The sequence below is a fragment of the Balaenoptera ricei genome, chromosome 3, assembly GCF_028023285.1.
Source record: "Balaenoptera ricei isolate mBalRic1 chromosome 3, mBalRic1.hap2, whole genome shotgun sequence".
NCBI classification, from domain to species: Eukaryota; Metazoa; Chordata; class Mammalia; order Artiodactyla; family Balaenopteridae; genus Balaenoptera; species Balaenoptera ricei.
The window spans coordinates 138,686,786-138,830,964 of NC_082641.1; the positions used below are offsets into that span (position 1 = coordinate 138,686,786).

Below are 144,179 nucleotides of genomic sequence, written 5' to 3' on the forward strand. Positions count from 1 at the left end.
GCTTCCGACCGTTGTCCACCACATCCCAATCCCACTCTGTGAGTAAATTACCCAATAATAAACTGATCCGTTAATTACCTGGAGCTGCCTGCCTCGGTTTTCAGTCTCACGATGCCCTGTCAGTTTGGTGGGCACTTCTCATTCCCTCCATCCTCTAACACCTCACCTACTACTGTGGGTTCAATAGTGTCCCCCCCCAAATTTATATCCATTCTGACCCCAGAATCAGGCCTTATTTCTGAAACAGGGTGTCTGCAGATGTGGTTAAGATGAGGTCATGCTGGATTAGGGAGAGCCCTAATTCCAACAGCTGGTGTCCTTATAAGAAGAGAGAAATCTGGACACAGACACAGAGGAGAAGCCACGTGACGATAGAGGCAGAGGTGGGGGTGATGCAGCCCCAAGTCCAGGGGTGCCAAGGATTTCTGGAAACCAGAGAAGCCGGGAGAGGCCAGGGCAGATTCCCTGAAGTTCCAGCAGGAACCAACCACACCTTCAGTTTGTATTTCCAGCGTCCAGAGCTGTGAGAGAAAAATCTCTGCTGTTGTGACTCCCCCGGCTTGTGGCATGTTGTCACGGTCGCCCCAGGATCCCCACACCTGCCAGATGATGAGACACGAGGCATCTGAGGAAAGAGCCCCTCAGGATCTGGATGAGCATCTCTACAAACACATCTGGGTCCTGAAGATGGAGGACAGGTAGCCGCTTCCCCACCTGAGCTGTGCCTCGGGCTGGCCTTGCTGTCCAGCTCACTCTTGTCGTATGTCCAGTGGATGACCAGCCTCTGTTGATGCGACCTCCCCACGCACATCCCACCCACAGGCCGTGCTCCGGCCGTGGCCGCTCAGCAGCCTCAGCTTGGCTGCAATGACAGGTCAGGGGACCTGCTGGTCCCTCCCAGCCCAGGGGCGGTGCCCGAAGCAGGAGGCCCTGGGCAGCCGCCCTCCGTCCCGGACCAGGTGAGGCCTGGAGCAGGCACCTCGAGCTCCTCAGGGCCCTGGATGCAGCCCCACGTGCCACCAACCCCACACACTCACCGGCAGGCTGGAGGCTCTGTGTCCCCAGGCACAAGACCCTTCTCGAAGGCGGCCCTGGGAGGTGTCTTCAAACCGCTCCACGTTTGGCCCAACCTGGCAGGGAGCCCACGGCCGGCTGCCTTTGCAGGAGCAGACAGAGGGCATCCCTGAGGCCACCGTGCCTCTGCCCCTAAGTGACCCCGCACGTCGTAGACCAGGCCGCCCGCCTCTGACTTCCGCGTCGCACCCGCCAGCTCCGGCCCGGCCCTCTAGAGACTCCTCACTCCCCGGAGGGCAGGGCTGACCGCCCCTCCGCCTTCCTCTCGCCTCTGCCTGTCCGTCCACCCTCCCTGAGTCAGGACACCACTTCCTCCGTGAGGCTCCTGGATTCCGGCCTGGGGGCCCGCCCCCCCCCACGCCCCCATGAGCTGTGTCGACCACCAGGATTGGTCACCTCAAGAGGCCCCGGAAGACGGACTCCCCGGGACGTCAGAATGGGACTTTGTGTGCAGATGGGTCACCGCAGAAGTGGCCGGGTTGAAACAAGGTCACTGACCTGTGTGTGGGGGGGTCCTCATGGGGGGAATTTGGACACAGACACATGGGGGAGAAGGCGATGTGACGGCAGAGACAGAGCTGGGGCTGGGAGTGGCACGGGACCGACTGACCCCAGAACCCGCGAGAGGAGCGCGCCCCCGATACCTTGACCTCGGGCTCCAGGCCTGAGAGTAAGCCTCCCCTGTTCCAACCTGCCCCCTCCCCCCGGCGGTGTTCTGTGACGGGGCCGCAGGAATCCCACACCCGGCCTGCGGGGGGCGGCGCTGTGTTTGTTGACACCCAGGAGAGTCACTGGCCGCCGGCCCTCTGGGCATGACCCCCACTCCTCCTCGGGGAGGGACCCAGGGCCCAGGACCCTCGTCCCACACGTCCTTGTCACGGCGACCTCCTCCCCTCACCCAGCCACCCCTGGGGCATCTCAGACCCCAGAAAGGAGCTACAGCGGTGTGGTGACCACGGTGAGTGGCCGCACCCACCCTGAGACCTGAGTGTGGCCATCTGAGAAGGGACCCACCAGCCCCCCGACCCAGGCGCCCCGTTTCACAGGGCAGGTCCTCGTGCCGAGTTCCTGGATGGGGTGTCGAGCAGGGGTGACTGAGCCTGTGAACATGTGGGCCGGAGAGATCCTCCCCAGTAGCCCAGGCACAGTGAGCCCAGGACGTGTCCATCCCTCCCCTGCTGTACCCCACGGAGTGAGGATAAAGCCCCAGTGACCCCCAAGAAGAGACATGACACCCAGAGGACTAGACCATCCACAGACCGGGGACTGAGTGTCCACCTCATTCCCTCAGACTGAACAATGTCTTCACCGGGGCTTCCAGACTGACCCACGTCCCCACAAACACCCAGCTTCAGTGAACCAGCCAGACAGAAAACCCCCTTCCAGGGTCCCCTGTGTTAATAGACCCAGCCGTCTGGGGAGGTGGGGCCGGCCTGAGGGAGGATGGACGTGCTCCAGCGCCGGACACTCTGGCCATCCCCCTGCCCATCCCCCTGTCCCTCTCCTGCTCCCTGTGGTCTCACGCCCTCAGGAAACCCTCCTCTCCAGGCTCCAAGCACCCACATTTCCCACCTCAACCCCATCACTCTCCACTTCAATTTGCCTGTTTCCCCGCCAGGTGAAGAACAGGCTGAATGTCCGGCACTGGTGTTTTCAGCAGTGTAGATGTGGCTTCCCTTCTCTTCTCGGCTGGGGTCTGGTGGGACACCGGGTGGGTTCCAGCGGTGCGGGGCTTGGGTGCCGCCCAGCAGGGAGCAGCCCTGATACCCGCGCATGTAGCGCCGTCTGCTGGTCTCTCCGTCCTCCCGTCAGGCACAGTCTTCACCTTCCCTGCTGCCTCGGATGGTCTGTCTCCTCACTGTTCGACGATCAGCCCCTCTTCCCCACCGCTATCACCCCCAGCTCCACACCCCTTGTCCAGCCTCAGGGATGACCCAGGATTCTTCCTGGGCTCCCCCGCCTGCCCACCCTTAGTCGGTGTCCTCAGTCCACCTGTGCAGACAGGTGAGGATCCCCTCCAGATGCTCCCAAATGCTTCACCCCAACATCCTCCCCGGGGTCGGCCCCGTGTCCCGTCGGGATGTTCCACCGTCACCAAGACCCCAACTCCATGGCGAGGGCAGGCATCAGGACTGCTACGTGCACTGCTGTGTGTCCTGCTGTATACACAGGCATGACCCTGCCCCAGCACTCAGGAAAAGCAGCCCTACAGTGGGATGTGGGGAGACGACTGACCGCAGGGTGGACGTCAGCTCTCGGCTCACCAGGCAAGGGCAGCTGGATTCTTGCTCCTTGGACCCTTTCTCACCCAGCCTGACTGTGACCGGCTTTTTTTCCAACCCTTTTGTCCTTCCATTGGCCTTGCTCTTGTGAGCAGAGCAGGACAGTGTGGTCAGCGGTCACAGGCTGAGGCACACAGGCACTGGCTGACCCGCATGCACCCATGCTGACCACACGGAATGAGCACTGCACCAGGGCCTGTGCAGTGCAGGTTCACCCACCCACAGGGAGGCCGGGCCTCTGCTCCTGACTCCGGGAGGTCACCGTGAGTCTGATGGGAGTGTCTGTGCTCCATGGGCCTCGCTCCAGGCTGGTCTGTGCTGACGGCGTGATGCATAGTGGCGCTTCCTGAGTCCCCCCCGGGGGCTGGAGGCCAAGGTTAGGCACATGGTGGTCCCCACGCTGACATGAAAGACCCCAATAAACCCTGCACCTCAGGACTTAGGTGGGCTTCCCTGGGCTGCCACAGCCAAGGACGCTGGACCCTGCTCCTCACCTCTGTCCTCGCTGATTTTAATCTGCATCCTTCACCATAATAAACCCAGATTGTAACAGCTTTAGGGAGTTCTGGGAGCCTCCAAGAAAAAAGAAGCCAGGGAGGGGGTCTCTGGGTCCCCGACTCTGCAGTCAGGGTCAGAAGTCAGGGGCGGTCTTGGGCTCTGGGATCTGAAGGGCCCCCCTACCAGGGGAGGGGTAGGAGACCCCGGGTGAGTTAAGCTGAGTCCAAGGCCCTCCTGGGTAGGAGGCATCCTGGCCCCCGTGGATCACAAAGAGGCCGGCTCCCTCCTCCCCTCGGCCCCCAGGCCTGGCCCCTGCTCTTGAGAAATTCCCTAGGGTGGGGTCCTGGTGCTGGAGGTGCCCCAAAGCTGTGGCCTCCTGAGCCTCCAGTGAGGATAACGGGAGTGGGGGAAAACTTGTGCACAGAAAGGGAGCTTCTACCAGAACAAAGCCTGGGTCTGCTGCCACCCCACCCTGCCCCCGCCCCCAGGCACACTGGGGGCAGAAACGTGAGAGCGAGGCTCCTTCACCTCCCAAGACACACAAGACACGTGGGCGCTGGCCACTGGACTCCCACACAATATTAAAATCTCCCACGCAGGCCTGTTGGGTGAGAGACACAATTTAAAGACTATTATTGGGGCCAGGGGGGCCCAGGGGTTGAAGCTGGGGGTGGGGAGAGTTGGAAAGTCACCCAAGGATGCTCTCCCTGTAGCGACCCCCAGGTGAGCCCAGGTGGAGGTGGACCCCTCAAGTCAGAGCCCTCATGGCTCAGACACCCATATTCTGGGCATTTGGGAGACAAGTACCCAAGCACCCCCAGTACTTGCCTACACCTACTGCAGTTAGGGCCTGCCCTGTCTTCTTCATGGCCAAGTTCTCACCCCTCCCAGAAGGCCTCTTGAAGGCTAATGGGATGGGGGTTCCATGGGAGGAGCAGGGGTCCATGACTGGATGGGGGTGTCCACAGCAGGACTGGAGGGTCTGTGGTGGGCTGGAGGCCACGTGGTAGGCAGGAGGGCACCCACCCATCTTGCCAGTCCACATGTCATGGTCATAGGCCTGCACACAGTGCACCAGGCTGTGGATGTGGTAGAAGGTGCCGGGGACCAGTCCAGCCCATGCAGGTGTCTGACCACCGAGCGGTCACTGTAGGGTATTCACAGGGAGCCCTGGCCGTGCTCGCACACTCCCGGGAAGGACCAGCATGGTCCCTGGAATGACCAGGAGGTCGGCCAGCAATGCCCCCGACCCAACCTCGCTGTTACCACAAGAAAAAAAGACAACTCCGTGCAGATAGACAGAACATCACCAGCCTGATGCTGTCCTGAGGAAGGTCGGCTGGCATCTGGGAACTGGGTGCTATAGTGGGTTGAATGGGTGGGTCCCCCAAAAAGTTATGTCCAGGTCATGCCCCCCAGAATCTGAGAATGGAACCTTTTTTGGAAGTAGGGTCTTTGCAGGTATAATTAGTTATGGATCTGGAGATGAGGTCATCCTGGATCAAGGTGGCCCTAAATCAATGACAGTGTCCTTCTAAGAGACCAGAGGAGAGACACAGACACAGAGGAGACAGCAGGTGAAGACGGAGGCAGAGATGGGAGAGATGTGGTCACAAGCCCAGGGACGCCTGGAGCCCCCAGAAGCTAGAAGAGGCAGGAAGGATCCTCCCCTGGAGCCTCTGGAGGGAAGGTGGCACTGGGACACCTTGATCTCAGACGTCTGATCTCCAGGGCTGAGAGAGGACAGGTTTCCTTTGTTCTGAGCCTCAGTTTGTGGTCGTTTGTCACAGCTGCCCCAGGAAGCTAACAAAGCTGGTGAGCAGCTCCCTGCCTTGATCTAAACCCTCCCGCCTCCCATTAGGGGCAGCCCCCTGCGCCTGTGCTCTTTGCACAAGCCATGTGGTTCATGCTGAACCCCAGCTCCCCTTCTGGGCACTGGCATTTTGGAGGGTGAGGGCAGACAACACCATGTGACCAGCCCCCCAGCTGGGTGCCAGAGCTCTAATGAGCTTCCCTGGGGGTGTGGGTAAATGTCATGGTTCTGCTCTTCATCACTGGAGAAAGAGACACCCTAGAGACCCTTGAGGGAAGGAGGGGGCATGAAGGGTCATGAGGTGACTGGAGCAGGAGGGGTCCTCCCACCTGTGCATCCCTACTGTACGCCGTGACCCATCCGTGAGCACACAAATGTGTGCTGAGTTCGTGTGAGTCGCCCAGCAAGTCCCCGAAGGTGAGGGCAGCCCGGCAGACCCCACCCCTTTCCTCCAAGCCTAGTAGATGGAATACCCACTTCTCCTTGCCTTTCCAGAAGTGGTTCTGGAGCTGATCTGGGAGTGGTCCTGGGGTTTTGTAGGCTGAGCCCCTGTTGCTATGACCCCACTTCCCTACAAGAGCATCCAGAGCAAGCGGTTTGCTCTGTTGCCTGAATGCCCCCTTCCACCAATATTCTCAGGAAAGAATCAGAGGACACTTATTCACACGCCCCTCACAGCACAGAGGGCTCTCGTGGGCAGGCCCCTCCCAGGATATGGAGGACACTGGGGCAGGCACCCAGCAGCCCACGGGGCTCACGTGGACAGGCCCCTTCAAGGGCACAGGGCCCATCTGGGCAGGCACCCCTACAGGGCTTGGCACACAGGAACCGTGCACCTAGCCCTCGTTGCAGAGCACCCCCAGCTCACCTGTCGGTCAGAGCTGACACAGAGCACCTCAGAGCAGGACTTGAACTAACAAACAGCAGCTCAGACAGGTCTGTAACCCTGGGCTTCACTCTGTGCGGCCTCCCTCCGCCTGGTCTTCCAGAGACTTCCACTGCAGCTGGGGCACCAGGCCTCTGTCTCCACCCACCACCCCTCCTCTCCCTGACTCCTGGGTTCTTCTCAGTAGGAGAGGGTCTTCTTGAAATTGTCTCCCACTCTTGGACCAGATAAAATGATTAGAAAACAAGCCAGAGCTGCTGCCCCTTGTCTATCCTGATCCCCTGGATGCCACACCTGTTCCTTGGACCTGGCCGGTGCAGCAAGGCCCATTTTCTGCAGCTATGAGCCCCTGAGGGGGTGAGGATTGGCTGACATGGGCAGCCTGACGCAACCAGAACCAGCCAGCCCTCCTCTGGTGTGCCTGGTCTGAGGTCAATATAAACACCCCTCCAGGCAGCAAGAGCCCCTGCAGCTGTGCCTGATGCCACATTCTCTGCCCGATCAGCAGTCTCGGGGCTGGGCTGGTGGGAGGGAGTAGGGCCCACGGCTCTGTGGGTGGCCCAATGTGAGTGGGGCTCTGCTGGACTTTCTGCAGGAGTTACCAGGCTGCCACCTGCTAAGGAAGAGGATGTGTCACCCATACTGCCGTTGGAAGTTCTCCCCACATAGAGGAGAAGAAGCAAGAAAAAAGGCAGTGGAAGATCTACCCACCACCAGAGCGTCCCATCAAGCCTCTTAGATAGCCTCAACCACCAGAGGGCAGAGAGCAGAAGCAAGAAAAACTATAATCCTGCAGCCTGTGGAACAAAAACCACATTCACAGAAAGTTAGACAAGATGAAAAGGCAGAGGGCTATATACCAGATGAAGGAACAAGATAAAACCCCAGAAAAACAACTAAATGAAGTGGAGATAGGCAACCTTCCAGAAAAAGAATTCAGAATAATGATAGTGAAGATGATCCAGGACCTCAGAATAAGAATGGAGGCAAAGATCGAGAAGATGCAAGAAATGTTTAAGAAAGACCTAGAAGAATTAAAGAACAAACAAACAGAGTTGAATAATACAATAACTGAAGTGAAAACTACACTAGAAGGAATCAAGAGCAGAATAACTGAGGCAGAAGAATGGATACATGACCTAGAAGACAGAATGGTGGAATTCACTGCTGTGGAACAGACTAAAGAAAAAAGAATGAAAAGAAATGAAGACAGCCTAAGAGACCTCTGGGACAACATTAAACGCAACAACATTCGCATTATAGGGGTCCCAGAAGGAGAAGAGAGAGAGAAAGGACCAGAGAAAATATCTGAAGAGATTATAGTCTAAAACTTCCCTAACATGAGAAAGGAAATAGCCACCCAAGTCCAGGAAGTGCAGAGAGTCCCATACAGGATAAACCCAAGGAGAAACACTCCAAGACACATAGTAATCAAATTGGCAAAAATTAAAGGCAAAGAAACATTATTGAAAGCAGCAAGGGAAAAATGACAAATAACATACAAGGGAACTCCCATAAGGTTAACAGCTGATTTCTCAGCAGAAACTCTACAAGCCAGAAGGGAGGGGCATGATATACTTAAAGTGATGAAAGGGAAGAACCTACAACCAAGACTACTCTACCCGGCAAGGATCTCATTTAGATTCGATGGAGAAATCAAAAGCTTTTACAGACAAGCAAGAGCTAAGAGAATTCAGCACCACCAAACCAGCTCTACAACAAATGCTAAAGGAACTTCTCTAAGTGGGAAACACAAGAGAAGAAAAGGACCTACAAAAACAAATGCAAAACAATTAAGAAAATGGTCATAGGAACATACATATCGATAATTACCTTAAACGTGAATGGATTAAATGCTCCAACCAAAAGACACAGGCTTGCTGAATGGATACAAAAACAAGACCCATATATATGCTGTCTACAAGAGACCCACTTCAGACCTAGGGACACATACAGACTGAAAGTGAGGGGATGGAAAAAGATATTCCATGCAAATGGAAATCAAAAGAAAGCTGGAGTAGCTATACTCATATCAGATAAAATAGACTTTAAAATAAAGAATGTTACAAGGGACAAGGAAGGACACTACATAATGATCAAGGGATCAATCCAAGAAGAAGATATAACAATTATAAATATATATGCACCCAACATAGGAGCACCTCAATACATAAGGCAACTGCTAAGAGCTATAAAAGAGGAAATCGACAGTAACACAGTAATAGTGGGGGACTTTAACACCTCACTTACACCAATGGACAGATCATCCAAAATGAAAATAAATAAGGAAACAGAAGCTTTAAATGACACAATAGACCAGATAGATTTAATTGATATTTCTAGGACATTCCATCCAAAAACAGCAGATTACACTTTCTTCTCAAGTGCGCATGGAACATTCTCCAGAATAGATCACATCTTGGGTCACAAATCAAGCCTCAGTAAATTTAAGAAAATTGAAATCATATCAAGCATCTTTTCTGACCACAACGCTATGAGATTAGGAATGAATTACAGGGGAAAAAACACAAACACATGGAGGCTAAACAATATATTACTAAATAACCAAGAGATCACTGAAGAAATCAAAGAGGAAATCAAAAAATACCTAGAGACAAATGACAATGAAAGCACGATGATCCAAAACGTATGGGATGCAGCAAAAGCAGTTCTAAGAGGGAAGTTTATAGCTATACAAGCCTACCTCAAGAAACAAGAAAAATCTCAAGTAAACAATCTAACCTTACACCTAAAGGAACTAGAGAAAGAAGAACAAACAAAACCCAAAGTTAGCAGAAGAAATCATAAAGATCAGAGCGGAAATAAATGAAATAGAAACAAAGAAAACAATAGCAAAGATCAATAAAGCTAAAAGCTGGTTCTTTGAGAAGATAAAATTGATAAGCCATTAGCCAGACTCATCAAGAAAAAGAGGGAGAGCACTCAAATCAATAAAATTAGAAATGAAAAAGGAGAAGTTACAACAGACACCGCAGAGATACAAAGCATCCTAAGAGACTACTACAAGCAACTCTATGCCAATAAAATGGACAACCTGGAAGAAATGGACAAATTCTTAGAAAGGTAGAACCTTCCAAGACTGAACCAGGAAGAAACAGAAAATATGAACCGACCAATCACAAGTAATGAAATTGAAACGGTGATTAAAAATGTTCCAACAAACAAAAGTCCAGGACCAGATGGCTTCACAGGTGAATTCTATCAAACATTTAGAGAAGAGCTAACACCTATCCTTCTCAAACTCTTCCAAAATATTGCAGAGGAAGGAACACTCCCCAACTCATTCTATGAGGCCACCATCACCCTGATACCAAAACCAGACAAAGATACTACAAAAAAAGAAAATTACAGACCAATATCACTGACGAATATAGATGCAAAAATCCTCAACAAAATACTAGCAAACAGAATCGAACAACACATTAAAAGGATCATACACCACGATCAAGTGGGATTTATCCCAGGGATGCAAGGATTCTTCAATATACACAAATCAGTCAATGTGATACACCATATTAACAAATTGAAGAATAAAAACCATATGATCATCTCAATAGATCCAGAAAAAGCTTTTGACAAAATTCAACACCCATTTATGATAAAAACTCTCCAGAAAGTGGGAACAGAGGGAACCTACCTCAACATAATAAAGACCATATACGACAAACCCACAGCAAACATCATTCTCAATGGTGAAAAACTGAAAGCATTTCCTCTAAGATCAGGAACAAGACAAGGATGTCCACTCTCACCGCTATTATTCAACATAGTTTTGGAAGTCCTAGCCATGGCAATCAGAGAAGAAAAAGAAATAAAAGGAATACAAATTGGAAAAGAAGAAGTAAAGCTGTCACTGTTTGCAGATGACATGATACCATACATAGAGAATCCTAAAGATGCCACCAGAAACTACTAGAGCTAATCGAAAAATTTGGTAAAGTTGCAGGATACAAAATTAATGCACAGAAATCTCTTGCATTCCTATACACTAATGATGAAAAATTATTTCTACTGGGCATATACCCAGAGAAAACCATAATTCAAAAAGACACATGCACCCCAATGTTCATTGCAGCACTATTTACAATAGCCAGGTCATGGAAGCAACCTAAATGCCCATCAACGGATGAATGGATAAAGAAGTTGTGGTACATATATACAATGGAATGTTACTCAGCCATAAAAAAGAACGAAATTGAGTCATTTGTTGAGACGTGGATGGATCTAGAGACTGTCATACAGAGTGAAGTAAGTCAGAAAGAGAAAAACAAATATTGTATATTAACGCATGTATGTGGAACCTAGAAAAATGGTACAGATGAACCAGTTTGCAGGGCAGAAGTTGAGACACAGATGTAGAGAACAAACGTATGGACACCAAGGGGGGAAAACCGCGGTGGGGTGGGGATGGTGGTGTGCTGAATTGGGCGATTGGGATTGACATGTATACACTGATGTGTATAAAATTGATGACTGATTAAGAAAAAAAAAAGAAAAGAGGCAGTGGGGGTCAGGAGAAGAGGGGTAGCTCAGGTAGGTAAATGGAAAGCTTCCAGAAGAGCACCCGGGGCCAGGACCATCCTGCATGGCTTGCGGGAGCCAACTCTCAAGCGTGCTGTCACTGGCGTGGCTCCAAGCCCTTTCCTCCAGCCTGTAAGGTCCTTACACATATTTAGGTTTGCTTCCCTGGGAAGGGTGGATAAAGTTCAGGAGCAGCTGGCCTGGGGGTCAGCTAAGGTTCACTCAGAGACGCCTCCGCACCAGCTTTGCAATGAGGACGCTCCTTGCGGGGCTGAAGGGGGTGCTGGCAGTTAGGCTGCTGGCTGCATGTGAGAAAATACCCCACCTCTGACCAACTTCAGAATTGTTCATCAGTGTAGCAAGTGTCCTGATAGGGTTTTTCTTCTTTTTTTCCATCTTTATTGGAGTATAATTGCTTTACAATGGTGTGTTAGTTTCTGCTTTATAACAAAGTGAATCAGCTATACATATACATATATCTCCATATCCCCTCCCTCTTGCGTCTCCCTCCCACCCTCCCTATCCCAGCCCTCCAGGTGGTCACAAAGCACCAAGCTGATCTCCCTGTGTTATGCGGCTGCTTCCCACTAGCTATCTATTTTACGTTTGGTACTGTATATATGTCCATGCCACTCTCTCACTTTGTCCCAGCTTACCCATCCCCCTCCCCATGTCCTCAAGTCCGTTCTCTAGTAGGTCTGCGTCTTTATTACCGTCTTGCCCTTAGGTTCTTCCTGACTGATAAGGTTTTCATCTGTGTAAATGGGTTCTTAATTAGCAGCCTGAATGGTGATATCAAAGGTCCTGAATCAGGATTGAAATACCCCCCACATGTACAGGTGTAGAACCTGGGGAGGCTGTGTGCACACAGCACCCTTAGGGCTTCCGACTTGACCCCTCAACATTCTGGTGTCCAGCCACTGCTTTAGGATTTCTGGGGGCCCAATGCTGACTCTAAGGGTTCCATAATCCAGTCTCTGTCTGCCTTAAGTGAGACCCACATTTCCAGGATCCTACAGAGCAGAGTCTGTGTGACTGTTCTGTAGCTTCTCTAACAAATGACCACAAGCTGGGTGGTTTAAAACGACAGGAATTCATCCTCCCCCAGTCCTGGAGACCAGACATCTGAGATCAAGGTGTCACAGAACTAAAGTCCCTCCAGAGGCTCCAGGATAGGGTTCTTCCTGCCTTTTCCAGCTTCTGGGGTGCTCCAGGCATCCCCAGGCTTGTGGCTGCATCCCTCCTGTCTCTGCCTCCATCTTCACGTGGCTTCTCCTCTGTGTCTGTGTCTCTCCTCTTTTGTCTCTTACCAGAACCATGTCATTGGATTTAGGGCCACTCTAACCCAAGATGACCTTATCTCGAGATCCTTAACTACATCTGCAAAGACCCTTTTCCCAAATATGGTCCTGTTCTTGTGTTCTGGGGGGACACATCTTTTGGGGCCAACATTCAACCCATTATCTGTGCATGAAATAACCCTCTCATTTTAGGAGATTGCCAAGGTCCTGTATAGACTGGCACAGACATCAGCCATGTGAGTGGGGGTCTGGGGAGAATGAGGACCCAGGAAGCACCTGGAAAGGATCAAGTCGTGGTGAGCTCTTCCACCATGGGGCCGTGAAAACAGCCAGTCCACTCTGTCCGTGGAAAGGGTCCCAGTGCCAAGTCCAAAATTAGTTACCTTGCAAAGCTGGCTCTTCTGGGATTTCATCATCAATAGCATCATGTAACCAATAACTATGGTCTTGGAGGAATCGCTTTCTGGTGTATAATGATGGCACTGTCACTTTAGGGTCATAAGCCTAGAATAGGAATGTTTGAAGGAGAAGAGTTTGGGAGATTGGGAAGGAATCTTCTTAGGGAGATTTTGAACCAATCTTCCCTGGTTGTCAAGGAAACCAAGCAGGTTTGTCCAGGTTGTCAAGGAAACTGCTTTGAAGCACCATTACCTGAGTAGTGGTCTCAGCATGAGCTGTGGTTTGAGAAAAGTGTGATGAGACTAAGCCTTACTTTCTGTGACAGCTGGGGAGGGGTTTGTAAAGCACCTTGGTTTTTAGGGCAAAGGTTCATTGCTGGAATGAAGTGTCTCCCAAAATGGGCCGAGCCTCAAGGTGTTTCTTTCCCCTTCATGCAAGAGTCCAGGGCAGGTGGGTGTCAGGGCCCAGACTCTGTCCCCCTTGTTTCTCCTCCCTGCTTCTGGGTGGAGAGCTCCAACCAGCAAGGTGGGGTGACCACGTGGGCACAAAGCCCTCTGTCCTAGCATGCAGACTGGCCAAGACCCTCACCTCCTCCAACGCTTCCCCTTGGTAACAGGAGACACTGTGCCCCAGCTGCAAGGGGTGGGAAGGCTGGGAGGTGCAGGGGAGCCATGAACAGGGAAAAGGGAAGCGGGTTCTGGTGGGCAGTTGGGCAGCCCTGCCGCGAGGGTAACCCAGACACCAACACACAGTCTCTGGGTCCTGTGAAATGTGATTACACATCAGCATGAGCTCTTCGATGCTCTGTGGTTCTGCAAATCCTATAGGGGATGGTTCACAGCATGTGAAGCTAATGTTCTCAGTGGAGGTGGTCAAGCCAAAGGTCTGCAGTTCAGACTGAAGGTGTCGATGTACATACAGAACAAAACCACCTAGTGTGAATGCAGTTCAGACACGTTTAACATGAATGCAGTCGTGTTATGCCTAAAATCTTCTATCTTGTGCCTCTCCTCAGGGATCCCCTCTTCAGTTCCTGAGGTTCCTGTGACTCACGTACAAGGGAATGGAGAGTGGGCTCTGTCCAGTCTGAGTCCTGAGTTACCCTGTGTGTGAGTCTGCTCGGGGCTGCCATAACAAATACCACAGACAGGGCAGCTTAAACAACAGACCAATCTCTAGCCCTGGTTGCTGTCCACAGGCTGGTTTCTCCTGAGACCTCTCTCCTTGGCATATAGACAGCCATCTTCTCCCCATGTTCTCACATGGTTTCCCCCTGTGCCTAAATGTGTCCTAATCTCTTCTTGTAGGACATCAGTCCTATTGGATTAGGATCCACCCTACTGACTGCATTTTACCTTGATCATCTCTTTAAAAACTCCATTTCCCAATATAGCCACATCCTGGGGTTCTGGGGGTTAGTGATTCAGCATATGAATTTTGAGGGTACACGACTGAGCCCACGCCATCCTGCTTAGGAAAAAACACATGCCTTGGTCCCTCTTTCCCTCAAGTCACACGGGAATCATGCGATGGCCCAGGGAGAGGCCACTCCTGCAGTGTTTGTGTCCCAGCTGGGGAACCCTTCTCTGCTCTATTTGATCACACAGCAGCAGTGCCAGCCCCTTCCTGAGGTGAGCAGTTCTGGGGTTTTGTGCCGTATTGCCTGGTTTGCTGAGGTGCTCAGTGCCAGGGAACCAAGGAGACAGCAGTCTAGTAGGGATGCCGGGGACTCTCAGGGCAATGGCAGATGTCTCTCTCACCAGACACCACAGCAAATGAGGGAAAACCTTTGGGGGGAATCACAGGAGGGAGAGAGTCACAGTCTCATTTATGCTTCAGAAAGACCACACTGGGATGGGATATGAGATGCACCGTGAGGGTGTTACCAAGTCCGAGCTCACTCTGCTCGCTGCACGACAGGCCAATGAATCAGAGACGAGGTGTTGAGGCAAGGAATATGACTTCATTCGGAAAGCCAGCAGACCGAGAAGATGGCAGACTAGTGTCTCTGAAAAACCATCTTATCGGGGTTTGGATGCCAGCTTCTTTTATGGAAAAGAGAGGGAGGAGATGAGGAAGTAAAGTAAAAATGTCATAAGATTTGCAAATGTCCCCTGGAATGGCCAGCCTCGGGGAGGTGATGTGTCAATTTCTTCTTTCTTGACGCCATACACAGATAGACAGGGTCAGAATGTACAAAGGCACTTTGGTTTAACATTCAGGCAGAGGGGCAGGGTTCCCTGAGGCAGGCCATTATGTATGACTATAATAACAAAAGCAGCAAAGAGCAAAGGTTAAAGTCAAAGAAACAGATCGAACTTGGAGTCCTATTTAGCTCTTCCCTGTTAAAATTCCCCACTGTCAATGTCCATTCCACAGTCTTGTGGGAAAAGGGGTGACAACGTTCTAACTGCCCAGTCAGATGGATCTTTCTGGGAGTGTCCGCCATCGGTGTCAGTGTTCCAAATGGTGAGATTTGTCTTTTGTTCTGCTTTGGAAGTGTTTACTTTACACCTGTAGATTTAAAAATATTCACAACCTAAAAATTGAGAGTTATCAGGAACTTTGAGGGCTTCAAGCCCAGGAGGCCGCATGTCAAGTTAAGGAATTTAGCATTTTTTTAATGTGTGGGAAGATGCAAGAGTCTGGGCTCACCAAAATCATTTTTTAAATATGTACCACAGCTATCTGGGACCTGCATCCAATATTTGCATATCCTGAGTTTCCTCAGGGCTCACCGGCTCATGTTGGAGGGCTGCAATCACTGATGACTGATCCTCTCCTCTTGGTCAGGAATTTGACCAATATTAGGGAGACATTTCGCGATCAAATTTTGTCCCATGGTGCTGGGAAGCTCATCCCAGGGCAGGCAAAAATTCTCAATATGCCACTCCAGGTGCTAATTTTCGGATTAGGCCCTATTGATAATTAAAGATTCTCTGGCTCCTCTGTCTAATTATGATCCAGTCGACATTTTCCCTTGTTGCTCCTTCCCAAACTTAGAATCACATTATTATAATTATTTTATGTTATAAACATGATCTATTTCCTTAAGATTTTCAGCCACAGAAGTTTTGCTGGAGGCCTGGTTACACACTGGGTACTGCAAGAGACAACAATATTATAAAATAGACAGGATATATAAGTAATGCAGCTAGTAACACTGACAAAGACATAGTGCAGCAGGGAGACACAAAGCACAAAAAATTTGGAAGTAAAAATAAAATAAAACTATGATTAGCATAATATCAAGTCCACAGGAGAGCCAGGTGGAGACGACAAATTCTGACAGGATCCAGTAGAGAGAAAAAGATAAATGTTTTGTCTTTGTTTACAAAGTCATACTTTATCAACTTGTTGTAGGTCATAGCATAAGAGAAAATGTTTTTCCAAAAAACGAAGATTAAAGCCAGTATATTTCCCAAGTCATAAAGTTATAAATCATATTTACCAGTTTATTCAGTCCCATGTCATTAATTCCTGTTGATCTGGATGAAATAATCAGGTTTCCCATTAGTTTTGTCATTTGTTGCCCAGTCCGGTGATATTATCTAAAGGCTATCAGAAACTTATATTTGTTGCAAAGTTCCTTTTTATCAGTCTTCTTAAAAATCTTCATTTTGTAAAAGCATCAGGACAAAACTTAAAATAGCATGGTTAGGCTGGCGAGGGCCTGCACTCTGCTGAGTACTCACTGTCACCCACCAAGTGGTCGGATTCCAACATTGACCAGGGACTGGGTCTTGGTGCTCTGGCCTGGTGTCAGGCCTGAGCCTCTGAGGTCAGAGAGCTGAGTTCAGGACATTGGACCACCAGAGACCTCCCGGCCCCACATAATAACAATCAGCGAGAGCTCTCCGAAAGATGTCTGTCTCAACACTAAGACCCAGCTCCACCCAACGGCCAGCTAGCTCCAGTGCTGCACACCCCATGCCAAACAACTAGCAAGACAGGAACACAGACCCACCCATTAGCAGAGAGGCTGCCTAAAATCATACTAAGTTCACAGACACCCCAAAACACACCACCGGATATGGCCCTGCCCACCAGAAACACAAGATCCCGCCCCACCCACCAGACACAGGCACTAGTCTGCTCCACCAGGAAGCCTACATAAGCCACTCACCCACTGGGGGCAGACACCAAAAACAAAAACAACAGGAACTACGAACCTGCAGGCTTCAAAAAGGAGACCTCAAACACAGTAAGTTAAACAAAATGAGAAGACAGAGAAATATGCAGCAGATGAAGGAGCAAGGCAAAAACCCACCAGACCAAACAAATGAACAGGAAATAGGCAGTCTACTTGAAAAAAGAATTCAGAGTAATGATAGTAAACATGATCCAAAATCTTGGAAATAGAATGGAGAAAATACAAGAAACGTTTAACAAGGACCTAGAAGAACTAAAGAGCAAACAAACAATGATGAACAACACAATAAATGGAATTAAAAATTCTCTAGAAGGAAATAATAGCAGAAAAACTGAGGCAGAACAGATAAATGACCTGGAAGATAAAATAGTGTAAATAACAACCGCAGAGCATATTAAAGAACAAAGAATGAAAAGAATTGAGGACAGTCTCAGAGACTTCTGGGACATTAAATGCACCAACATTCAAACTATAGAGGTCTCAGAAGAAGAGAAAAATAAAGGGTCTGAGAAAATATTTGAAGAGATTATAGTTGAAAACGTCCCTAACATGGGGAAGGAAATAGTCAATCAAGTCCAGGAAGCACAGAGAGTCCCATAGATGACAAGGAGAAACACGCCAAGCCATATATTAATCAAACTTTCAAAAATTAAATACAAAGAAAAAATATTAAAAGCAGCAAGGGAAAAGCAACAAATAACATACAAGGGAATCCCCATAAGGTTAACAGCTGATCTTTCAGCAGAAACTCTGCAAGCCAGAAGGGAGTGGCAGGACATATTTAAAGTGATGAAAGGGAAAAACCTACAACCAAGATTGCTCTACCCAGCAGGGATCTCATTCAGATTCAACACAGAAATTAAAACCTTTAGAGACAAGCAAAAGTTAACAGAATTCAGCACCACCAAACCAGCTTTACAACAAATGCTAAAGGAACTTCTCTAGGCAGGAAACGCAGGAGAAGGAAAAGACCTACAAAAACAAACCCAAAACAATTAAGAAAACGGTAATAGGAACATACATATTGATAACTACCTTAAATGTAAATGGATTAAATGCTTCAACCAAAAGACATAGACTGGCTGAATGGATCGAAAAACAAGACCCGTATATATGCTGTCTACAAGAGACCCACTTCAGACCTAAGGACACATACAGACTGAAAGTTAGGGGATGTAAGAAAGATATTTCATGCAAATGGAAATCAAAAGAAAGCTGGAGTAGCAATTCTCATATCAGACAAAATAGACTTTAAAATAAAGACTATTACAAGGGACAAAGAAGGACACTACATAATGATCAAGGGATCAATCCAAGAAGAAGATATAACAATTGTAAATATGTATGCACCCAACATAGGAGCACCTGAATACATAAGGCAAATACTAACAGCCGTAAAAGGGGAAATTGACAGTAACACAATCATAGTAGGGGCCTTTAACACTCCACTTTCACCAATGGACAGATCATCCAAATCAAAATAAATAAGGAAACACAGCGTTAAATGACACATTAAACAAGATGGATTTAATTGATATTTATAGGACATTCCATCCAAAAATAACAGAATAAACTTTCTTCTCAAGTGCTCATGGAACATTCTCCAGGATAGATCATATCTTAGGTCACAAATCAAGCCTTGGTAAATTTAAGAAACTTGAAATCGTATCAAGTATCTTTTCCAACCACAATGCTATGAGACTAGATATCAATTACAGGGGAAAAAATGTAAAAAATACAAACATATGGAGGCTAAACAACACACTACTAAATAACCAAGAGATCACTGAAGAAATCTAAGAGGAAATCAAAAAATACCTAGAAAAAAATAAAAACATTATTCTTTATAATAAAAACATGACAACCCAAAACCTATGGGATGCAGCAAAAACAGTTCTAAGAAGGAAGTTTAAAGCAATATAATCTTACTTCAAGAAACAAGAAAAATCTCAAATAAACAACCTAACCTAACACTTAAAGCAACTAGAGAAAGAAGAACAAAAAAACCCCGAAGTTAGGAGAAGGAAAGAAATCATAAAGATCAGATCAGAAATAAATGAAAACAAATGAAAGAAACAATAGCAAAGCTCAATAAAACTACAAGCTGGTTCTTTGAGAAGATAAACAAAATTGATAAACCATTAGCCAGACTCATCAAGAAAAAAAGGGAGAAGACTCAAATCAACAGAATTAGAAATGAAAAGGGAGAAGTAACAACTGACACTGCAGAAATACAAAGGATCATGAGAGATTACTACAGCAACTATATGCCAATAAAATGGACAACCTGGAAGAAATGGACAAATTCTTAGAAAAGCACAACCTTCCAAGACTGAACCAGGGAAAAATAGAAAATATAAAGAGACCAATCACAAGTAACGAAACTGAAACTGTGATTAAAAATCTTCCAACACACAAAAGCCCAGGACCAGATGGATTCACAGGCAAATTCTATCAAACATTTACAGAAGAGTTAACAACTATCCTTCTCAAACTGTTCCAAAATATAGCAGAGGGAGGAACACTCCCAAACTCATTCTATGAGGCCACCATCACCCTGATACCAAAATAAGACAAAGATGTCACAAAAAAAGAAACCTACAGGCCCATATCACTGATGAACATAGATGCAAAAATCCTCAACAAAATACTAGCAAACCGAATCCAACAACACATTAAAAGGATCATACACCATGATCAAGTGGGGTTTATCTCAGGAATGCAAGGATTCTTCAATATATGCAAATTCATCAATGTGATACACCATATTAACAAATTGAAGGATAAAAACCATATGATCATCTCAATAGATGCAGAAAAAGCTTTCGAAAAAATTCAAAGCCCATTTATGATAGGAAAACTCTCCAGAAAGTAGGCATACCTCAACATAATAAAGGCCATATGTGACAAACCCAGAGCCAACATCATTCTCAATGGTGAAAAACTGAAACCATTTCCTCTAAGATCAGGAACAAGACAAGGTTGCCAACTCTCACCACTATTATTCAACATAGTTTTGGAAGTTTTAGCCACACCATTCAGAGAAGAAAGAGAAATAAAAGGAATCCAAATCGGAAAAGAAGAAGTAAAGCTGTCACTGTTTGCAGATGACATGATACTATACATAGAGAATCCTAAAGATGCTACCAGAAAACTACTAGAGAGATGGTTACTAAATTTCTTGAGTCCCAGTGACCCAAACTGGCCTCACATCCCTGGAGCCAGAGCTGGCTTAGGTCCCCAGGCAGCACTGTCATGGGGCTGAGAGAGCTGGGGAAGTAGTGTCAGCAAGTTCAGCCTCCTTAGACTTGTACTGCCTGGTGCCAGCTACACGGGACCAAATTCTCCAGGTCCAGGCAAGCCCGGCTACAGCTAAATCATGCCTAGGACACCCAAAGGATGGTGGACCCTCTGAGCTGGAAGAAATTTGAAAAGTCACCTGCTCTCCACATCTCCCGGTGTTGGGGTTCCCACAGCTAGCCTTTTGTTTTCTACAGTCGCCCCACCTGCAGGAGACAGCATCCTCAACAGGCGGTTGGGCGGGGCTTGGAATTAGTCCAGGGCATGATGGGTAGTGGGGGAGAAGGAATGAAATACAAGCCCTTGAATGTTTGGGCTGGCACATTCCCCTCTAATTTCCAATCAGGAAAAGGATTCTCCCTAAGGCTCAGGTTGCCCCAATAAACAAAGTGAGGCATGAAGAAATCCTGCTGCCTTGCGGCCATTTCCCAAAACAACAACTTGAAAACTGGTGCTTAAGAACACTGCATATTCACAAGGCCCTCGAGACTGTACATGACACCTGTGTCTTGGGGCTAGTCATCTAAAACGACTTCAGAACAAGGCAGAATTTCAGGAACCGGATTTCAAGTGGAAAATTTTACTCCCACTGTTTGGAAAAACATAAAGCACATGAAAAGCTGCTCAACATGGCAAACTAGGAGGGTAATGCAAATCAACACTACAAGGAGGTATCACCTTTCAGGAGTCAGAATGGCTGTCATCAGAAAATCTAAAAGGAAGAAATGCTGTAGAGGGCATGGACAAAATGGATCCCTGCTACTCAGCTGCTGGGAATGTAAATTGCTAACAGCCACTCTGGAGAACAGTATGGCAGTTCCTTGAAGATCTAAAAACAGAGCTACCAGAGGATACTGCAATTCCTCTCCTGGGTGTCAATACAGGGAAAACCATAAATCGACAAGACACATGCACCCCAACGTTCACTGTAGCACTGTTTACAAGAGCCTCGAATTGGAAGCAACAAAAGTATCCACTGAAGGATGAATGGATAAAGAAGATGTGGTACATATATACAATGGAATATTACTCAACTCAACCATGAAATGAATGAAATAAGGCCATTGCAGCAACTCAGATGGAACTAGATACAATCATACTAAGTGACATAAGTCAGACAAAGAGAAATATCATATGATACCACTTATAGGTGGAATCTAAAACTTGATACAAATGAATGAACTACAAAACAGAAACAGAGTCACAGATTTAGAAAACAAACTTATGGCTACCAACGGGGAAGGTGGGGGAGGAGGGGAGGCATAAATTAGGAGGTTTAAATTAGCATACATACCCTTATAGAGAGAAAATAGATAATCAATAAGGACCTACTGTGTAGCACAGGGAACTCGACACAACACACTGCAATGACCTCAAAGGAAAAAGAATCTGAAAAAGAATATATAGACGTCTCTGTATAAGTAATTCAAGTTGCTGTACACCAAAAAGAAACACAACATTGTAAAACAGCTATAGTCCTCTATACAATTAAAATTAAGTTCCAAAAATTAAGAGAGAAACGGTTACTAAATTTCTTGACGTGCTGTGACCCAGCCTGGCCTCACATCCCTGGAGCCAGAGCTGGCTTGGGTCCCCAGGCGGTACTGTCATGGGGCTGAGGGAGCTGGGGAAGTAGTGCCAGCAAATGAGGCACCCCTGGAATTGCACTGCCTGATCCCACTACAAGGATCCAAATTCTCCAGGTCCAGGTGAGACCCCCTACAGCTAAATCATGCCTCAGTGCCCAAAGGATGGTGGACCCTCTGGGCTGGAAGAGATTGGAAAAGTCACCTGGTCTCCACATCTGTCAGTGTTGGGGTTCCCACCTCTAAAAACATAACCTTGAGTGAAATAAGGTGCAGAAGAGTACATACAGTATAATTCCATAATTCCTAAACTACATGGCTTAGGGATGTGTGTCTAAGTGGTAAAATACTATGAAGAAAGACAAGTAAATAATTATCATATAAGTGAGGACAGTAGCTACCTTTTGGAGGAGGAACACTTTGTAGTTACAAATGGATACATGAAGCACAGGGATAGTTTCCTGAGTTGCCAATACCATTCTATTCCTTGACTTGGATGGTGGTTAACAAATGTTCACTCTATAGCTGTTTCTTAAACAATGTATATAATTGTATGCATGTTTCTGTATGTATATTACATTAGGGGTGACAACCCCATGCAGTCAAAAATAGGGGTACTTTAATCTGCGCCTCAAAAACAAAGGAATTGATAAATGACTCATCCAAAGGCATGAAGCTGAAACAGTTTGGATAGAATCAGGACTCAAACCCTAGTTCTTTTGATTCCACATATTGTGATTTCTAATTGAATACAAACTTTTCCCCACACTTAAAGATCTATACAATGAAAATACAAGTACTATATTTATTGAAAAAAAATCTGCATATTAAGTGGACCCATTCAGTTCAAACCCATGTTGTTCAAGGTTTAGCTAACTATCTCATAATAAAAAATTGTAGAAGTCATACTATTAATTTGTTAATTTATTCAATAAATACTTATGGAGCAACATTAGGATGAAAGGCACAGTTCCAACGAGCATACAGTAATAGAAAGAGAAGGTCTCTATTCTCATGGAGCTTACAGCTTTGTGGGGAGATAGACAGTAAAAAGTAAGCCAATAAAAAGTAATTTCAGATTACAATAAAGAGTACAAAAAACAGGGCTACACACAATGGAAGGTGTTGGGGATGAGAGCCTTGAGCCAGATTTGTCAGAGCAGGACTCTCTGAGGAGATGACATTTGAGAACTGGAGAGTGAGGCATCTCATATAATAATTTGGAGTTAGTGAAAGGCACATACTTACGGGAAGTATACTTCAGGGAGAGAAAATAACAAGTTCAGAGCTCAGAAAAGTCTGGAGAAGGAGAAAGTGACACAGGAAGGACTTGCAAGCTAACATCAAACATCTGAAGGATTTGCTTTGGATGGACTCAAGGAAGTGGAGTGAGGATCAGCAGGTGAGCCGCAACTAAGGAGCCCGCAGGCTGCATCTAAGAGCCAGCACAACCAAATAAATAAATATTTTTAAAAAAGAAAATATCAACTTAAAATCATAGACTGTCAGAGCTAGAGGAGACTAGGAGCAGACAATTTGAATTCCCTCGTTTTACATGAGGCCCAGAGACAGGGCAGGGACTGCCAACGAATTGACAGTACAGCTTGTAATGGCAGAGACAAGCTTTAATCTAAGCTTGCTACCTCCTCCTCCAGCGCTGTACCGTTATTTAACTTGTAGCCCTGTCAAAAACCCTATGTGGGGCTTCCCTGGTGGGGCAGTGGTTGAGAATCTGCCTGCCAATGCAGGGGACACGGCTTTGAGCCCTGGTCTGGGAAGATCCCACATGCCGCAGAGCAACTAGGCCCGTGAGCCACAGCTACTGAGCCTGCGCGTCTGGAGCCTGTGCTCCGCAACAAGAGAGGCCGCAAGAGTGAGAGGCCCGCGCACCGCGATGAAGAGTGGCCCCCGCCTGCCGCAACTAGAGAAAGCCCTCGCACAGAAACGAAGACCCAACACAGCCATAAATAAATAAATAAATAAGTGGATACATGTATTTTTAAAAAAATCCATATGTGTTAGAATTGGCTAAATGTGTCCAGTCCACAAAGGTGTCAGGAGGCAGGCCACAGAGGAATTTATGTTCTTTATTGACACTGTTAAAACTTGTGCAACTTGCAAAACCACAGTGACATCTAGTGGTGCTATTTGATAATGCAACTTTTGATGCAACTCTCGGTTTAAGCAAGCTTGTCGTAAAAAAGCGAATATTCTGTCATCTGGGGTTGGTCTGCTTTCTCATAAATAGGATTAATTTTTAACAGAAATATAACATACATGAAGTTGTGCCTTCCTTAATGCATCATACCGAAAGACACATGGTGATACATGCCCTCATTGTGCAGGGGTCCCCTGTAATATACATACAGAAACATGCATACAATTATATACATTGTTTAAGAAACAGCTATAGAGTGAACATTTGTTAACTACCATCCAAGTCAAGGAATAGAATGGTATTGGCAACTCAGAAACTAGCCCTGTGCTCCATGTATCCATTTGTAACCACAAAGTGTTCCTTTGGGGACACATGGTCCCATCATTGGTGATACTAACTTTGATGACTTGCTTTACCCGCCTTAAACTTACTGTCTTTTCCTTTCTAGTTAATAAATGATTTATGGAGCAATATTTTGAGGCTATATAAATATCTTTTTCCTTTTCAAACTTTCATCCGCTAGTTTTAATATTCATTGATGATTCTTGCCTGAATCTGTTATTACTTATAATGGTTACAAAATGGTAGTTCCATAATTATGTCATTCCTTCCTACATTTGTATTAGTTATTATTTTACTGAAAGAAGACATTTCCCTATTCTCTTATTTGTTTATATTTATTTCTTAGTCTGGATTCATGAATTCTTACATCATCTATCATCTATACAATAGATTATATGTATAGATATTCAATATGGCTACCATACTGGACAGAGCAGAAACAAAAAATTTCTTTAGGTTTTTAACCAACTATGTCTTCTCTTGCCTCTGGAACTTTGCCCTTGCTGTTGTTCCCTCTCACTCGAAGACCTAATCCCAATAGATTATAGATTATGAAAGAATTAATGAGTATGTTCGTGTATGCATTATATGGTACATATTATATATGTTAGATATGTTGTAGATTATATATTCATGTATATATTATAAATTATAATGTTTACTATACATAATCTATACTCTATCACTATTTTTATTTCTCTTCAAAAATAAAAATGTCATGAAAGTCAAAAAAGTATGAGAAACTGTTCCAGATTAAGGAGATTGAAGAGCTATGACAGCTCAATGCAATGTTTAATCCTGGATTCAGTTTAGTTATCAAGGACATTTTGGGATAATTAATGAAATTTGAGTAATCCTGTGAATCACCTAGCATGGATTAAATAATGATACTGTACTGATGTTAAATTCTCTGTCTTGATCATTTTACTGTGATTATGTGAGAAAACGTCCTTGTCTTAGGATATATACTGTAAAATATTGAGGGGTAAAGCAGCATTATATCTTCATCTTATTTTCAAGTGGTTCAAAAAATAATAATATTACGTGTGTGTTGAGAAAGAAAATGATACGCAAATGTGGCAAAATGTGAACAATTGGTGAATCTGGGTGAAGGGTACACAGATTTTTTTGTACTATTCTAGCAACTTTTCTGTAAGTTTAAAATTTACATCAAAATAGTAATGACAAAAAAAGGTAAAATAAGGTTTTATGGAATTTTTTGTCTTATTTATTAAAAAACAAATTTTAAAAAGATCAAAGTAAATACATAAACTTGCACCTAGAGGCTTGAGAATTTCAAAGTTTTAGCTACTAAGCTTCTTTCCACTGCTGCTCTTTTCATTAGGGAATTATCTTGCTAGTCAAGGAAATCTATTATAAATTACTAGTTCAAATTCCTCAGATGCCTGAAGAATCCCTCAAAGGTACACATATTTTATAAAAGCTCACACATTTAATATCATCATGTACAAAAGACTTTTATCAAGGCTGGGTTCTGGCATTGAACCCAACCAACAAACCAACTGTGATTACCCTTAATTTAGAATGAAGTTGGCTATGAAGAAGAATTGCTGTGAAATATAATTCTCCCCATCTAAGGAGGAACAGAAAATGAATACTGGTGAGGATAAAGTCGTAGAGAGTGGCTCACTTGGTTTGGGGGGAAGTTGGTGTGAACACTGTATATAGAGAAAAATAAAAATAAAAAATAATCTCAGGCTTTGCAACTAAATGGACATGGGTTAGAATCACAGTTCTGGAACTTACTCACTATGTGGTCTGTGAGGTCGATTTATTTAACCATTATGAACCTCAGTTTCCTCATCTGCAGAATTGGGACTATTTTGAGTGGGTGTTCTTTACCTGGCACTATAAGCAATCCCTGTCCTCTAGGTCCTGAGCCAAGCACTATGGATAGTGGATAATGAATGGATAATGTCTGACTGCTGGGGCATCCTGATCTCTTACCTAAACTACCACAGCTTCTTATCAGGTCTCTAGCAACCATTCCTTTCCTCCTTCCAATCCATTTTCCACACAACAGCAGCATGAACTTCCTAAATGGTGAATCTTCTGCTCAAAGTCCAAACTGCCTAATGCGGAGCACCAGCCCCTTCATGACCTCCTGACCTCGTCCCTGAGTGTCTCTCCAGCCTTTCTCATGATGCCCCTTCCCAACCCTCTTCCTTTCATCTCCTCCACTCTCTAAGCTCTAGTGCTGTCCAGTAGACTTATGTAATGATGGACATGTTCTATATCTGCAAGATCCAATATGGTAGCCACTACCCACACATGGCTACTGAGCACTTGAAATGTGGCTACTGTGACCAAGGAACTGAATTTTTTTCAATTTTTATTTAAATACCCACATGTGGCTAGTGGCTACCGTAGTAGACAGAGCAGACACGCAAAACTTCTTTAGGTTTCCAACCAGCTATGTCCTCTCTTGCCTCTGGGTCCTTGCCCTGCTGTTCCCTCTTATTAGAAGACCTTCTCTTCAACCTTTGTCTCAGCCTCCATGTCACTTATTGTATGTTTCATAGGATAGGATGTATATAAATTATGCCACTAACAAATTTCAACCAACAAACTTTCACTGGTGCAAAAAAGTTTATATTTCAGAGCAAGAACACATTAACTATGCCCTTTACTTGCCATGGATGATTTGCAAGGTTTTTTTCTCTTTGCCCTTGGCTTTTCACTGATCCAGTGGGAGGAGGACATAGATGGTTGATCACAGGCCATGATTCATCCCATCAGTATATTTTATTTGATCTTCACAACATTTTTTAAATGGAGCCAACATTTTAAGTGGAAGAGACTTCACTAAAAATCTGGATTCCTGGATGGATGCTCTGGAAAGACTGGAACATCTGGGCCCACATTCACTTCTGCTCAGCAACAATCAGCTGGACTCTCTCCAATGTGGTAGTTACTAGGCACATGTGGCTATTTATATTTAAATTAATAAAAATTAAATAAGATTGAAAATTCGATTCCTCAGTCTCACTAGCCACGTTTCAAGTGCTCAAGCCACATCTGGCTAAAGGCTGCCCTATTGGCCATTTCCTTCATCGTAAAATGTGCTCTTGAGCTGCATTACCTAGAGGGTAGTGGGAGTGCTGCCTCTCACAGTTGGAGAAACAGCTCTTCAGGTCTCTGTGGTCCCCAGCCAGCTCACTTCATCCCTTTACGTTACCTCCCTGACCCCTGTAGGCATTTGAACTTGAGAACCTGGGCTACCATGTGCGTTGGGGTTTCTGCTTAGTTTTGCAATGTTTTGGAAAATACCACCAACCTTATCTGGTCATGAAAGTATAAAAGGAGTAAGAGCTAGAAGTGATCTGAAAAAGTGGTTACGAAAGTAGAGATAATAAACCTGGATAGTGTGTGTGTGTGTCTGATCAGTGCTTCCTTGGTAGAAACTATTCAAGCAGGAAGCAAACTGTGGTTAGAAAGTGCTGTGCATATGTAATCAATGCTCAACAAAAGGTGAGCAACAGCACCTGTCAAATGCAGTAATTCCTGAGTATGTGACCTGCAGGGGGCAAAGGTAACATAAATCATGGAGTCTTGGCAGGACCTGATGAAGTAGGGGGTCAGGGGAGTCAATGCCAGCTTAAAGGGCAGGAGCCCCTAAGCTCCTGTTGAATATTACAAGTGGGAGTGGGCTTCTACTTTCTGATTTTTCCAGAGAACTCAGGAACCCAGATTCTTTATGTGAAATCTCCTAATTTTTAAATATTAACTCAAATTTTTTAGAAACACTGTCCAAGCAAAATAAAACAAGTTTACCAGTCAGATTTGGTCCCCAGGTACCAGTTTGCCAAGTCTGAGTCCATAGTTTGGTGGTGGCAGCAGAGATCCACTTGCCAGGCTGAGTCAAGAGAAGACTGGACATTGAGAATACAAAGGTTCAGGGTGGGGGGAATTGTGCAAAACCCAGGGACCCTGGTTGCAAAGGCCCCCAGCTCATCAAGATCCAACTGCAGGGCGTTCAAGTGACAGGGCAGCAGAGAACGCTGATCTCTTGAACACTGATTCCCAGACTTTGATGCACATAGGGATCCCTGAGGAAGCTTTTCAAAATCCTGATGTCCAGGTCTCACCTCAGCCTAACAGAATGTCTGTGGGAAAGGGGGGACCCCAGAGGATTCCGATGTGCAGCAAAGTTTGAGAACCACTATGCTAAGGGATGCTCTATGATTCCAAGAACCTGTCTCCACAACATTGATAAAGCTGGTCTTTGGAAGTAAAACATGCTTCAATATGCCTTACAGAAGGCAAGAAGACTATTTCAATTTTAAATATTGAAGGTTTCTCACATTTGGTGGAAAATGAATCCAGGAGTAACAAGCTTAAACCCCCTCCTTAGTCACTTTGGACTATGAACAATGGACTTCACAAAGAGCCACAGGTAACCTGAGAAATTGGGCCCCCCGTAAAGGAACTCATCACACTTTATTGTTCTTATTTAACTGCGTATCTTCCGAATGGACTATGAAAGCTCTAAGAGGGCAGTGACTACACCTGGCATTGAGCTCATGGCTGGTGCCCAGGAGTTACTTACAAACATGTGTTGATTAGATGCCCTGGGGACATAGGGAATGTAAACTAGTTGGGGAACGGGGAGGATGTGAGATGGGATACTGGTTGGAGCTATGTTTCTACAACACCTTACACAGAACTGAGAAAATATCAGTTGTCCATATCAAAGAACACAGGTGGAGTTTGGAGATCATCTGTCAGCTACTGAACAAATGAAACCTACAAAGTACCCAGCACAGAGAAGTGTCCAGGAGGTAGTCCCTGAGATGTCTTCCTTATCACCTCCACCGATTTTAAGGATAAGAATGAAAAATTCTAAAAGCCTGCGTCTGTGAACAGGCATGCACCATAATGTAATTATTAAGTAGACTCTGAAGCCAGACTGCCTGGGTTCAAATACTTAGCACTTTGGACTTTGAGCAGGTCATTGAACTCCTCTGTGCCTCAGTTTCCTCATCTGGAAAATGAGGATGATAATACCTACCTCAACAGAATGGTATAAGGGACAAAGGAGGTTTTTTTGTGTGTGTAAAGAGATTAAAAGAGAACCTGGCACAGGGCAAGGGTTAGCCATTATTTTGTGGGAGAATACAAGAAAAAAAGAGGATGTAATGCTACTTTGGGATAAACATGTCAGATATTTGGAAAACATGGACCACAAGCTCAGTTAACTAGAAAGCAGGTATTCATAATGCCTTGGGGTCAACCCTAAGGGGAAAGGGAGGGGATTCAGTTCCCTAGTTCTCAGGCCCTATAGAACTCTCTTTAAATACAAGGCAATAGTCACTAGAAAGATTGGGTGGCTCAGTGAAATGACTGTGCTTACACTGATCCCCTCACTCCCATGCTGGGGGTGGTCAGCGGGGGACCTTCAAAGTCCATGTCCTACAATGTCCATGGTGTGTTATTAATTGTGCCTCCACATTGGATTCTAAAGGCATAACACTGGACCTGAGTCCACTGAACTCCCTCCACCTCTGTCTTCAGAGGTAATGTAAAATGTATGCACATCCATCTGACAAAGCAAAATGTTAGCTTGTGTTTGCATTTGTGACCTAGGAAATGTCTGCTCCATATTTCAGTAAAAGGACTCTTCTTCTAAGTAGTTAATACTACTTTTTTTTTTTTTTTTTTATAAAAGTTGGGTTTTTTTCTTCCTCCCAAATGACCAAGTGTACTTCGGTTGCTCCTTTCACTTTCCACTCTAGACGCAAATGCATTTCTTAGGTATCATTTCTTCAAGCTATTATTTGCTTTTTTTTCTTAAATGTGGAAGAAATGACAAAAACCTAAACCCCTAACATAAGATAAATGGCGGTGGCATGAAGGCAGGCTGTGGGCTTGTGAGATACAGATTGAAAGTTTTAAATGTTCTCATGATACAAAGTAGCTCAGTTAATTGGTTTCCTTCCCTTGGCAACATACTTCCTCACACACATGGCCTTTTAGGAATCAATCCTCTACTGTCAGCAACACGAAAACACAGAGGCTCGCATCTTTCAAGCTGACTTCTATTTGAGTAGCACAAAACATTTGGTTTTTACAAATGTAAAAAACTGCGCTTCTTTTTTTTAAGGGAGAGGGAGGAGTTTCAAGGTAATTTAGGGAAGGCTTTGGAAAAGATTAAACAGCTAGAGAGAAGACAGGGATTTATATATATATTTACATCTATCTATCCGTCACGTGTTGTCCCTCAGAGCGATGTTAATATTTATCTAGGGAAGGAAGCAGTTTTATTTTAAAATTCTCCAAACCAAGACTTGACTCCCAGTCTCAAATACTTCCCATCTGTCCTCACAGTGTGATCACAGGGTCTGCATGATTTGTGGTTCTAACAACATGGACAGCATTTTCCAAATAAATGGTACAAGGACACCTTATAGCCAGCAGCTTACAACTTCCATGTCTTGATGGGCTGTGGCTTGCAATATATTGATTTATTCTGCACCCCAATTTTTATTTACTTGCCCTTTTCCCTTTTTAAGCAATTCACCAAAATTTCGATGTCAAATTGATAGTTTTACATTTTATAATATCCCAGAAATTCTGCTTCATCTTTTCACCAAAGCTTACATATAATACCTTTAAATGTAATGAAACGGCTCTCGTGAATGCAACGTAATAGACACAGGTATTTGGATATTGTTTTGAGGTGAGCAGATTATAACAGAAAGAGCACCAGACTGGAATTCAGGAGATCCAAGCACTGTTCCCAGCTCTGCCATCAACTGTGTGGCCTTGGACGAGTTGGTAGTTTGCTTTCTTATAAAATAGGATAAATGATCGAAATCTCTGAAGGCTGGTTTACCTCCAAAAATTCTATAGTTCTTTAATTCTGTATGCTTGTGGGAAAGAAACTGACAATGTTTTACCTTCAAATATAAATAGTTTCAGGCATTTCTGGGTGGTTAATCAACCAAAGTGGTCAGTAACCTAGGTCAGATCTCATGCGTGCACCTGCGCTGATGTGCCAGCCAGGCTTTGCTGCTTCACTGCAGAAGCCCTGTAGGCTGTTACATCGGCTGCGATCCTTAACCACAAGTGTTCCTCAGAGGCAAACATCTTCATGTCTATTTCTTCTCTAAGAATCTTCTTCTGTAAAAGCAGTAGTTCCAAAAACAAGGACCCCCGCCCCCACCCTCACCAAAAGAGCAGGAGTATTTGTTCCAGATCAAACACTCTCACCTTCCAATGGAATCAGAATCATCTGCAAAATCTGTAAAAAGGTAAATACTCAGGTTCCATCCCAAACCTACCCAATGAGAAGGTACAGGGTGGGCCCAGGCACTTGTATTTTTCACAAGCTCCCCACCTGCTTCTAATGCCTAACAAAGATGGAGAAACACTGTAACAATTTGGTGATATCAACAATGCAAAATTCAGATGTAGATCCAAACTGAAAATACATTCAAGTGAAACACTTGGTCATTGATTTTTTTTTTAATGACTAATGTAATTAAAGGAAAATGAGGTTTATCCACATTGCTTCTGGTTCTCATATTTTTCACTTTGATCAATACAGAATATTTGCACTATACGATTTTATTAAATGAGAAACCAAACTTGCCCAGTAATCACAGAATCTCTCATGTGAACAGAGGGGTTTGATGATTACAATCTAATTTTCTAGAGCAGGTAGTGGTGGGGAGGGTATCTGGGGTGGATTAGAAAGCCCCCTAGACCCACCTCAACTCCTGGCAACTGCCACCAGGCAGGAATGAGTAACCTCAAGTGGCCAGCTCTTCCAATTTTCCAAAAGAAGCTAGAAATTTTGTATGTATAGTCTTGCAATTTTTAAATGGTTGGCAACTAAATCAAATGGTTTCTTCAAACATCATCTAAAAATGCACCATTGAGGCCCAACAATAAAACAAAGCAAAGTTCATCAACCCAGATTTCACCTGAATATCTGAAGTTTTTAAGTTCTGTTCTACGAGTTCTGAGTTCTGTATCTGAATTCGGTTAGATAATCAAAAATTATCTCACAGAAATTACTTCCAGCTGACACGTAACGTTATGCTCTCTGCCTCTAGAACTAATAGAAGTCTCTGCCATTTTTGAACTAAGGGGTTTACACAAGGAGCTACGTACTAAGTCCCTCTGTTCACTCAGTAGGTACGCAGAGGGCTCCCGCCCTATGCCAGGCACTGAGAACACAGCAGTAAACCAAAACTTAGTTAAGTTTAATATTTGGCATAGCACATAAAAAGTACATAAAGCTCATCACTCCATCAGTGGTAAAGATTAAAAATACAGATGGGCAAAGCCTTAAGAGCAAAATGGTACCTCAAAGATTATTTTTTCAGATGAGGTTGAAGCCCAGAAAAACAAAGGCTGGCCAAGGATCATACAGCTTGAAAGGGAGTAAAAATGATAACTCAGAGCTTCTGCCTTTACTCAAAGCTCCTCTCACCCCTTCTGCTGCCTACTTCCCTAAATACAAGGGGACTGATAAAGGATCGTCAAAGGAAATTAGCAGGCTTGATGCCCATCAGAGAGATGAGAACAGTTTGGCAAGCTGTCATTTGGAAAATAATAGAATATTCCATCTAGAACTGACTCAGAATTTCATCTACATTCATGGAGATTATTATTTCCAGCTAGTCAGAGGCCATTCTCTCTTACCTTAGAACATATAAAACAATAGAAAAGCAAGGAATTGCTTATATCTATTAAGAATAGAAATAAAAATTAAGGGTCAAACAGCCAACATTCATAAAAAAATAGGTTAGGAAAAGAACACCAAGATCAGTGTCAGCGAGATTAAGTAAGATGAACAGGACACCAGGAGTGTGGTTAATAGCAGGGTTTACTGTCTTCACTGGCAATGTCCTACCTTTCACTCTCAACCATACTGCAACCGAATGTCCAGTCCACTGGAGGAAGGAAAGAAAGTAGTTTTCTGAGTGGCCACAATCACTCATTCTATAAACTGCTCCCAGTATTCTTGATTATTTTCTAAGTAAGCACTACCTACAAATACAACCCTGTTTTTTTTTTTCTAATTTTTATTTATTTATTTATTTTTATGGCTGTGTTGGGTCTTCGTTTCCGTGCGAGGGCTTTCTCTAGTTGTGGCAAGCGGGGGCCACTCTTCATTGCGGTGCGCGGGCCTCTCACTATTGCGGCCTCTCTTGTTGCGGAACACAGGCTCCAGACGCGCAGGCTCAGTACTTGTGGCTCACAGGCCTAGCTGCTCCGCGGGCATGTGGGATCTTCCCAGACCAGGGCTTGAACCCGTGTCCCCTGCATTAGCAGGCAGATTCTCAACCACTGCGCCACCAGGGAAGCCCTACAACCCTGTTTTTAAGAGTATTCTCTATCTTCAAAGGTGGGAGAAACAGGTGTGCCTTAACTGATAAACCACAAAATTGTTTGGAATGTATTTGAATTTCAGAAGCTAATGACAGGCAGCGGACTTCAAAAAGAGATGTGAAAGAGATCCTTGGGTGGGCAGAGTGCTTGTCAATGGGGGTAGTTCTGCTATCACTGAATATAAAAGCAACTTGAAGAGACTAATTCCAAAAGTGAGATTATGGGTGATTTTTGTTTTTTTAAATTCTTTACTTTCCAAATAATGTGTTGAAAAAATGAGGGAAAAGTATTTTTTTAAATCATATAGCATTTTAAAAAAATAATCAAAATCTAATAATTAATTCCTGTTTTCAACTTGCCATAATTCTAAAACTGGAGAAATTCTATTTTTAATATGAAAGCCAGAGTAGAAGCAACTGGAATGTAAAACTTGTTCTTTACAGCTTTTTCTTTTCCCCCCAAGATCGGCACATGATTTAGTAATACTTAAATCTCTGTAAGGTTCTTGTCCCATTACCACAGACATAGAAAAAAGCCTTCCCACTTAAACGCGGAGACTACAAAATTTTTCCTTCTCCATTAACCAATTAAATTTACAATTTGACATACGTTAAAACCTTCTGGGAAAACAGTGTTTCCGATGTAAAAAGGCTTATGAAAACAGGGCATGTTCTTAAGAGAAAACATGGAAGCCCTAATGAGGGATTTCAGGGAGCCACATGTTCAGTGTTGGAAAATCAGACCTCTAGAGACATGCTGTGCAAATAGCATGATTTAGATCATTAGGACAACAGTTTCACATGAAAAAAATGAAAAGCAACACAAAGTGGAAATATAAGTTGAACAAGTATGACAGTTTCAACTGTTTAGTACTAACTTTGATGTCAAAGTTCATAAGGTGATAAAGTTTTTAAGAGGAAACTGATCATGACGGAAAATACGTATGCACTGTCTGAAAAACAGTGGAAATCATTAAGCAGACAGGGCTTACAGGGATGTGGTATTTTCTCATTTAATTTGATCAAGTATCATAGAAGGGAAATTGAATCTAATTTTCTGGTTTTCTCTTCAGTAGTACAAATTAGGTGGTTAAACTTTATGTCTTCTTCTTAAATCAGAGGTCTGACAGTGAGTTGAATACTATTAAAAAAAAATGACCAGAAAATAGAAATTTGAAATACAGATGGCATTATACAGTGCTACTGTCCCAGCATATTAGAACAAGGACCAAATTAAGTCAGAGGTGCTCAACTGGTATATTTTCAATCATTCACAGGTGTGCTCCCAGATTTTGAATAATGTGTAAATAAAAAATTAAGTGGTGCTTCCACTGAGATGTGGCAGTCATCAGCACATCTGATGCATTCTCTTTCCAGGCCCAGGAGGAAGACTGAACTTCCGCAGCCTCTTGTGCGGGTGGGACCACAATTCTGGCCAGGGGGTGGTGCATCCACTGCTGGGAGGAGCAAGTAACTGCTAGAGGACAGCCTTCCAGAGCCTTTTCCCTTGCCATGACCATCAGGAAGGTTCAAGACAGTGACTGTTCCACTAGCCTAGATCCCTGAGTACCTGCACCAAATACAGCACCCCACCCACTCTCCGACAGACACATATGCAGTGTGTGGGACATAAAACTTTGTTTTGAAGCCACTGAGATCTTGAGGGGTTTTGTTACTACAACATAAGCTTGCTCTCCTGACTGAAACAAAAGGATACACGCTGATAAAAAGAGTGTTATTTGCCCACCAGGCTGCTGGGCTGAGAGGCTCATGTGACTTGGTTAAGTACAGCTGGGGTCTCTGTGCTATTAGGAGGTTAAAAAGTGTTTTGTAGGGGCTTCCCTGGTGGCGCAGTGGTTAAGAATCCGCCTGCCAATGCAGGAGACACAGGTTCGAGCCCTGGTCCGGGGAGATCCCACATGCCGCGGAGCAACTAAGCCTGTGCGCCACAACTACTGAGCCTTCACTCTAGAGCCCACGAGCCACAACTACTGAGCCCGTGTGCCACAACTACTGAAACCCACGTGCCTAGAGCCTGTGCTCCGCAACAAGAGAAGCCACCACAATGAGAAGCCTGTGCACTGCAACCAAGAGGAGGCCCCGCTCGTTGCAACTAGAGAAAGCCCGTGCGCAGCAAAGAAGACCCAAGGCAGCCAAAAATAAAAATAAATAAAAGAAAATAAATTTATAAAAAATAAAAAGTGTTTTGTAATATGAAACTATGACAAATAAATAGTTTTATGAAAACATCTGAGAACTTTTCCTGAAGTCTATGAGAGAGTCAGTCCTTTGGTGCTTAAGGATGGCCGAGTTCACTGTGCCATAAATAATTTCAACTTCATAGGCAATTTTATTCCTTTAAACAAGGCACCAAATATTTAATATTTGAATATGTACCTTTTACACAAGGGCTGAAATTCAGTTTGAAATCCAAGATTACTGCTAGGTTTTTACACAACAGCCTGACTACCACCAGAGGGTGCCATCTGCTGTTTTCTACCTGACCAGGATCACCAAAAGGACAGTGAGAAACTTTCGGCTATACCTGGGGAGAAATTCATTCTGGTCTAGCCACTTCCTTTCTAAATGTAAAATCATGCTGGTGTCAGGCTAGTTGGATAGAATCACCCAGGAAGCTATGAAATGCACATTCTCAGGCACCCCAAAGGTTAACTCAGTAGGTCTGAAGTGGGGTTCAGAAATGTGTAATTTTTTTAAAAAGTTCCCTAGATACTTCTGATGCAGAGCTAGGTTTGCTACCACTGGTGTAGAAGATTTCAAAGAACTGATCCTTTTCAATCAAAATGTTTTGCCATCTGCAGGGCATTTTTTGACAGGGATCAAGATATCAGAAGCCCAGCTGGATAAGCAAAACCTCCTGAGAACAGAATTTCGACAAGACACCTTACAATAATAATCATCACAGAAATAAAACACTGTTATCTTCAAATTTAAATTTATTAAGACATTCAGCTATGTCTGTCAGTCTACATCCAAATTTGCTACTAAAAATAAAATAAAGTCACATCCCACATTAGGAATACCGAGTCTGAAAAACACTTTTTGAGCCAAGCCTATTGTATAAATAAATGACTAGTTTCTTTTCATATCAAAATTCCCATAAAAAATTACATTCCCCCCCTCCCCAGTTCCACCTGTAGCCATGATGAATGTAAAAATTTAAATATGACAAATCCTTGTCAAAGAAAAGGTGCAAAGTCTATTAACAGCTTTAAAAGTGGCATTTGCAGAGTGTGATCATACAGTTATGTACTCATTCCCAAAGTGCAAATATTGCCATAATTTAACACTGTTTTGATTCAGTTGCAAGAATTAAACATTACACAGGATTGAAAAGTACACTTAGGGCCTTTATCAGTGCCCTAAAGCCCTTCCCACTTTGGTCTCCTATACTAATGTGGACTCCAAAGTGTTCATTAGAGTTTTAGTTTACTTCACACAGCCAACACAGTATACGATGTATTAACAAAAGTTTCATATACATCAAAATATTGAAGACTCCATCATAAAGTTCAAGAGTCTCAGATTACATGAATGCACCCACAAGGCCCAAGTGCCCACCCACCCCCTCCCCCAAAGCACATACGAAGTATGAGCGTGCTTCAATCTTTGAATACAATCAATGCTTTTACGTCTTTGATTTCGTTTCAGTGCTGTACAAATAATCACCTGACTTGAGTTCCAATTAACTGAGGGAAAAGGGGGTAGAGAAAAGGGCTGGTCACCACTCATACTTTGTAACAAGAATGGTCCTGTCCCATAGAAAGTGAAATATCAGTTCCACTTCTGCCTGCTTCCTCCCATGGTGTCCTCATGCTCTTTATCCTCCTTTCTTTAGCCCCTTTCAGACACTCAAATCTGATTTTATTTATCCCTTACAGATCAGGGGCCGTTTCTGAAGTTGCTGAGGTTGAATTTTCTTGGCAAACCTCTACCAAACATCAGCATAGGATATATAAATACATTTTGATTAGCATACTTTGCAAAATTTCTCCCACAAAGTCAAGGGGATGAAAGCAGGTGGTCTCCACTGAGAGTACTTCCTGGATTAGATCCTTGGAATGTCAAATTTCCTGCCTAATCACCTCATATATTCACTCCTCAAATCTGGGCACGAATTCCATCATGAGTTAACTTCTCCTCCAGAGTAGCAAAGCATTACTCCTGCTGCTTTTCTTCTAGGCTGACCTCAACAGGATGTGCTGCATCTTTTGCACTAAGAGGATTTTCCTTGGGATCACAAGCCCCTTCCTGGCTATCTGATCTTCTGGCAATGCACTCGTCATTGTCCCTAGAACCTTCTTGCACCCCGGTCCCCCGAGGACGCTCCTGGCCTGGGGGTTCCGTACCTTCCTGAAGCACATTTTGCTCAGCTCCAGCAGGAGGCTGTGGAACCGGGTCAGCTCCTAACCCTGGCAGCTGCGAGGAGTTTTTGAGGTGGCAGTGGCACAGAGGGCACGTCTCCTGGACATACAGCCACTTCTTGAGACAGCCTGCGTGGAAGAAATGACTGCAAGGTGTGATCACAGCAGATTTCATGTCCTAAAAAGGGGGAAAAAGATAACTCGTAAATGTCTATTATCTAAAATCTTTGCTGCTATGCTCGAGTTCTTGTTCCAACATTTCTTTATCACAAATTCTCCATCGAAAATTTGCAACACAGATCTTAGAATAAAACTCATTTTATATTTTTGTAATAATCCTCTTGCCATCAGAGACCCCTTTATACAAATAATACAGGAACCACTGGCTAAGCAATTTTTAAAAAGAAGTAAAAACCAAAAATGAGGAAGAAACGACCTTCATAATGGGGTTTGGACTTAGTATGAAACAAAGGTTATAAAACTGTAGCAGTATGATCGCTGGGTCTCCACGAGTATAATTAGAACCTCAGGAAATCTGATGAAGATTGGACTTTTTCCACTTTTTTGCTTCAACACAGCTCAACACATTATTCCATGATGAGATTATTGGCAAGGAGACAAAATCAGCCACATAACACCAGGGTATTGGCAAGGAAGTGGCAACTTCATTAGGGACAATGTACATCCCAGTTTTCACGACATAAGCCAGTGTTTTTTCAACGTGCATCAGAATCACCTGGAGTGCTGGCTAACCATGCATATTCTGGGGCCACCCCAGACCTACTGGATATCTGAAGATGGCATTCACAAATCCATAGGTAAAGCAAGCCACCCATGTGACTTTAATGCACACTTAAGTTTAATAACCACTGGAATAAGAAATGGTATACTTTGCACTAGTAGTCCCTGCATAAGATATATTTGGGGAGGGAAGGCTAGGGATATGAAGTTTAAATTGTAACAACATACATTTGGTTGATCAACCATTAATTTTGTTTAAAGTCCCAAAACAAGGAGTTGTGGCTATAATAGAAATTCCTTGCCAAGAACTGGTAACACCTGGGAGTCAACTTTTAAGCAGAAAGCCATCCAAGGAAGAGCAGCCAGCTAGGAAGGTAAGCAATTTGAGTTTTATTTTCAGTGTGGTATCAGCAGGTAGTTCAAGCACCTCAAAAAAAGTGATGTGACAACAGGAAATACAAAAAGATGACTCTCAAATCCCAGAGATGGTATATTTAGACATAGGCTGCTGAAGTTGATGTGCCCCAAATCTGTCTTGGCTATGCTTTGTCCTGCATACAACAAGGCTACCGAGCACAAAGGACCCGAAAGAAGACAATGGCCACTTAAGTTTGGGGGAATCTACATGGCTCCTCAATCCCCCCAAATGCAAAAACAACCTGGAAAATATTATTTTGCTAGTACCCAAAAGTATGCTCTAATAACAATCAAAAAGTGGCAGCTTAATTCTACTCTTAGGAAAAATTCTTACTCTAGATGGCCTTCACGCACAAACACACATCCCTTCTACACTGTAAAGCAGCCTTGGAGCAAGTACCTCCCCTGTATACTCATTGACACTATCTATAGTTTTATTCCACCAGCCCACACTTTTTAAGAGTGATTTTAAAGGAACAGTTTGTGTTGTGGCCCAGAATTTCTGCCCATACTTCCAACAGTACAGTTTAGCTGTAAAAGCTGCTACTCAATCACCCTCCTGCACAGGTGACTGGTGACTAAACTCTAGGCCTGTTGTTTGTTACTGTTATATTTCCAAGCTGATTTAAAAACTATCTTTCAATTCTTGCTAGAAGGCAGTCATCAGCTATTGAGGGCTCATGTGCCAAAGATGCCAGGGAGGCCAACCATAATGTACACCAACTGGGTGCCTCTGCCGTATCTCCTGCCCCCTACTTCCACACAGAGGCTGCATCCACCTCAGATATACCTCAGCCCACAGGGAAGCACATACTCTCCACCCACGTCAAGTGAATGAAAGTTTACTCCCTACCCTGGAAATACCAGAGGGAAAGAGTCAGAATCTTGGCACACCACTTTTCAGAAGTTGCTGACTCCTGATTGATAGTATGTATTTGATAGTACACATATGTGTGTGTGTGTGTGTGTGTGTGTGTGTGCACGTGTATATTCAGGAGTAAATATAAAATACACCTGACCTGTTTTTCCTTTATTTATGGGTGAGCAATAATGTTGAAAATAACAATAAATTAGAACTTGAGGAACTAAATTTAAAGCTTACTTTAGAAATAAAATGGAAATATTTTATCAGGTCTTTAATAATATCTGAGGCCCACTTTTTTTTTACCCAGGAGATAATTTCTGCCTGGAAATTTAACTTGAATTTGGATAATGTGGTTAAAGTCCCAAGGGATACATGGTATGAACCACCCAAATGGTTTCTTACTGTATGAGTTACCTGATAACAGATGGCACAAATATCATTGTGTTTCTCAAGCTGCTCTTTCGTAGCTACGGGTAATGATTTAATCTTATTCACAGCATCCCTTCGGAGAAGGAAGCTCTTCCACCCCAGTTGGGCCCGAAGCCACACATTATAGTAGGAATGGATGAAGATGATCATTGAGCCCATTACTGTCCATTCTCCAAAGATGGTCTCAGAGACGCCGTAGGCCACCACACAGAGGGCCACGAGAAACTCCAGCAGGCGGTAAGTGCCGTTCACATAGTAGATGACATCATCCATGTTTTCTACTGGCTCTTTTCTGAATTCCTCAACCATAAATAAGACATAAATAAAAAGTGTTCCTAGAACCTGAAAAAAAAAAAAAAGTATGTATATAATCACTAATAAAGGTTTTTCCTAGACTTTAAGTGATAACACATTACTAATATCTTTAGTATACCAGATTTCATATCCAGAGGAGACAGTGGTACAATTAAAATGTGGGTGATCTCAGTAATACAGGTCTTTGATACTGAAAAGTACCCTGAGATACAACTTTACTAAAATGATTCTGATTAGTAATCAGTCTTCTCTGACATTCTTTCTCTCTTTCCCCTGGTCACCAAAACCCTCACAATTCTATCTAAAATTTCCTAATTCTGTACACATATCTGTTCCTCAACTTTCAAAGAACGTTTACTTCTACAAGGAACAATGAATAAATCTTTATCGCCAGTGCTACATTTTTCTTTTACTTGTTACTGATTAGGCAGCCAAGATACACTTTTAAGTTACAGTAAGTTTATCCATTCCATGGTAACATTGTGTGTGTGTGTGTGTGTGTGAGTGTGTGAGTGTGTGTGTGTAAAGTATATATCATGTCCGTGTAATACATACACAGGTATCATTTATTTATATACATTATGAAACTATGGATATTTTTGAGTGGGCAAAATGTGCTCCAAACAAGCACTAAAATCTTTTAATATTTTATAGTTACTTATCTATTTAAGATTTACATGACAGTTCTGTATCATACCATTTTGAAAAAGAGATATTGCGAAGTTTAATTACCTTGATTAAAAAAAACTACAGTGACAGATAGGCTTAGTATTTTAATAACCTACCTTCTAACTCCTATGCTCAAATAAATGTAATGCATTCTAGTAAAGAGGATGGGAAGTAATCACCTAAATAGACCACTTATCATCATTAATCTTGAAAAAGTTTAATTCCTTTTCTGGAAGGAAAAATAAGAAAATCAGTTATTATATAAAGTTAATTAATCCTGGGCTTACCTGAAGAGAGGTGAGAATGCTGCTAGAAATAATGATAAGAAGCCAAAAATCCATGTGGAAAAACTGGCAAATCATATAAGCCATATAAGCAGGGAACACCAGTAAAAATAAACAAAGGCTCACGGCACGGAAGTGTTTCCATAAACTCCTAGAGAAAGAAAAGTATTCTTTTAACGTGCCTGTCACCTAGCAGCACAACTAACCGATCTTGTGCCATGCTTCAATTTCACAGCATTTTACTGCACACCCTTCTCCATGCCAGTCACAGTGCTAGATTTCAGGGCAAGTCATGTCAAAGGCTTCAAAGCACCTTTTCTCTTAACACCCCACACTCAGCCAATTGACAAGTACCACCAATTCTTTTTTTTTTTTCTGAATAGTTTGCTTTCAATCTCATTCCCATTCCAAGCAATCTCAAAGCAATGTCAGGCTTTTATAACATTAAACTTCAACAATTTTAACAGTAATGTGCTGTCTTAAGTCATGACGTCCTCTCCTCACCTGCACCACCCTGGATGAAAATCTCTGCAGCCGTTGAGTTCAGTGTTACTAAGAGGAATGGCTCTCCGATGAGCAGGGGTATTACCCCTCACATCTGTTGAGGTTGGGGAAAAACTAAGAACCACTGCACTTTAAGACCTACTAGCTGATCTTCCTCCCTTTTAGCCCCTGTTCCTAGAGAGATTAATCGTTCCAAAGCTCTGCTAGCATAATACTGTCAATACCTTCTCTAAACTTCCTAGCCTGGCATTTTAGGTCCTCCACTCCCAACTTTTTTGTTTTTTTAGCCTTTTTTTATTTATTTTTTTTGGGCTGTGTTGGGTCTTCGTTGTTGCATGTGGGCTTTCTCTAGTTGTGGCGAGCGGGGGCTACTCTTGTTGCCGTGTGCAAGCTTCTTATTGCGATGGCTTCTCTTGTTGCAGAGCATGGGCTCCAGCAGTTGCAGCATGCAAGCTCAGTAGCTGTGGCCCACGGGCTTAGTTGCTCCGCAGCATGTGGGATCTTCCCGGACGAGGGCTTGAACCCATGTCCCCGCATTGGCAGGCGGATTCTCAACCACTGTGCCACCAGGGAAGTCCCCATCACTCCCAATTTTTTGGTCCAAACTTGCCAACATCTGTCCCTCACTACAAGCAAAGATGGTTAACTCTCTTCCCAAGAAAACACAAGCACTCTTAAAAATCCCACCAGAAATGCCTGCATCCCACTCTCTCCTTTTCTAAACCCTTTAGACTAGCTCAAGCTAAACAAATATATTTACACAGGTAATGATATCCTTTCCCCAGGAATCACCTACCCTCTCAGAATTCTTAACATCTGTACCAAACAATCATACAATAAATTGCAGCACTGCTTCAATATACAGATATTTATATATAATATTTTATATATTATGTATCATATACACCTAAACGTTCTTACTTATATTTTTATTTTATATTTATTATTTAAATAAAAATATTTTATATATGTACACACATTTTAAAAAAGTCTTATCACCCATATTTAATCTCCTCAAAAATAGGATAACTCCAGCTCCTAAGCACAGAGGCTTGTTTGAAATAAGTGCCAAATAAAACTTGAAAACTTATTTCTGCTTGATATTTTTCAAATTATTTTCCATCAGTTACTACCTTTTCTTACCTACCCACCTATCCACCCAAGTGCAAAGCCCTATGATATAAGCAGGACAAAAGTTAATTGTGGTCATTACACAGCAGAATAGTTCCATGTTTAACTTTATGCTTTTAAGACACCCAACAAGTCAAGAAATTTCTTAGACTTAGATTTCAGCTTCTGATTCCACTTGAACCCTCCTTGTCAATAGTGGAATACACAGCAGGAGTCCCCTAGTTATGGCAAAAGGAGAAGGAACATAATCTTTTCTTTTATTTAGTTCTTCGTACATTGTACTATTCTAATAGATCATTCCTTAAATATACCCCCAATTTAATACAGATTGTAAACCAACTTCTAAAAGAAAAATGACACAAAACCCTCCCCCAACAAGTGCCTTAAGCAGAACCTTGAAAAAATCTTTTTGTGCAATAAAAAAAAAGGTATGATTTCCACCCCCTACAAGTTTATTGTTTACTTTATATATCCAATTTATAAGACAAATGATGATGTAATGACTTATTACCCCAACAAGGGATTTAAAAAAAAAAAAAAAGATGCTAGATACTTCCATTTCCTTGGTAAATAAAAGCCAAAGTTGGAGTAATTTTTTAACATAAGGATCACAAATCTAGAAAGAAATCAGCGTGAGCCCCAAACAGCCATTCCCTCTCTTAAAAACAAAACTCAATTACAATCTATGTAAACTGAATATCAAGACTTAAATCATTTAATGATTTCCTAATAAAAACAAACACAGATTATTTAAAAACATTATGAGGAAACGTGAATTTCAACCAAAGTAGTTTAAAGCTCATAGCCACAATAATTATGCTGTTTTAATTAAATATCAGCATCTGTGATATGTTCTCAAGTCCATGTGAAGTATCTCAAGGAGACAGAAAAATCATCCTGCCTACCTTTAACTCTATTACAACACAGGTGGGAGGAAAAATAACCACACTAAGTTAAATGCTATACTGTGTGGGACTGTCCACAATTAGCAAGTCTGATAAGAAAGTAAATTATTATTCTGGTTAAAATTAAAGCTAGGTACTTTGGAAAGTGTTTTACATCTTTTCTTGTCAAACATTTTTCTTACGAGAAGTTAAGGGACAAATATAAACCTGCCACAGTAGCTCTGCTTTGAGATTCCAAACTTTTACTTTTTTTAAAGAAAAGCAGGCAGAAAGGAATTACTGTAACAGTAGTTATAATAGGGCAATTTGCCTTAAAACTTTAAATATTTTTTTCAAAATCAAGCTAGCTGTGATCCACTTATATAATTTACATATATATACAAACATATATTTATACATGTACACAGAAAAGTAAATATAACATTATGCCAACAGTTTTAAACTTACGTCTAATTTCTGTGTTTTATATACACACAGACATTACATACATATTTATCCTTATTTAAGCAGTTAAAATTCAATAAAAATCTAATTTAAAATTAAACATAAAACGAATAGCGGAAAATGATGCTAGAATCACATCCCATTAACAGGTTAAGCACTATAAAGTGAAAAAAAAATGTTTTTAATTCACCTCAACCCATTTCATGAAAAGTTAGTCATTTGAAAATCTGCTATATCATTTGAATACAGTAGACTCTAGTTGTAAAATTCCTTGCTAACAACTGTAATAAAATTCCTGGATAAAAGTAACAATTACATCTACGGCTAAAACTATCTGAGACACATTTTTAAGTTTAAACACTGGAAGTTACCTCCAGTCCAAGCAACACCAAGACGTGTGAGGATTTTCCCCTAATAATTACGAAGTCTTAACGACAGAGAGAAGCAGAGTTTCAATATTACCTTTTAATTGTTCTCCTAATGTGAGAATTAGGATATTTTTCATTTCCTTTTTTAATGGTGCACTTAATTGAATTAATTACAATCCTGGTACACTTAATTGAATTAATCACAATCCTCTGTTTAGACTGCACTATCGTTATGGTCTGTGCATGTCCCTCTTTTTATTAGTTCGTAATCCAATTAGCTATTTTAAATACCTGAAATGTAGCAAGCATTCATGAACCCATCTCCCCGTACAAAAGAGGCCCTGGACCACATGGCAGGCCAGGCTCGTCCATGTCCTGCCTCCCTCCACCCAATGAAACCATTTCATGAGTCCTGTGCTCTTCACGCTCTTGCTTGCTTCCCTTTCTACAGTTTTGTTTATCCATATGTACTCCTAAAGAGTGTATTTTAAAATTCTGTTTTTGACATAAAAATAACATTCTATATTGTCATCTTTTTGGATTTACTTCATCTATTGCTATGAATCATTCATAATGTTTAATGCATCACTATGTTTTTAACATTCCACTGTGACTATTATCACATTTATTCACCCCCTTTCCTGTTTGATTGGCATATGATTTGTTCCCAGGCTTTTGCTATTGTGAATTGTGCTATGAACATTCTTCTACATGTCCCTCCTGAACATGCACAAGAATGTCTTGAGTATCTACGTAGGAGGAGACAATGCTAAACTGTTTTCCAAAGTGATTACACTAATTTACACTCTTACCAGAAACCTGGGATATCTGGGGACCTATGTTTTCTTCTACCCTAGGTATCAGCTTTCTTTCCTCTCTCTCCCTTCCTTCCTTCTTTTCTATTATTTTTTCATTGCCACTTCCATAGGTTTAAAACAGTATCTCACAGCAGTCTTGATTCACATTTCTCTGACCACTAAAGACACTGAACCTCTCTTCATATTCATTGTTTCCGCTTTCACTAAAAGCCTGATGATGTATTTTATCCACTTCTCTCACCAATCTGAGCTATTTACATATTCTTGATACTAATTCTTGAGCAAGTGTGAATACTATAAATATCTTCTCCCAGGTTTGTAACTATCATTTCTAATACAAGTTTCCTTTAGGTTTAGAAAATGTTATTAATTTTGATAGTTAGATTTATCATTCTTTTCTTTCATAATCATAGTCATTCTTAGTCTCAGTCTTTCACGGCCAGTTCCATCAGTTTAAGAATTTTTTTTCCTACTTGAAGGTCCAAAATATACTACTCTATGCAGATTTAATTTTTTATTTTGACATTTAAGGCTCTACCATTCTGGAGTTGATTCTTTTGTTTACGGCCGTGAGATAGGAATCCAATTCCACCTTTTTCCAATTAGAAACCATTTTTTTCCAGCTACATTACAGAAGAGAACCACCTGCCCCACTCATCTGACATGCCACTTCAGTCATACACCAAAGTCCCATATATATATGGACCTGTCTGGGGGCTCTGTTCCATTGGTCAAGTTGTCTATACTTGAGCCAATTATTATAAAAACTTCACAATATCTCCTATTGTAAGTGAAATAAACTTTAATTTATCTTTCTCAAATTGTCTGTCTGATTTCAATATGGATTTATACTGGTTTCAAAGAATGAGCAGGCGTAGGGGCATAGTCTTTCTGTTGTCTGAAAGTATTTGTTTAAAACAGGGATATCTGCTCCTTCAAAGTTTGGCAGAACTTTCCTATAACACCATCTGAGTCAGGATGTTTACCATTTGCTTCCATTTCTTTAACAGAACTATCCAAGCTTTTTACTTCTTAAGTCAGCTCTAATAAGTTTTATTTTTCTCACAACTTTCCCATTTCATTTGTTTAAAGAAGTACTGCCATTTAACTGTTGATTGTATTTTCTAATTACCATAGGCAGTGGTGGGAGAGAAGTAAGAACAGAACCCTAACTGTTCATTCCTATCTCATCCTGTCACAGCCAAGAGCCTCTCTTGCCTCAGGCCAATTAATGCTGCTACAGACACGAGTAACAACAGTGACACCAATCCAAAATAACCACTCCACACCAACACACAGGGCTTCTCAGTCTTGCTTCTTTCCCTCTAAATTTCCTCTGTATTTGATCTTGGAGGAAGAAGCCAGTAAAATGATGCTAGTTCAGCACCCTGGAAGGACCCAGAACTGAATTTACTGGTGCCTATGGCAGTGAAATTATGGTCTTATTTCTCTCTCTTTTCCAAACTTTCTATTGTATTATATCAGTCTTTTAATTGGTATAATTAATAATACTAAAGGATACTGCCAGATAGGACAAAATAGTAATTGTACTTAGGTCAAAACCCCAATTTAAGTGACTATTTAACTAAGTTCACCATTGAATTCAACATCTTAAATGCTTCTGCTGAGAAACCTTAAACCTAAAAACCAAATCTCAAATAAGTATAATGATTAAAATTATCTGAAACATATCCAAGAGCTTTGAGCTTATTTAAATTAAATTGACTCTTTCAGCCATTCTACGGTTTGACAAGTTTTCAGAATGTTTGGCAATATGGGATATGGGGATAGAAAGATAAATCTGATTAACTATAATTAAAATGTTAATTTCCTTACTTATAAAGCACCACCAAGGAAGCAATTAAATCGGGTATTTCAATAATCAATAATCAGAGTGTGTAGAAGGATGCTGGAAAAAAATAGTGGCACTGAGTTTTAAGCAATTCCTTATAGAAAATCCTTGTATAAATTACCATAAGCCTACCATTAGGTAGGTTACACTCCTACCATTCTTAGATATCCACTGAATTATACATATTCATATCATAGTATCTTAAAGAGCCAAATAATAATTTGACTTTTATTCCTTATGAAAATTTCTATAATATGAGATGAATATGAATCCAGCTGGTCCCATAAGGTATCAAGAATCCCCATTATAACCTCAGTTAGTTGCAAAACGCCATCAGATGAGACTTGTTATTCCATAAATGCCTATCTTTATGACTGTCTGACCACCTTTATTTTTCTCTCCTTCATTTGCCCTTTCTCTCAATGTTTCCTCTCCTTTAGCATTGCACAGAATAAAACTGTATATTATTTGTTATATTTACTGTACTGGATTTTATGCTCTACATTCTTAATTTAAAAACTGGATAAGTATAAAAAAGTACTACATTTCTCTGAAGAAGAAAAAGCTGATTTGTAATTACTTGGCCTTTAATGTGACTTTTATATACAGGAATGTTGAGAGAAAAAAAAAACAGAAAAGTCAAATACAAAAAATAAAAATGTAAACTTGTTAATAAGCTAATACCAATTATTCATCCACCTTGTCTCTAAACAATACCTAGATCTTCAGACAACAAATTATGTAAACAATATGACAAAAATTTCTTTTAGGAAGTTTCTTACTTGTCTCTAGATGCTCCCAGCGCCAAAACAATAGGATCTGCAATCTCTAACATAGACTGCAGGATAGAAGCTACAACAATGAAAAGGATAATACTGAGCAGGAATGCCCGGTGAACAACCTGCAGCTCTATCAGACCAGTCTGCACCGCCAGGATTAACAGCGTAACTCCTTCTGTCATGCCCCTAGAAAAGCACACGTTTTTGGAAAAACAAACAATAATCAGAATCACATTTAATTCTGAGGGAAAATAATTCAAAGGCTTAGACTGTTATTACATATTTGTGATCTATTCTGACTTCGACAAAAAAAACTTGATCAGAATATTAACATCAATGTAATAATATACAAGCATAATGTATCACTACATGTGCAAAACATAATAGCTATAATTTTAGCATACAGTGAGGAGAAAAAAGCAACTTCTCAGATAAATAAAAGTGCTCTAACCAGGCTTTGCTAACGAGTCAGACACTCCTACCATTCTTAGATATCCACTGAATTATACATATTTACATCATGAGCTATATCCCGATTATAAAATAGAGAACCACAGGTGAATGTCTCTATAATCTTGGAGTAGGGAAGGTCTATTTAAGAAGACCATAAGAACCAGAGATGTAAACAAAAATACTTTTTTTGAAATTCAATTTCCATATGGAAAATATATACAAAGTCCTAAAACCTTTTTATCCTATTGACTTGAATTATAAAGAATCTCACAAATAAATGAGAAATGAGCAAAGGACAGGTACAGTTTTCAGATACACAAATGAGCAAATATTTCAAAGTTTGATGACCCAAGTACTGACAAGGAATGTAAAAAAATATGGGCAGACTAATATTGAGATATAAACCAGTAAAATGTTTCTGGAGAAGAATTGCTAATAAATTTAAAATGTACATACCCTTCAGTTCAATAATATTATTAGTAATTTACCCTATGGATGTACTACAAAAGTTAAGATATATAGATATAGATTTTTAAGATATATATATATATACATATATACACACACACACACATAGATTTGAGAGATAAAGTAAACAATGGAACATGTTATGTGACATCATGGGGATACAATCAGTAAAATCCAGACTGAAAAACTAAGTAGGACAAACAATCTGATGTCTTCAACAAATAACATTAAAGGGAAAAAATACAGAGATAGCAGGGACCTAAATATTGAAAGAGACTTAAGAGGCATACCAGTCAACTACAATATGGGCATTATTTGGATCCTGAGTTGAGCAAACAAAATGTTTTTAAAAATTTAGACAGATAATTAGGGAAATATGAACACCAACTGGGTATCTGATGTCAAGGAATTCTTCTATCAGAAATGAATGCTCTATTGTAGTTACGGTTTTTTCCTAAAAGATTTAGAGGTAAAATAATATTATATCTGGGATTTGCTCCAAACAAATGCAGCTAGGGAGTGTTATGGGACAAGGTAGGTGGAATTGACAGGGGCACACAACACACAACACTGGCCATATTACTGGAGATGGGTGCCAGGTACATACATAGGGGTTCATTTTACTATTTTCTCAGCTTTCCTGGTTTAAAATTTTCCTAATTAAGGGTTTAAAAAGAGAGACATGAACAAAGACACTCATAGCAGCATTATTTTTAAATAGCAAAAAAAAAAAACGATACATTATTTTTGCAATACTATGCATTCATTGAAAAGAACGAGGTATATGTGTTGACATAAAAACAAAACAAAAAAACCTATCTAAACCATATTAAGTGACAAGATAAGGTACAGAACAATGTGTATAGTATGTGGAAAAGACTATATATACTTTTCCCTATAAGAAATGTTTTAAATTACCATCTATAGCTGTTACCTTTGGGGAGAGGAAATGGGAAGTAGGGGAAGAAAGTTATCATTTTCCATTTTGTGCTTTCTGAATGGTATGAATTCTGTGAACTTAAACATGAATTATTTTTCTGTCTTGTCCCCACTCCCTTTTTCCATTATAAAGGTGTTAGCTGGGACTGGCAGGAAAATTACAGAGCATAGGTTTCTTTTCTGTCATTAAAAAACTAATATACAACAAATTAAAATTTCCCCTCAATTTACAAGGTACTCAGCATCTACTAATTATGAAATATCCCATAAAAATTTAGATACTTTAAGAAGAGGTTACATAAATTTATATAAATGAAACCATTAAACCTCTATGTTAATTCAGATAACAGAAATCATGACAAGTTTTAGAAATAGTTTCCTAATACCTGATCTTAGTGATTTAATAACAACTGGAATAACTATTCTGCATCCTCATTAATGCATCCTTTGAAACTTCAATCAGTATCAAAATTATGTTCAAACATAAAAAAAAAATCTTTAAGAAAGTATCAAATTTAGAAATCTGATTTTAACAGAGCGACACAAATGTCAAATGGGAAAAAGCAAGCTATCCAAAAATTTCTTAAATAAATCTAGGAAAGGAAAGTGTCTAATATACATTGTTACGTACATACAATAAAAATACATCTTTTATACACAGAAATTTAGTTATTTTTTCATAGTATTTTAATCTAAATATTGCAACCATTCCAAAAAAAAAGTCCTCAAAATTCCATTTCCTCTAAGATTCATCAACAAAGAAATTCATCATTCCTTCTTCAAGTTACATAAGATTTAAATGCCTAGAGCTATTCAGGGTGAAGAACTTACCGATTCATGGCAGGATCATTCATGAAAGCTCGATAACCCTGCAAGTAAAACTTGCAGAGTGTCAGAACACCCAAGGCAACAAAAGAAACCGTGAAGACCAAACCCAAAAGTGAGTAAGGAGTGCTGCAGCATTCAGCAATACTAGAAAAAAAGGGGGGGAAATATTGACCGATAAAAATTGTTTATTTGGAATTGAAACATCTTAGGCCTTTAAATAACCACCAAGCTTGATCTGATCCTCAATGAAAACACCCAAAATTTGAGATGAGATCACCTAACCACTCTGTTAATAATTTAAATCCATTCTTATTATTATTCTAACCTCATTTTTCTAACTCTTTGGCAAATATTCAGCATATAGCACCAAATCTGAAACACAGTCTTTTTTATTTTTATTAACTATCAACTCCTTCAAAGGTAGTAAAACTCTGAAGGCTTAAATCTTGTTCAAACCTTAAGAAATATCTAATTAACATGCTGATAATATTCAAAAGAAACGTGTATAGTTGCCCATTGTTCTTCTGAAAGGTTCTGGCTGTTCAAATCGATCAGACTGTACTGCTAATGTGGTTCCTTGTCAAAACTCCTTCTCTGACCAAACTGCTATGGGGTAGGGCCTGTGCAGACTCTGCAGCCCCTGACTCCTCTCACTCCAACAGTGCCTTCCATGCTACTGGTGCTTTACATTTTAATTAATTTAGGCGTAGGTAAATGCAGGTTTTTTTCTGGGTTATTTCAAAAGCATGTCCAAGAATACAGCCCAAGACCATTTAAAAATAATTTTAATACCAATTTTTAATAAGGAGAACTGGACTTGCACTAAACCTTGGAAATACTTTCATATTTTATAGATACATTCAATACTTTTATTGAACATGTTTGAGCATAATTTAACAAGTATTTTGCAAATATATGTAATGTTATGTACCAATAATTTGGATTTAGCATTTACAAAGCAACTAATAAAAAACCGTTCAAAGCACAGTATCTTAAGTTTTGAAATTTCAGTGAAGAGTGTCTTGCATGGATGAGGAATTCATTCAGGCAAATCAGTATCTGCCCTTTACTATGTAGGTCCATGCCTCTGCTACACGGTTATCCTTCTTACACAACTGTTTTTAAGTTACTTTTTACGTGAAAACATCTAATTTTACGTAGACCACTGTGCATTATGATGTGGAAAAAAATGTTTGGTTTTCCATTAGGAGCCAAAATATCTACCAATCATGGTAGTTGACAGCTAATGAATAAATAATTTTATGGCATTCTTACAAGTCTAATTTCTGAAATGTTTGATATTTTTCTCAGAAAAATCATTATATAACATGTTTCAACAAATTGTCCGGTAATTTAAAAATATGAGAATCACGGCTAAAAATAACACTAAAAATTTTACTTCATTCCCATTGGAAAAGTCTGAAAGTTTTACTGAATGTCCATACAATTTCTCTATTCTTGTATCTATATTTAAAGAAATCTTTTTTACCCAAACAGTATGATTTAATTACATTTTCAAGAGGAGCACATTCTTTTTCTCTTACTTTAAAAAAGAGTGTGGTGCTATTTTTCAAGAACATACTAAAGAAAACGAAAGGTTTCAACCTAGCTTTGGGGAAGTGAAAGAGGCTGGGAAATTTATAAAACTTTTCTTCCCATCTCTCCTCAATGAGACATTTTATTGATTTTAGTTTCTATTTCCTGGCTACAAAAAAACCCTTCTTTTTGTTTTTCAGTTTGTTTGCCGTGCTTTGTTGGTTTGTTTTAGTCAGGGTATCCTGGTAAACTTGTGATCCTCCTTTTTGAAAGTAAGTTGTTCTTTGGCAAGGCAACATACACACATAACCTGACTCACGAGAGCATCAAGAAGGACAAAGAACAATGCTTACAGAGATACAAATTAATGAAAGAACCACACAGGAACTTCTCTATAAAACACCAAATTAAAATATTCTTATATAGAGAAGGGGCAACCTATCCTATGTATGGAAAAGGAATAAAGAAGAAAATTATTTTGGCAAGATATTTAAGCCTCACCTAAAATCTCAGCATTATTTTCTTACTTTGTTAAGTCCAAATTCATTCATAGCTTACTGATTTGTTAAGCCTCTTACATTATACTATGCTTCATTTGATTGTGCTTCACAATGGATAATAATTTGGTTTAAAACATGACCAATCCCAGTCCCACACTTAGGTTATCCTAACCACAGAACTGTATATCTCTCTTTCTCTTTAAATTCAGTTACTTTTTGGACCATTTTAAAACTCTGCATAAAATCTCCATAATACTTACATAAAAACAAATAGCAGTGAAACAATGAATTGGCCATTAAAATATGTTTGATATCAGTTATTGCATGTTTATAAAAGCTACTTTTTAATTAAAAGTCTCAGAAAGTACAAAATCTGACTCAGTATCAATAAGTTTATTTTACTTACTTGTCAAAATAGGTATTGCCCCATGACATTTTTATTGCTGTTTAACTTTGTAACATTTTCAATCTTAACAAGTAACATGCTCCTTAAAGAGAGTAAATTTGTCTTAAACTTCTCCTCCCCTACACCACTTAGTGCACAACACTCCATCATTTTGGATGGCTGGGAAACAACAGCTCTACTAACTAAAACTCTAAAGTTGTATTCGCCTGTACTTACTTCCCAGGAGGAGAGTTTCTTTCTTGCCTTTTAAAGTGACAATGAGCCAGGGAATGAAGATGTAGACCCATTTGCTAGATTCTGAGGGCTTGAGATGGAAACTTGGAATTTAACAGTGACAAATGTCTAGATAAGCTCACAACAAAGATAATGAGGTGGAAAAAGGACTCTAATGACTTAAGATTTTTTTTTAATAATTTACTTTAGAAACCAAGTCTTAGAATTCCTTTAGGTTAAATAGTAAAATACTATGATATACTCATTTTACCATTATTTGACTCTATCTTAATACGGAAGCAAAACATTGAAAATAACAGGGCATAGTGAAAGTATATAGGTAAGTCATAGGATTTGGACTCAGATGGAGTTTGAGTGTCAGCACCCCTTCTGTTGGCACTGGCACCTGGGCAAGTTACTCTTGGTACAGTTTCCTTAGCTCTGAAATGCTAATGATAATAAAGGCACCTTTCTTGCAGGGCTGCTATAAAAGTAAGTATGAAGAAGTGTTTATTAGTGTGGCTGGCACATATTAAATACTCAATTAAAGTGACAGTTTTTAGTAACATATTTCTTTTCCAGTAGTTTAACTTGAAATTGAAAAAACATTTTTACAATTTGCTACATACCTTTCCACAAATCATTTGCTGTACTACAGTCTACAGTGCAGCCAAATATACCACCATTATTATATTAGCACCTCCCTACATTGCCAGACCTAGGCATCCACTGAGTGAAAATCCTATTTTAATTGAATATGAAGCACTATAAAAAGACTGACAAAAGTTAATTTGAAAAACTTACTATTCCTAGATCAAAGTTTTCTCTTCCTAAGGTTATATATAGTATCGTATATTCTTATTAATTACCTTGTGAGGAAAAGGAAAAGAAGCCTCTCTCGTGATGCAGGCTGATCTCGAGTACTGAAATAGGAGTAAATCTGAAGAGCAAATAAGACGAGCCAGAAAACCATGAACAGTACAGGGACTACCAGCTGATTCCACAGGGACATCCCCAAGGCTAGAAGGCCATATACCTCCACTACCTGAGTAAGAAAATACGACTTTAGGAAAACACCTTGTATCACTTCAATAAACACATTTAAACACAAAAGAGTTTAACCTAAAGTACTTAAAGAGAAAAACTGAGTAGCTTTTCTTTTCTTGCAAGATTATTTCAACTCAATTCCTTCAAAGTTAGCTCTATACATACAAGTAGGAATTAGCATGTCTTTGTTAATTTTCTGATTTTGCATTATTATTAACAGTTGACACACATTCATCAAATGGCAACAGTAAACTGCCCTAACAGTTCAGGGATAATGTCAAAATAAAGTCACAGTCAGAGTAAAACTACATCAAGGGAGTTTGAGGAGCCTTGGTAAACTTACTCATGTCTAACAGGACTAGCATGAACGATGCAATACTGCTTGAGGGGCTAGGAGGAAGGGAAATATAAAAGAATTTTCCAGAGTTTATTCAGGAAGGTCATAGATGAGAAGTAGTTTGATGGAAGACAGAATAATCACTGGAGAAGTTTATTATGGAGCAAAGACAGGAAGTCTTTTCCCCCAGACAAATCAATTCCCCTTGCTCCTACTGTGTATTTATCAAGCAACATTTCTCAAATGATTTGGTTTGCCAAGTGCATTAACACCAGGAAAAAAGGTACACCTAAAAAAATTTATTAAACTACTATAAGTCAATAAATTAGCTGTCTAGTTTATAAAACAATTTCTTATGAGACTGATTAGGAGGAATTAATTCTCATAATCTGATTCAGCCTAAGAGTATAGCCGTAACCAAGTTTCTGGAGTTACTAAGCCAGGGACCGGATCCTGGCAACACAACAGGGTTTTGCCAAGTAGGTTACAAACTCTAACCTAAGCAGCCAATTGGTCTTGCCGGAATGCTCGGTGTGACACCAGAATGTTTCAAAAACTATAAAGACCTTAAATGAAAATACACTGACTTGTAGGTTATTCTAAATTTACATTTTTTCATCTGTAAATCAAATATTTTTTCTAAAACTGAGTCATGATTAACCCCTATTTTTTCCCAACTAGAAAATACTGAAAGAAAAAGGAAATTGTCCAGCTAGCTGCAAAATTATTATTAGCAGCAAACTAATCACTGAGAGGTAGAGTACTTTTCCTCCTTTCCATTCAAGGAAAAGACCACTAAAATACCTGACAGTGTCCATCTCTTGTCTATCCAATTCTTTCCAGGTCACGAATTTCATAACCTATACTTTATTTTCAACTGCAACACCTTGTGCTACAAGAACCTTACGGCAAGCGAGAAGGTAAACATGACACTGAAAAACGGAGGCTTTGTCCTTACAGTGACTAAATAAACAGTATCCAAGTAATATTTACTGAATATCTACCGCTTCTTACAAACCAGGGTAGTTCCACAAGATTGAATTCAAATAAAAAATACATAAATTCGTCATTCTGACTCTGAATACAACAACCCTTCCCCATGAAGAAACTGTTCAATCAGAGTATGAAAATAACTTCATCTTCTTCGGAAGATCTACTTTCAAGAAAGTTGCTCAAGTTAATCATTACGTAAGATGAAGAAATCAGTAGAATCAGGGTAAGGCCAAGAGCTTAGGTAATTTTTCTGGGAAATCTGCCCCTGGGGCCACAACAATAACAACAAGGAAAGGATTCATTTAGTAGTATCAGTTTGACCAATCTGAAAGCTTCCTGTACCTTACGGTCATGCACACAGTAAAGAGCTAGGAAAGAATGCCCATTTTAATTCTCTCTTTATACCAATGTCAGTTTTAAGACCTATTTTATATACTGAAATTCACTGATTAAATCAAATAGAACTATTTATCTGCTGAATACCTACTGTTTGTGTCTGGAAATAATCTGTTTGAGAGCAAAGGCTGATAAAAGTAGGAGAAACAGAAGCACGTTATGTTGGCAAAATCAGTCCAAGCACCACATCTAAATGAAATCTGTCATACCATACCAGAACTATTTAACTTCTCAGTCTATTAAACAAACGTAAGGAAAAAACTGTACTCACAGGACTATAATCAGGAAAAAAACAGGATTTGACCTCTAGGTATTCAATTCTACATCATTCTTGTCTTTGTTATCGTAGTTAACACTGAATATCATCTACCTGGCACTGAACTCATTCAAATCTCATGGCTACCCTATGCGTTAAGTACAACAGTTATTATTAGCTCCATTTTACAGATGAGTAAACTTAAGTGAGTAACCCCAGGTTACACAGCTGGTAAACAGCAGCATCAGAGTGAGATCCCAGACCATCTGCTTCCGGAGAAGCACTTACCTCACTTTACTGCCTCTCAATAGAACTTAATAAAGAATCTCAGATGCTCCTAATTAGGTTGAAAATAGTTACTGTTTTGAAACTGTCAAACATAATGTTACCATGACCATGACTGTGAAATAAAAGTGAACTAAATCTTTAATATACTTAATATTTATGTAGAATTTTATCTACACAGTCTTACCTGAACCAACTCTCTGTATGCAGACTTGGCAAGGTTATAAGGTACTAGAAGGTTAGACCCAAGAAAATAAAGAACTTCCAATCCAGTAAAAATCATAGCAAATTTGTTGATGATAACAATTGTCTCCAGAGGAACAAGGCAGAGGCGTGCTAGAAGAGGAAGCATGTGAGCTGAAAAGAGCCAAATCTGCTTCGTTTTCATGACACAGGAGCATAAAGTACACACCACCAACTGACCTAAAAGGGGGGGGGGGGGGAGAACGTATTTAATTTTTTGAGATTTGGTATCCACAAAATAAAAACAAGACACTGTTAATAAGGATGATGACACAGCTTTTGAAGGAGTTTAGTTAGGATCTCTTAGATAATATTTTAAATCAAATTTTAATTTCATCTGACCAAAATTACATATTCACATGTTCTGTGAATTTTGAGCACCCATTCCCTAGGATTGACTTAAAAAAAACAGCACAAATATCCACTGGTCTTTATCACATTCCAGGTGGCATATATAATATGGCAATTTTTTTAAATGTCTCACTCAAACAATAATTCAGCTACAACTAAATATATTTAGCTCCTTTTACAAAGGCCCTCAATATTTAACTGTTCTCGTCTAGAGGTAAAAGTATAAAACCCAAGAGATATAGTTACTTGTCCAAGATCATGCTGTGACAAGATTTATTCTGAGGTTTTCAATCTTTAATTGCTTCTACAGGACCGTGCAAGCCTTCCCAAATGACTCAGTAATGAGAAGTTAAAACTGAAAAGTTTAAACAACAAATTCTTCTCACAGAGGATTATGCATGATTATAGAAAAGTTAGGAAATACAGGGAAGTAAAAAGGAAAAAGAAGCCTCAATCTCCTACAATCCTGTCACCCAAAGGTAGCACTGTTAATGTCGTGTTCATTAAATAAGGTATTGCACATAAAGCCTTAGCATTTTATCTGAAACCTAGGCAGTGCTCAAAGTTATTCATGTTGTTACCTTTTCAGATTTATTCTATGCATGTGAATATACACAAATGTTTTATATAAAGGAGATTATAGCATACACACAATCAGCTTTTTTCATTTAATACATTATGCATATATCTCTCAAATAAATAAATAAGTAAATAAAGCCTTTTGTTGTTTTTTTAGTTAAAAAACTGAATGCATATGACAATATTAGCATTTGGCTATTTTCAAATATTTCATAATTATAAAATGCTTTGTTATGAATAAGCTTGTACATTTACATCACTGTATAAACTACTTGGAGCACATTTCCTAATATTTTCTTAGCCTAAATTCCTATAAGTGGGATTACTGAGTCAGAAGAAACATTTTTTAAGGCTTTTGACACATACTGTCAATTGCCCTACAGAAACAAAACACACAGTGTACAGGGTGCCCATTTTCCCACCTACCTGTCAACAGTGAAAGTAATTTAAGAAAGGGAAGGGCAAGGAATATTTTCTAAGTTTTTGTTAAATTTGTATTTTGTCATTTACCAGTAGCACTGAACATTACCAATAAATAATGGGTTGGCCAAAAAGTTCGTTCGAGTTTTTCTGCAAGATGTTACGGAAAAACCCGAACGAACTTTTTGGCCAATCAATATGTAAAAGCATTTGCAATTACTTGGCAAAACGTTTGTTCACATTCTTTGTCTATTCTTTTACTAGGATATGTAGCCTTCTGTTGTTTGATCAAGATATTAACCTCCTTTATCATATGATTGTATTTTACCAATCTGTCATTTGAGTATTTTAATAACTTTTTTCTCTCATAGTATAAAAGTTTTTATTATAAAGAGTCAAACCTATCAATCTTTTCCTTAATGGTTTCTACTTCTGGTGCCATGGTTAATTATATGGCTCCCCCTACTCAAGATTATACATGTAATCACATATATTTTCTTTAATTTAAAAATTAATATATATGGAAATTATTTTAGAATAAGGTAAAAAGTAAAGATCTATGTTTGTTTTTCCAGATGTGTAGTCAGTTGTCTCAAAACTAGCTATTGGAATCATCCAATTCTTTTCTCATTAATTTGAAATGCCACTTTGGTATACTTCAAAATCTTCTGTATATTTTGTGTCTGTGTCGGAACTTGCTATTTTTTTTCAGTGCTCTACTCTGATGACAGTGCCCAGTATTCCTTTTCACTGACTGGACAAGTCTCCTCTTATTGCTCCTCTCAGAATTTCTTAGAAATTCTTGAACATGTCATCTTCCAAATTAATTTAAGAATCAGTCAAATTCTTTTCCTTCTTGCCAATGAAAAGCAAAACAATATTTTTAGATTCTAATTTGTGTTCTATCCATATTATTGTTAGAAGAATTCAAAAACGGCAACTATTTTTATACAAAGCTGAAAATTTATTAACAATTTACTACACTGTATGTAACATATGTGGTATTTTTTCCCACAAAGTACTAATTTTAGCTTTTGAAGAACTGATATTCAAATCATATGAAAAACATTCATAAAGGCATTAAGAAAGAGAAAAACACCTAATAATAAAGAAAATTGAGGCAGATCCCCCCGCCTTGCTCTCACCCTCTGCAGTGTACTCAATAGATCTCGCTTTTTACCCTCACTTCTGGCTTGGTAAATTCTTTTACCACCCACACTGCCAGCCCCATCACCGCGCTCCACAGCATTTTGGTGGCCCATACAGGGAATGCCTCTCTCTCCTCTCTCTGCCTTTTCTAATCAGTCTTCCGATAGTAATGATCGACCTAATGACTTGGGGCAACTGAAGGTCCCCGTCCAGGGTTATTGCTCAGCGGGACCCAAGGCCTCCGGACGGGCTCCAACTCACTGTCACCCCAAGGCCTACGTTCTGGAAAGTCTTCTCTCCTCTTCAACACTGCCGATGGTCTAAGGTCCCTGGAGACCAGGGATTGCACATCCTGACTCTCTGGCGGACCTAAAGCCCAGTCCCATATCGACTGACTGTCCCTGCCCGATGGGGTGGCAGTGTCCTTTGGGCCTAGCCTTGGGACTCCTCACTTCTAACACCTGGTGCATTTGGCAGCGGCAGCTCGTCTGTGGCAAATCCAGGCACACTGTGAGATCCTCTTTTCTCTTTCCATCCTGATCCACCAACGTCACCAAGTACTTCAAACAAGTTGCTACAAAACCGACTTCATTCCATCAAGCTACAAATGGTGACAAGACAAGGATTCCAACCTCTAGAATCAATACAGTTGACTACTCTCAAACAGGCCTCCCAAAATTTCTATTCACACAGAATCCCACAGCCCCATAGCCGACCAGCAAAGCCAACTGGGACCCAATGTCGCCCCTTCTCAGCAGGAAGTAGCCCAAGATGATGTCGTTGCCCAGATGTCAATGATTTGACTCTGCTGATCTGACAGGGGGGAAATGTAGAGCTTAACAAAAGAACAGCCATCTTAGGCTGGGGCAGTCCTTTTAAGATAAGACAAATGCACTCTCCCCCCAACAGAAATTACCAGCAGTCACAAGCAGTTGGCATTCCAGGCAGATAGAGCTATGACACACTGAGCCCTAACCACCAAACGGGTGGAACACTAACCCAAGGGTGACCAGAGCGGGCCATAAAAGAAGCCCAGTTTCCTTCCCCCAGCGCAGACCCCCTCTTGGTCTCCCCCGCTGCTCCCCTGCAGTGTACTCAATAAATCTTGCTTTCTACCCTCAGAAAAAAAAAAGAAAGAAAGAAATAGAAAAAGAAAACTGAGAAGAGAGGCCACCTAGTAAGGTAAGTCAACAAAATCTTAGGGGCTAGAAAACAACCATCAGGCCACTACTCTTTCCCCACCCTGAGAAGAAGACTGAATTTTGCTCTCCGGAAAGGCTGAAATAGGCTCCTGGGCACCGTGCACAGCTCAGGGCAGAGGTGAGGTGCAGTGCCCAAATGAAAAACGGAGATTAAAATAAAAGTCTGCACCCAGAAAGATGAGATCGCTCTAGATCTCCAAACACTGCTGCCATGTTTATTGCCACCCAGCTCTTGTCACTGACACTTGCCTCCCCTACAGGAGATAGAAAGATTCTTCTTTGGGGAAACTGACCCAAGTCCAAGTGAAAAGACCTACAAATACGCACACTTAGGGGTCTCCCCAAAAACAGCCAGTCCCACTTGACACCAAATGTGAAACATACCCGTTGGTAAGCCTTAAAGAGATTCCAATCGACAACTTAATAACTCACTTTAATACAAATGATCACACAAGGATATTTAAGTAACACTTACAGTTTATCAGCCTCATATGGGGTCTAGGCATCAGTATTTATAATTTTTTATGTAATATAACCAGGTGATTCTAATCCAGGCTTAAGAAATACTGCTGTCCCAGGTAAGGCAAAGACCAAAACAAATGGAGAGAACGCAAGTAACAAAAGAAAGCTTCAAAGTAAATAATATATCTAAGAAATTTAAAAGACTGTCACAATAAAAAGAAAACAAACTCCAGGATATTAAAATATATAACAACAAAAGGGTTGTAAGATAAAGTTGGGAAATCTCAGAAAGTAAAACAAAAGACAAAGAGAGAGACAGAGAGAGAGAAAAAGGAAAATGGAACAGTAAGAAAATTAGGGGCTCAATGTGGGAGGAACCTTATCCAATTAAGAGAATTTCCAGAAAGGGACAAAAGAGAAAACAGCAGGGAAAAGTTACGGTGAGTTGAAAGGAGAGAGGCCTCTGGGGAATGATACCTGAGAGTAGAGAGGAGTGGTACAGGAGAAAGCCAATTTTCATCATAAAATTGTGGTATTTCTTGACTTTTAAAAGTAAGTATATTTCTTTGATTAAAAAATTAGCTAAAACTCTGAAAGAAATAAAATACTCAGAGGAAATGCTTTAATATTAGGAATGATTAGGAATTTTCATTCTGGTATGTCTTACTTTCACTATACTCATAGCTATGATATTTAAATTTCCTTGTTCAAGTTCTCAGAGCTTTCTGAGAATCTGCTGCCTGTGTTATAATCATCAGTTTGGCTCAAATAAAATTCTCTTTTTTCTTCTTAAAAAAAAAAAAAAAATTTTTCCTTGTTCAGCATGATGTAAACTTCCTTTAAGCTCTGAAAATTCCCATAAGTCTAGGACAGCACATTCGGTGTTCAGCTCTGGGGTTACAGGCTTCATTTATCTTCTTTCACAGAAGAGTATGACTCATATGCTGTGATTCTCTTTAAGAGAAGACTACTCCTCTTATTTAGGTGAAAGAAGGAAGGAGTCATACTGTTAGTGGAAATCTTTCCTATAGCTCCAGAAGAACAGGAAGTTGTTTAACTTGACATGCCTATTTCAACTGACAGTTCTGAATAAATCAAAATCACAATGTACTCTTTGGATTTCAGGATTCCACTGTAAGAACTATCTCTAAGAAGTCTGTAATCCTAAGAAATGATGGCATATTCAAATTACTTAATTTTTCATTAAAAGTTCATTAGTGAAATGGAAGAAAAGGAGTAGAAAGTTACTTTAAAATCAAAGTCTAAAGAAAATTGCTACTTAATAGTTTATGGATTTTGTTTTATTTCCAATTAATTGAATCTTAGTTGAGTAAACACACTATCATTGATAAGAAAAATTTAAGGAAATATACAGATTTATACTAAATTGTGTCCATTATAGAATAAAAGAGAACACTTTATGAGTTTTCTAACCTAGCAAATATTTTCATACTTGGATGTTACCACTACTGAATATACCAATTCATGGGAAACAGCCATAAAGCAACATTATTTTTGTGTCCTACTGTTTTAAAAGCCACTCTGTGAACTGAGTGTTCTCCTGCCCCTAAGGCAAGTCCCATACCTTTTCTAATCTAGCACAGGTTACACAATCTAATCTAATCTAATCTAACCTCAATCTAATAACAAACAAAACTTTGAAACTGATTTAAAGTTGAGAGTTTTCCTTTATTACAGCTGAGGCCTCCTATGGCATCACAGAAAACCTGCAATTGTGACAGGGAGTAGAGAGGTTAAGGCAAGCTTCTTCCTCTTTCTCTGCCAGCACAGTCTCACTCTTTTCCTGACTTACTCACGACTGAAGCAGGCAGGGAAGGAGAGGGAGGGAAGTAGAAAATTCTTACTGAACTATGTTCTTACAATGGTATGGTATTGGTGCTCCCTGCAGTTGGCGTATTTAAAATGGATCTCCTTTCTCCTGGGCACTTTTAAGGATTCTTCTGATTGTTCCCATCACTGTGGATCTCTCACCTGCAGTACCCTTGATGCTTGTTATGTACCCTCCTCTGGCTGTTTTTGGTTCTTTCCTCAGCTCCTTGGAATCTAGAAGTTCAATCCCTGTTGGAGTCTTCTCATCTTTATAAGGGCCCTCTTGGGAGGACCTAAGAAAATTCCACTGACTCTTGGGGCCCTCATCTAGTCTATAGTAAACTAACATCGTTTGCCTACACAGATTAGATGATACAGGAGAACCTCGCAAGACATTTTCACTCCACAGTCAGAAACTCAACAGCCAGCCAGCCAGCCCAGTGCTGGCCTTTATATCAGACTAGAATTATAATACAAACCATATATATAATATTTAATATTCTGGTAGCATCATTTTATAAAGGTTAAAAAAAAAAAAAAGTAAAATTAATTAATAATATATTTTATTTAACCTAATATATCCCAAATATTATCACATAGACATTCAATCTATATTAAAAAATTAACAAGACATTCTACATCATTTTTGTACTACGTTTGAGAAATTGGGTGTGTTTTACACTACAGTATATTTTAATTTGGACTAGTCACATTTCAAGGGCTCACAAGCCACATGTGGCTTGTTTTGGATGGTGTAGCTTTAGATATTGCAGGCCTAGGTTGGATACCAGTCTGTAGTATCCCCCCTAAGCCACAAAAAAATATGTGTCTCCAAATGGTCTACCACTAAATTCTCTAAATGAGAAGGGCCCGGCAAGTATTTTAGAGAAAACAGCTCCCTAAAGAAATCCTCCTTCAAATCCCAACATTCAACCTCTTAACACCCTCTACATGGGTGAATTTAAGAATCACATACTGGTTTTCTCTCACTTTCTTTTTTGCAACTTTGGCATGGTAGGGTCTAGTATTTCACTTTGGACTGTATCTATATTGTTTTGGGGTCCCAGCCAACACTTCTATTTTAAGCATTCTGCTACCTGAATATTTCAATCATGTCTCAAGTTCTTGATGTTTCTGGCACTTTATTTTTGACTATAGGATAATGGCTTTCAACAACAGTAAACAATATTAAGACATTACATATTTCATTTTAATCTTACAAAGTAATTATTAGCTTTATTTTACAATTAATCTTCCCAAATACTTACACTACCCTTAAAAAAACACAAGGAACTACAGGCTATATGTGATCATAAACATGTAAAATAAGAAACACCTATGTATGAAAGAAAAAGACTAACATTTAACAATGGCTATGTTTTGAAAGTCGTCATGAATAACTTTGAGTTTTCCAATTTTTTGTATTAAGTATGAACCAATTTTAGAAGATAGTAATTAAGATTGGTTGGTTCCTACGTACACTTTTAATTCTTTTATAATACTTACCTATTAAGGCTGTGGTAAACCGATTCATGGAGAGAGGTTCTAAATACATTGGTCCTTCATAGGCGGACTCCAGTTCACTCCTAACGTAGTCCCTAAATAAGTAAAATGATAAGAATGCATTAGATACATTCCAAGCACATATGGGAGACAGAAGTTGCTACAGCAAAGCATTCTTATAAAAAGCATATTATGTTAATAACACCTCTCTCCACATCTATACTAAGGAAAAATTTAGGTACAAAAAATTATAGAGGGATGGGCTTCATCTCCTTCGTCCATGCACTGGAAACAGAATTTACTGAAACTGAATTTTACTATGCAGAGAAGCAGCCAAAGCTCCACTTTGTGGGATTTTCTTTCTTCCCACGACCTTATTAAATAATTTATGCCCAGGAAAAAGCCAGTTGAGATGCCATCTCTCAACCCTACTACTTAACTGATAACACCTAATACTATTACATTGAATTTCCCCTCTTTTGACTAGCTTCCAACATCCCTCCCATCTTCTTTTCCCCAAAGTTTGTCCCAAGTTATACTTAATTAGTTACAGGTAAAATCACAAACTAGCTAGCAAACTAGCTTGTAGCAGAACAGTCCTTAAAAACTGTCACTTTCAAGTCTACAGGGAATCTATAATTAGAATTATAATATTTAGTAGGCTACAAACTTATTTTGAGATATATTTTAAATCAAATCAAATATTCCTTTTAAAACTTAATTCATTTAACATTGATCACTGAGAAATAACAAGATTTAAGTAGTGGCCAAAGAGCCTTTACACTCTGAGAAAACAGAACTTTTAGGGCAGAGGAGGGAAGCACAAAAAGGGAGAATTTAATTTATTATCAATAAGTTCAGTGGTAATAGTAGAACATGGTTGTCTTAAGTTCTTCTGACATCAAAGTAGGAAAGTTTGTGTTAAAAAAATTCTCCTTTTCTTCACCTGCTGAATGCTTTATTCACTGTACTTTAATACAGTTTTAATGTTTCAAGTATTTCTGAAAAACTCAGATGGCTGTATTTACTTTTTCCATGAAATTACTTCCTATTAGGCAATCAAGTTGAATTCCTTTAGCATAACATAGCCAAACAAGAAATGACCCTTACATAATTAGCAAGGAGAGTATTGCCAAAAATGAACATTAAAAACTAAAATAAAAATTTAAAGCAGTTTTGGGAACAATTATAAAAACCAATGAATGACTAAGCTTCTTGGGTGATTTAGCAATTCTCCTCTATAACTCTAGGAGGATTATTTTTAACAAATAACATATTAATAGTCTCTTTCTAGTAAAGAGAAAGCCAAATTCTCAAGGGGAATGATTCTAATGCAGTGGCTGTCAACCAGGGGTGATTTTGCCCCTGACGGGATAGTCCACAACGTCTGGAGACATTTTTAGTTGTCACAACTTGGAAGGGTGGAGGGGTGCTACTGGCACCTAAGCCAAGATGTTGCTAAAATATTCTACAGTGCACAGAACAGCCCCCACAACAAAGAATTACCCACTGCAGAAGGTCAGTGGTTGAAATCCTGTTTTAATGTAGAGAGACACTAACGCTACACGTGCAAATTATATATAAATATCTGATTACTAGAGTAGTATAGGTAACCGTCAATGTAATTATTATATTTTATATAGCTTTAAGATAGAAAGCTAAAGAATTAAGAGAATTATGAAGTTTAAAATAAAATAGACACATAACTACCATTTACGTTTACGAAGTCTTTGAAAATGCTATTAAAGAAATAAATTTATATTTAAAAGATATGTAGCTCTGAGTCCCAGTACTACCTAGGCCTTTAAAGCCAAATAATTTCTTTTTGGCCATAGCACATCCCTCTCAAATAGATCCAGTTTAAAAAGAGGCCACGTGGGACTTCCCTGGCGGTCCAGTGGTTAAGACTTTGCCTTCCAATGCAGGGGGTGCGGGTGTGATCCTGGGTCAGAGAGCTAAGATCCCACATTCCTAGCGGCTGAAGGACCAAAACATAAAACAGAAGCAGTATTGTAACAAATCCAATAAAGACTTTAAAAAAATTAAATTAAAAAATAAAAAATAAATAAAAAGAGGGCAGGGACAACCCATAAAGACAAAAGGCAGGTTGGTGTTTGCCAGGGGATGGGGGGAGGGGGAATGGAAACAACTATTTAAGGGTAGCAGGTTTTATTCTGGGGTGATGAAAATGGAATTAGATAATGGTGACGGTTACACAACATTATGAACGTACTATATGAACTGTTCGCTTTAAAAGGTTAATTTTTGTTACGTGAATTTCACCTCAATAAAAAAGGGGGGCCTACAAGAGCACTATCTCCAAGGGGAAAAGCCAAAAGATGGACCAAAAGGACCTCAGTCCCAGGAGCTCTCTCACAGAGAGGGGCGAGGGGAGGAGATGACAGAGTTGGGTTCCCTGTCTTATTTTCTCTCACATGTTTGCTTTTGTCATCGTATTACTGATGTTTCATAATAAACTCAGGAAACTCAACATTATCAAGAATTTCTTACTGCTGAGACATTTGTTAATTGTTTTGTATTATTTCCTAGCCTACTTTAGTTTACCCTCTTTTTAAAAGCCTCTTTGTTTTTCTTTAGTCCCTTACCTTAAATTCTAATTTCACATAACAAAACTTCCAAGGAAAATTAATATTTTCTATACTTTTTTATCCTAACTCAAAAAGAATCTGCTGTATACCTATGTTGCTAGCACACTGCTAGGCCCTGAAAATACTGCAGTAGACAAGAAAGACACACTTGCTGTTAGGATGAAGCTTACAAACCAGGAGAGGAGACATACATTAAACAAATACTTAGGCTAACAATTAGTAAATTACAATTGTGTCAAATGCTGTAAGAAAAAAATGTAAGAAGCCAGACGGCTGGGAGGCGGAAACGGGAGGGACACAGGGACGTGGTTTTGAGGGCCGAAGCGTGGCTTGTTCTATGAAATAAAACACTAAGCATGAAAAAAATAAATAAATAAATAAAATAAAATAATTTTTAAAAATTAAAAAAAATATAGAATGTTGTAATGGTTTTTTAAATTTTTATTTTTATATTCACAACTCTATTTATTTAAAAATTATCTTCTATTATCTTCACTTCTAGATTCATATTTTTCCATTTAGCTAGTTTTTTCTGCCTTTTTATTTTAAATATCACTTATTTTACCTCTCATTCTATTTCATAGCGTTATTTTAAAGGGTTTAATGCAACTATTTCCTTTTCTTTTAGCCTACCCTATGTTCCTTTGGTTGTTTTGTTGTTGTTGTTTTTAAAGTTTCCTCTTAACTTTCTAATTCTTTTTATGATTTTCTTCTTAGTTCTTTTTCTCTTTCCATGTTTCATCACTCTGTGATTTGTTGAGATTATAGGACACTAAGGGATGACTACGTTCCAGAATAATCACCAACCTTTAGGCCACAATGACAACACCCTGAGGTTAAGCAGTTTCCTCCCACTAGCTCTCCCACTTTGCCCTCTTCTAAGACCCTATGAATAGCTCTCTCTCAATGCTGCAACCTCTCCCAGGACTGCCCGACCTGTCATTGTATCAATCACCCTACCACAGAAATTAACATCTTTCCTAAGCACCTCAGACCCTCTCCCCTTTGCTCAACTCCTATCTCTCAAGACAGTCTTCAGAATTTCTCTGTTTGGCTGACTCACCAATAGGCCCCACCTCAGTAAAGACAGCCAGAGCCAGAAAGCCTGCAGCCCCTTTGGGTCGGCCGAGCTTGCTTGCCAGAGCAGGGCAGTGGCTTTGCTGGAGGCTAAACTACTAGTCTTGCCAGGCAGCCACTACTTACTTCTCTCTTCTGAGAGAAGAATCTGAGCACCGCCTCCCAAACTATACAGAAAAACTGGGGGGAAAAAAAAACTGGCAACATTAACAAAGATCTCTATATCTAAGTTATGTACAACTTCAGGGAATCTCATGCTGGCAATGAAAACTCTTGGTTACTCAGTCTCAACAGAGTGGGTCACTTACAACAGTAAAAAACAAGACAGTAAGCCTAAATAAGAAGGATCCAGAGAAAGAATTATCCAAAATTCCATGAGTCATTTTAGGCCAAAATTTACTCTGAGGCAAGAGCCATGAAATTCTATTTTTAACAGAATTTTATACCTATTTTAAGACTGAATCAGATGAGATGTTCAAAAGCAGTATTAGAATTTTTAAATTTAGATTTAAAGAGTAGAATGCATTAATTTAGTCAGAAGCAAGAATTCCTGCATTTTGCTTGTAACTGAATAAAATCTTCCCCTTCTTAAACCTCTTTTTTCACTTGTGCAATCTGTGCAATGCTAACAATTAACGCTGAGCACCAGTAAACTGAACACTTTGAAAATCTACTTCTCTACACCCCTTGTGGTACACTACTTTCCTGTGGTTGCAACTATTTGGGGGCATAAGGAATGTGTAAGATGTATAAAAAAGAGCCCCAAGGATAGCTTACAATAGGAAAAACTCTTGCTATAAAGAGAAGTATACAAGTTATAAAAAAATAAGTAACAACAAAACCTAGAAGCTTATCAATTCATCAGCTGATTAAAGACCTTTATTTCTAAGTCTCTCAAGCAACCTGGCTGCGTCACTGAACAACGTAGGAACAATCTGTACATTCTAGCCACTTAAAGCTTTCAAACAATATTAATTCCAAAGAAACCTAATCTATTTGTACACAGAACGAAGTGGTGAGCCCTCCAAGTTATATTTCGCAATATGTGCAAACAAAAGGCACTGCTCAATTTAACAGATCCCAGATAGTGAGATGTTCATTTTTTTCTTTTGGCCGCACAGCACAGCACGCAGGATCTTAGTTCCCCGACCAGGAAGTGCAGAGTCCTAACCACTGGGCCACTAGGGAATTCCCGAGATGTTCAAACACCGGGATTTGAGTACCTACCACACCCTAAGCGCTGTACTAGCAACTGAACAGTTCATTTACCCAGTTTCATCATTTAAATCTTCTCTGCCACACGGCCACCCTATTTTCTCTCTTCAGCTTCTTTCTGACCAGCTACTAAATATTTAGTGCCTTGATCTGATAATGTTCTAAAGAAGAAAACATATCGGACACTGAAATGGACCAGTTTTATTCCTGTCAAAATTAGGAGTTGAGTATATAATGATAAAATTCATTTTACAATTCCTTTATCTAACAGCAGTTCTCAACTGAAAAAATCTTGTTCCCCGGGTGACAACGTTTGGCAATTAGTGGTACTTTCTGGTTTCACAATTGTGGGGAAGGGGTACTCTGCTATCTGTTAGCAGAGACAGGGTGTTGTTAACATCCTGTAATGCACGCAACTGCTCCATAGCAAAGAATGACACAGCCCAAAATGCTAACAGTTCCAAAAGAGAGAACCCCTCATCTATAGCTTTGAATTACACAAGCTTTCATAAAATGGAGACCTAGTTATCTGTATTGACACATAAGTAACTCCTGGGAAAGTTTTACATTTGAAATCATAGTTACACACCCAAGACAAGGATGAAAAAGAGTACACTTTTATCATTTGAAACCCATGGGCTCTTAAGTCATACATGTACAAAATTGATACACTGGTTCATAAACCTAACAATAACACAAGGCATTTAAAAATAATGAAGTTTAAAATTTTAGAGAAAAACACTTAATGTGGATGTAAACCATGAAAACACTCTCACAGTAATGGTCATGTCACTTTGTACAATTTCTCTTTTTTTCCCTGTAGTTCTGGATAGTCTCAATTTTAAAGTAGGATTGACACTGGAAAATACATTCCTTAGATCACTCAAAATGAAAAGCATAGTTTAGAATTTTAAGTATTAAAGAACCTGACATTTATCAAATTCTAATGAGTTCAATTAGAGTATTAATATTAAATGTTCATACTAACTGAGCTGTGCCCATGGATTTTCTAAAGTTTAATTCTTGTGAACTGCAAGTTATACCCATTTTATAAACATATTCTAAACAAGTTTTTATTCACTTAAGGAGAATCAGCTTCATTATATGAGTAAAGGCATACCTTGGAGATACTGCGGGTTCAGTTCTAGACCACCACAACAAAGTGAACACCACAATAGAGCAAATCACATGAATTTTTTGGTTTCCCAGTGCATATAAGAGTTACATTTACACTATACTGTAGTCTACTAAGTGTCCAATAGCATGATGTCTAAAAAAAATGTACATACCTTAATTTAAAAATACTTTGTTGCTAAATAAAAGCTAACCATCATCTGAGCCTTCAGCGAGTCATAATCTTTTTGCTGGTGGAGGGTCTTGCCTCAAGGCTGATGGCTGCTGACTGATCAGGATGGTGGTTGCTGAAGGATGGGGTGGCTGTGGCAATTTCTTAAAATAAGACAACAATGGATGGAGGACCTTCAAGATGGCGGAGGAGTAAGACGTGGAGATCACCTTCCGCCCCACAAATACATCAAAACTACATCTACATGTGGCACAACTCCTACAGAACACCTACTGAATGCTGGCAGAAGATCTCAGACTTCCCAAACGGCAAGAAACTCCCCAAGTACCTGGGTAGGGCAAAAGAAAAAAGAAAAAACAGAGACAAAAGAAAAAACAGAGACAAAAGAATAGGGACAGGACCTGCACCTCTGGGAGGGAGCTGTGAAGGAAGAAAAGTTTCCACACACTAGAAAGCCCCTTCGCGAGCGGAGACCGGGGTAAGGGTGGCGGGGAAGCTTTGGAGTCACGGAGGAGTACACAGCAAGAGGGGTGCAGATGGCAAAGTGGAGAGATTCCCGCACAGAGGATCAGTGCCAAGCAGCACTCACCAGCCTAAGAGGCTTGTCTGCTCACCCGCCAGGGCGGGTGGGGGCTGGGGGCTGGGAGCTGAGGCTTGGGCTTCGGAGGTCGGATCCCAGGGAGAGGACTGGGGTTGGCTGCCTGAACACACCCTGAAGGGGGCTAGTGTGCCACAGCTAGCTGGGAGGGAGTCCAGGAAAAAGTCTGGAACTGCCTCAGAGACAAGAGACCTTTGTTACGGGGTGCACAAGGAGAGGGGATTCACAGCACCGCCTAAACGAGCTCCAGAGAACAGCATGAGCCACGACTACCAGCACGGACACCAGAGACAGGCATGAAACGCTAAGGCTGCTACTGCAGCCACCAAAAAGCCTATGTGCAAGCACAGGTCACTATCCACACCTCCCCTCCCGGAAGCCTGTGCAGCCCGCCACCGCCAGGGTCCCGTGATCCAGGGACAACTTCGCCGGGAGAACGCATGGCGCGCCTCAGGCTGGTGCAACATTACGGCGGCTCGCCCCACATTCCAATTATAACTACCGTACCCCTCCCTCCTCCCGACCTGAGTGAGCCAGAGCCCCTTAATCAGCTGCTGCTTTAACCCCCTCCTGTCTCGGCAAAGAACAGACACCAGAGGGCAACCTACACACAGAGTGGGGCCAAATTCAAAGCTGAACCCCAGGAGCTGTGCAAACAAAGAAGAGAAAGGGAAATCTCTCCCAGCAGCCTCAGGAGCAGCGGATTAAATCTCCACACTCAACCTGAGGTACCCTGCATCTGTGGAATACCTGAATAGACAAGGAATCTTCCCAAAATTGAGGCCGTGGACTTTGGGAGCAACTGTAGACTTCGGGTTTGCTGTACATGACAGACTAGTTTCTGATTTTTATGTTTATCTTAGTATAGTTTTTAGTGCTTGTTGTCACTGGTGGATTTGTTTATTGGTTTGGTTGCTCTTTTTTTAAAAAATTACTTTTTAAATTTTAATAATATTTTCTTATTTTTTATTTTAATAACATTATTTATTTTATTTTATTTATTTATTTTCTCCCTTTTCTTCTGAGCCGTGTGGCTGACAGGATCTTCGTGCTCCAGCTGCGTCTCAGGCCTGAGCCTCTGAGGTGGGAGAACCGAGTTCAGGACACTGGTCTGCGAGAGACCTCCTGACCCCACGTAATTATCAATCGGCGAGAGCTCTCCCAGAGACCTCCGTCTCAACGCTAAGACCCAGCTCCACTCAACGACCAGTGAAGTCCAGTGCTGGACACCACATGCCAAACAACTAGCAAGACAGGAACACAACCCCACCCACTAGCAAAGAGGCTGCCTAAAATCATAATAAGTTCACAGACACCCCAAAACATACCAGTGGACGTGGTCCTGCCCACCAGAGAGACAACATCCAGCCTCATCCACCAGAACACAGGCACTAGTCCCCTCCACCAGGAAGCCTACACAACCCACTGAACCAATCTTAGCCACTGGGGGCAGACACCAAAAACAATGGGAACTACGAACCTGCAGCCTGTGAAAAGGAGACCCCAAACACAGGAAGTTAAGCAAAATGAGAAGACAGAGAAATATGCAGCAGATGAAGGAGCAAGGTAAAAACCCACCAGACCAAACAAATGAACAGGAAATAGGCAGTCTACCTGAAAAAGAATTCAGGTAATGATAGTAAAGATGATCCAATATCTTGGAAATAGAATGGAGAAAATACAAGAAACGTTTAACAAGGACCTAGAAGAACTAAAGAGCAAACAATGATGAACAACACAATAAATGAAATTAAAAATCCTCTAGAAGGAATCAGTAGCAGAATAACTGAGGCAGAAGAACGGATAAGTGGCCAGGAAGATAAAATAGTGGAAATACCTACTGCAGAGCAGAGTAAAAAAAAGAATGAAAAGAACTGAGGACGGTCTCAGAGACCTCTAGGACAACATTAAACACACCAACATTCAAATTATAGGGGTCCCAGAAGAAAAAGAGAAAAAGAAAGGGACTGAGAAAATATTTGAAGAGATTATAGTTGAAAACTTCCTTAATACAGGAAACAGTCAAACTTAAGTCCAGGAAGCGCAGAGAGTCCCATACAGGATAAATCCAAGGAGAAACATGCCAAGACACATATTAATCAAACTATCAAAAATTAAATACAAAGAAAAAATACTAAAAGCAGCAACAGAAAAGCAACAAATACCATACAAGGGAATCCCCATAAGGTTAAGAGCTGATCTTTCAGCACAAACTCTGCAAGCCAGAAGGGAGTGGCAGGACATACTTAAAGTGATGAAAGGGAAAAACCTACAACCACGATTGCTCTACCCAGCAAGGATCTCATTCAGATTTGACAGAGAAATTAAAACCTTTACAGACAAGCAAAAGCTAAGAGAATTTAGCACCACCAAACCAGCTTTATAATAAATGCTAACGGAACGTCTCTAGGTAGGAAACCCAAGAGAAGAAAAAGACCTACAATAACAAAACCGAAACAATTAAGAAAGTGGTAATAGGAACATATATATCGATAATTACCTTAAATGTAAATGGATTAAATACTCCAACCAAAAGACACAGACTGGCTGAATGGATACAAAAACAAGACCCATACATATGCTGTCTACAAGAGACCCACTTCAGACGTAGGGACACATAGACTGAAAAAATGGAAATCAAAAGAAAGCTGGAGTACAAATTCTCATATCAGACAAAATAGACTTTAAAATAAAGACGATTACAAGAGAAAAAGAAGGAAACTACATAACGATCAAGGGATCAATCCAAGAAGAAGATATAACAATTGTAAGTATTTATACACCCAACAAAGGAGCTCCTCAATACATATGGCAAATGCTAACAGCCATAAAAGGGGAAATTGACAGTAACACAAAAATAGTAGGAGACTTTAACACCCCACTTTCATCAATGGACAGATCATCCAAAATCAAAATAAATAAGGAAACACAAGTGTTAAATGACACATTAAACAAGATGGACTGGCTTCCCTGGTGGCACAGTGGTTGAGAATCCACCTGCCAATGCAGGGAACACGGGTTTGAGCCCTGGTCTGGGAAGATCCCACATGCCGCGGAGCAATTAGGACCGTGAGCCACAACTACTGAGCCTGCGCGTCTGGAGCCTGTGCTCTGCAACAACAGAGGCCACGATAGTGAGAGGCCCGCACACCGTGATGAAGAGTGGCCCCCGCTTGCTGCAACTAGAGAAAGCCCTTCCACAGAAACGAAGACCCAACACAGCCAAAAAATAAATAAATTTTAAAAAAAAAACAAAAACAAGATGGACTTAATTGATATTTATAGGACATTCCATCCAAAAACAACAGAATACACTTTCTTCTCAAGTGGTCATGGAACATTCTCCAGGATAGATCACATCTTGGGTCACAAATCAAGCCTTGGTACATGCAAGAAAACTGAAAGCATATCAGGTATCTTTTCCGACCACAGAGCTGTGAGACTAGATATCAATTACAGGAAAAAAATCTGTAAAAAATACAAACACATGGAGGCTAAACAATACACTACTAAATAACCAAGAGATCACTGAGGAAATCAAAAAATACCTAGAAACAAATGAAACTGAAAACACGATGACCCAACACATATGGGATGCAGCAAAAGCAGTTCTAAGAGGGAAGTTTATAGCAATACAATCTTACCTCAAGAAACAAGAAAAATCTCAAATAAACAACCTAACCTTACAGCTAAAGCAATTAGAGAGAGAAGAACCAAAAAACCCCAAAGTTAGCGGAAGGAAAGAAATCATAAAAACCAGATCAGAAATAAATGAAAAAGAGATGAAGGAAACAATAGCAAAGATCAATAAAACTAAAAGCTGGTTCTTTGAGAAGATAAACAAAATCGAGAAACCAGACTCATCAAGAAAAAAAGGGAAAGACTCAAATCAACAGAATTAGAAATGAAAAAGAAGTAACAACTGACACTGCAGAAATAAAGGATCATGAGAGATTACTACAAGCAACTATATGCCAATAAAATGGACAACCTGGAAGAAATGAACAAATTCTTAGAAAAGCAAAACCTTCTGAGACTGAACCAGGAAGAAATAAGAAATATAAACAGAACATTCACAAGCACTGAAACTGACACTGTGATTAAAAATCTTCCAACAAACAAAAGCCCAGGACCAGATGGCTTCACAGGCAAATTCTATCAAACATTTAGAGAAGAGCTAACACCTATCCTTCTCAAACTCTTCCAAAATATAGCAGAGGGAGGAACACTCCCAAAATCATTCTATGAGGCCACCATCACCCTGATACCAAAACCAGACAAAGATGTCACAAAAAAAGAAAACTACAGGCCAATATCACTGACGAACATAGATGCAAAAATCCTCAACAAAATACTAGCAAACCGAATCCAACAGCACATTAAAAGGATCATACACCATGATCAAGTGGGGTTTATCCCAGGAATGCAAGGATTCTTCAATATACGTAAATCAATCAATGTGATACACCATATTAACAAATTGAAGGAGAAAAACTATATGATCACCTCAATAGATGCAGAAAAAGCTTTCGAAAAAATTCAACACCCATTTACGACAAAAACTCTCCAGAAAGTAGGCATAGAGGGAACTTACCTCAACATAATAAAGGCCATATATGACAAGCCCACAGCCAACATCATTCTCAAGGGTGAAAAACTGAAACCGCTTCCACTAAGATCAGGAACAAGACAAGGTTGCCCACTCTCACCACTATTATTCAACATAATTTTCGAAGTTTTAGCCACAGCAATCAGAGAAGAAAAAAAAAATAAAAGGAATCCAAATCAGAAAAGAAGAAGTAAAACTGTCACTGTTTGCAGATGACATAATACTATGCATAAAGAATCCTAAAGATGCTACCAGAAAACTCCTAGAGCTAATCAATGAATTTGGTAAAGTTGCAGGATACAAAATTAATGCACAGAAATCTCTTGTATTCCTATACACTAATGATGGAAAATCTGAAAGAGAAATTAAGGAAACACTCCCATTTACCACTGCAACAAAAAGAATAAAATACCTAGGAATAAACCTACCTTGGGAGACAAAAGACCTGTATGCAGAAAACTATAAGACACTGATGAAAGAAATTAAAGATGATACCAACAGATGGAGAGATATACCATGTTCTTGGATTGGAAGAATCAATATTGTGAAAATGACTATACCACCCAAAGCAATCTACAGATTCAATGCAATCCCTATCAAATTACCAATAGCATTTTTCACAGAACTAGAACAAAACATTTCACAATTTTTATGGAAACACAAAAGACCCCGAATAGCCAAAGCAATCTTGAGAAAGAATAACAGAGCTGGAGGAATCAGGCTCCCTGACTTCAGACTATACTACAAAGCTACAGCAATCAAGACAGTATGGCACAAAAACAGAAATATACATCAATGGAACAGGATAGAAAGACCAGAGATAAACCCACACACATATGGTCACCTTATCTTTGATAAAGAAGGCAAGAATATACAATGGAGAAAAGACAGTCTCTTCAATAAGTGGTACTGGGAAAACTGGACACCTATATGTAAAAGAATGAAATTAGAAGACTCCCTAACACCATAACACAAAAATAAATTCAAAATGGATGAAGGACCTAAATGTAACGTCAGACACTATAAAACTCTTAGAGGAAAACATAGGCAGAACACCCTATGACATAAATCACAGCAAGATCCTTTTGACCCATCTCCTAGAGAAATGGAAATAAAAACAAAAATAAACAAATGGGACCTAATGAAACTTTAAAGCTTTTGCACAGCAAAGGAAACCATAAACAAGATGAAAAGACAACCCTCAGAATCAGAGAAAATGTTTGCAAACAAAGCAACTGACAAAGGGTTAATCTCCAAAATATACAAGCCGCTCATGCAGCTCAATATAGACAAAACAAACAACCCCATCCAAAATTGGCAGAAGACCTAAACAGACATTTCTCCAAAGATATACAGATTGCCAAGAAACACATGAAAGGATGCTCAACATCACTAATCATTAGAGAAATGCAAATCAAAACTACAATGAGATATCACCTCATATCGGTCAGAATGGGCATCATCAAAAAATCTACAAACAATAAATGCTGGAGAGGGTGTGGAGAAAAGGGAATCCTCTTGCACTGTTGGTGGGAATGTAAATTGATACAGCCACTATGGAGAACAGTATGGAGGTTCCTTAAGAAACTGAAAATAGAACTACCATACGACCAAGCAATCCCACTACTGGGCATATACCCTGAGAAAACCATAATTCAAAGAGTCATGTACCACAATGTTCATTGCAGCTCTATTTACAACAGCCAGGACATGGAAGCAATGTAAGTGTCCAACAACAGAAGATTGGATAAAGAAGACGTGGCACATGTATACAATGGAATATTACTCAGCCATAAAATGAAACGAAATTGAGTTATTTGTAGTGAGGTGGATAGACCTAGAATCTGTCATACAGAATGAAGTCAGAAAGAGAAAAACAAATACCATATGCTAACGCATATATATGGTATTTCAGAAAGTGCTACTGATGAATCTAATGGCAGGGCAGGAATAAAGATGCAGACATAGAGAACAGCCTTGAGGGCACTGGGTGGGGGAAGGGGAAGCTGGGATGAAGTGAGAGAGTAGCACTGACATATATACACTACCAAAGGTGAAATAGATAGCTAGTGGGAAGCAGATGCATAGCACAGGAAGACCAGCTCCATGCTTTGTGACCACCTAGAGGGGTGGGATTGGGAGGGTGGGAGGGAGAGCAAGAGGGAGAGGATATGGGGATACATGTATACGTACAGCTGATTCACTTTGTTATACAGCAGAAACTAACACAACATTGTAAAGCAATTATACTCCAATAAAGATGTTAAAAAAAAAAAAAGACAAGAATGAAGTGTTCCACACTGAGTCTTCCTTTCATGAAGGATTTCTCTGTAGCATGCAATGCTGTTTGATAGCATTTTACCGGCAGTAGAACTTCTTGCAAAATTAAAATCCATTCTCTCAAACCCTGTCGCTGCTTTATCAATTAAGTTTATGTAATATATAATATTCTAAATCCTTTGTTGTCATTTCAATACTCTTCACAGCATCTTCACCAGGAGTAGATTCCGTCTCAAGAAACCACTGTCTTTGCTCATTCATAGGAAGCAACTTCTCATGTGCTACGGTTCTGTTTTTTTTTTTAAGTTTTTTTTTCCTTTTTTTTTTTTAATATACACTTTTTTATATTTATTTATTTATTTATTTTATTTATGGCTGCGTTGGGTCTTCGTTTCTGTGTGAGGGCTTTCTCTAGTTGTGGCAAGCGGGGCCACTCTTCATCGTGGTGCGCAGGCCTCCCACTATCGCAGCCTCTCTTGTTGCGGAGCACAGACTCAAGATGCGCAGGCTCAGTAATTGTGGCTCACGGGCCCAGCTGCTCTGCAGCATGTGGGATCCTCCCAGACCAGGGCTTGAACCCGTGTCCCCTGCATTGGCAGGCAGATTCTCAACCACTGCGCCACCAGGGAAGCCCTGTGTTACAGTTTTTGTTGTTACATTCCAGCAATTCAGTCACATCTTTAGGCTCAACTTCTAACTCTAGTTCTCTTGCTATTTCTACCACAGCTGTAGTGACTTCCTCCACTGAAGACTTAAACCCCTCAAAGTCATCCATGAGGCTGGAATCATCCTCCAAACTCCTGTTAATGTTGATATTTTGACTTCTTCCCATGAATCACAAATGTTCTTACTGGCATGTAGAATGGTGAATTCCTTCCAAAAGGTTTTCAATTTCCTTTGCCCAGATCCATCAGAGGAATCACTATCTTCAGCAGCTATAGCCTTATGAAATGTATTTCTTAAATGGTAAGTCTTGAAGATCAAAATCAAAATTACTCCTTGATCCATGGGCTGCAGAAAGGATGTTATATCAGCAGGCATGAAAACATTCAATTTTGTTATATATCTCTGACAGAGCTCTTGGGCAACCAAGTGCATTGCCAATGATCAGTAATATTTTGAAAGGAATCTTTTTCTGAGCAGTAGGTCTCAACAGTGGGCTTAAAATATTCAGTAAACCATGCTGTAAACTGTTATGCTGTCATCCAGGTTTTGTTGTTCCATTTATAGAACACTGGCAGAGTAGATTTTAGCATAATTCTTAAGGGTCCTAGGATTTTCATAATGGTCAATGAGCATCGGCTTCAACTTAAAGTCACCAGCTGCATTAGCCCCTAATAGAGTCAGCCTGTCCCTTGAAGCTTTGTAGCCACTGACCTCTCTAGGTATAAAAGTTCTAGACTGCATCTTCTTCCTTATAAATATAACACTGTTTTGTCTACACTGAAAATCTGTTCTTAAGTGTAGCCTCCTTCATTAATGATCTTAGCTAGATCTTCTGGATAACTTTTTGCAGCTTCTACATCAGTACTTGCTGCTTAACCTTGTACTTTTATGTGATGAAGATGGTTTCTTTCCTTAAACCTCATGAACCAACCCCTGCTAGCCTCAAACTTTTCTTGGGCAGCTTCCTCACCTCTCTCAGCCTTCATGGAATTGAAGAGAATTAGGGCCTTGCTCTGGATTAGGCTTTGGTTTAAGGGAATGTTGTGGCTGGTTTGATCTTCTCTCCAGACCACTAAAACTTTCTCCATATCAGCAATAAAGCTGTTTAGCTTTCTTATCATTCATGTGTTCACTGAAGTAGCACTTTAATCTCCCTCAAGAACCTTTCCTTTATATTCACAACTGGGCTAAGTGTTTGGCACAAGAGGCCTAGCTTTCAGCCTATCTCAGCTTTCGACATGGCTTCCTCATTAAGTTTAATAATTTCTAGCTTTTGATTTAAAGTGAGAGACATGACACTTCCTTTTACTTGAACACTTAAGAGACCACTGTAGGGTTATTAATTGGCCTAATTTCAATATTATTGTGTCTCAGGGAATAGGGAGGACCAAGAAGAGGGAGAGAGATGGGGAAATGGCCAGTCAGTGGAGCAGTCAGAACACAGAGCATTTTATTAAGTTTGTCATCTTATATGGGTGCAGTCTGTGGTGACCTAAAATAATTACAATAGTAACATCAAAGGTCACTGATCATAGATCACCATAACAAATATAATAATGAAAAAGTTTGAAACACTGCAAGAATTACCAAAATGTGACAGAATCATGAAGTGAGCAAATGCTGTTAGAAAAATGGCACTGATGGACTTGCTTGATGCAGGGTTGCCACAAACCTTCAATTTGTAAAAAAAACTGCAGTATCTGCAAACCAAAGCAAACCCCAATAAAACAAGGTATGCCTATACATGAATTAAAGCAAAGAGAGACCCAGCTTTTCAAGAGTCCATGAAATTTTCAATATAAGGAATTAATACTTGCAAATGTCTTTTTCTACAGCCAATTTTTGAAGTATCAAATTAATTATTTAAATTATCCAAGTATTGATTTTCCTTCTCAGGACCATACTACACTCTCCCTTGATATAAGTAGACTGGAGTGAATGCTGGAAAATATTTGCAAATCATTTAACTGAGAAGGTACTTGTATCTAGAATATGTAAAGAATTCCTACAACTCAATTTTTTAAAAAAGACAAATAACCCAAGTAAATAATGGGCAAAGGATCTGAATAAACATTTCTCCAAGGAAAACTTACAAATGGTTAATGAACACATGAAAACATGCTCAACGTCATTAGCCATCAGAGAAATGCAAATCAAACGCACAATGAAATATCAGTCCACACTTACTATGATGGCTATACTGAAAAAGACAGATATCAACAAGTATTAGCAAGGATGTGGTGAAACCGGAACACGCATACACTGCTGGTGGAAATGTAATAGTGCAGCCACTTTAGAAAATAGTCTGATAGTTCCCCAAAAGTTGAAACATAGATACTATATGATCCAGCAATTCCACTCCAAGGTATATGCACCCCCCCCACACAAAAAGGACACCTACACAAAAACCATAAATGTTCATAGTGTTATTCGTATCAGCCAAAAAGCAGAAACAACTCAAATGTCCATCAATGGATGAATGGATAAACAAAATGTGTTATATTCATACAACAAAATATGATCTGGACAGAAAAATGAAGTACTGATACATGCTACAACATGGATGAACCTTGAAAACATGCTAAGTGAAAGAAGCTAGGCACAAAGGATCACACACTATACAATTCAATGTATATGAAATGTCCAGAATAAGCCAATCCACAAAGACAGAAAACAGACTGACATGCATAGGGCTAGGGGAAGGGGATTGGTAGGAAATTGGAAGTGACTGCCAATGGATACAGGGTTCCTTTCTGGAGTGATAAAAATGTTCTAAAATTGATTGGGGTGATGATTTACACAGATCTGTGAACGTATTCAAAACCATTGAGCTGTACACTTTAAACAGGTATCTGAATTATATCTTAATAAAGCTGTTATTTTTTTAAAAAGATACTTGTTTAGGAAGCTGCCACATGAAATATGAACCTTTATACTTTTTAAACTAAAAAATTCAGCCTTAATAATCTATAAATGAGACACCTTCAAGACACAAAGTTTATTAAACGTGACATTTTATTAATAATTCAAGGATTAACACATCTTTGCTAATCTTTTTGACATAGCACCATGTAGTATCAATTATACTAAAAAGAGAAATACTAAAATATGCCATAACTTGAAATTTGTTAGTTTAACACCAAAACTAACTCCATAAGATAGGCATTGTCTTACTTTACAGTTTCGAAGAATCAACTTGCCAGGGTAACATATTTACTAAGTAGGGAAACTACTTCATATCCTACTGATTCTAAATCTAATTTTCTTTCCACTAACCATGCTATTTCCCTAACAGGACTGAACTAGGAATCCGAAAACCTGGATTCAAGTTAAAGTCTGGGATCATGCCTTCCTAGATGTTGGCCAATTTCAGTTTTTTCATCTGTAAATCTCAAAGGATTATAAGAAGGATCAAAATGAAATAAAAAATAAGAAATGTTTTTGCACACTGTAAAATTTTATTACAATTCTTTTTACTGTTTAAAATAAATATAAATTTTCTGATAATGAAAACAAACTTTAAATATTGGAAAAAACATTCCTATAAACTAAAAGTAAAACGTTGAAATTGGCAAAGAAAAATGGTTAGAAAAAGGCTTTCTTTATCTCTGACACTGTTAGGGTCCCCTTTATCCCTACATAACAGAATTTTGATCTCTCTAGAAAAGCCTGGATGACAATACTGCAGATAAAAATAGAGATACAAGGTTTTAGCCATCACTACAACACTAAACCTCATGGAAACCAAAAAACCATAAGGGGAAAGTGCTGGTTCACTGTTCTTTCACCAGGAATTATAACAACATATAAAAATAACAATTTTAATAGCTCTACCTTCAACTTTCAGATTTCTTTGATTGATCATCAAAATCCTATCAACTCTAAAAAGATAGCATTATATAGCTATACCATGGAATACTCCGCCATGAAAAAAAATCATTTTTTAAAGACTAACAACACAGGAAAATGCTCACAAAACATCGCTGCATAATAAAAGCAAGACATAAGAAAGTTAAAATTCACTGAGCACTTATGATGTGTCAGAAATTGTGCTAAGAGTTTTAAATGCTTAATCTTAATGAATCTTTATAATAGCCCCTTAAAATATTATCAGCATTTTACAGGTGAAGAAACTGAGATGTACCTTTCTGATAAGTGACACTAAGGTTATAGAGCAGTAAATGAGAAACATGGATTTGAACCTATCCAATCCCCATCCATTCTTCCAAAAGATATGTCATTCTTAGGTGCCCAAACACTCATTTTACACACTAAAATGGTGACTAAGGAGCCCATGCTCTAACTACTGCATTATACTCCATAGATACCATTTTTATTTAAAAATGAATAAATTAAGATAGGTTAGTGTCTCCAGCTTGAGCTGAGATTCAGAAGTGTCTGGGTAAGGCCACAGGAACAGACTGCGTCAGGGTTTGGGACTGGTGGTCCTGGAATGGGAAGGATATCCTGTTGTCTGAGTCAGTGCTGGCCCTTGGACTCCTAGTCTAGGCTCTATGGAGAAAGATGCTGTAGGAAAAGGCTCAAGCTGTTCCCGTGAAGGAGGCTAAGACATAGGGACATACTTGTGTGACACGAAATTAGAAAAGCCTAGAGTAAAGCAGCTTGATTTGAAACACTGTGACAATTACAAACATGCAGCACTGCTCTTGCAGCTCCATATTTTGCAATTCTGACATCCAAGAACATACCCTGGGCAAGGATAGCAGCAGAAGTTAAAGAGTAAGACACCACCCTCCAGGTACCATTTTGAGCAGAGGAAATCAATCAGATAGGAACAGAGGAGAAGAATGTGAGAAGACTGAGTTTCTGGGAAATACTTGGGGGACTTCAGGAAATAACTAGATGAAATAAGGAAGATGGAGGTCCTGCTTCAGCAAAAGGGACCAAGAGTCAGTGACTGTTAGTAACTGTCACTCTTTTGTACCCAATGAAGTGGTGAAAAGTGGAAGGTATTAAAAAACTGGAAGGAAATAACAGAATCTTAACAGGTCTATCTCAGGGTGGTATAATTTCAGGTGATTGCTACTGCCTTTAAATTTTCTATATTTCCCAAAAACTGCCTACAGCGAACAGTATAATTTTATAATCAGGGGGAAAAAGGTTTTTTAAAAGTCAACCATTCAATTCTAGTAATACAAAAATGCTATTTCTAAGATTAAATTTCAAACCTACACCAAAATCTGTGTTTCAAACCTCTAGAAAATTATATCTTGTTATATATGCAAAGTAACTGCCACTCTTCTTAGAATTGGGAGTACATTTTGCTACAGTTATACATTTCAATCAAAACAAATATTGTACCCACAAAACTTATTCTACCCCATTACATTTACTGTTAACAATATTAACAATTTTAATACTGTTTCAAAGTAAGAAGCTCATATTCATTGGCAGACCAGAGTCTTAAAATTTAGGACCAGCAGACCAAGACAAACAGACAATACTTCTAAAGAGGCAGAAGTTCTGAGCTATACAATTAACCTCGTGAAATAATTTATATCAATCATCCACTATATACATGGTTGCACCTTATGCTGATAACTCATGCATCATAAACCGACTTCCTAAAATGATGACAGTAATGAAGTCCGTAACTGTTAAATAGTTCCTGTATCCTGTCTTTGGATATTCTTTTCTCAGGTAATAAAGAAAAGCTCATGGGTATCTTTGTAAACATACCCTTAAGGTCCGTTTCATAGTAAGATTGTTTTTAAAAGCAGAAAAAAATTTTGAGACATAACCCCAGCTATTAATCCTATATGATAATATTCATTTAGAAAACAAGTATCAAAAAAAAGTCTGTTTTGGATACCTACCAAAGCCTCAGCTTCTTAACAGTGTTCATGAAAAGTATTTTATTGGTAAAGGAAAACTTTAAATTCAGTCATACATTTCAAAAATGGCTCACATTCTTACCTGGAGATTTGATGTCCAGCATAGAGGAGCAGGGCAGTCAAAAAATATAGGTAAAGCTGAACCAGATGCTGCCTGGGCAAGGTTAGTAGCACAACACTTAAGATATAACCTGTAGTAGAAGTTAAGAGAGATATAAATAAAATTCGATTCTAATTTAGTCTTCCAGTTAATTACAATAATAAAAAGAGCTTGAAGTAAATTACTTCCCAATTAGGTTTCAACAACTTTGAGGTTTTTTACTTCACTACCAAAGCAAGTTTAGGACAGCAAAATCAGTATGGATTTTTCTATTAAAAATATAAAGCATTTTTCATTTCCTTTGTAAATTTTTCTACTTTATCATCAAATATATCACACAAAGGTACAAGAGGATTTACTCCATCATCTACCTTTCCTTGTCTCCTTATTTCTTCTATGTCATTTCTCTCATTCTCTAGTCCCAGAAGAACTGAGTGTCTTACTGTCCCTCTCTATGACTGCGCTTTCTATGTGACTCAGATTTTATTTTTCCAACTCCAAAAGACCCTCTACCTCCTATATCTTCAATCATTCCCTTGACACCATCCTCAACTCTCTTTTCAAAGGATGTGCAGGGCTCTTCTCCCCAGTCTTAAAGAAAAACTTCTCTCCACACTGATTTCTCCTTTTCCTATTACCTATTTTTCTCATTCCACTGACAAATGTTATAAATTATCTGTACCAAAGCCTCTATTTTCTAACTATTATTCCCTCTTTACCCTTTACAATCTTAGATCCTCTACAAACCCCCTTTTCTTTTCTCTAAAGAAACTTGAAAGTCAACAATTACCTACTTGACAAATCTAAGACTCAAGTTTAATCCTTGTCCCAGCATCTGAAGCAACTACCCTCAAAACTTATTCTCTGGCTCTGTGACGTGGATTTCCTTTTACCCTCTAAATCCTCCTCTCTGCTTTCTTTTCACCCTCTCAAGTGAACACAGAAAATTTAGTTCCTGAACAACTTCTATTCTCTATATAAAGTATCTAGCTCAAAGAATCTATTTTCTTGTTTCAAATATACCATTCCAGATGACACAACAATAGTTCTGAGAACCCACTACATAAGCAAAAAACCTTACTCATTTCCTATTCTAAGTAGACATCTCGTAGCTCATGATGCCTGAGATATACTCCACTTAAAGGTTCTCATATACAATAAATACAAACTGAGCTCCCATCCTCCTCCCTCAACAAGCTAGCTCACCTCACCCTCTTTCACTCTCCTAAATCCCATTCACTCTGACTCAAACCTGAGTCCCCTGTTATCACCCAGTCCCACTGAGTCTTCCTCAACAGATCTCTTACGTTACCCCTCCTTTCCAGTCCCTATGCCCCGTCTTAATCCGCTCTGTAATGTAATAATTTATTGATACTAATTGCTATTTTTCTTTGTCTCTTCCCATCCTTATCCATCCTATGCTTTGTTACCAGGGTAATATTCCCAAAACTATCACTTTCATTTAGACAACTCTCTTGCTCTAAAACCTTCAAAAGTTTTGAACCTCTCAGTGTAACATTCTATGTCTTGCAAAAATCTGATCCTAGTTTATTTTCCTCTTATGAATGAGTCTTTATTAGGGCACAGATGTCCCTTCTTAGCACCTAATGTCTCGCTCAAGCTGAATCGATCATGCTTAAAGCTAAAGAAACAGGAGTGGTGCTACAGACTACAGACTTCCCACACATCCGAACTTCAAGAACAACCCAGCAGAAGCCAGAGATACATATTTCTATCTGCTTTTCACTTCTTAAAATAATTTCCCCCAAATAATTGTGTTAATCCCTATCTCACAGGACCTTAGAAGTATTTAAAAGGATGTTTATTATATTTAGCAAGCATTTTTACTGTTTGTGGCTGAAGGATTTTCTAATCAGTCTACTGCATGAAACGTTAAATTCTTGACTTTTAATGAACTATCGTTTTCCTTTCCAGATATTATCTTTCCCTTCTCCTGCACATCTCATAAAATGAGCTGCCAAATCCTCTAGATGGAACATACTCATTTCATTCATTCTTTCAATTATTCAGTCATTCAACCAACATTATTATGTGTAAAGTATGATCCATATGCATTCCTAGACATGGAAAATCCAAAGGAAAAAAAAAGATTCACAGTCTAGTGAAAAAACAAACAAGAACAAAAGTATGATACATTACTGGTGCTCTATTAAACAAAAATTAGAAGGGCTATGGTTAAGTGATTAAGTTTCACCTGGACCTCAAAGAATGAATGGATCTTTACTAGGCTAAGAAAAGGGGGAAACATTCTAAGAAAAAAGAACACAGCAGGTCCAAAAGCCATGAAAGCACGAAGGATATTTTCAGGAGACAGTAAATTCTATAGGCTAGACTAGATTCTGGTGTAAATAGAAAGAGTATTGGGAGGGTACTGGGAGATGATGCTGATAGAACTGGTGGCTAAAGCCTCAGTATAAAGACTTAAATATGATAATAAGGAGCTTAGCCTGGGCTAACGTTCTCAGATCCTTTAGATACCATTTAGGTGAGGTAAGAAAACAAAAAACAACAAAAACCATATGGCTCACCTATACCCCCATTTTCACATTCCAGTGAAAAAATAACTCTGTGATAATAAAATATATCACACAAGAAGATTTTTGAGAGATTATGAATACTTATGCTGATATAAGAGCAGTAGGAATAAATCATCCGAACTACAATAAACAGTTGATCCTTGAACAATGCCGGGGTTAGGAGCACCAACCCCTCCCCCTCCTCTTCAGTAGAAAACCTGAGTGTAACTTTACAGTTGGCCCACCGTATCCACAGTTCCACATCCACGGATTCAACCAACTGTGGATCATGTAGTACTGTAGTACGTATCTACTGAAAAAATCCACATTTAAGTGGACCTGCACAGTTCAAGGGTCAACTGTATACATAATCTAATTATTTGAAAAATACAAAACTACTGCAGATGCAAATATGCATCACTATTCATGCTATAGGATTATCCAAACAGAACACAACAAACTAAATTGATAATGATGAAGCTAACCCAACAGTAATGTATAATTAAAAAGCAAGACTGGCAGTATTTAAAAATGATGACCTGCTTAAAATAACATTGATGAATCTTCCTAACAAAATATAGAAATTTCTAATATTTAAAGGATTATTTTAGCAGTGGGGGAAAAAATGAGGACATGGAATAAAACAGTAGCTTTGGATATAGAGTTGACAGGGTCAGCTATGAGATACATATTCAAATACGTCTTAGTGGTGATCTACTGGTGAGTGGTTGAGAACAAGGAAGTGAAGATGGTTCTGATGTTTTTAGCTTAGATAACTGAGAGGATGGCTTTGCTATTAAGACAGGAAATACACAAGAAGGAAGAGGTTTGAGTTGAAGTAAAGATGATGAGTTCAGTAATAAGTTGAGGTGTCTGTAGAATATTTAGGTGGAGATATCTAACGGTAGTTAGAAATTCATTTATTCAGCATCAGGCACTAGCTAAGTACTGGGAATACTGAGATAATAGACAACCCCAATCCTACCTTAAAGGAGTTAACAATCTAGTTAGGAAGACAGATGAGCATATGGACCCTTAGAATGCAGCACAATAAGTGCTATGGTGGAGGTATGAACTGGATACCATGGGATCAAAGAGGAGGAACACTACCATAGGCTAAGGTGGTCAAAAAAGCTGTGAAAAGTTAGATAGAGATTTGTAGCCAAAACTATGTGAAATCACCCAAACAACAGAAGATGAAAATTAAACACAAATTCTGGGAATATCAAGACTAAAGAAGTCCAAAGAAAAAAATACAGCAAAAGAGTCAGAAGGAATGGTCAATAAGTTAGAAGAATCCAGAAACATTTTTAAAAAAGAGAAAGTGGTCAACAGCTTCACAAACATGGAAAGGTCTGCAGAATAGGGATATAAATGAAGTTTGAGTTTTACATGTTAGGTCGCTAATGATTTTAATGACTGCAGTTACAACAGAACTATTCTCATATCCACTCTTTCCTTTGCTACTGCTACCATGCTAGCTCTGGCTCTCATTACCTCTTGCCTAAAATCCTAATTGGTCTTCTTACCTCCAGTTTCTCCCCTCCCCAACCTATTATCCTATACAACATTGCCTAATCAATTTTAAGATGCAGCTCACCTGCTCAAAATTCCTTACTGACCCATCACTAGCTACCAAATTAAGCACAATACCTAACATCTGTATTCAAGATTTTTCACAAATGGCCCCATTCTTCCTTTTCAATATTATTTCTATTCCCCTTTTTATATCCTATATGCTGCAAAACAGTTCTATAATTAACATTCCACCAATTACATTTGGACAGTCACTTTTCTTTGCTGTTCTCAGACAGAACCAACACTGGAAAGCTTCTAAGTTCAAAGGTACAATTATACTCCATAAGCAAAAATATTAACACTGCCCACCTTGATTTTTAAGCTCTTAATAACAAACAATTAGAGGCTATAAAGGGGAAAAAAAACTCATAATAGTAATAAAAAAGATAAAATACCTAGGAACAAACTTAACAATAAGTCTAAGACCTATATAAAGAAAACTTTAAACATTCCAGAAGGACTCAAAAGAAATCTGAACATAGCAAGTCTCTCTGTGTTAAGGAAGAGTTAGCATCCTTAAGTTCTCTCTTCATCCTAACTTAAAATTTTAATAGTTTGCAATCTCAGCAAAAAGGTCAACAGGGTTGTTTTTGGAACAAGATTAGATAATTCTGAAGTTTATATAGAAAACTAATAATAACAAAAAAACTCAGAGAGGGAAATAAAGAAAAATGAAGAGACTAATTCTATCAGACAGTAAAATATAATCTAAATCCTCAATAATAAGAAACTAAAAAAACAGAAGAAAAAGTTTAGAAATGGAATAAAACACACTGTACAAGCAGATAAATTCTAAATGGAGCAAAAGACTTAAATGTAAAAAATGATAAAACAAAAATAATGCAATAAAACATGACAATTCTTTATAAACTCAAAAACAGAGAAGGCTTTTTTTAATTGATTCAAAATCCTAAAGCTATTGGAAAAAAATGATAAATTCAATCACATAAAACAAATTCTGCATGTCAAAAAAATCTGAAGCAAAATCAAGAGAACTGAAATTGGAAAATATAATTCCAACTCATCACACAGGGTTTATTTCCCTAGTATATACCAAACTCCCATAAATTGGTAAGAAAAGGCTAACAAACCAATAGAAAAGTGAGCAAGGGACATGTACTGACAACTCAGAGGAGGAAATACACTTTTTTTAAAACACGTGAATAAATTCAATCTCACTCATAAGAGAAATACAAATTAATACTACATTAAAAAACAACCATTTTTCACTTACTGAGCAGCCAAATATTAAAGTATGATAACTCTGTTTTGATAAGGATATAGGATTTCAGGAACTCTCATCCACCGTTTGTGGAGGTATAAAATAGTAAAATCCTATGGAGAGCATTATCAATCAATAGTACAAATGTAGGGGCTTCCCTGGTGGCGCAGTGGTTGAGAATCTGCCTGCCAATGCAGGGGACACGGGCTCGAGCCCTGGTCTGGGAAGATTCCACATGCCGCGGAGCAACTAAGCCCGTGAGCCACAACTACTGAGCCTGCGCGTCTGGAGCCTGTGCTCCGCAACAAGAGAGGCCGCGATGGTGAGAGGCCCGCGCACCGCGATGAAGAGTGGTCCCCGCTTGCCACAACTAGAGAAAGCCCTTGCACAGAAACGAAGACCCAACACAGCCATAAATTAATTAATTAATTAATTAAAAAAAAAAAAAAAAAATAGTACAAATGTATATATACTCTTTAACCCGGCAGTTTCACTTCTAATAACTTATCCCAAGGCTATATTTGCACCTTTTGAAATGATGGCTATACAAAATTATTTAGTACAACACTGAATGAAACAGCAGAAGACAGAAGCTATCTAAAACATCCTCCAATGAAGTAATTCGTGCAATAAATTACGGTACAGCCATACAAGGGTACTGTGCCACTATGAAACAGAATTGGAGGGCTGGGGGGAGAGTGAGGCCTCAAGAGTTAATCAGAATCTTAAGATTTGGCAGAACAGAAAGTGTCAACGTAAAAAAACAGTAAATATCTAAAAACAGCAGTTATGGCTCTATGATACATCATTAAGTTAAAACAAAGTTTCAGAAGAGTAGTATTATCATCTGTACTAAAAAGGGAAATATATACATTTGTACTTCTATATTATATTTACATTTATATATCAATATATCTTTATATTTACTTATACATGCATAAAAATATCCGTAGAATTATACACAAGGAAATAAAAATAGCTACTTGTTGGGACTCAAAGTGAGAACTTAGTGGATGAGGAACAGAGATAGGAGGAAGGCACTTTTCACTGTGTACCTTTTATGCTTTTTGGTTTTTGAACCATAAACTACCAATTTTAAAAATTTATTTAAGGGTGAAATTCTGTAAACTGGAACATTACATAAACACTACATAATACTGACACAGAGGTTACTCTAACCAAAAAACTGTTCAAGCTGAAAATATCTACTCATGCAATCACTGAGCTTACTCTACCATAGCATGTAATAAGTGTATTTAAGGAGGCTCAACTGGGGCTCCCCTGGTGGCGCAGTGGTTAAGAATCCTCCTGCCGGGCTTCCCTGGTGGCGCAGTGGTTGAGAATCTGCCTGCCAATGCAGGGGACACGGGTTCGAGCCCTGGTCTGGGAAGATCCCACATGCCGCAGAGCAACTGGGCCCGTGAGCCACAGCTACTGAGCCTGCATGTCTGGAGTCTGTGCTCCGCAACAAGAGAGGCCGCGATAGTGAGAGGCCCGCGCACCGCAATGAAGAGTGGCCCCCGCTTGCCGCAACTAGAGAAAGCCCTCACACAGAAACGAAGACCCAACACAGCTAAAAATAAATAAATAAATTTATATAAAAAAAAAAAAAGAATCCTCCTGCCAATGAAGGGGACACGGGTTCGAGCCCTGGTCCAGGAAGACCCCACATGCCGTGGAGCAACTAAGCCTGTGTGCCACAACTACTGAGCCTGTGCCCCTAGAGCCCGTGCTCTGCAACAGGAGAAGCCACCGCAGATGAGAAGCCCGCGCGCCGCAACGAAGAGTAGCCCCTGCTCTCCGCAATTAGGGAAAGCCCGCATGCAGCAATGAAAAATAAATAAATAAAAATAAAAGAAGACCGAAAGCCTCCAAATTCTATCTGAATGAGGCTAAGCTTGTAAAAGTATTGATGTCTTTCCTTAAGGAGGGCAGAAATTCCAATGATCTGTCCTTTATTTGCATAAAACTGTATTTTAAAATAAATAAATAAATAATAAATTCTTAAAAAAAAAAAAGAAGGCTCAGTTGAGTTCCCAAAGTTATAAGCTGGTGAGTATGAACTGCAACTGTACTAGGACCCATACAATTTCTGCAATTAATGTTTCTGGTTATTAGGCAGCTGTTTTTATAATAAATATTTCAATCTATTCAGAAATAATACATATGATAATCACATTTTTAAAACCACAGTACGAATTACTTTAGCTGATCAAGCTAAAATTCTAAGCCAAGTACCCAATTGTTCTTCTACTACAGACTGGAATTATTTTCCATAAATCGGCTAACATACAAGCCTTGAATAAAGGGCTGAGAATTAGTGTTTTGCAGCATAAAAGAACCTTCTCATTTCAGAGACTTTCCCAAGGTAGTACCAACTAAGAGAGATGAGTTTATTGTACCCAGATGTTCTGCCTCTCGTGCACTGTCTTTTCTACTATACCACACTCCTTCCCACAATGGCTTACTTGGTAATCTCTTAGAGCTGTAAGGGGTTCTCAGGGCTAAGTTCTGAAACGCAGAAAGTTCTTTTATAGATAAAAATAAGTCTCATAGAGACAGGACAACCCTTAACAATTTTATAAAAGATAAGCTTTACAAATTTTAAAAAGATATACTTGTTGACAGACAATTCTAATAATAAAAATATTAATAAAACCACTACAGTACATCATTCAAACCACATCTTGAGTTATAAAACAGCAATGTTAAATGAAAATATATTGTTGCTATCATTACATATAAAACAAAAACTAACCTAAAAATTAAGAATCATGACTTTTATTCTAGATGGATTTTATCTGCTTCCTGCCTGTATTTCTTGACTTTAATTTCTTTAACCTTTAACTCTAATTTCTTTCCACATTATTTCTACCACTAACTCCAAATCATATCAATTATATTTCAAGGAGCACTTTTCTTAATATTATAATATCATTTTCCATATTTCATTTAACTGAAATGAATACTTTACCTTCAAATGATACTAATGTTTTGGAACAATAAAAATACTGCATTTTAAAAAGCTTACTTTCTGAATTACTACCAAATCCCAAAATAATGACAAATTAGAACAGGCCAAATGCCTGGGAAGGTATTTCCTGTTATTTATTTTATTCATATTAAAATCTAAAATGTTTTCTTCTATGTACATCAATTATATCTTATAAACCTAGAAGAAAAAAATAAATTAAAAAATAAAATGTTTTCTTCTGCCTTCTCGTTTCATACAGTAAAATAAATCCAACACTGTCTGTTTTCCTCTACCCCTAATAATTCATGTGCAATTGTAAGATAAATAAGACTATAAACAAGATTCATATTCATCAACTATATTACTGTCATCTCAATGTAAAAGGACTTCATTTTACCCAAATTTAAGAATATTCAAAGACATAAAATAAATCAGAATGCTCACCAGAAGCTTAAGAAAGATACTGTAGACACTTACCTACATAATGCATATTAAGAGCCAAATACTTATACTGGAAAAGAGGGTTGTTATTGAGGCTACTCCTCTGGATCTGCTGGAAGAAGGAGCTGACATCCCATCTGTACAGGACATCCAACAGCATGATGCTTGGCACCCGCAGGGCCACATTTAACACTGCCTCCAGTTTCTCCTTTGCAGCCATGTTTTTTTCTTGGAGCAGACCTAAAATTCAGGAGACACAATATATAAAAATAAGTTACCTAGGAGTAGGGGCAAGATGGCGGAAGAGTAAGACGCGGAGATCACCTTCCTTCCCACAGATACAGTAGAAATACATCTACACGTGGAACTGCTCCTACAGAACACCCACTGAACGCTGGCAGAAGACGTCAGACCTCCCAAAAGGCAAGAAAATCCCCACGTACTTGGGTAGGGTAAAAGAAAAAAGAAATAACAGAGACAAAAGAATAGGGATGGGACCTGCGCCAGTGGGAGGGAGCCGTGAAGGAGGAAAGGTTTCCAGGCACTAGGAAGCCCCTTTGCGGGCAGAGACTGCGGGTGGCAGAGGGGGGAAGCTTCGGAGCCGCGGAGGAGAGCACAGCCACAGGGGTGCGGAGGGCAAAGCGGAGAGATTCCCGCACGGAGGCTCGGCGCCAACCAGCACTCACCAGCCCGAGAGGCTTGTCTGCTCACCCGCCGGGGCGGGCGGGGGCTGGGAGCTGAGGCTCGGGCTTTGGTGCTAGCCGGGAGGGAGTCCGGGAAAAAGTCTGCAGCTGCCGAAGAGGCAAGAGACTTTTTCTTGCCTCTTTGTTTCGCGGCGCGCAAGGAGAGGGGATTCAGAGCGCTGCCTAAACGAAATCCAGAGAGAGGTGCGAGCCGCGGCTATCAGCGCGGATCCCACAGCAACAGGGGCGCAGAGGGAAAAACGGAGAGATTCCCGCACAGAGGCTCAGCGCAGAGCAGCGCTCACCAGCCCGAGAGGCTTGTCTGCTCACCCGCTGGGGCAGGCGGGGCTGGGAGCTGAGACGCGGGCTTCGGTAGCAGGGAGAGGACTGGGGTTGGCGGCGTGAACACAGCCTGAAGGGGTTAGCGCACCACAGCTGGCTGGGAGGGAGACCGGGAAAAAGTCTGCAGCTGCCGAAGAGGCAAGAGACTTTTTCTTGCCTCTTTGTTTCGCGGCGCGCAAGGAGAGGGGATTCAGAACGCTGCCTAAACGAACTCCAGAGATGGGCGCGAGCCGCGGCTAACAGCGCGGACCCCAGAGACGGGCAGGAGACGCTAAGGCTGCTGCTGCCGCCACCAAGAAGCCTGTGTGCGAGCACAGGTCACTCTCCACACTGCCCCTCCCGGGAGCCGGTGCAGCTCGCCACTGCCAGGCTCCCGTGATCCGGGGACAACTTCCCCGGGAGAACACACGGTGCGCCTCAGGCTGCTGCAACGTCATGACGCCGCTGACGCCGCAGGCTCGCCCCGCCTCCTCCATACCGCTCCCTCCCCCAGCCTGAGTGAGCCAGAGCCCCGGAAGCAGCTGCTCCTTTAACCCCGTTCTGTCTGGGCGGGGAACGGACGCCCTCAGGCGACGTACATGCAGAGGCGGGTCCAAATCCAAAGCTGAACGCTGGGAGCTGTACGAACAAAGAAGAGAAAGGGAAATCTCTCCCAGCAGCCACAGAAGCAGCGGATTAAAGCTCCACAAACAACTTGATGTGCCTGCATCTGTTGAATACCTGAATAGACAACGAATCATCCCAAATTCAAAAGGTGGACTTTAGGAGCAGGATATATTAATTTCCCCTTTTCCTTTTTTTGTGAGTATATATGTGTATGCTTCTGGGTGAGATTTTGTCTGTATAGCTTTGCTTTCACCATCAGTCCTAGGGTTAGGTCCGTCCATTTTTTTTTTTTACTTAAAAGAATTTTTTTTTTCCTAATATATGTTTTCTTAATAATTTTTTCCGTATTTTCTATTTTTAGAAATTAAAAAATTTTTTTATTTTTTACTATAAAAAATTAATAAATCTATTTTTTAAAATTAAAAAAAATTTTTCTGAATACATTTACTCTTAATAATTTTTTTCTTATTTTTTATTATAATAGCTTTATTTTATTTTATTTTATCCTCTTTCTTTCTTTCTATTTTTTTCTCCCTTATATTCTGAGCTGTGTGGATGAAAGGCTCTTGGTGCTCCAGCCAGGCATCAGGGCTGTGCCTCTGAGGTGGGAGAGCCAACTTCAGGACACTGGTCCACAAGAGACCTACCAGCTCCACGTAATACCAAACGGCAAAAATCTCTCAGAGATCTCCATCTCAACATCAAGACCCAGCTTCACTCAACGACCAGCAAGCTACAGGGCTGGACACCCTATGCCAAACAACTAGCAGGACAGGAACACAGCCCCATCCATTAGCAGGGAGGCTGCCTAAAATCATAAGGCCACAGACACCCCAAAACACACCACCAGACGTGGACGTGCCCACCAGAAAGACAAGATTCAACCTCATCCACCAGAACACAGGCAATAGTCCCCTCCACCAGGAAGCCTACACAACCCACTGAACCAACCTTACCCACTGGGGACAGATACCAAAAACAACGGGAACTACGAACCTGCAGCCTGTGAAAAGGAGACCCCAAACACAGTAAGATAAGCAAAATGAGACGACAGAAAAACACACAGCAGATGAAGGAACAGGGTCAAAACACACCAGACCTAACAAATGAAGAGGAAATAGGTAGTCTACCTGAAAAAGAATTCAGAATAATGATAGTAAGGATGATCCAAAATCTTGGAAATAGAATAGACAAAATGCAAGAAACATTTAACAAGGACGTAGAAGAACTAAAGAGGAACCAAGCAACGATGAAAAACACAATAAATGAAATTAAAAATACTCTAGATGGGATCAATAGCAGAATAACTGAGGCAGAAGAAAGGATAAGTGACCTGGAAGATAAAATGGTGGAAATAACTACTGCAGAGCAGGATAAAGAAAAAAGAATGAAAAGAACTGAGGACAGTCTCAGAGACCTCTGGGACAACATTAAACGCACCAACATTCGAATTATAGGGGTCCCAGAAGAAGAAGAGAAAAAGAAAGGGACTGAGAAAATATTTGAAGAGATTATAGTGGAAAACTTCCCTAATATGGGAAAGGAAATAGTTAATCAAGTCCAGGAAGCACAGAGAGTCCCATACAGGATAAACCCAAGGAGAAACACGCCAAGACACATATTAATCAAACTGTCAAAAATTAAATATAAAGAAAACATATTAAAAGCAGCAAGGGAAAAACAACAAATAACACACAAGGGAATCCCCATAAGGTTAACATCTGATCTTTCAGCAGAAACTCTGCAAGCCAGAAGGGAGTGGCAGGATATACTTAAAGTGATGAAGGAGAAAAACCTACAACCAAGATTACTCTACCCAGCAAGAATCTCATTCAGATGTGATGGAGAAATTAAAACCTTTACAGACAAGCAAAAGCTGAGAGAGTTCAGCACCACCAAACCAGCTTTACAACAAATGCTAAAGGAACTTCTCTAGGCAAGAAACACAAGAGAAGGAAAACACCTACAATAACAAACCCAAAACATTTAAGAAAATGGGAATAGGAACATACATATCGATAATTACCTTGAATGTAAATGGATTAAATGCTCCCACCAAAAGACACAGACTGGCTGAATGGATACAAAAACAAGACCCATATATATGCTGTCTACAAGAGACCCACTTCAGACCTAGAGACACATACAGACTGAAAGTGAGGGGATGGAAAAAGATATTCCATGCAAATGGAAATCAAAAGAAAGCTGGAGTAGCAATTCTCATATCAGACAAAATAGACTTTAAAATAAAGAATATTATAAGAGACAAAGAAGGACACTATATAATGATCAAGGGATCGATCCAAGAGGAAGGTATAACAATTGTAAATATTTATGCACCCAACATAGGAGCACCTCAATACATAAGGCAAATACTAACAGCCATAAAAGGGGAAATTGACAGCAACACAATCATAGTAGGGGACTTTAACACCCCACTTTCACCAATGGACAGATCATCCAAAATGAAAATAAATAAGGAAACACAAGCTTTAAATGATACATTAAACAAGATGGACTTAATTGATATTTATAGGACATTCCACCCAAAAACAACAGAATACACATTTTTCTCAAGTGCGCATGGAACATTCTCCAGGATAGATCATATCTTGGGTCACAAATCAAGCCTTGGTAAATTTAAGAAAATTGAAATCGTATCAAGTATCTTTTCCGACCACAACGCTATTAGACTAGATATCAATTACAGGAAAAGATGTGTAAAAAATACAAACACATGGAGGCTACACAATACACTACTTAATAACGAAGTGATCACTGAAGAAATCAAAGGAGAAATCAAAAAATACCTAGAAACAAATGACAATGGAGATACGACGACCCAAAACCTATGGGACGCAGCAAAAGCAGTGCTAAGAGGGAAGTTTATAGCAATACAGGCCTACCTCAAGAAACAGGAAACATCTTGAATAAACAACCTAACCTTGCACCTAAAGCAATTAGAGAAAGAAGAACAAAAAAACCCCAAAGCTAGCAGAAGGAAAGAAATCATAAAGATCAGGTCAGAAATAAATGAAAAAGAAATGAAGGAAACAATAGCAAAAATCAATAAAACTAAAAGCTGGTTCTTTGAGAAGATAAACAAAATTGATAAACCATTAGCCAGACTCATCAAGAGAAAAAGGGAGAAGACTCAAATCAATAGAATTAGAAATAAAAAAGGAGAAGTAACCACTGACACTGCAGAAATACAAAAGATCATGAGAGATTACTACAAGCAACTCTACGCCAATAAAATGGACAACCTGGAAGAAATGGACAGATTCTTAGAAATGCACAAACTGCCGAGACTGAACCAGGAAGAAATAGAAAATATGAACAGACCACTCACAAGCACTGAAATTGAAACTGTGATTAAAAACCTTCCAACAAACAAAAGCCCAGGACCAGATGGCTTCACAGGTGAATTCTATCAAACATTTAGAGAAGAGCTAACACCTATCCTTCTCAAACTCTTCCAAAATATTGCAGAGGGAGGAACACTCCCAAAATCATTCTACAAGGCCACCATCACCCTGATACCAAAACCAGACAAAGATGTCACAAAGAAAGAAAACTACAGGCCAATATCACTGATGAACATAGATGCAAAAATCCTCAACAAAATACTAGCAAACAGAATCCAACAGCACGTTAAAAGGATCATACACCATGATCAAGTGGGGTTTATCCCAGGAATGCAAGGATTCTTCAATATACGTAAATCAATCAATGTGATACACCATATTAACAAACTGAAGGAGAAAAACCATATGATCATCTCAATAGATGCAGAGAAAGCTTTCGACAAAATTCAACACCCATTTATGATAAAAGCCCTGCAGAAAGTAGGCATAGAGGGAACTTTCCTCAACATAATAAAGGCCATATATGACAAACCCACAGCCAACATTGTCCTCAATGGTGAAAAACTGAAACCATTTCCACTAAGATCAGGAACAAGACAAGGTTGCCCACTCTCACCACTATTATTCAACATAGTTTTGGAAGTGTTAGCCACGGCAATCAGAGAAGAAAAAGAAATAAAAGGAATCCAAATCGGAAAAGAAGAAGTAAAGCTGTCACTGTTTGCAGATGACATGATACTATACATAGAGAATCCTAAAGATGCTACCAGAAAACTCCTAGAGCTAATCAATGAATTTGGTAAAGTAGCAGGATACAAAATTAATGCACAGAAATCTCTTGCATTTCTATACACTAATGACGAAAAATCTGAAAGTGAAATTAAGAAAACACTCCCGTTTACCATTGCAACAAAAAGAATAAAATATCTAGGAATAAACCTACCTAAGGAGACAAAAGACCTGTATGCAGAAAATTATAAGACACTGATGAAAGAAATTAAAGATGATACAAATAGATGGAAAGATATACCATGTTCCTGGATTGGAAGAATCAACATTGTGAAAATGACTCTACTACCCAAAGCAATCTACAGATTCAATGCAATCCCTATCAAACTACCACTGGCATTTTTCACAGAACTAGAACAAAAAATTTCACAATTTGTATGGAAACACAAAAGACCCCGAATAGCCAAAGCAATCTTGAGAACGAAAAATGGAGCTGGGGGAATCAGGCTCCCTGACTTCAGACTATATTACAAAGCTACAATAATCAAGACAGTTTGGTACTGGCACAAAAACAGAAATATTGATCAATGGAACAGGATAGAAAGCCCAGAGATAAACCCACGCACATATGGTCACCTTATCTTTGATAAAGGAGGCAAGCATATACAGTGGAGAAAAGACAGCCTCTTCAATAAGTGGTGCTGGGAAAATTGGACAGATACATGTAAAAGTATGAAATTAGAACACTCCCTGACACCATGCACAAAAATAAACTCCAAATGGATTAAAGACCTAAGTGTAAGACCAGACACTATCAAACTCTTAGAGGAAAACATAGGCAGAACACTCTATGACATACATCACAGCAAGATTCTTTTTGACCCAGCTCCCAGAGAAATGGAAATAAGAACACAAATAAACAAATGGGACCTAATGAAACTTAAAAGCTTTTGCACAGCAAAGGAAACCATAAACAAGACCAAAAGACAACCATCAGAATGGGAGAAAATATTTGCAAATGAAGCAACTGGCAAAGGATTAATCTCCAAGATTTACAAGCAGCTCATGCAGCTCAATAACAAAAAAACGAACAACCCAATCCAAAAATGGGCAGAAGACCTAAATAGACATTTCTCCAAAGAAGATATACAGATGGCCTACAGACACATGAAAGAATGCTCAACATCATTAATCATTAGAGAAATGCAAATCAAAACTACAATGAGATATCATCTCACACTGGTCAGAATGGCCATCATCAAAAAATCTAGAAACAATAAATGCTGGAGAGGGTGTGGAGGAAAGGGAACTCTCTTACACTGTTGGTGGGAATGTAAATTGATACAGCCACTATGGAGAACAGTATGGAGGTTCCTTAAAAAACTACAAATAGAACTACCATACAACCCAGCAATCCCACTACTGGGCATATACCCTGAGAAAACCATAGTTCAAAAAGAGTCATGTACCAAAATGTTCATTGCAGCTCTATTTACAATAGCCAGGACATGGAAGCAACCTAAATGTCCATCAACAGATGAATGGATAAAGAAGATGTGGCACATATATACAATGGAATATTACTCAGCCATAAAAAGAAATGAAATGGAGGTATTTGTAATGAGGTGGATGGAGTTAGAGTCTGTCATACAGAGTGAAGTAAGTCAGAAAGAGAAAAACAAATACAGTATGCTAACACATATATACGGAATCTAAGGGAAAAAAAAAGCCATGAAGAACCTAGTGGCAAGACAGGAATAAAGACACAGACCTACTAGAGAATGGACTTGAGGATATGGGGAGGGGGTGGGGTGAGATGTGACAGGGTAAGAGAGTGTCATGGACATATATACACTACCAAATGTAAAATAGATAGCTAGTGGGAAGCAGCCGCATAGCACAGGGAGATCAGCTCGGTGCTTTGTGACCACCTAGAGGGGTGGGATGGGGAGGGTGGGAGGGAGGGAGATGCAAGAGGGAAGAGATATGGGAACATATTGTATATGTATAACTGATTAACTTTGTTATAAAGCAGAAGCTAACACACCATTGTAAGGCAATTATACTTCAATAAAGATGTTTAAAAAAAAAAAAAAATAAGTTACCTCAAATAGCTTTCAGATATCCTCTTATCAATCTAATGGATTCTCACATACTACACAAAAACTATGTTACAATGTAAAAAAAGCTCCTTAGACACATCTACTACTTCTAGATATTTAGGAAATAAGCTTTGTATTGTGTTTTCACATGGACTCTCTCAGGTCTGCTCAACTTTAAGACTCTGATGAAATGTTCAGACCTCAAAATTTGTTTATAAAAAGCCCCTGGGCTTCCCTAGTGGCAAAGTAGTTAAGAATCCTGCCAATGCAGGGGACATGGGTTTGAGCCCTGGTCCAGGAAGGTCCCACATGCCGCAGAGCAACTAAGCCTGTGCGCCACAACTACTGAAGCCTGTGCGCTTAGAGCCCGTGCTCCGTAACAAGAGAAGCCACCACAATGAGAAGCCTGCGCGCCATAACAAAGAGCAGCCCCCGGCTCGCCGCAACTAGAGAAAGACTGCACACAGCAACGAAGACCCAATGCAGCTAAAAATAAATAAGTAAATAAATAAATCCCATAAGCTGCATGGCATGGTCAAAAAAAAAAAAAAAAAAACCTCCTAATTCCAAATCTAGGCATTTAACAAAACACCCTATAAGAATACTGTAACCTTTGTCCAATTATCTTGAAAAATTCACTCCTATAAAAATCTTTGAGATTTACGCAGCTTTTTAAAAAGAGGGCAAATTTTAAATAGTTATTACATGAAAAAGCCTAAGTTACTCAATAAGAATTTCATGATTGCACATTTAGCGCACAGCTTCTCGTAGTCTATCCTTTTCCTTATTACTTAAAATCAAAACTGAAGTACTGAATTTATGTGATATAGATACAGTTCAGAGAACTCATGATATAGGTAAAGATAACATTATTTGCAATATTGTTTCCTTGAATCATTAAAATTAAACTTAGTCTGAAATTCCCACAATCTGCCTTCAAAGTAGGAAAAAGCTCATTAAATTCTTCGCCTGACACACAAACATGCTGGCACATGGAAGAAGTCAGGCATTGTGGGTCTGCAGCCTCTGTCTTTGCTTAGCTGTTGATTAGTAGTGGTGGAATGGGGAGAAGAAAAAAAAGGAAGGAAATGAAGGATCTCCCAGACAATCTACTATTTAAAAGGACAATTTGGCGTAATACTGCTTTATATGATACAGCTGCAAATTAATCCAAGGAATTATAGACAAGAGAAGAGAACAAACTGAAGTGGTAAAGGACAATTTTAGGAGTAATGATAATTCTAGATTGTTGGCTCTGACAATATTCTTTTAAGAACTTTGCTGAGAAAGCAAAACACACTTCTAGCTTTGGCAGTAATTTCAGACATTACAGGACAAATGAAAACATTGATTTCTGAAGAAAATTATAGTGACAGATTGCTATGCTATGGTTAAATATTTGTCAGTATTTCCATTTCACCCTCTAATTTTCATAGCTTCCTAGCTCAGATAGCTGGGGGAAAAAAAAGGCAGCTCAACTTGGCAAACCATTAATATAAGTTTTTCAATCACTTAAAAACTGATTTATTACATATCATTCCCACTACCCAAATGTTATGTATATCCTACCAATAATGCAGAATTAACATTTTTATAAATAAGAACTGTAATTCTGATTACTTTAAAAGAACAACACCGCTTTAATAATTTTCCTACATAAGAAAAAGATAATATTGTGAGAGAATCACAACCAAATAGCTGTGTCCTAAGGAGAAAAAAGCGCTGAGAAATAAAATCTCTAATCAACATTTATTACAAATTATGCCATTCAGGAACCTAAATTTCTCAAAGCTCATAATATTATTAAGAAAAAAAATATTCTGGGAAGATATACACCAAAATATTCACATTAACATCCTTTCAACAGTGGCCCTGGGGTGATTTTTATTCCCCTCTATCTTTTTCTGTTTGCCAAATGTTTCAGTATACCCATGTATTACTTGGTGGGGAGCAGCCCACTTGAAAAAATAAATTCTTGGTAAAAAGTGTAATGTAATGTGCCTAAGCTATCTAGATGACTTAAGGAAATACACAGAAAGTAACTACTTACTCTGGTGGTCAAACTGGTAACTCAATGCACTCTTGGAATTCATTTCAAAGTACACAAATGATAGATTTTTGTCACAAACCACCAGTCACCAGTGTGAAAATTACCATGGACCTAGGTAAAAATATCACTGACAGGCTTTATTCTATAATGGAAAAGTATTTTTCCATATTCTAGAATCCAATATAAATCACTACTGCTTTTGTAAGTAACAACAACAACAAAAAGAGACAATTACTGAGTTAATATTTGTGGTCCAGGACTTCCCTGGTGGCTCAGTGGTTAAGAATCCACCTGCCAATGCAGGGGACACAGGTTCGAGACCTGGTCCAGGAAGATCCCACATGCCACGGAGCAACTAAGCCCGTGTGCCACAACTACTGAGCCTGCGCTCTAGAGCCCGCAAGCCACAACTGCTGAAGCCCGCAGCCCTAGAGCCCGTGCTCCACAACAAGAGAAGCCACCTTAATGAGAAGCCTGCGCACCGCGACGAAGAGTAGACGCCGCTCGCCACAACTAGAGAAAGACCGCACGCAGCAACGAAGAGCCAACGCAACCATAAATACATACATACACACATAAATAAAAAATATTTGTGGTCCATATTTATTTCATCTGACTTAGAGCCTTTGTATGTTTTTAATGTTTTCATTATTTTTAACTGTGCCCACTTTCACTATTTATTGTAGCTCTTACAGGGGTAAAGAAAAAAATTTAAACCAATCCTGCATTAGAAATCAAAATTTGAAATGCTAAGGAAAAAAATCTCCCAGTTCTTACAGAGGACCGTATTTCTATTACAAAAGGCCATTAGCAGAATGGTATACATTCCCTCTTAATTACCACTACTCTTGCCTCACAAACAGAACAAGGATAAAAAGAAAATCTTGGGTTCCTAAAGCTATTGATACAAAAGAACATCCAAGACAGATCCCTAAACTCTACTGCCTGCAGAGAACGAAATATCCCATTGAATAACAAATATATTGCTTACTACATGTTTCATTTATTTCTGCATATGAGTGATACTTCAGTACATCACTGGCAAACTGGCCATGTATAGGGGAGGGACATGGAGGAAACAAGTTTAACACACAGAAAACCAAATCTAAAATGTTACCCACAAGAGCTGTGGAAACAAATGAGAGGTGGGGGGAAAACACATTTTGAACCTTTCTGCAGTAGAAGTGCCACATGATAGGGTGGTGACCATCACAGACAAATACCATAAACCACACTCCGGCACCACAAACTAAACCAACACCTAAACAAAATGTTGAAATATATCTTACTTGCAGATACCTGAAATCACTCACATGTGCCAAATGACTAATTTAAAAACGTGAAATAAAAATGTAGCCTTCTCTACTGGGGTAAAGAGATTATTATACCACTAAGATGTTTGGTTCAAGCCTAATTTATCTTTTTCTTAGATTTGTTAGTGCTAATGAGCATATTCTAAGTCAGAGGGAGCTCAAAATTCTCTTAAAACCAAAACAATACCAAATAAGCCTCGAAAATAAGCAGAAGAGCTGAAGGCAAAGAAAATTCAAAGGCCTGACACTCTCTAAAGCCAAGTATATAAGATACTTCCTGCCTTGTTCAGTTACGTACATTTTGCCTTCTGTGCATGATTTTTTTTTAACATCTGTATTGGAGTATAAGTGCTCCACAATGGTGCACCAGTTTCTGCTTTATATCAAAGTGAATCAGCTATACGTATACGCATATCCCCATATCTCCTCCCTCTTTCGTCTCCGTCCCACCCTCCCTACCCCACCCCTCTAGGTGGTCACAAATGTGCATGATTTTTAAATTTCCTCCTTGAAATGTGAAAAGAACTGGGAAAATAACACTCCACCACACCATCTCAGAAAGTAATGAAAACTAAATACGACTCATAGATGCTTTACACAGTAAAACAGCTTTAAAAAAAAAATCCATCCTTTCTTACCAATAACAGCAAAAAAAAAAAGGCTCAACAAAAGCTAACCAGGGCTTCCCTGGTGGCGCAGTGGTTGAGAGTCTGCCTGCCGGTGCAGGGGACTCGGGTTCGAGCCCTGGCCTGGGAAGATCCCACATGCCGCGGAGCAACTAGGCCCGTGAGCCACAGCTACTGAGCCTGCGCGTCTAGAGCCTGTGCTCCGCAATGAGAGGCCGCAACAGTGAGAGGCCCGCGCACCGCGATGAAGAGTGGCCCCCGCTCGCCGCAACTGGAGAAAGCCCTCGCACAGAAACGAAGACCCAACACAGAAAGAAATAAATAAATAAATAAATAAATAAATAAAATTTAAAAAAAAAAAGCTAACCAAAAAGAGGACCAAACGATTTCATTAAATGACATTCCCAGGCTTGGAAGCAGCAAGTTGCTACTTACAAACACAAGGATGTCCTGTACAAGTATAACATTGCACAGTTCATCCTTCACGTTTGTGGTTAGGACACACAGGGGGCCTCATTCTACACTTTCCTGAAAACACTACATTTTGGTTTTGAATATGAAGAAATCAAACAAATCATCAACAATACGAAAAACCTAAGTTTTTAAAGTCATAGCTCTTCTCATCTGCTGAAGAATTATGTTAAATAAGAAAAAGAAATGAAAATGTTATCTTACCCAAAAAATGAACAGAATTCACATCTCCTGGACAAAACAAAGAATGCCATATAATCCAATTTAAAATTATTCAGTACAGTATTAGATAATTTAATGCGGAAAGTTTTTACACCTTTTTCCCTCAGCACAGAAGAAAAACTATCATTCATCATCTTTGTCCAATCCAATTTGAAAAACAAAACAAAATTCTACCATCAGCTAAAGCCAATCTTCAGAAAGACAGATTTTCTGGCTGTCCATATCCCTGAAAATGTCAGAGGGCAGAGCAAAAACCTAAAATCATAAGTAAACTCAGCCAAAAACTTAGATACCAGGGAGAACGCACTTCTTACATAAGCATTGGCACAAGTTTTAAATATAGCTGGCCCTCCCCACTCCCACTCACTGCTAGCTAACTTTGTACCTGATTTCCACATAAACTACTAGCAATTCTGTGGTTTCTGGTCATCTCCAAATCGACAAAGATAAGGAGTCCACTCTGAATACAAGGGCCATCCTTCAACTTAAGCAGCCAGACAGAGGAAATAAAAACTGCTCTCTCTGTCATTGGGCGCTCAGCCTGGGTCATGACTGCAGCACCGACAGCTCATCCTTTGGGCAGGATTCAAGATTCACCAGAACTGCACAGTCCGTATTTTAAAAAATAAAAAGACACAGTCCCTCTCCTTTCCTTTCAAACTAGTTTCCTGTTTACTGCAGACTGCGATGCAAAGCCATCCATTAATCTTTGATGCCTTCTCACTGCAAAGCCCCCTTCCTCTCTCCCCGCACCTCCTCCCCCGCCCCCCACGCCTGCTGATCTCAGTTGCGTTTGAACTATAGTAACCCCAACCCAGCTCGCTGCAAAGCAGGCGCTGCCGCGGGGCTAAGGGATTACGTCCACAAAAACTCTGCCAGGAGAGAGGCCCGTGCCAGGGAGCTCCCCTCCTGTCTGGCCAAGGGTGCTGGCTCGGCCGCGCCACGCACCAAAAAGATTCTGAAGAAAGACACGGGCGAAGTTCTTCATCCCTGAACAGAAAGGGGACCCATTCCTGAAGGAGGGCAAGGGTCTCGGGGTCCTTGGTTGGTAAAAGCATAAGTGGAGGGGGATGCGGAAAGGATGGCAAACGACAGAGGAAGTGATGGGGACAAAAAGGGATGAGGACCCCTTTTACTGTAAAAAAAGGACTGACAGACGCCATGCAGAGCAAATGGGTCCCCACTTGAAGAATGACTTGGCAGGCCTTTCCGCACCCCCAAACAACCTCAAACCGAATGAAAGGGGAGAAGCTGAGTTTGGGGCTGCGTAAACCAAAGAAGACTAGGGTGAAATAAAAGAGGGAGGGAAGCTTGTGAGCAAAGTGGACAAAAACGAAAAAGAAGGAAAGTTGGAAGTGGGAACTGGAAGAAAGGAGCTAGAAAGGAGCAGCTAGGAAAGGGGCAGCTCAGAAAGGGGCTTAAAAAAGGCCCCGAAATGGGGTACTGGGGAGGCGATGGGGGAGCGCTCAGAGCGAGGGCATCTAAGGAATGCCGGGGGAGATGAGAGAGCTCCAGGAGGGTGGAGGGTGGAAAGGCGGCGAACAAGGCCCGGGAGCCGGGAAAGGGGGCTCTAAGCTGGGCCCCGGGAGGGGAGGGCAGAGTCGGAGACAGCCGAAGGGGGGGCCAGGAGGACCGCGGGAGGGACTGGCGGTTGGGAGGGAGAGAGGGGCGCTGCGGGTGAAGAGGGGATGTGGACGCCGCCGAAGCTTGGGAGAAGAGGAGGGAGGCGAACGGGGGAAGGGGCGAAGGGGGAGAAGAGGACAGAGCGGGCGACTGGATGGGGGAAGGGAGGAGGGAAGGGGGAGGGGGGTGAGAGAGGATATGGCATGCGGACCGGGCGCCGGGATAGGAGTGGGCCGGCCGGGGCGGACGGCTCGGTCACCTCAGGCTGCGGCCTCCTTCCCCGCGGGGCAGCGCCGCCGGCGGACAGACGGACTCCGCAACTCCCCGGCTCTCTCGCCTGCCCTCTCCTTCTCGGGCGGTGGCGGCGGGGGCCGGGACGGCGCGGCTCACAGCGGCGGCTCCTCCGCGCCGGGCCTTGGATGCAGCGTCTTGGGAGGCGGCGGCAGCGGCGGCGGCAGCGGCCCGACCCGTGCGGTCACCATCGTACGCGGCGGCAGGCGCTCGCGGGCCGAGCTCTTCAGCAGCCGGCGGCAGCCATGACCCCTTTCGTTCACTCTTCCAGCCCCCGGCGCTCTGCCGCGGCGGTGGCCGCGCTCCCGCGCTCTGCGCCTGCGCGCGGCGCTGCCAGCGCGGCGCGCCCCTCCCCCGCACGGGCGCGCGCGCACACGCGGTCACTCGCAGTCGCTCTGGCCGGGTGGTTCCCGCGCCGCCTCCGGTAAGTGGGCGGGAGACACAAGCCTCCCGCAGCCCACACTGGCGGGCTCCCGCCGCAATGGAGACGCGTACAACGCCGACATCTGCACGCGCACTGTGACACGCGCCATTCTGACACGTGCTGTTTCACACTCCCCAAACACCAGGAGCCACACGCGCTCACACCCATACTTACCTGCCAGGACCACGGGGGAGAGTTGGAAGGGCTGATCCTCACCCGATGCAGCCGCAGGAGCAATGATGCCAGAATTTTTTTTAACTCCCTTACTGACTGGTCTAGACTGTCAACTCCTTGGCGTCAGAGACCACATCTGTGATGGCTCAGCAGTGCCTAGCACAGAATAGGCGCTCAATAAACTTCTGTTGAATAAGTGAGTGGATGTATGAATAAATGAATTAGAACTATTCACTATCTGTAATTTTAAAATTCCGACCCCTTGGTTTAAAGAATTTGTTCAAAGAATTTTACTGTAGTATGAAATCAAGTAGTATGTGTTTGTCTTTTAGTCCACGGTTAAAAACAGATTAGTGTACACACCCCCTTCCCAAGGTTAGGAAATCCATTTGTTCTGTCCAAGTCCCTAGCACTGACCAGCACTCCTACCTTAATTTAAATGTGAACACACCTTGGCAGGAACTGTTCCACACTTACCCACGATACAAAGCCTGAAACACATTGTGCACAGAATGAATCAAGGATGTTGCTGGTCTTCTGGGCTTTGGCAGGACTCCTTATTCTCCAGTTTTTCTACTTCCCTGCCTCACCACGACCCTCCACAAATCCCCTGGCCCTCGGGCCCTTCCCAAAAATACCCCTACACTGTTCCTTGCTTTGTCTTTGGTTAGTTCCTGAGAGCCAGTTGCTACTAGAAACCAGTCTGGCCTTTGAGGTTGGCAATGCCTACATACACAGAAGATACACACCCAGTAGTGGATAAAATGTTGCCACTAGATTGGAGCATCTTGAAATTGTAAAGCCTCAACTTCTGCGTGTTAGAAAAGAAATTAACGTCCTTCAACCTAGATTCGTGTTGCGGGCTCTCCTTGGAAATTCAAGCCTCTGGCCTCTGTACTCTGGTAAATCCCCAATTCTGAGCGACCTTTGTATCTGGCTAAAATTGTAAATGCAAACTCTACATTTAGAAGATGTAATTCCTGTAGGCATCAATCAATCAAATTCAGAGTAACTTCCCTTCCACCAGTTTGATATCTCTACAGAAATCAAGTTTTTAAAATTTCTGGGAATTGCGTTCATAACTCTTTATAGCCACCTTTCATCCTGGTGCCTTAGACTACTTAAGAGTAATCATTAAGCCTGCTACATTGCCAGGAGGCAGTTTTATAAGTCTCTTTATATTGCCTGGTAAATGAGAAATTACAGAGGCCACATGACTAATGACTGGAGTAGGAAACTGCCCAAGATAGCAAGGCCTTTCCTTTGATTTCCTCCCTGTTTTAACAATTTTACTACTGACTCAGTCAAGAAAACATAAGGCCAGAAACAAGATTACAATGAAGTCAAAACCTATATAAACAGATTCGAACTGGATTGATTTATTCTTCTAGGGTGAATTACAGAATCTTGAAAGTATTACTTTAGCACTGTTACTGGATTTGTGTGTTTTGTTTAAATGGAGGAGAAGCCTACCTCAGCTCTCACCTTTCCTTTTTTAAAGGGAAAAACACATTGGTGCGAAGCCCTGTAACCCTCACTTAAGTTCTCTGGACTGGTAAAAGCAGGAAAAAGTCACGTGTCTTTTTCACATTTGATTTTTACAGCAGCTTCCTGTAAAACACTGGAGCTCAAAACAAGCAAAGAAAATTACTCTGGTAATTAAAGGGTTACTGCTGTTAGCGCTGCTAATCCAGTTTCGGGAAAGCTCCACATAGCCAGAAACAGGTAACCAAATCAAACTAAAGAGAAAAGCAGACGGAAAAAGAACAAGGGGGTGGGGTATTAGAGAGGACTGCTCAAATAAAAGAAAGCAATCACAGTGCAGAGTAAGTACTTTCTAGAGGCACCCAAACCCACACAATCAGGAAAGGTCAGGAGAAAAAACATGGTAAGTACCTGGAACCAAGCTTAAGGAAATACCCAAATGCCACAGCTTAGTCATAAAAGGAATTAGCTTCATGTGCTAGAAGGAAAGAAGTGGAGTGTTTATGACTATGGAATAGTCATAAACTGTTCAGGATTCTAAAGGTTATCTTACTGTTCACTAACTGTATTCAACATGGAGGAGGAAGTCAGTTCAAAGTTTGGAAGAGTGCATATTTGTTACAGTTCAAGCCATTCCAAAAGGCAAGTCTCTGACTTCCTTATAAAAGCAACTCTTGCTAATAATCACATAGAAATAGTCCTTTGGTTCCAACCTGCAGATATCCGGTGGCCAGTTATGCCCTGCCTTTTAGATCCAGAGATAAAAGCTCATATACCAAACTTCACATAATGGGGCCAAAATCCAAAGAACTTGGATAGCCAACATTGGAAACACGGGGAGAGGAAAATTTTCATGAATTCACTTATTCACTCACTTTATTCATTCCTAATGTTTTCTGGGAACTTCAAGGGTTTTCTCTGTCCAATTCAAAGAGTTAACTCTCTAGAATAGAAGAGTCTTGATATATAAAATCTCATTCAACCTGGCACCTCCATAGTTTGATTTTGAAAGCCAGTTCTAAGAGAAAAACTGTAGTTTTCTCAGGTAACATGGGTCAGTAAAGGGGAGAGTCACTCTTTTTGAGATATAATTGAGATATAATTCACATACCATACATTACACCTATTTTAAATTGTAAAATTCAGTGGGTTTTAGTATATTTACAGAGTTGTGCAGCCATCACTGCCATCAATCTTGGAACATTTTCATCACTATCTCCCTTCTGAAAAAATCCCTGCATCCATTAGGTCACTCTCCCTTCCCCCCAGCCTTAGGCAACCACTAATCCTTCTGTCTCTACAGATTTGCCTGTTCTAGACATTTCATATAAATGAAGTAATGTAAGATGTGGCCTTTCACATCTGGCTTATTTCACTTAGCATAATGTTTTCAAGGTCCATCCGTGTTGTAGCATGTATAGGTACTTCATTTCTTTTTATTGCCAAATAAAATTCTATTGTATGAATATACCACATTCCATCTATCCATTCATCAGTTGATGGACATTTGGGTTGTTTCCACTTTTTGACTCAGAAATAGAGCTGCTATAAACATTCATGCACTACAAGCTTTTGTGTGAACACATCTTCATTTGTCTTGGGTATATACTTAGGAGTAGAATTAAATTTCTGGGTTATACGGTAACTCAATGTTTAACTTTCTGAGGAACTGCCAGACTGTTTTTCAAAGTGGCTGCTCCATTTTTACATTCCCACCAGCAGTGACAAGGAAAGATTTACTCTTAGATTCAGATGCCCCCTACTTGTTAGATGTGGGACCCTGTGCCAAGTATACAAACGCCTCCATTTGTCATCTGTAATCAGGAATAATGATAGTATCTACTTCACAGGGTTATAATGAAAAATAAATGAAACGATGTATGCTAATATTCCTGGTGCAAAGTAAGCCCTCAGTAAATGTTATTAGTTCCCTTCCTTTTGCCTTTGGTATTTGGTTGGCAACATTTATTCTGTAATAAAATCAGATAGAGATAAAATTATAACTCCCTATTAACAATGAGATGCATACACATAGTTGGTGCTGAATAAATATTTTTCATGGATAACTGGAAAAGCAATAGCACTTGTATATTGTTTTAATACCAAAATAAATTTATTTTTTTCTACCTCTTGTGGAACTAAGACCTAGACTGCAGGAGGAAAAAGCATAGAAACACGTCAGCTTTTTGTTTGGTCAAGATTTTTTAGCTTTTCCCTCAAACATTTTTTTATTTCCCCAACTTTTTATTTTGAAGAGTTTCAAATATACAGAAGAATTAAAAGAATATTACAATCATCACTCATACACTCACCATCTAGAATCAACAATTGTTAAAGTTCTGAGCATTTGCTTTATCTATATGTGTGTGTCTTTTGTTAAGCTATTTGAGAGTAAGTTGTATACATCAACACATTGCACCCCTAAATGCTCTAGCCTGCCTCTTCTAATAATAAGAGCTTTTTCCAATATTACCAAATGCCATTACAACACTTAATAAGATGAAGTATAATTTCCCTAAATCTTATACTGTCCAGCCAATACTCAGTTTTTCCAAGTTCTCCTTGAAATATCTTTTACAGATAACTAGAACAAAGATCCAATCAAGATCTTTTCTAATCTAGATCCAATCAAGTTTCACTCATTGCCTTATTGCTATGTCTTACAAGCCAGCTTTGCTTTTAATCAGTCTGAGAGCTTGTGACTGTTTTGAATCTCTAACATCAGCAGAGAAAAAAATGTTTTGTTGTTGTTTTCAGATTTAAGCTCAGCTGGTGTACCTCTATCCTACCCAGCCACCTTCTTTGTCTTGATTCTAAGTAAGCCTGAGATGGTTAATAGTATAAAACTGTGTGTTGCTTTTCAAGCATGATGACATCCAACTAAACAGAATGGATATTGATTGTCATAGACATTACTTATTTTGCCTCCTCAATATCTATTTCTCTCTCTCTCTTTTTTTTTTAATACTACCTTGAATGTTCTAGCCATGTAGTCTATTGGCTATTGGCCATGGATGGATCAATCAGTTTATCCTATCTCCCATAGTGATTAGTCCAGGGAAGGACCCATGACCCAAGTCAAGCCAATCAGGGAAGACACAATAGGGCTTATGACTGAACTATTGAGAGAGTAAAGTTTCTCTTTCCTGCTAGACCTAAAGAAGGAATCCTATAATTTCATGGACTACAGGCAGCCATCCTGGATCCAAAAGGGAAGAGCCAATCTGAAAATTTGCCAAAGGAAGTAAAAGAACCCGAGGCGTAAAAAGAAACCAGGACCTGGTCACAGTGTATAAGCCCTGATCTAAGCCTCATCTGCAGCCAGCATGTCCACCCCCTATTCTTTAATTATATTAGTCAATAAATTATCTTTTTTGCTTAAACTAGTTTGGGTTGTGTTTTCTGTTATCTGTAGTGAAAAGAGTCCCAAGGCCTTCAATCCTTTTAATTTGCTAGTCGGTATAATATACTGTTATGAAGATAAGGAAGTAACTACAAAAAATGATGATGATTAAGTACAAAGAAACACAATTGTACAACTGAACAAGTTATTGAGAAACACAGCCATTTAACTACTATCCAGAAATAGAAGCTTGCTAATACTCAGAAGTCTCCCACATATTCTTTCCTATTCAAAACGGTCTCACTAACCACAAAGGTAACCATTTTTCTGGTGTAATATAGTGACTTCCTTTTCTTTGTTTGACCACCTAAGTATGAATCCCTAAATACTGTAGTTTCCTTTGCCTGTTGTTGAATTTTTTATACATGAAATAATATGGTAACTGTTGTTTTGTGACAAGCTTTTTCTGCTTTACATTGTGTTTGAGATTCAGTTATATTCTTGTGTGAAACTGCAGTTCATTAATTTTCACTTCAGTATAGAATTCTATCTTATGAATATAACACTATTATTTATTCATTCTGCTATTTATGAACATTTGGATTCAGGAATACCCAAATTCCAGTTTGATGCTACTATGAATGATGCTGATATCAACACTTCTGCAGTTGTCTCCTGGTGCACATGTGCACACATTTCTCTTGAAGAGAACTGCTGGCCCAAGGGTCCTCAGGTGTTCAACTTTCTTAGATAACTCTAAACTGTCTTCCAAGATGTTTCTACCAATTTACACTCTCAACAGCAATCTGTCAGGGTTCCTATTACTCTATATTCTAGCCTGCAATTAAGATTGTCAGTCCTGTTAATTTTAGCCATTCTAGTGGAGTTTTTAGCTTGCATTTCCCTAATTGTTGATGAGGTCAAGTATGTTTTCATATATTTGGTGGCCTTTTATATTTCCTCTTTTGTGAATTGTTCAAGTCTGTTACCCAATTTTCTCCTGGGTTATTTATCTTTTGCTTTTTGTTTTGTAATCCTTTGTATATTCTGAATGCAAACGCCTTGTTAATTATATACGCTGCAAAAATCTTCTTTTGTTCTGTAGCTTCCCTTTTCATTCTCTAAGTGGTATTTTTTTTTGATGAACATAATTTCTTCATTTAAATTTAATATTTTTATGTTTAATACTTGTTTTAAGCGTGTTTTCCTCCTGCTCCATAGAGCCTTCCCTATCATAAATCAAATGTACATATCTGAGGAGCTCTGTTTCTGAACTTTCTATTCCAAACAACTGATTTGTTTGTCTATGCTTGTGCCAATACCAACAGCTTCAATTACTCTGGCTAAAGAAGAAGACTTGATATGTGGAAGAACAAGTCTTCGCACCAGGTTTCCTTTCTTCTGTTTTGTTTTCTTCAAGAGGATCTTGGCTCTTTGCATTTTCTTATCAATTTTGGAGTCAAATTTGGAATTTTGGCTTGTTGAGTTTTCCAAGACACCACTGAGATTTTAAGTTGTCAACATAGAGGTCTTGCATATCTTTTATTACATAAATTCCTAAGTTATTTGAGGATTTTTATGCTATCACCAATGGTAATTTAAATTGTATTTTGTTAGACTTTGAAGATATAACAGTACATCTCAAGAGTCCCTGCCTTCCAGAACTTCCAGTCTCATGGGGTTAGGGACAAACACAGAAATGGCTTTAATATGAAGTGGACTGGATTGGTTATGACAGGTAGGCAAAGGTTACCATGGAAATACAAATAAAAGAGATTAGCCCATTCTATAGGGTCATGGGGTGGGAGGAAGGGAGAGACATTCTAAGTGTTGAAAATAGACAAGGGTCAGCTAGGTGAGTAAAAGGTAAGGCAAATAGAGGGGGAGGAGAACACATACTTCACACACACATTTCAGAATGGTAAGATGGAACACTTCCTACCTCAGTGACAAATGAGGTGCCAAAACAACAGATTCAGAGACTAGCAAAAGTATAAGGCAAATTCCCCCATGGCCATAATTTATAAAAGGAATGTGAGTAAACTAGTTCCAAGACTCCCCAATGCTCAACATCACTAATCATTAGAGAAATGCAAATCAAAACTACAATGAAGTATCACTTCACACCAGTCAGAATGGCCATCATTAAAAAATCTACAAACAATAAATGCTGGAGAGGGTGTGGAGAAAAGGGAACCCTCTTGCACTGTTGGTGGAAATGTAAATTGATACAGCCACTATGGAGAACAGTATGAAGGTTCCTGAGAAAACTAAAAATAGAACTACCATACAACCCAGCAATCCCACTACTGGGCATATAACCTGAGAAAACCATAATTCAAAATGAGTCATGTACCACAATGTTCATTGCAGCTCTATTTACAATAGCCAGGACATGGAAGCAACCTAAGTGTCCAGCAACAGATAAATGGATAAAGATGTGGCACATATATACAATGGAATATTACTCAGCCATAAAAAGAAACGAAGTTGAGTTATTTGTAGTGAGGTGGATGGACCTAGAGTCTGTCATACAGAGTGAAGTAAGTGAGAAAGAGAAAAACCAATACTGTATGCTAACACATATATATGGAATCTATATACATATTTGAATCACTTTGCTATACACCTGAAACTAACATGACATTGTAAATCAACTATATGTCAATTAAAAAACAAAACAAAACAAAAAAAGCCAGCTAGCTTTCTCTACTTGAAGTAGCAGTAGCAGTAGGTTGCTGATTGTTCAGATCCTACAAAATAACTAGTAACCAGTGTGGAAGCAGCCTGTGCACTCTGCAACCAGGGCCCTATTCTAGTCACTGTATGCAGTAGTTTCCCAGAGCGATTAGAGAATCAGTGATACTGTGGGTCCTCTTCTATCAATTATATCACTTTCTGTTATATGTCCATATATCCTTTTCAATAAAAAGCTTCAGGTGGCTTCCACCCAGGTGGGGTCTGATGTAGCTGCTGGTTGACCACAGGCCTTCACACATGGAGAGAACTGTCACTTTTTGAACAGAGATGGAGGTATTTAACTAATCTCTTAACTAGACACATTCTAATTACGAATCAAGACTGTTATTTGTGACTTAAAATGAGTAGCACTGTCCATTAATTAAGATGTCTTGGGATTTGCCCAAGTTTGCACTGGAGGGCAGGGCAAAATTAGCTCTTCTGAATAAAAATGCTAAGGGCTAGTGGGTGACAAAATTGGGTTGTGCTTTGACTACATCACAAATATTGCTAGGTATGCCCAGAAAGTGAAGTGCATGCAAGAAATGACAAGCATACAATTATGACAGGATCTTAGATTTACAGAGGGAAAGTGGGGAGAGATAAGGTAAGCTGGGGTCTGTTTGGGAGTTGAGGAAAGACTTTCCAAGCCATACTAAGGAGTTTGGACTTTAACGGGAAATGAAGCACCGCTGAGGAGTTTGTGCAGGAGAGTAGTTTGTATTGGACATTCACTCTGCTCTAGATTCTGTACTAGGTGGTTTACATGAATTATCACACTTAATCTCACAAATACCCTAGGAAGTAGATAGGATAATTATCTCCATCCTTAAAGTGAGGGAACTGAGGTAGAGAGAGGTCAAGTAACTTGCCTGATGTCACACAACTAACTAGTCAAGAGCAGAGCTCAGATTAAACGCAGGTGCATCTGGGTTGGTCGTGTTGTGTCCCTGACCACACTGTACTCTGCCCTCTGTCGGACTGACTGTACCAGAGAGCTAATGAGTTTGTTCACGAGGCACATTTCAGAGTCTAGAACACAAACTCCACTGGTCTCCCTTTGGTAATGAATACCTTGGTATTAGTTTTCCCTAAACTACCTATATAAACAGGAAGGAGAGTAACACTTCAGGAGTATTCCCTGTGAGCACTCTTTGATATCTGTACAAGATTGCACAAATTGAGAAAGTTTGCTTTGGGCCATAGACTTCAGAGTACAGTGTGGAAAATTGCCTTTTCTTAAATAGGAAATAGAGATGGTGGTTAAGAGAGTGGAGTTGGGAGTTACTCCACCTGGATTCACAACCTGGTTCTGCCACTTCCTAGTTGTGTGAGTCTGAGCAAGTTACTCAACCTTCCTGTGCCTAATTTCCCATGTAATAACCCCTACCTTGTAGATTAAATTTTATACACACGCACTATACATACATTGCTTAGAACAGTGCCTAGCACAAGAAAAGCAGCATTAACTATTGTTATTGTTATTATTGTTGTTTCTATTTTGGCTCATCATGCTAATAACTTCACTATTCAAAGATAGTAAAGATACTAAATGTCAGTCAATATTTATTAAGCACATTCATAGCATTTGTTAGATGCTAGATAGGATATAAATGAATCAGAACACACAATTCCTGCAGATGTTAAGTATGATATAAATGAAACAGATAATTCCTGCCTTCAAGCCTCTTATTGATGTTAGATGGATGGACTACTTATGATGCCTTGATTTAAAGCTGCTTTGTATGTATTTTCTCCTTTGCTTGATTATAAACTCTTTCATGGTGTGAACCAATGTTTATTTTTCTTTTGAATCTCTCACCTTCTCTCCCTTCTGTTTAGGATATTGTATATAGCTAAGTCTTTTAAAATGTGGTTGAGTGAACATGAAGCAAATGAGGAACAAATTTATAGGATTACACACCGCTGGGACAGTATAAATGGAATGACTTCATGCTTAGTCTCTCTCCCCCATTCACTGATAACTTTACACCTGGCTCACTGAGTTCCTCTCTGTCTCTGCTTATGTCCTCATTCTTGGTGACTTCAACAACCACACAGATAATCCATGTGTATTTTATTCTTTTTATTATTATTATTGAGGTGAAATTTACATATGATGAAATCAACCATTTTAAAGTGAAAAATTCAGTGACATTTAGTACATTCACGATGTTGTACAACTACCACCTCTACCTAGTTCCGAAACATTTTCATCACCCCAAAAGGAAACCCCGTACTTATTAAGCAATTGTTTCCCATTCCCCCCTGCCCAATCTCCTAGTTTAACCCTCCCACTTAAATGATCTTTTTCTCCAACCCACCTACACCCATAGTTACCTCTCAAACTGTCTTTAACATCAACTTCCAAAACCTCTATTTCGAGCATCTTTCTCTCTGGTCACTCCTACAAACATTCTGATTCTGTTTTTTATAGTGCTTACACTCGTGTTCTTCTCAGCATCAAGCTTCCAATCCACTGAGCCAACCAACTCTTTATATACCCCTCTTAGGTCTTTACATCTCTCTCTACCCACCGTAAATTCTATAGTCTACCATTTAAATTCTTGCCTGTATATGTTCTTAACTTTCTCTCCCCTCTGTCAGCTCTGCACCTGAGAGGCTGATATTGCTGGATAAACCGCACAACCGGATCACTAATCTCAAAGCTTAGCCCTCAGCACTGCTCCACAAACTCACTGCATTGTCCTGATAAGTTTTTCTTCATTCCCCAGAGTGGCTCACTCTACTTTCTACTCAAACCTCCAATACCACCTGCCCTCTGTCTCCTCCGCTCACTTTCAGCTGAGTGAGTAGCTGAGAAAATAGAAACAATCTATCAAGCTCATCATCCTTCCCCCGGGAATCTACCAGCTTTAGAATGATGTTCTGGGCCTTCCTTCTTGTACAGTGGGAGAAAGTTCCCTGCTCCTATCAAAGACCAGATCTCTACCAGTGATCTGAATCTCAGCCTCTCTGGCTTTCTAAGGACTTAAAAATCTGCAGTAATTCCCTTTCTCCTCTGTGCCATCAACTTTTCTCCCTACTGGATGATTGCCACTAGCATATAAGCATACTTGGGATGGCAATCTTTAAAAAAACGTTTTCTTGACTTCATGCCCCACTACCATCATCCCCACCGTGAACATGTTCTGAAACGCTGTCTATAGCTACTGTCTCAACTTCCTTACTCCCCATTCTCCCCTCAATCAGCTCCAGTCAGAATTCCATCCCAGATATTCAGCTGAAACTGTTCCAAGCAAGGGCATCAAAGACTTCCTCATTGTCATATCCAATGATCCCTTGTCAGTCCTCATCTTATTCTACTTCTCAGCAGCATCCCATGGGTCCATCAATCCTTCTTTGGAAAACACTTCCATTTCTTGATTTCTGCATTGAATTTCCAGGGCTGCTGTAACATATTACCACCAATGGGTGCCTTAAAACAACAGAAATTTATTTCCTAACAGTTTTGGAGTCTGAGAGTCCAAAATCAAGGTATTGACAGCGCCATGCTCCCTCTGAAGGCTCTAGGGAAGACTCATGCCTTGCCTCTTCCTAGCTTCTGGCAGCCCCTAGAAATCCTTGGTGTCCCTTGGCTTATAGATGATGTATCCATCATCACATGGCCTTTGTACAGGATATCGGTCTTTAGATCCAGGGCACACCATAATCTAGTAAAGAGCTCATCTGAACTTAACTAATTATATGTGCAAAAACTTTATTTCCAAGTATGGTCACATTCTGAGATTCCAGATAGACATGAATTCTGCGGGGGTGGGGGGACGGGGACACACACACACACACACACACACACACACACTATTCAACCCAGTACATGTTCTGTGACTGCGCAGTCCGCTGGCTTTCCTCCTACTTCCTGGCTGGCTCCTACTTGCTCTTCTTTGGTAGTAACTTTGTTTCCCCCACCTGAGCTCAAAATGTTGTGACCACCCAAGGCTTGGCCCAGGGTCCCCTTGCCTTCTCTAAATGCACTCTCTCCTGAGGGAATATCATCTAATACCATGATTTTGAAATTCCACTGATGACTCCCAAATTTATGCTCCAGTCCTCACCTATACCCAAATCCCAGCCACATATTGATAATAGTAGTTAACATTTATTGAATACTTACCATGTGCCAGGTCCTATAGTAAGTGCTTTACATGTATTAACTCATTTATTCCTTAAAACAAACTTATGGGTTGAGTACTCTTTTTATCCCTAATTCATAGATGAAGAAACTGAAGCACAAAGGGGTTAAGTAAATTGTTCAAGCCCACATAGCAAGGAGAAGCCAGGATTTGAAACTAGGTAAATTGGGTCCAAAGTCTTCTCTCTTGACCACTATATACTCTGGCTTTCTACTGGGCTCCAGGCTCACATATTCAACTACACACTTGACATCTGCGCCTAGACGTCTAATAGACATCTTAGACATGAACTAAATAGAATGCCCCTTAATCTTAAACTACCACCTTAATCTTTCCTTCCCTGTTTCCACATCTCAGTATATGGCACCACCAACACCCAGTTGCTCAAATTAAAATGTGTAGAAATCAAATTTGATTCTGCTCTTTCCCCATCCACCCTTTCCTCCATTACCACCCCCAACGAATCCATCAGTGAGCCAATCAATCAATCAATCAATCAATAAATCCCTGATCTGTCCATTTCTCTACATTTTCACTACCATTCCAGTTCACACTGAGTTATCATCATCTCTCGAGTTACTGCAATTACCTTCTACCTGGTCTTTCTGCTTTCACTTTTGTAGTCTATCTGTAATCCAGCAGCTAAATTAGTTTTTTGAAACATAAATCAGAATGACACACCCAAGTTTCAAAGCCTCCAAAGTACCTGCTTACATTTGGAATAAAATGCACACTCTTGTTCTTAGCCTACAAATCCCTGCTTGATCTGGCCCTGCTCACCTCTCTGCCCTCACTCTTACCACTCTCTTTTTTGCTCATGTAGCTCCAGGCACGCCCTCACCCCTGCTTTTCCAGAACACCCTAACCTTGTGTCTGTACCAGGTCCTTTGTACCTGTTCATCTTCAAGCTGGAAATGCTGTCATAAATGCTCTACCCTAATATCGTCTTCCCACTATGCAGGTCTCAGCTCAGAGTCCTTTTCTGAACCCTTGTTTAATTTTGTTCCCCAATCACTCTCTATCACATCGTCCTATGTTTGTGTTTTAATAGCATTTATCACTATTTGAAAATACCTTATTTATATATTTGTTTATTTGAATAGAGACGTTCTCTGTCTTAATTACAGTTATATCCTCAATGCCTAGAATGGTGTCCAATGCATAACAACTGTTCTGTATATATTTTTAAATGGGTGAATGAATGAAAATGAGTGAATGTATGAGTGAGGTCAATCACGGAAGGCTGTTTGGAGGTCAGTTTTAAATCATAGTCTGAAAGTAGGGAAGATGATGAATTATTAGAGTGGAGAAAGGACATTTTTAGCAAAGAAGATATTCAAAGAAGTGATCCAGTCTTGAATAAGTGACAAACAGAGGCTAGTAACCATACTAATTCAGGTGATGTGGAAAGTTGGTCAATACCCAAGTAAAATTAGTTTATCAGAGCAGGGAGTCATCATCATTTGGTTAATCATATTGAATGTCAACTTAAGGAGTTTAAATTCATTTATGCCTTCAACAGATATTTATTGAGTTTCTGCTGGGTGCTAGGTACCATCTAGGTGCTTTTTATACAATAATGAGCAAGAGAGATATAATCTCTGTCCTCATGGTGTTTACAATCTAGTGGAAGATTGACATCAAATAATAATATTCCATAAACATTTGCAATTGCCAAACAAACCACCAAAGTGTATGCTGGGTTAATATTTTGATAACATTAATCAATGTGGTTTCTGTTCCCAGTATTTTCTGTTCCCCTTTGGTCCTTACTCATTTACTCAGCTTAGTATTCTGTATGTAATGACTCAGAAAAGGTATGACACAGCAGAACCCAATATATAACTAACAGGAACCTGGTCCCAGCTTTTGTCTTTAAAATTCCAGTCTTCAGGAGGCAAAGAATATAACTCTGGCATGAAGAGTGATTTTGGAAAATACTTGATGAGTCAGAGAAAATCTTCCTGGCCCAAAGACTAGCACATTTCCAGGTTGGAGAAGAGGAGAATCAGAAGGGAAGTGATTAGAGCTTAGATGTTGCTGGATCTCTGGGAAAAGGAGCCTCTATCCTATCTCATTGCCAGCCCATGATCTGGTGAATGACAGAAATCCAAGGTAGGTTTGTGGTGCATGAAACCAGAAGAGAATGGTGGTCCCCTTCTCACATGGAGCCCAGCAAGCCGACCAACCTCAGAGTAGAAATGGCTTTGTGATAGGTCTAGGCACTTGACTTTTGAAGCCTCACATAGTCGCCAGTGCTTCTCTTTGGTGCAGAAAGCAAAGTGATCCAAGGGCACAGAGGAATAAATCTCAAAAAAAGCTTAGTATTGTTTTGCTGACAGCAAGCCTGTCATTTTCCAACAACAACCAATTCTCTAATTCTCTGATACCAACAGGGTATCCAACAATTCAATTCAATTCTGATCCTAACTACGTGGAATTAGTGCCTACACATAAGTTAAGGGAGTTTGTGGCTCAGTCCAACAAAAATGCCCCTACTTCGCATGCCAGCCACAAATGGGATCCCCAAGCTACTCACACCTGCCCAGCTGATTACGCATTTGGGAATTCCCACTATTCCCCTTTCCCCAGGTTCAATAACTCACTAGAACAACTCATAGAACTCAGGAAAGCTCTATACCTACCATTACAGTTTTATTATAAAGATACAACTCAGAAACAGCCAAATGGAAGAGATGCATGAGGCAAGGGGTGGGGGGTGGGGTGAGGTGTACATAGAGAGCTTCTATGTCCTCCTTGGGTGCGCCATCCTCCTAGCACATGGATGTGTTTGTTCACCACCCTGGAAGATCCCCAAACCTCGTTGTTCCAAAGATTTTATTAAAGCTTTATTACATAGGCATGATTGATAAAATCACTGACCACTGGTGACTGAACTCAATCTATGTCCCCTCTCCCCTCCCCAAGGTTGGAGGTGTGGCTGAAAGTTCCAACCTTCTAATCATGTGGTTGGTTCCTCTAATGACCAGCCCCCACCCTGAAGCTATCTAGAAGCCAAGAATCACCTCATGAGCATAATTTCAGGTATGCAGGAAAGGGGCTTGTTATGAATAACAAAAGACATTCCTATTGGAAATTCCCAGGGTTTCAGGAGTTCTCTGCCAGGAACCAGGAACAAAAACCAAATATATATATATATTTCTTATTATAATACACACAGAGAATTTTCCATAACTTAGCGTGGTGCCGGAGCAGCAGAATGGATTGCCCCACCCCTAAGGGATAAATGGAAGAAGCCAGGCAGAGCTGTACCTGGAGAGTCCTATAGGTGGGAGCCAGAAGGTGACAGAAGAGACCAGTGTAGGCTGTTACTGAGAAACTGAGGCGACAAGGGACTTCACAGCAGTCATCAGCTTGAATGAATGACAATCAAGGACCATATTCCCCCTCCCCTAATGTCGTGGCGCTAAGTAAGTCCCTGGGACCCCAGGAAGAAAAAGAGGGTGAGTAATGATTCTAATATTGTTTTTAATTTCTGGTTGAATGGAGGCTCAAATTATTAATTAAGGTCAGTTATATTTTTAAAAAGTAAGAGTTTTTGCAGAACTGAGTTTGTAGATTGAGATCCATTTCTGTCTTTAAACAGGGCTGTAGAAACCATACAAGATATATGAAAATCCAATTGTATGCTATTTAAATATCAATAAGAGATAAGCTGGACCAGCTAGGAAGAAAAAGCTAATTTAGAAATAATTTAACTTAGAAGATAATTTAAGAGATTAAATAAATTCAATTATAAAGTGAAACAACCTAGGTGAGGGATTATAGACTCAAATCTGGTTAGAATTAGGGAAGTGGATATGGGACCCTTTCTAGCTATGGAATCCCTGTTATAATGAACAAACAGGCCTCAGTGTGCTGGGAGAACACAAAATCCTAAGTCCCAGACAATCATGGGTCAATTTGTATCCTAATTGCCATCCTGCCTGAAAGATAACCCCAAATTGCTTGGTTTAGTGTAACTGTCTGCTTCATCTGTCCATTTTAATTCCAGGAAGATTTTTTTTTTTAACAAGTAAGATGAGATTTTTAATTGCAGGGTAACTATATATAAGGATCTCTTGGATCCCTAACCAGACTATGAAAACACTATGACTGTCTTATATTTATAAAAGTATGGGTGCATTCTGAACTGTCATATTTTTTTTAAAACTTTTTACTTTATATTGGAGTATAGTTGGTTAACACTGTTGTGTTAGTTTCAGGTGTACAACAAAGTGATTCAGTTATACATATACATGTATCTATTCTTTTTCAAATTCTTTCTTAAAAGAATTTGTGGGTTGTTACGGAATATTGAGCAGAGTTTCCTGTGCTATACAGTACGTCCTTGTTGGTTATCCATTTAAAATATATCAGTGTGTACATGTCAATCCCAAATTCCCTAACTATCCTTCCCTCCCCCACTTTGCCCCTGGTAACCATAAGTTCGTTCTCTAAGTAATTCCAGGAAGGTTTAGAATTGCAATTAGAGATAATGGAGTAAATGATGATAACTGATTAATTCAAGCTTATTATATTGATATACTGTGGTAAGTAGAGGAATAATAGGGGTATGCTTGCTGTTTAGAATACTTGTAATGTTTTGGAGAATTTTGTATATTAGCAAATCAAACAGAATTGCCTGTGATTTCAAATTGTAGTATAAATTGAACAATCATTTGATTTGTGATTTTAAGTTCAGTTAATAAGAATATTTTTACTAAATTTAAAGACAGTACTGAAATATTTAAGAGAATCTAATATTCACCATATTTATGTGTTTAATATATTAGTTACTTAAATTATTTTTGTTAGACAATTGAATGACAAAATAACAACAATTACACTACATTTATAAATGTAATTTAAAATGTTTGAGAAACTAAAATTAAGTTCGTAAATGGCCTCACACATTAATGAAGGTCTCCTTAAAAGTGAATGCAAAAAGTCTTGTCTAGTGGCTTCCCTGGTGGCACAGTGGTTAAGAATCCGCCTGCCAATGCAGGGCACACAGGTTCGAGCTCTGGTCCGGGAAGATCCCACACGCCGTGGCACAGCTAAGCCCGTGCGCCACAACTACTGAGCCTGTGCTCTAGAGCCCAGGAGCCACAACTACCGAGCCCACGTGCCACGACTACTGACGCCTGCGCGCCTAGAGTCCGTGCTCCTTAACAAGAGAAGCCACCGCAATGAGAAGCTGGCACCGCAACGAAGAGTAGCCCATGCTCACCACAACGAGAGAAAGCCCGTGCGCAGCAACTAACACCCAACGCAGCTAAAAATAAATAAATAAATTTATTTATGGAAAAAAAAAGTCTTGTTTACTTATAAATAGAGCAATGTATTTTTATTTTGAATTTAGAGGCTTGTGGACAAAAAATATTGCCTGCCATTTCAGTAAACAAAGAATGTTGCCTGCCATTCCAGTAAACTACAAATGTTGCCCACAGTCAAGCCATCAGCCACTGCAGCTGTCTCCAACGGTACACCCTGAAGGGAATTCGTGATGGAGAAAACAGGATGCCAGCCCTAGATAGTTAAGATGCATATCTAAGGAATGATTTCAGTGAGCTCAGACTTTTGCATCTTCACATACTTAGAGAAGCACTAAAATCATTAACTTGAAATGTCTGTTTTTTTTAAGATTAGCAACAACAATCTTTTCATGTTTGACAACTATTTTTTTTTTCAGCCAGAACTCCTATATATCCTGGTTCCTCCCTTACGTCTTATGAGCAGTTCCTCAGAGCTATTTGAGAGGCTGTCTCCCGGGCTAAAGTCCTTAGTAAGATCCCCAAATAAAACATAACTTGCAAATTTTAGGTTGCTCATTTTTCTTCAGTCAACAGGCTTAAAGATGAATAGATTTTTGACATTATAACCTTAAGTGGAGCATTAAATTTTAAAATCAAACTAATCATTGCTAATCTTTTCTAGACACAAAAACTGCCACCAAAAAGCTCATACTGACAGAACCCACTACAGTGCCTTGAAGGCAAAGAGTATGATGCCATGAAAGAGAGTAATTGAAGGAGTTTAATTTAGATTAGGGGTTCAAGGAAGGCGTCTCTAAGAAAATGTGTTGTGAGCAGAAACCTCAGAAAAAGGGATTACCAGGGGAAGAACAAGGAGAGGGGAGTTCCAGGTGGGATCCTGGAAAGAGTTTGGTGGGGTGGAGGAACTGAACAAGTCCAGTGTACCTGGAACAAAATGAATCAGAGGGAAAGAAACACAGATGGGGCTGGATGGAGAGGGAGTTTGGGCCTGGTCATACAGACTTTCAGAGGTCATGTTAAGTCATCTATTATACAAATACAAATACTATACAAATTCCTAAGTGTAACGGAAAACCACTGAGGATTTTAAAGAGAGGCCTTAGGTGCTGAGTATGGGCACTGTACCACTCCATGGGACACTGCTGACAAAGTCCCTAGTGTGGCACATTGCCTCCCTGCAGGTGACACAGTCAAATTAGGGTTTTTAAAAGAACACTCTGGGTACTGTGTGGAAAAGAATTATAGGGCCAGAGTGGAAGCAGGGAGCTCATTTAAATGGTTAATGCAGTCTTCAATCAAGTGGTCTAGCATAATATTTGTGATAGGGAAAACTGGACAGATCATATTTGCTGTTTCCATGGTAGGCAGTAGAAGCTCAGGTAGATTCCTAAATTTGAGAGCAACCTGATTTAAATGTGCTTTGAAAAATTAATCTTCCAGCCAGTGGCAGGCCGGAGCTGATCTGTAGCAGCACACACTGGCTCATAAAAGCTAATTGTCTGTACTTCTCCTTAATTCCTCATTCAGTGACATCAAGTTAATAGTCTGAAATCTGTCTTGGTAGGGGTATTTAAACCATGGAAATTGGCAAGTGCTACAAACGGAGCTTCTTTCTCCAGAGAATTGGTTGTGATACATTTACCAGCACACCACTCCTTCCAGCTCTTTTTGATATTTCAACACTAGAATACTATTTATAGAATCAGTGCATAAGATATGGTATGAAGTTATGGAACATTCACAAGGCTGCTATAGTTAAAATGAAAGAGGTAATTATGAGAGACACTGGGAAGAAAAAATTCTGTAAGATTTGATGGTTTATAAATGGCGGCAATGGGAAGAGAGGAACAGATTGTATTTTATCACCTGGAATAAGGAATCATTTCCAGAGCCCATCTCTCTGGTGAAGATAACAGAGAGAACATTACACAATTTGGTTCCCTGTCATATGTATTTAAAATGTTCCTGCTTCAGCTGTCAAGGATTTCAAGTACCTTTTAAAAATTCCACATTATTGTAGCTCAGAGTTCTGAATTCTATCACCATTTACTGGTGGAATTAAATGAATGGAATAATAATTGAATCCCAAACTTTAAGTCACTGAGTGTAACTGTTTTGCCAAAACAAAAGCTCTGCAGAGATCTGGAGAAGAACATTCTTTAAAACTCAAAAACATCTTCCACTTTGTGATGTCGCAGAATCAAGGCAGCATGGGTGGAGACAAACCCTGGCTTTAAATAGATGTGTGGAAAGTTCACATAAGGGCTTCTAAAGGGCATCAGCCAAGGAAGTAGAAGGAGATACTAAGGGATTGCTCCAAACATTTTTTTACATGAAAATAAGTATTCTGTAGAATTGAAATCTTATGTCTCAAGAATAATACTAAACACCTTTTATCATAAACTCATACATGCAGCATTTCAGAGGTACTAAATGTGTTAACTCCTAATTAATATTAAAAATATAATTACATAAAAACATATAAATATATAAAATATATTAAAAAACAAACTCAAAATGGATTAAAGGCTTTAAATGTAAAACCTGAAGCCATAAAACTAAAAGAAAACATAGGCAGTACATTCTTCAGTATCAGTCTTATCAATACTTTTCTGGGGTATGTCTTCTCAGAAAAGGGCAACAAAAGCAAAAATAAACATATGGGACTACATCAAACTAAAAAGCTTTTACACAGTGAAGGAAGCTATCCACAAAATGAAAAAGCAGCCTACTGAATGGGAGAAAATATTTGCAAATGATATACCTCATAAGAGGGGTTAATATCTAAAATATATAAAGAACTCATACAACACACCAAAAAACCCAAACAACCCAATTAAAAAATGGGCAAAGGACCTGAAGAGACATTTTTCCAAAGAAGACATACAGATGACCAACAGATGCTCAACATCATTCATCATCAGGGAAATGCAAATTAAAACCACAATGAAATATCACCTTATACCTGTCAGAATGGCTATTATCAAAAAGACAACAAATAAGTGTTGGTGAGGATGTGGAGAAAAGGAAATCCTCTTACACTGTTGGTAAGAATGTACATTGGTGCAGCCAGTATGGAAAACATTTGGAGGTTCCTCAAAAAATTAAAAATAGAACCACTATACAATCTAGCAATTCCAGTCCTGGGTATTTATCCAAAGAAAATAAAATCACTAATTCTAAAAGATATATGCACCCCTGTGTTCATTGCACCATTATTCACAATAGTCAAGATATGGAAGCAAGCTAACTGCCCATCAACAGATGAATGGTTAAATAAGATGTGAGATTTTATACATATATAATATATTTTTATATATATATATATATATATATATATATATATATATATATATATACACACACACACATATAATATACACACAATGGAATATTACTCAGCTATAAAAAAGAATGAAATCTTGTCAGTTGGAACAATATGGATGGATCTAGAGAGTATTATGCTAAGTAAAATAAGTCAGACAGAGAAAGACAAATACCATATTATTTCACTTATATGTGGAGTCTACAAAACAAATGAACAAACATAACAAAACAGAAACAGTCATTGATACAGAGAACAAACAGGTAGTAGCCAGAGGAGAGGGGAATGAGGGGAACTAGGGAAATAGGTGAGGGAAATTAAGAGATACAAACTTCCAGTTACAAAAATGAGTCACAGGGATGAAATGTACAGCATGGGAGATACAGTCAATAATAATGTACTATCTTTGTATGGTGACAGATGGTAACAAGACATCACGGTGATCATTTTGTAATGTATAGAAATATCAAATCACTGTGTTGTACATCAGGAACTAACACAGTGCTGTGGATCAAGTATACTTCAAAAACAGAGAAACAAACTCACAGAAAAAGAGATCAAGTTTGTGGTTACCAGAGGTGGGGGTGAGGGGAAATTGGATGAAGGTGGTCAAAAGGTACAAACTTCCAGTTATAAGATAAATAAGTACTAGGGATGTACAAGGTGATTAATACAATTAACACTGCTTTATGTTATATATGAAAGTTGATAAGAGAGTAAATCCTGAGTTCCCATCACAAGGAAAAATGTTTTTTTCTTTTATTTTGTATCTATTTTAGATGATGGATGTTCACTAAACCTCTTGTGGTCATCTTTTCATGATGTATGTAAGTCAAATCATCATGCTGTACACCTTAAACTTATACAGTACTGTATGTCAATTATATCTCAATAGAACTGGAAAAAAACCAAAATAACGAAATAAAATAAAGTGATAATGATTTTATTATTTCTTAATTCTTTCAGCAAACCTTTGTTGAAGGCTTCCATGTGACAAGTAGTTCCCTAGATCCTGGCGATAGGAAAATGAATAATTTGGGCAAACTAATTGGGGAAGATAGAGTCATAAACAGACTAGAGTACAATGTGGACAATGCAGGAATTCAGTATTTAGAAGATACTATGGAAACCCAAGCAGTGCACACAACTCAGTGTTGGAGGAACAGAGGCGGCCTCTTGGGGAGATGATGTCAATCTGAATCTTAAACTTCATCTTAAACAGATGAAGTGTGTGTATGGAGTGAGGAAATTCCAGGCAGAGAGGAGAGCATGCCAAAAGACACAGAAGTGAGAAATGACAGAGTGATGCAGCTTTAGATCCTTACCTGAAAGGCAGATGGAATAAGTGAGGAGGTTGGAGACTTTCAAATTTTCAATGGTATACCAAGGAGAGGGCAACTGGAGTGGTTCGCCCCAGGTGCAGGCAAAAAGGGGGTGCACTATCTGTGGGGTATTTGAAAGCAATTATGAATAAATTGCCAACAATTCTAAGCAATAATAAAATACTCCTCTCTTTCAAGGTGGCCACCCCACTGAATGCACCACTGCATGTTCTTCCTGAAGATCTGGGGCAAGGAAGTGACATAATCAGCTTCCTGATCTGTGCAGATACAGAGATCCTGGTGGCAGTAACATGTCAGGGAGAGAACCTTTTGTTTTATCCCTACTCGCCATCCCAGACAGATGAAGAGCACCTCCAGTGAACATCCTCAGAGCACTAAACACTTTTCCTTAGTAACTTTAGCAGTTTATAATCGTATCTACCAAATGAAGGAGAGAGAAAGAAAATGCAGGAGAAAGGTTTCCAGAAGATACATAGAGTTTGGGATTAGTTGAGTTGTTATTGGCTTGTGGGAGATCAAGAGGAGATACATAGCAACTGGACATAGATTTTGCACTGGAACTGCAGATTCGGGAGTCATTAGCCTAGAGGTGGTGGTTAAATCTTTGGGAATGGAAGAGGTAACCTGGGAAAACTGAGAGAGACAGTGGGCCGAAGAAGGAACACTGGGAAGCTGAATATTTCATGGGCAAAAGATGGAACAAAAGTCCAAGAAAGAGACAGTGAAGGGATGCCCAGAGACCTAAGAAGAATCTAGATAGCACAAAACTGTGGCAAGACTTCCCAGGACCAAGGGGAGAGAGAGAATCTGAGATAATTCCAAAGAGTTAAATATCAGTAAGTGTCCTTGAGGAAAGAGGTCAAACTCGCGGTATCTGTATTGGGAGGTGGCTAGAAGGTTGGGAATACAATGGCAAAAACCCTAGAAGCATTTGAGAATTACAGACTCTCATTGTATGGCTTAAGTGGATCTATGTTTTCCCTACCCAAGTCCCATATTGAGCCCGGGAGGTGACAAGATCCCAGAGTTTACCCACAGCCCAGGGTGTAAGGGAATAAAGTGGACATGGACCAGTATGGCTCAGGAGCCCAGTGAGTGTGTCCCTTGCCTTAAAAACAGCATGTGCCCACCAAAGAGACTCACCAGACCAGAAAAGTCAGGATCCTAGGTGCACGGATGACCAAAGACCAGGTGGGATGAGCCACATCTCAGAAGATGCCATTTTTCTAAGAGCTGAAGCCCAGATGTGCCCCACATGTGACTCAACATTACTTAAGCCTGTGCCCCCCACCCTGCCTCCACTTAAATATTATCTCAGAAAAACTCACATTATCTAAGGATAAGTTTTTGTCCCTGGGTGGAATAATAACAAAAAATAAAATTAAGGTCCAGATATAGAAAAATAAAGTCACATTTCTTACATACTTCAGTTTGTGCACTGGAATCCGTATGTTCATTACTATAGAAAAAAACAGCGTAAACTTTGTAAATCCGAGACTCATTGGATCTTTTCACTCTATGACATTGCATTCAAAGAAGTACAATCCAAACAGCTAAGAACAATGCAAATGAAATTCTGAGCTTTAGCTTGCACTGCTCAAAAATCTTCTAACCCCCCAAGAACATTCTTCGTCTGCCCTTTTCTCTCTTCCACATTCTCCTCATACCTTTCTACCTCCCCAAAACGTTTTCTCCTACAGTTTGCACTAGATATTTTGCTTTCTAAATTCCCTAATCTTTATTTCTTAGTTTTTTAGTAGATCGATTTAACTTCCCTTTCCTTCTTCCCCTCCTCCTCTTTCTCTTTTTCTTCATGCCTCCCTCCCAAGGTAGAGAAGAATTGTGAATCTACTCAGGCAAAGAGAGCAGCATCTTTATGAGAAGATAGTGGGGAAAGAGAAAACTAGAAAAACTTAAAGGTTAATTTCTTAACCACATCTCCTAAGAAAATATGGATAAGCAAAAGAGGAAACTAAATTACCTGAAATTCCACTACTGTAAACATGTTGGTATACTTTCAGACTTTTTCCTATTTATAACACACAAAATATAAATGACAAAAAATGGCCTCGTAATATATACACTTTTGTAGCCCCATTCAAGCAACTTAACTATATTATGAATTTCTTTCTGTCTTACGCTTTATATGCACATCATCAATTTTAAGAGCTACATGACATTCCATTGTTTGAATATGCCATAATTTACGAACTTTGTCTCCACTGTAAGACACTTAGGTTGTTTCCCCTGTTATACAATTATAAACACTGTTGTTGTCCTTTATTCAGTTGTGCAATTATTTTCATATGATTAATTACTAGTTGTGAATACTCTGGTCAAAGAGCACACATACTACATTAATTTTCTAGGGCTGATGAAACAAAGTATCACACCTGGGTGGTTTAAACAAGAGGAATTTATTGTCTCATAGTTCTGGAGGCCTGAAGTCCAAGATGAACCTGTTGGCAGGGTTGATTTCTTCTGGGGACCATAAGGAGAATCTGTTCCATGCCTCTCTCCTAGCTTCTGGTGGTTTGCTGGCAATCTTTGGCGTTCCTTGCCTTCTGCTGCGTCACCCCGATCTCAGCCTTATTCTCCATATGGCACTCTCCCTGTGTGCTTGTTCAGGTCCAAATTTCCCCTTTTTATAAGGTTACAAGTCATATTGGATTAGGGGGCCACCCTACTCCAGTATGACCTCATCTATAATGACCCTATTTCCAAACAAGTTGACATCGAGGTATTAGATGTGAGGACTCCCACATATGAATTGAGGGGACACAATTCAACTCATATCATATCTTTAATACCTTTTATATACGTTTAATAAAATTTTAGAGTGCATCTTTGAGAGATGTAAATGAGGTAGCAGTGACAGGACTTGGGGTGACTTATTATAATTGGGAAAGGGATCAGAGGAAAGGAATGTATTGGGTGATTTCTAAATACTGTCCATGAGCAACTGAGTACAATTCAGGAAAAATATACTGGGAGAGTGAATCTGGTTGGTGATGAGTTACGTTTTAGATAAACTGAATCTGAGGCATTACAGAACCAACAAGTGGAAAGGTCTAATGAATAGCTATATGTCTGGGTCTGGAGTTTAAGAAAGACACAAATTTGTGAATCATCACTACTTAAGTGGAAGTTGAAAGTCATGAAATCACCCACTAAAGTCACCCAGTAAAATGAGATAGAAAGAGGACCAAGGACAGAATCCTAGAAAGAAAGAATGAGTGAACTTAATAAACAGAAAAAGTTGGAGAAGATGGGAGAATGGGCTGCTGTTATTGGAGAAAGGAACATGGATGGGATCTTGGAACTGGATATAATGAATGTTTCAGACAGTGGACATTTCATAGAATATTAACAAACTTTTTTTATTGAGGTGAAATTCAAATAACATAAAATTCACCATATTAACCATTTTAAAGTTTACAGTTCAATGTCTTTTACTACATTCACAGCATGGCCCAGCACATCCTTCACTTCAACAATAAACATCTCTAGACAAGTGCTGGATTTTGGTTTTTGTCCACACAACCTGAAAACAGAAGTGATTCAGCTTCTAACGAGCCTATTTCTGAAGATCAGAATCATAGGAAAAATGCATCTTTGCTTTCTACTAAAGTAATTTGGATATTTTCTCTCTTGGCTTCATTCCTATTAAGCGATCATTCCAAGCCTCAAATGGAAGATAGAATTATAATTCTTAAGACACTGTAGACTATTTAAATGTGAATCTTAAAAGTAAATTGTTTCCATTTTATTATATTTGTAAGTAGAGTAATTACAGTATTTTTGTTGTTGACACATCCACTAAAATAATCCAGAAACACAGTAAGAATGTTGTCTTCTAAAATAATTTTGATTATTTTCTCTTTTAGTCTCATTGCTATTAGTTAAGTGATATAAAAGTGCTCAAATGGAAACATGATAGAAATATTCTCAGGATGTTTTACACATATACATTATATGAATGGGAGTTTTATTAGTAAATTGCTTCCATTTTATTCAATATCTACATATATTATTTTTTGATGTTGCTATTTAACAAGTCTATTGATCGAGGAAAACACAATAATTTTTTCTCTTAAGGTATTTTTCAGCGTTCTCTTCTTTAGTTTTTCTGCTGTAGTTATGTGATTACACAATTGCTCAAACGGAATCTCAATAGAACTGTAATTTTAAAAATAGTGTTTATAAATTTATGTAAAAGTGAATGTCATTTTCTTCTATATGTAGACAGTATGAAGACAGTATTTCAATTGTTGGTGTTTACTTTAAAGTCCTCAATAACATGAACTGTAGTTGTAGTAAGAGTTTTACATGAGCAATTATAACACATAGAGACATTTGAAATTCAAAGTCTAGTTCTTTATACCAGAGGCTGAATTTACTCTAATTAAAGGCTAATGTCTGTATCAAAACAAATTTTAGCTAAGAAAAAAAGCTGTGTTAAAATAATTTCCTCTTCTGTATGACTTATAAGAGGTAATCTAGGGAAAAGCTACATTCGTTTTTTTTTTTTTTTTAAGTATTTATTTATTTATTTATTTATTTCTGGCTGTGCTGGGTCCCCGTCTCCGCGCGAGGGCTTTGTCCAGTTGCGGCAAGCGGGGGCCACTCCTCATCGCGGTGTGCGGGCCCCTCACTATCGTGGGCTGTCTTGCTGCGGAGCACAGGCTCCAGACGCGCAGGCTCAGCAGCCGTGGCTCATGGGCCCAGCCGCTCTGCGGCATGTGGGATCCTCCCAGACCAGGGCTCGAACCCGTGTGCCCTGCATCGGCAGGCAGACTCTCAACCACTGCGCCACCAGGGAAGCCCAAGCTACATTCTTAATTTTCTTACGTCAATCATGCTATATGGATTCTTGGGGATCTGGGTTTTATTTTACCATTACAACCTTATACCAATTAAAGACAAAATATACCTTTAAAATAAAGGGGAAAAGTCTGCCTATAATGTACTTTAAAGACTTACAGAGACAGCAGAAGCAAGAAGAACTTCAATCCTGCATCCTGTGGAACAGAACCCACATTCACAGAAAGATAGACAAGATGAAAAGGCAGAGGACTATGTACTGGATGAAGGAACAAGATAAAACCCCAGAAAAACAACTAAATGAAGTGGAGATAAGCAACCTCCCAGAAAAAGAATTTAGAATAATGATAGAGAAGATGATCCAGGACCTCGGAAAAAGAATGGAGGCAAAGATCAAGAAGATGCAAGAAATGTTTAACAAAGACCTAGAAGAATTAAAAAACAAACAAACAGAGATGAACAATACAATAACTGAAATGAAAACTACACTAGAAGGAATCAAGAGCAGAATAACTGAGGCAGAAGAATGGATACGTGACCTGGAAGACAGAATGGTGGAATTCACTGCTGCGGAACAGAATAAAGAAAAAAGAATGAAAAGTAATGAAGACAGCCTAAGATACCACTGGGACAACATTAAACACAACAACATTCACATTATAGGGGTCCCAGAAGGATAAGAGAGAGAGAAAGGACCCGATAAAATATTTGAAGAGATTATAGTCGAAAGCGTCCCTAACATGGGAAAGGAAATAGCCACACAAGTCCAGGAAGCTCAGCGAGTCCCATACACGATAAAACCAAGGAGAAACACACCGAGACACATAGTAATCAAATTGGCAAAGATTAAAGACAAAGAAAAATTATTGAAAACAGCAAGGGAAAAATGACAAATAACATACAAGGGAACTCCCATAAGGTTAACAGCTGATTTCTCAACAGAAACTCTACAAGCCAGAAGGGAGTGCCATGATATACTTAAAGTGATGAAAGGGAAGAACCTACAACCAAGATTACTCTACCCGGCAAGGATCTCATTCAGATTCGACGAGGATCTCATTCAGATTCGACGGAGAAATCAAAAGCTTTACAGACAAGCAAAAGCTAAGAGAATTCAGCACCACCAAACCAGCTTTACAACAAATGCTAAAGGAACTTCTCTAAGTGGAAAACACAAGAGAAGAAAAGGACCTAGAAAAACAAACCCAAAACAATTAAGAAAATGGCCATAGGAAAATACATATCGATTATTACCTTAAACGTGAATTAAACGTGGATTAAATGCTCCAACCAAAAGACACAGGCTTGCTGAATGGATACAAAAACAAGACCCATATATATGTTGTCTACAAGAGACCCACTTCAGACCTAGGGACACATACAGACTGAAAGTGAGGGGATGGAAAAAGATATTCCATGCAAATGGAAATCAAAAGAAAGCTGGAGTAGCAATACTCATATCAGGTAAAATAGACTTTAAAATAAGGAATGTTACAAGAGACAAGGAAGGACACTACATAATGATCAAGGGATCAATCCAAGAAGAAGATATAACAATTATAAATATATATGCACCCAACAAAGGAGCACTTCAATACATAAGGCAACTGCTAACAGCTATAAAACAGGAAATCGACAGTAGCACAGTAATAGTGAGGGACTTTAACACCTCACTTACACCAATGGACAGATCATCCAAAATGAAAATAAATAAGGAAACAGAAGCTTTAAATGACACAATAGACCAGATAGATTTAATTGATATTTCTAGGACATTCCATCCAAAAACAGCAGATTACACTTTCTTCTCAAGTGTTCATGGAACATTCTCCAGGATAGATCACATCTAGGGTCACAAATCAAACCTTAGTAAATTTAAGAAAATTGAAATCATATCAAGCATCTTTTCTGACCACAACGCTATGAGATTAGAAATGAATTACAGGGAAAAAAACGTAAAAAACACAAACACATGGAGGTTAAACAATACGTTACAAAATAACCAAGAGATCACTGAAGAAATCAGAGGAAATCAAAAAGTAACTAGAGACAAATGACAATGAAAACACGATGATCCAAAAACCTATGGGATGCAGCAAAAGCAGTTCTAAGAGGGAAGTTTATAGCTATACAAGCCTACCTCAAGAAACAAGAAAAACCTCAAATAAACAATCTAAACCTACACCTAAAGGAACTAGAGAAAGAAGAACAAACAAAACCCAAAGTTAGCAGAAGGAAAGAAATCATACAGACCAGAGCAGAAATAAATGAAATAGAAACAAAGAAAACAATAGCAAAGATCAATAAAACTAAAAGCTGGTTCTTTGAGAAGATAAACAAAATTGATAAACCATTAGCCAGACTCATCAAGAAAAAGAGGGAGAACACTCAAATCAATAAAATTAGAAATGAAAAAGGAGAAGTTACACCAGACACCGCAGAAATACAAAGCATCCTAGGAGACTACTGCAAGCAACTCTATGCCAATAAAATGGACAACCTGGAAGAAATGGACAAATTCTTAGAAAGGTAGAACCTTCCAAGACTGAACCAGGAAGAAATAGAAAATAGGAACAGACCAATCACAAGTAATGAAATTGAAACTGTGATTAAAAATCTTCCAACAAAAAAAGTCCAGTACCAGACGGCTTCACAGGTGAATTCTATCAAACATTTAGAGAAGAGCTAACACCTATCCTTCTCAAACTCTTCCAAAAAATTGCAGAGGAAGGAACACTCCCCAACTCATTCTATGAGACCCCCATCACCCTGATACCAAAACCAGACAAAGATACAACAAAAAAAGAAAATTACAGACCAATATCACTGATGAATATAGATGCAAAAATCCTCAACAAAATACTAGCAAACAGAATCCAACAACACATTAAAAGGATCATACACCATGATCAAGTGGAATTTATCCCAGGGATGCAAGGATTCTTCAGTATATGCAAATCAATCAATGTGATACACCATATTAACATACTGAAGAATAAAAACCATATGATCATCTTAATAGATGCAGAAAAAGCTTTTGACAAAATTCAACACCCATTTATGATAAAAACTCTCCAGAAAGTGGGCATAGAGGGAACCTACCTCAACATAATAAAGGCCATATACGACAAACCCACAGCAAACATCATTCTCAACGGTGAAAAACTGGAAGCATTTCCTCTAAGATCAGGAATAAGACAAGGATGTCCACTCTCACCACTATTATTCAACATAGTTTTGGAAGTCCTAGCCACAGTAATCAGAGAAGAAAAAGGAATACAAATTGGGAAAGAAGAAGTAAAACGGTCACTGTTTACAGATGACATGATACTATACATAGAGAATCCTAAAGATGCCACTGGAAAGCTACTAGAGCTAATCAATGAATTTGGTAAAGTTGCAGGATACAAAATTAATGCACAGAAATCTCTTGCATTCCTATACACTAATGATGAAAAATCTGAAAGAGAAATGAAGGAAATACTCCCATTTACCATTGCAACAAAAAGAATAAAATACCTAGGAATAAACCTACCTAGGGAGACAAAAGACCTGTATGCAGAAAACTATAAGACACTGATGAAAGAAATTAAAGATGAAACCAACAGATGGAGAGGTATACCATGTTCTCAGGTTGGAAGAATCAATATTGTGAAAATGACTATACTACCCAAAGCAATCTACAGATTCAATGCAATCCCTATCAAATTACCAATGGCATTTTTTACAGAACTAGAACAAAAAGTCTTAATATTTGTATGGAGACACAAAAGACCCCAAATAGCCAAAGCAGTCTTGAGGGAAAAAACGGAGCTGGAGGAATCAGACTCCCTGACTTCAGACTATACTACAAAGCTGCAGTAATTAAGACAATATGGTACTGGCACAAAAACAGAAACATAGATCAATGGAACAAGATAGAAAGCCCAGAGATAAACCCATGCACCTATGGTCAACTAATCTATGACAAAGGAGGCAAGGATATACAATGGAGAAAAGACAGTCTCTTTAATAAGTGGTGCTGGGAAAATTGGACAGCTACATGTAAAAGAATGAAATTAGAAGACTCCCTAACACCATACACAAAAATAAACTCAAAATGGATTAGAGACCTAAATGTAAGACCGGACACTGTAAAACTCTTAGTGGAAAACATAGGAATAATACTCTTTGACATAAATCACAGCAAGATCTTTTTTGATCCATCTCCTAGAGTAATGGAAATAAAAACAAAAATAAACAAATGGGACCTAATGAAACTTCAAAGCTTTTGCACAGCAAAGGAAACAATAAACAAGACGAAAAGACAACCCTCAGAATGGGAGACAATATTTGGAAATGAATCAACGGACAAAGGATTAATCTCCAAAATATATAAACAGCACATGCAGCTCAATATTAAAAAGACAAACAACCCAATCCAAAAATGGGCAGAATACCTAAATAGACATTTCTCCAAAGAAGACATACAGATGGCCAAGAAGCACATGAAAAGATGCTCAACATCACTAATTATTAGAGAAATGCAAATCAAAACTACAATGAGGTATCACCTCACACCAGTTAGAATGGGTATCATGAGAAAATCTACAAACAACAAATGCTGGAGAGGGTGTGGGGAAAAGGGAACCCTCTTGCACTGTTGGTGGGAATGTAAATTGATTCAGCCACTATGGAGAACAGTATGGAGGTCCCTTATAAAACTAAAAATAGAATTACCATATGATCCAGCAATCCCACTACTGGGCATATACCCTGAGAAAACCATAATTCAAAAAGACACGTGCACCCCAATGTTCATTGCAGCACTATTTACAATAGCCAGGTCATGGAAGCAACCTAAATGCCCATCAACAGACGAATGGATCAAGAAGATGTGGTACATATATACAATGGAATATTACTCAGCCATAAAAAGGAATGAAATTGGGTCATTTGTTGAGATGTGGGTGGATCTAGAGACTGTCATACAGAGTGAAGTAAGTCAGAAAGAGAAAAACAAATATCGTATATTAATGCATATATGTCGAACCTAGAAAAATGGTACAGATGAACCCATTCACAGGGCAGAAATTGAGACACAGATGTAGAGAACAAACATATGGACACCAAGGAGCGAAAGCCATGGGGGTTTGGGAGTGGTGGTGTGCTGAATTGGACAATTGGGATTGACATGTATACACTGATGTGTGTAAAATTTATGACTAATAAGAACCTGCTGTATAAAAAAATAAATAAAATAAAATTAGAAAATTTTAAAAAAAAGAAAGTATTTACAAAATGCCAAGATTGTCTTGGTACTATAAGTAAATTCAGTATATAACACTATTGTTATATGAGAAATTAGGTATAAAACATAAAAAGAAAATAAAAAAGACTTACAGTGCACACTGACAATTAAGATTGGAATTTCCCTAGGGAGGAGACGGGAAAAGCAGGTAACAGATGTGTTTACACTCAGATCTCATCTCTCCCATATACTTTCCCTCCTTCAGGGCATCTTTTCTTCCTTCTGCCAGCTGGTAGTTTCTGTCACTGCAGGTGCACAACAAATGTTGAGTGAGTTAAATTCCAGTTTGAACCCACAGATACTAATTATAGTTATTTTTTTATAATGTTTTAAAGACTAAAGAATACCAACAACTTCATTTTCCCCCACAAATGAATTATGAATGCAATAATAGCATTCTAAGCATTTGGAAGGGGTGTTTAAATTTTTCCTTTTGAGTGGTGTGATTGTAAAAATTTCCATGGGTAAGTTATGGATTATTTCAATTCCAATACGATAAAATTTGGGGAAAGGCAAAGAAACTTTTACAAAATCATAATGAAGATGTAATAGTATAGAGAAGTACTGGGGGAGGCAGAATAAAGGGTTAAAAAGGCATACTCTAAAGCTACGTTACCCAGTACAGTAGCCACCAGCCACGTGTGGTTACTGAGCACTTGAAATATGGCTAGTATGAACTGAGATGTGCTCTGAGTATAAAAGACACAATGGATTTTTTTTTTCACATCTTTACTGGAGTATAAATGCTTTACAATGTTGTGTTAGTTTCTGCTATACAACAAAGTGAATCAACTATATGTATGCATATATCCCCATAACCCCTCCCTCTTGAGCGTCCCTCCCACCCTCCCTATCCCACTCCTCTAGGAGGTCACAAAGCACTGAGCTGACCTCCCTGTGCTATGCAGCAGCTTCCCACTAGCCATCCATTTTACATTTGGTAGTATATATATGTCAATGCTACTCTCTCACTTCATCCCAGCTTCCCCTTCCCCCACCCCGTGTCCTCAAGTCTGTTCTCTACGTCTGTGTCCTTATTCCTGCCCTGCCACTAGGTTCATCAGTACCGTTTTTTAAAATTCCATATATATGCGTTAGTATATGGTGTTTGTTTTTCTCTTTCTGACTTACTTCACTCTATATGACAGACTCTAGGTCCATCCACCTCACTACAAATAACTCATTTTCATTACTTTTTATGGCTGAGTAATATTCCATTGTATATATGTGCCACATCTTCTTTATCCAATCATCTGTTGATGGATGTTTAGTTTGCTTCCATGTCCTGGCTATTGTAAATAATGTTGCGATGAACATTGCGGTACATGTATCTTTTTGAATTATGGTTTTCTCAGGGTATATGTTCAGTAGTGGGATTGCTGGGTCATATGGTAGTTCTATTTTTAGTTTTTTAAGGAACCTCCAAACTGTTCTCCATAGTGACTCTATCAATTTACATTCCTACCAACAGTGCAAGAGGGTTCCCTTTTCTCCACACCCTCTCCAGCATTTATTGTTTGTAGACTTTTTGATGATGGCCATTCTTACCTGTGTGAGGTGATACCTCATTGTGGTTTTGATGTGCACTTCTCTAATGATTAGTGATGTTGAGCATCTTTTCATGCATTTGTTGGCCATCTGTATGTCTTCTTTGGAGAAATGAAAAGACACAATGGATTTCAAAGACTTAGTATGAAGAAAAGCAGATGAAATATCTCATTAATATTTTATATTAATTACATGTTGAAATTATAATATTTTGGATATATTGGGTTGAATAAAAATATTATTAAAATGGATATTTCCTGTCTTTACTTGTTTTATGTGACTACTGGAAAATGTAAAATTATACATATGTGGTTCAAATTATGTTTCTATTGGATAATTTTGCTCTGCAGTCAAACTACCTGGGTGCAAATCTTCCACTAACTCCTTGGTGTGACTTAAGCACTTCACTATGTCTCAGTTTCCTTATCTACACAATGGGTGTAATGATAATACTTAACCTGTTAAAGACATTTCTTGGACATGTTGATATGGGCATGTGTCAGTGGTTAGTAACTTAATAATAAGGGAACCAGCAGAAAGATCAAAGAGTGAGCAGTTCATAAAACAGAATTGGAAGTGGAATATAGCTCAGAAATGGAAGTATCACTGGAGCAGCTTATTGAAACAAACAAACAAAAACAGAAAGCAAACAGGCACCTAATTAAGTAATGTTTGAAGTTCCATTTCTCATGATCATAAAAGCACCATGTCCAAATCCGTTGATACAGAAGACATCTGGAGGGAATAGTACCAGATATCAGATGTGCTGACCATTGATTAGAAATAATAACCAGTACGACTAAAAAGCAGTGCCAATGATATGTCTGTCACTGTTTATTGGAGTCCTAAGGTTGCATTCTCCAGCCTTGTTGAGGGATCAGAAACTGAATTAAACCAAGGTTAAAAGTAGAACAGCAAGTAACAAATTGTGCTTTTTTTTTTTTTAATGATTTTGCTTTTTTTTTGTAAAGCTATTTTAATTAATTTATTTATTTATTTATTTATTTATGGCTGTGTTGGGTCTTCGTTTCTGTGTGAGGGCTTTCTCTAGTTGCGGCAAGTGGGGGCCACTCTTCATCGCGGTGCGCGGGCCTCTCACTCTCGCGGCCTCTCTTGTTGCGGAGCACAGGCTCCAGACGCGCAGGCTCAGTAGTTGTGACTCACGGGCCTAGTTACTCCGCAGCATGTGGGATCTTCCCAGACCAGGGCTCGAACCCATGTCCCCTGCATTGGCAGGCCGATTCTCAACCACTGCGCCACCAGGGAAGCCCACAAATTGTGCTTTTAAACAGACAGCTGCCCGTGATTTTCTCAAACAATGAGTAAAATGCAGAATATATAGTTTGCTCTTTAGTTTGTTATGAGAATTAAATGAAATAATACATCTAAGGTGCTTACATGAATAAACAATAGCTGTTATCATTGTCATTGTTAATTAGGAATATTATTAGGGGAAAGTAATGAAAAAGAAGTTACACTTAGATTCACTATACCAAAAAGGGAATAGTAACTGTGACTCATGTCAAAATCAAGAGTTATTCAAATGTAATCAAATTCTGAGGGGGCAATTCTAAGAAAAAAATAATGGAGAGATTTGTGTTAATTTTTTTTAAATTTTATTTATTTATATATATTTTTGGCTGCGTTGGGTCTTCTTTGCGGTGAGTGGGCTTCTCACTGCAGTGGCTTCTCGTTGCGGAGCATGGGCTCTAAGGGCGCGGGCTTCAGTAGTTGTCGCTCGCGGGCTCTAAAGCAGGCTC

General features: G+C 39.7%; 1 protein-coding gene across 1 annotated transcript; it reads right to left on the minus strand.

Annotated features, from left to right (window-relative positions):
- Positions 1-36,668: 36,668 nt before the first annotated feature.
- RNF145 (ring finger protein 145) lies at positions 36,669-108,792 on the minus strand. The gene is made up of 11 exons (XM_059917608.1): positions 108,460-108,792; positions 94,102-94,305; positions 85,296-85,404; positions 65,002-65,093; positions 57,447-57,682; positions 54,815-54,990; positions 51,294-51,434; positions 48,606-48,788; positions 41,805-41,952; positions 40,519-40,875; positions 36,669-38,259 (listed from the first exon to the last, which is right to left on the minus strand). The coding sequence occupies exons 2-11, from the start codon at positions 94,283-94,285 to the stop codon at positions 37,876-37,878; spliced, it is 2,010 nt and encodes a 669-aa protein (XP_059773591.1). The 5' UTR covers positions 94,286-94,305; positions 108,460-108,792; the 3' UTR covers positions 36,669-37,875.
- Positions 108,793-144,179: the final 35,387 nt, after the last annotated feature.

Bases quoted from the DNA above. Each gene is read 5' to 3' on its own strand.
- RNF145 (XM_059917608.1), bottom strand. From the start codon at position 94,285: ATGGCTGCAAAGGAGAAACTGGAGGCAGTGTTAAATGTGGCCCTGCGG. The intron at 51,435-54,814 runs GTAATTAATAAG...CTTTTTTTCTAG, and splicing joins CTTTTCCTTTTCCTCACAAG to TATTGCTGAATGCTGCAGCA. The intron at 40,876-41,804 runs GTAAGCCCAGGA...TTTTTTTTTCAG, and splicing joins GCATTCTCACCTCTCTTCAG to GTTCTAGGAACACTTTTTAT.